The sequence below is a fragment of the Hypomesus nipponensis genome, chromosome 2 (assembly GCF_054491055.1).
Source record: "Hypomesus nipponensis isolate SF chromosome 2, ASM5449105v1, whole genome shotgun sequence".
In the NCBI taxonomy this organism is placed as follows: Eukaryota; Metazoa; Chordata; class Actinopteri; order Osmeriformes; family Osmeridae; genus Hypomesus; species Hypomesus nipponensis.
In genome coordinates, this window is record NC_140362.1 from 3,158,693 (window position 1) to 3,272,626 (window position 113,934).

The 113,934-nt window shown below is 47.6% G+C and overlaps 9 protein-coding genes and 1 long non-coding RNA gene across 23 annotated transcripts in view; 9 read left to right on the top strand and 1 right to left on the bottom strand.

The window, feature by feature from the left end:
- Window positions 1-1,242, top strand: part of LOC146300389 (uncharacterized) — a 2,420-nt gene extending 1,178 nt beyond the window's left edge. Inside the window, exon 2 of the long non-coding RNA XR_014766065.1 lies at window positions 1,041-1,242. This is a non-coding gene — a long non-coding RNA (uncharacterized LOC146300389). The remainder of the gene's footprint in view (window positions 1-1,040) is intronic.
- A 2,513-nt stretch (window positions 1,243-3,755) lies between these two features.
- Window positions 3,756-6,812, top strand: gpatch3 (G patch domain containing 3). The gene is made up of 7 exons (XM_084702292.1): window positions 3,756-4,209; window positions 4,340-4,797; window positions 5,152-5,326; window positions 5,794-5,853; window positions 6,023-6,144; window positions 6,234-6,361; window positions 6,513-6,812. Exons 1-7 carry the CDS (start codon window positions 3,783-3,785, stop codon window positions 6,694-6,696), a joined length of 1,554 nt encoding a protein of 517 aa, XP_084558418.1. The 5' UTR covers window positions 3,756-3,782; the 3' UTR covers window positions 6,697-6,812.
- Window positions 6,813-6,897: 85 nt separating this feature from the next.
- On the top strand, window positions 6,898-10,056 carry gpn2 (GPN-loop GTPase 2). 2 transcript variants are annotated; one of them, XM_084702294.1, is made up of 6 exons: window positions 6,898-7,053; window positions 7,329-7,703; window positions 7,964-8,120; window positions 8,321-8,481; window positions 8,684-8,814; window positions 9,469-10,055. In XM_084702294.1, the coding sequence occupies exons 2-6, from the start codon at window positions 7,377-7,379 to the stop codon at window positions 9,539-9,541; spliced, it is 849 nt and encodes a 282-aa protein (XP_084558420.1). In that variant the 5' UTR covers window positions 6,898-7,053; window positions 7,329-7,376; the 3' UTR covers window positions 9,542-10,055. The 2 variants fall into 2 exon arrangements, with proteins under 2 accessions (XP_084558420.1, XP_084558419.1); XM_084702293.1 differs by having other exon boundaries at window positions 6,898-7,703; window positions 9,469-10,056.
- Window positions 10,057-12,377: 2,321 nt separating this feature from the next.
- Window positions 12,378-31,212, top strand: arid1aa (AT-rich interaction domain 1Aa). Of its 2 annotated transcripts, XM_084702296.1 has the most exons (20): window positions 12,378-13,582; window positions 15,711-15,929; window positions 16,064-16,834; window positions 17,021-17,113; window positions 18,298-18,538; window positions 18,799-18,888; window positions 19,067-19,237; window positions 20,356-20,737; window positions 22,672-22,817; window positions 23,565-23,674; window positions 23,894-24,103; window positions 24,235-24,439; window positions 24,647-24,791; window positions 24,990-25,168; window positions 25,512-25,671; window positions 26,473-26,595; window positions 26,956-27,058; window positions 27,162-27,990; window positions 28,224-28,354; window positions 28,999-31,212. In XM_084702296.1, the coding sequence occupies exons 1-20, from the start codon at window positions 12,677-12,679 to the stop codon at window positions 30,889-30,891; spliced, it is 7,107 nt and encodes a 2,368-aa protein (XP_084558422.1). In that variant the 5' UTR covers window positions 12,378-12,676; the 3' UTR covers window positions 30,892-31,212. The 2 variants fall into 2 exon arrangements, with proteins under 2 accessions (XP_084558422.1, XP_084558423.1); XM_084702297.1 differs by lacking the exon at window positions 17,021-17,113.
- A 1,508-nt stretch (window positions 31,213-32,720) lies between these two features.
- On the top strand, window positions 32,721-35,202 carry pigv (phosphatidylinositol glycan anchor biosynthesis, class V). Its single transcript, XM_084702302.1, has 3 exons — window positions 32,721-33,024; window positions 33,226-34,389; window positions 34,582-35,202. The coding sequence occupies exons 1-3, from the start codon at window positions 32,962-32,964 to the stop codon at window positions 34,876-34,878; spliced, it is 1,524 nt and encodes a 507-aa protein (XP_084558428.1). The 5' UTR covers window positions 32,721-32,961; the 3' UTR covers window positions 34,879-35,202.
- A 158-nt stretch (window positions 35,203-35,360) lies between these two features.
- Window positions 35,361-44,121, top strand: LOC146300394 (uncharacterized). 4 transcript variants are annotated; one of them, XM_084702300.1, is made up of 16 exons: window positions 35,361-35,546; window positions 35,911-36,030; window positions 36,194-36,355; window positions 36,462-36,551; window positions 36,653-36,789; window positions 36,932-37,046; window positions 37,133-37,246; window positions 37,384-37,510; window positions 37,604-37,671; window positions 37,762-37,840; window positions 37,929-38,055; window positions 38,172-38,208; window positions 38,395-40,855; window positions 41,830-43,616; window positions 43,763-43,865; window positions 43,959-44,121. In XM_084702300.1, the coding sequence occupies exons 1-16, from the start codon at window positions 35,496-35,498 to the stop codon at window positions 44,063-44,065; spliced, it is 5,685 nt and encodes a 1,894-aa protein (XP_084558426.1). In that variant the 5' UTR covers window positions 35,361-35,495; the 3' UTR covers window positions 44,066-44,121. The 4 variants fall into 4 exon arrangements, with proteins under 4 accessions (XP_084558426.1, XP_084558424.1, XP_084558425.1 ...); XM_084702298.1 differs by having other exon boundaries at window positions 35,362-35,546; window positions 36,650-36,789; XM_084702299.1 differs by having other exon boundaries at window positions 35,362-35,546; window positions 36,650-36,789; window positions 41,833-43,616.
- Window positions 44,122-44,449: 328 nt separating this feature from the next.
- zdhhc18a (zDHHC palmitoyltransferase 18a) lies at window positions 44,450-52,876 on the top strand. 2 transcript variants are annotated; one of them, XM_084702304.1, is made up of 9 exons: window positions 44,450-45,036; window positions 45,436-45,596; window positions 45,868-46,017; window positions 46,293-46,430; window positions 46,610-46,661; window positions 47,288-47,390; window positions 47,514-47,626; window positions 48,522-48,624; window positions 50,652-52,876. In XM_084702304.1, exons 1-9 carry the CDS (start codon window positions 45,020-45,022, stop codon window positions 50,991-50,993), a joined length of 1,179 nt encoding a protein of 392 aa, XP_084558430.1. In that variant the 5' UTR covers window positions 44,450-45,019; the 3' UTR covers window positions 50,994-52,876. The 2 variants fall into 2 exon arrangements, with proteins under 2 accessions (XP_084558430.1, XP_084558429.1); XM_084702303.1 differs by having other exon boundaries at window positions 44,451-45,148.
- A 12,060-nt stretch (window positions 52,877-64,936) lies between these two features.
- On the top strand, window positions 64,937-71,053 carry tent5ba (terminal nucleotidyltransferase 5ba). Its single transcript, XM_084702305.1, has 2 exons — window positions 64,937-65,418; window positions 69,317-71,053. Exons 1-2 carry the CDS (start codon window positions 65,263-65,265, stop codon window positions 70,343-70,345), a joined length of 1,185 nt encoding a protein of 394 aa, XP_084558431.1. The 5' UTR covers window positions 64,937-65,262; the 3' UTR covers window positions 70,346-71,053.
- Window positions 71,054-84,283: 13,230 nt separating this feature from the next.
- Window positions 84,284-94,032, top strand: tcea3 (transcription elongation factor A (SII), 3). 8 transcript variants are annotated; one of them, XM_084702306.1, is made up of 21 exons: window positions 84,284-84,772; window positions 85,456-85,518; window positions 85,905-86,010; window positions 86,107-86,188; window positions 86,572-87,075; window positions 87,190-87,312; window positions 87,598-87,705; window positions 88,133-88,285; window positions 88,479-88,601; window positions 88,741-88,806; window positions 88,965-89,024; window positions 89,286-89,351; window positions 89,458-89,526; window positions 89,674-89,736; window positions 89,866-89,940; window positions 90,091-90,251; window positions 90,849-90,904; window positions 91,217-91,372; window positions 92,963-93,109; window positions 93,199-93,270; window positions 93,614-94,032. In XM_084702306.1, the coding sequence occupies exons 1-21, from the start codon at window positions 84,704-84,706 to the stop codon at window positions 93,620-93,622; spliced, it is 2,331 nt and encodes a 776-aa protein (XP_084558432.1). In that variant the 5' UTR covers window positions 84,284-84,703; the 3' UTR covers window positions 93,623-94,032. The 8 variants fall into 8 exon arrangements, with proteins under 8 accessions (XP_084558432.1, XP_084558433.1, XP_084558436.1 ...); XM_084702307.1 differs by having other exon boundaries at window positions 84,299-84,772; window positions 88,479-88,580; XM_084702310.1 differs by having other exon boundaries at window positions 84,299-84,772; window positions 88,133-88,213.
- A 9,356-nt stretch (window positions 94,033-103,388) lies between these two features.
- On the bottom strand, window positions 103,389-107,313 carry LOC146300398 (uncharacterized). The gene is made up of 3 exons (XM_084669249.1): window positions 107,070-107,313; window positions 106,251-106,681; window positions 103,389-106,111 (listed from the first exon to the last, which is right to left on the bottom strand). The coding sequence occupies exon 3, from the start codon at window positions 106,007-106,009 to the stop codon at window positions 104,957-104,959; it is 1,053 nt and encodes a 350-aa protein (XP_084525375.1). The 5' UTR covers window positions 106,010-106,111; window positions 106,251-106,681; window positions 107,070-107,313; the 3' UTR covers window positions 103,389-104,956.
- Window positions 107,314-113,934: the final 6,621 nt, after the last annotated feature.

Below are 113,934 nucleotides of genomic sequence, written 5' to 3' on the forward strand. Positions count from 1 at the left end.
AGAATGTTGTTTAACTAAATATAATATGACGATAAAAATGTCCATTTAAGACCATGGATATCCAGAAATGAAGCCTTTTTAATGTGTAATTTTGTCCTTCCCAAATTACATGTAATCTGGAGTGTACATGCTAAGAATACAACATAAAAAATAAATGAAACAAGCCAAAAAAAAACGCTGCAAAAACAAGCAATGTTGAATAGGCAACACAGTATACACTGTATTCGCTCAGTTCGATCAGGCTACGTGTTTTCATTAGCATCATATTCAACTTTTCCCCTCACAATGCAGTGGGGAAAATGTCCTTATGTGGCACATTGAAATGTGTACCTGTAAAACATGAATCAGGACATTGCTGGTTGAACAATTGCGTAAAGAAGCACAAGGTCAGGAGAGGTTCACAAATGGATTTGTATGAGTTGAGACCAAACGTTTGTCATATGCTTAGCATTCTGAAAGCAATGAGAAAATGACTGTTGCCACAACAATGAAAATAACACTGCTCATTAGATGAAGGTGCAGATGAAGTTTTAATTTGCAATTTTTGTTAAAGTATCTCAGTAATAGTGGAGAGTGTAACAGTAGATCCACCAGCCCCTTACAAGACGTGGGTATTCCCCCTCTAGAAAACCTTTAATACATATATCTTAAATCTTCCTTTTTTTTCTCTTTTTATTAAAAAGTGCATGCTTTTGTTTTACTCTGACATCACAGCCTGGATTGCGGTACTGTGCCTTAACTGTGCTCAGCCCCATATTGTCATGAACAGCCTTCACCAGCAGTATTGAGCACATAGAGATCCTGGGAACAAATGTGTCTTCTTTCTGTCTGTGTGTTCTTGTATCAGTGTATCAAGATGTTATTGTGTTAGTGGAAACCCCTTTTAATATGACTCTCAATTGTTATCTCTGCAGTGCCTGGCACAGAGTCTTCAGGATGATAAGACGTTTTATTATGATTTCGTTCAAAGCATCAGGATATGAATGAGGGATCATTGGTGATATGTCTGTGGGTTGTCTTTTTTTTTTTGTTTGCCCAAGGTTTGGAGATCGCTCTGTGTGCTTGATATGATGAAGTTCCTGACGTGCGAGCTACCGCTTTACGAATGACAGACCTCTTAGAGACTGTGTGGGAATGTTTGAACGTCTGAGACAGTTCCTGTCAAGGTCAGTTGGCATGGTGAATGGCCGCAATAAAGAGATTACAGGTGCCAGCCACCGGCAGTCACCTGAATCATGGGAATGTTTCAGTAGTCTTTGCTATCTCATCTGCACACCCAAATCATAAGGGTGGTTATAGTTTGTGACCGTCTTGACTTGAATTTAGACCTGTGTCACGTCCCCAAAACACATGGAGATGACAGTAGTTTGCAATTACCAACTTCACTGAACAATTTGTCCATCATATTGTTTAAAAGGCAGGGATGATGGACAAACATTCATATTAGGAGGGAATAAGCACATCTCATGATTAAATGTTTCTGTCCTTATGAAAACGGTGCCTGTATGTACATGGTCAGGGAATGTGATCTGCAGTACACTCTGTAGTCATCCAGCTGTAGTAATTCCCCAGGCATGCTGGCAGTAGTAAAAGTCTGAGATAAGGGATGTATTTATAAGTCTCAGGAGCAGGCTGAGCCAGGCACAGAGGACAGGTGCTTATCACCGCAATGATCGTTAAAAAAACTGACCTTCCTTGAAATGTTATATGGGCTTTGTGCCATTCCTGGAGACAGGTGTCGTGCCAAGGCACTTATCCCCGCCAGGATTTGTATCCCCTGGCCACGGGAGTGCGCGTGCTCTCAGAGAAGCGGAGTTTAACTGCTGCACTTCAAATTCACCTCTTAAATGGAATAAATATCAACGTGAAAGACTCAACTGGGTTTTCCATAATGACAAGGGACTCATTTATCTATATAAATACGTTTATTTGTCTGTTACATTAAGGCGATGTGTGAATTGTTTAATGCGTCGTTTAGAATTGTGGACTAATCGACAGTGTTTTCCAAAGTTCCATATTGCCATGCACCTTAGCTCCATATGCTGACTGATACATGCAGGTTTATGAACAATATTTATTCTTTTAATCGAGGCTACCTCCATCGGTCCATTCTCTGTAGGTGTGGTCTGACAAGGATGCCCCGTCTTTGCTAAGCCCTCCCTGCCCTCTAACATGACTTCTGTTTCAAGTTAATTTAATTTAAAATGGCTTTTCAATTAACTGCTTGTTAAGGCCGTTTTTTCACCTGATATAATGTGTACCCCCTCCCCTAACATGCAAAGAGTCTGTCCTGGCATCATGTCTGTTATTTTCTGTTCTTTTGGTCACAATAAACAACCTGAGATAATATGGAAATGTCTGTTCTTTTCTAGCAAAAGTTACAGAGGGGGTACACGTTATATCAGGCCGTTTTTTCACCTGATATAATGTGGGGATACACATGACACCGTTTTTTCACCAATTGTTTACATTGAGGTGCTTTAGTATCTTTAATCCCGACCGTCCCTTCAACCTAGCGCTGCATTATCCACTCTACGTAAAACGTAGGCCTAATTTGGTAGTATCGTAAAGGACGGTTTGTAGCATTTTAAGTAACCACAGATAGTAATAAATAGTTATATAGTCACATATATGAAAATTACATTATTAACACATTTGTTTACAGTAACCAATTTCACAGAACAGTATTTCCCTTCCTTTGACCAGGTTCAGCAAGTATCTCTTTCCCTCAGGTCATTCACCCTGGAGGGGAGACCCCTGTCTGTGCAGTGGTCATGACTCTTGGCCTTGACCTACAGCTAATGTAAGGTTCAGCTTCTCAAGGACACTAGCAGTGACATCGCCCTCTTGTGACGCTATCTAACTATCCGTAAGCGCTTCTTAGTAGACAAGAGCCCTCTCTGGCGACTGGTTTGACGTATGAGTGACTGGATTGTGCGCAAGCCCAAGATTGTATACAAACTGATTGAACAAAACTTCAGACTTGTATAAAACAGACCGATCCTTTTTGTCCTTGTATATCATAGGCCTACACAGACAAATTGTATAATTTAGCCTACTCTGCCCATGTAATGACACTTCTCAAATGCAAATCAAATGTATTAATCTAGCCTACAATATGTCTATCTATGCCCCCATTGGGACCTCTTAAAATGTGTTCTTGTTTACATTTGCCGTAGGCTTAACTGAGGAAAAGGAATTCTCAAGTTGTCATTGAACCGGGGGAGCTACACTGAATACAGAACACGTTATTCAATTATCTATAAAGTAAACAACATTTTATTCATTTACATTTTTACATAGAATTTCAATAATAAATGTCATTATTTCAGACAGAAAAGTGCCGTTCTTTAACGCAAAGACCTAGGTAGGTACTGTATGTTTGTGACATTCTTCGCTCTCTTTCTCCACATTGTATACTGCACTTCTACTCCCACGTGCACCCCATTGGTTGTTTTACGAGTCAAATCGCCCAGAGAGGCCGTGTCAAAAACTAATGTAGCCTACGCTCCAGGTTTAAGTGACGTCATTCATTTCCCGTTAACTTGTGCCTATACCCGATCTCCTCAGAGGACAAAGGAGAGAATCACCTCTTCTTGACACCGTACTTTAATCAAGCGCCAAGCGATATATTCATCATTAATTACATACACAAATACAATACATAATGATTTGCCACATTATTTAAGCAACTCAGAAAATAAAGTTTGAGTCTGCCAGGAAATACTGTACTCTGCGGAGGTTGGATCTAGACTAGATTGTTCCCTTCAACATAAACAATCATGGCGGATTCTTCCAGTCCGGCTTTGTATGTAGTTGTTAGTAATATACCTGCTGCGTTTCGATCCGCAGATCTTAGAAACTATTTCAGCCAGTTTATAGAAGGTGGCGGTTTCTTGTGTTTCCACTACCGACACCGTCCGGAGGTTTTGAAAGGGTCTGAAATCGAAGGACCTCAAGTTGACCAGACCAGGCAGAGTCAAACAGAGGAACCCGATCAAACGGATAAGGCACATTCGAACTCTTTGGAAACAGCAGAGAGTGGTTCATCGTCGAAAGGCAAGACATGTTGTTGTGTAGTTTCGGTCCATTTGAAGGAAGCTGATCGATTTGTCAAAATGTACGCTTCGAATCAATGGATCGACTCGAAAGGCTCCTGGCTCGCCAGACGTTGCGTTATTAAAAGAGTGAAGGTGTCGAACTCCACAGGTAAATCATATTACAATTATTCCTTGATTGACTAAAGACTTTTGTTTTTCATTTAGACTACATTTTACGTAACGGTACGTTTGTTCGGTGCCATCCTAAAGGGTCGTCCCAATGCAATTCTACGTTTCAGATGACGATGGGTTCCCTTACAGAACGAAGTCAGAACAGAGACGCCGTGTGGCACTGACAGAGCGCTTTACCGAGGCGGATCTGAAAGCGCTACCGGAGCTTAATCCGCCCTCTCTGATGCCTTCTGGAAATGTTGGCACAACAATAAAGGTGTTTCTTCAGCTCATACAGTCATGCCGTCTGCCTCCACGCCTCATCCGCAAGCTGGGTCTCACTTTCCCAAAGACCAGCTGCAACCGACGCTACGGCAACGTGCCCTTTCAGTACCATGACAGCAGAATAATGCCAGTTACGGAGGAGAGTGTGTTCACAGCAGATGGACAGGAGATATCCGGTCCTGGGGCAGTTGCCCCTCCACCGTCAGATGCCCATGGTGGTTCAGTTGACCCCCCTCCATCCAGGCAGCAGACCCCAGACCCAGACCCAGAGGAAGAAGATGTCCGATCAGATCCGGATGATGTGGGTTGATACCATTAGAATGTAGCTAATCACAGGATGTGGTATCTGAATATTTGTGGAGACTTTAGTTCATGTGTTGACTCCCCCCCCCCCCCCCATATTCTCCTTAACTCTGGCTGGCCTGTCCCTTGTGTAAAAGCACTGTGTTGTATCAGGGGGCGTGGCTTTCATCATACACGAGTGGAACATGTCCCGCCCCCTTTTTGAAAACAGCTGCCCCCGGCCACTACCACGCCACACTTCTTATCCAGAAAATCGTATCTAACAGTCATTTTAAAAACCCACCACACCCACATTCAGGCTCAATCAAATGTACCTCCCTGTCCTGTATGTTTGTTTTGTCTCTCCGCCCAGGACGAGGACCGCTGCGAGGAGTGGGAGCGCCACGAGGCCCTCCACGAGGACGTGACGAGCCAGGAGCGCAGCAAGGAGCGGCTGTACGAGGAGGAGATCGAGCTGAAGTGGGAGAAGGGCGGCTCCGGCCTGGTCTTCTACACCGACGCCCAGTACTGGCAGGAGGAGGAGGGGGGTGAGTAGAGGAGGAGGGGGGGGGGCGTGTAGAGGAGAATGGGGGTGAGTAGAGGTAGAGGGGGGTGTGAAATTTGCAATTTGGAAATAACCTGAATCGTATATTTATAATCAAATGTATTTGCACAGCCCTTTTTAAAATGTTAGAGGGCTTTACCCACGCACATAGAACTGGACCTAAATAGATATACTGTGTCATATATATATATATATATATATATATATGTATATGTGTATATATATATATATATGTGTATATATATATATATATGTGTATATATATATATACGTATATATGTATATATATATGTATATATATATATATATGTATATATGTATATATGTATATATATATATATATATATATATATATATATATATATATATATATATGTATATATGACGCAGTGTATCTACAGTTCTATATATATATATTGTGGTTGCTTATAAATCTGCTCCTTTTCATAGATTTTGATGAGCAAACGGCGGACGACTGGGATGTGGACATGAGCGTTTACTATGATAAAGGTAACTTGACTTTACGTGGTTTTCCTCCATGGTCAGTTACAGTAAAAACTGTATTGAAGACTTGGTTATTACCAAGTGGTCTTATTTGAAGGGTAATGTAAAGTAGGCCAGGCATGGATCACCCAGACGATGATTTTCAGAGCATCTGTCCTGACACTGTCTGTCACAGACGGCGGGGACATGGATTCCCGGGACTACGTCCGCATGCGTTACGAGAAGAGGATGAGGGAGGGGCTTGAGGACAGGTCTGGACGCGACCGACCAATCGGCAGCTTTGAGAAGTTCACAAAGGTAAAGTCCTTGTGCCTGTCTGGCTGATGTTGCCTGTGTGGGGCTACATGCAGTGCATCGCTGAGCCCCTGCATGATCTCCTTCCTCAGGGGTTTGGTCGGCGGGTGATGGAACAGCAGGGCTGGAAGGATGGGGAAGGGCTTGGAAACAGCCAAGCAGGGATCCCAGATGCCCTTGAGAATGAAGGACAGCATCCTAGATGCAAAAGGGGATTTGGGTGAGTGACACACAAATTACCATGAACTATAGAGCTGTTAAAGGATGTAAATGTAGAAAGTGCCTTTCTGCTGTGTAGAAGATGCACCTCTGTTTATGAATGTATTAGGAAGTATATTTGAACTTATAAAAAAATGCAATTTTCTGTGCAGGTATCATGGCGAGAAGCTGAACTCATACTTTGTGAAAAAGGCCAGAACAGACTTCCATATAACGACGAAATACGACGAACCCAAAGACATTGACCAAGGTGACAGCCTACTGAGACGGCAACCGACCACCAGCATGAAGTACAGAGAATGGCAGCCAGGAGGCAGCGTTGGGCCAAAAAGATGACATCAGTGAACGTGATTTTATATTTTAGGTTTCTTCGAGCTTCTTTAGCACAATATGTTGTATTGAATGCATTCTTTTTTGTATTTTTTAATAAAACACCTTGTGATATTTCTCAATTATTTAAGTTGTGCAATGACTTAACGAATACCCCATAAAAAATGTAGATACTTTTATTTTGACATCAATGACCCGGAAATATTAGCCTCCGAAAACAACTTCAACGGCGGCAAGTGTCAATGGCAGCTAACATTCACTGTCCCCTTACTTCAAAATACTACTTGATGATATTAGTTAATGGTTGTTAGTGTGTACATATTCCTAAGAAGGTCTCTCGTTTTCCCGTGGAGGTCTTAGCTGGTGAAGACTGCTAGATTAAATTGGCGATTGGTGTTGCTAGCAGTAACTTGTTTACCTGAGTTGCAGAAGACTGGATAGCTTAGCGATCTGGGTAGCTTTAGCGATTTAATATATTTGTTTATTAGCTTTTTACATAGCAAGATGTTCAGGGGTCAGAGATAACAATCTTTTAATTTTATTACTAGTTTCCTCCTTCTAGCTGTGACCTGTTAAGCGTATTCAAAACAACCATGTCAGCTCAGGCGACACAGCCTCAGTCATTACGCTTTGGTCAGGTGGTGATTGGACCTCCAGGTTCTGGGAAAACCACATACTGCCGCGGAATGCAGGAATTTTTGGGACACCTCGGACGCAAAGTGGTTGTAGTTAATATGGATCCTGCTAACGAGAGGATGCCTTATACCTGCGCCGTGGACATTTCAGAGCTGGTCACATTAGATGATGTGATGGAGGGGTTGAAGCTTGGACCCAATGGCGGACTTCTGTACTGTATGGAGTATCTTGAAGCGAACTTGGACTGGCTTGAAGCCAAGTTAAAACAACACAGTGACTGCTATTTCTTGTTTGACTGCCCGGGTCAGGTGGAACTTTACACCCACCAGAGTTCTGTGAAGAACATCGTGGCTCAGCTGGGAAAGTGGAACTTCAGGGTGAGTTGTCTCTGGATTGATAAAGGTAAAGGTAGATATGTGTGACCAAGATCCTGTGTCACTTAAAACATATTCTATAACTTACCTGTGCATTACATCCCATGAATACCGCCTACCTTTACCCCTTTCATTTAGTCTTGAGTAAAACTATATGAGTAAGTAGTGATATCGATTTACCTGTAGAAAAATACTTCTCAGTGTTTAGGGTAACGATGTGTTCTGCTCCATTGCTAACTCCCGTTGTCCTCGTACCGTCTCAGTTAGCTGCTGTGCACCTGGTGGACTCTCACTACTGTGCCGACCCCGCCAAGTTCATCTCAGTGCTGTGCACGTCTCTGTCCACCATGCTACACGTGGAGCTGCCCCATGTCAACATCCTCTCCAAGATGGACCTCATTGAGCAATATGGAAAACTGGGTGAGGCGGGGTGCTTGGGTGAAGATTAGGGACAGCTACCCCACTCAACAACGTAACCATCAACTGAGTGAAAAAGTTAGGCCTTAGTTTCCATCCTCAGCCAGTCCATGTACTTGTACAAGCTTACATATAAGATGCGTTTGATAAATTGCTACATTTTGGAGAGGTACTGAACACGCTCTCTTTTTCTCCCGGCTCAGCGTTTAACCTGGACTTCTACACCGAGGTCCTAGACCTGACCTACCTGGTCGATCACTTGGCAGCCGACCCCTTTTTCAAAAAGTTCCACCACCTGAATGAGAAACTGGCAGAAGTGATCCAAGACTACGGCCTTGTCTCCTTCGTCCCCCTCAGTATACAGGTGTGCTACATCTAATATTCATACCTGATGATACAGTATAGTATCCCATGCTATAATATATAACCTTTTGTACCTGTAATATAATATATCTAATATACCTGACCACAACAAGTAACGACAACACACATTTGAGCAGTTAAACAGTTTCGAGGTGAAGGTGTTCCCGGTAAGGCATGACCTCTGACCCCTGCTTTGCCTCCAGGACAGGGAGAGCATGACTCGGGTGCTGCGGACGGTGGACAAGGCTAACGGCTACTGTTTTGGCGACCTGGAGGAGAGGAACCTGCAGGCGATGATGTCAGCCGCAGTGGGGGCAGACTTCCAGTTCAGCTCGTATCCTTCCCTTTATTTATATCTGTAATTTTGATATCTGTATTGTTTATATATATATATATATATATATATATATACTTTAAAAAAATTGAATTAATGCTGTATTGGGGAATAGTGACAGCATTAGACAGACCGAAAATGTAGGGGAGCGAAAGAGGGGAAGACATACAGGAAATGTCCCTAGCTGGACCCTGCGGTAAGGCTTCAGGGGCTGATTACACAGCGACACGTCACTGCACATGCTCATGCTCAAAAACGCCCTATTGAGAAAACGTAACAGCAGGTGTGCCTGTGGATCAAGGCTGCGTGTGCAGCCTGTGACATTGACCAGCTTTTTATATATATTTTTTTAATATTTTCAAAAACGAAAACGTTTTGGAATATTTAAACGGTCCGCTTTTGCGACGTCAAGTATATTTGCTATAGTACAGGTGCTGGAGACCTTAGTCCTGCTCTATACTGTCTCGCTGGATCCAAACGTAAAGATACTTCGTTGTGCAGCTCAAGGAGCTCAGTAAAGTTGGGGGGAAAATAACTTGATTGATTCCTGGGTGGGAAATTGCTCTGTTAGAGTTGCATAAGCTGCAACAAAGTAGAAAAGACTGAAGCTCTTCGATGGCGGTTGAGTGTTTTTTCGTAACACGTCTCCTTCAGAACTTTAGGGGTGCAGGAGAGGTACGTCAACCCGGGGGAGAAGACTGTGGAGGAGGAGGTGATGGATCAGTAGACCCAAAGCTGGATGGATGGTTCTGGTTCCTGTTCTGGAGGGTCGCAGGATGTCCTGGGGCCCCTGGCCCACATGACCACCTGGGTTATCAAGACTGTGCTCACACTGCAACACCACTGTCCAGAGACGCATTCTATAATTTCAGAAATAAACTGTTAGAAGGAACCGGGATTAGCGACAAACTGGAAGCAGTGATTCAAGATGCAAACATTATTCAAATTAGCAACAATGTTATTGAAAGCAAAGTATGTGATTTTATAAAAATTGAAAATAAAAAAAACGACTGTCTCTGTGGAATAAAAGACGTAGAGCTGATATAATACCGTAAATAGCAGTTTACACACAATACTGTGTGTTGTTTATGAGGATATGAAAGTTGTGGTTTTGTTGATGTTACACATGATGATCCTGTTTGACGGTGGCTGATCTGCCCACCTGTTGCAGTCTTGATAAAGGAGGAGTGGAAAAAGCGAGGGACTGGATGACTGGATGATATCGATGTCCTCATGATGCGCTACAGAAAATATTTTAACTCTTTACGTCCAAAGTTGGTTCTTTTCACAATTCATGTGGTAGGGAAACGATTAAGTATGTTTCGTCCTTTGAAATAAGCCTATATTATGTGCATTGTTTAATGAACCAGTTGACGATAACAACACATTCATAATTCGTTTACATTTTGTCTCCATGGTCAAAATTGCGTTGACTGTAAGCGGCCCTTTTTCCATTCAAAACGTGAATTTGAAGTGGAGTTTTCATCACCGGTGGCCATGAGGGGGCGTAAGTGTTCCCAAATCCGCATCCCAGATCCCTAAATATCTACTCCTGTTTTTATTAGTGGCCACAGCAGAATAACGAAGTCAGGCGGGGAGAGGAAGCCACATTAAATCTGTGTTTCTGCACAACTGGCCCCTGTCTCTGGTCTCAGGCAGAGAAGCCTAGTTTCTTGCTAAGCAGCCAGACCTTGTACTGTGCTGGAAAGTTGAGATATAAAAGCCGTATTCCATCATCCATAAAGCATACCCATATTTAGATCAAATATAGATGTTTTTTTTATTTTTATGTTGGTTTAGTTTAATTATTTCGTTTTGTTCTTGGCAGTTAAAGAGGCAGACTGAGGTTTGCAGTGTGTGAGTGTATGTGTGTGTGTGCGCGCTCGTGCTCGCGCGCTCTGAGAATGTATTTGGTATGTTCCTAGTGGCTGTCTGGACCCTTTGGTTTATACTCTGCTGCTCCGTATCCATCATTGCAGCGGGCAGGGGGTGTGTGTCAGGGGGAGACTACGAGGTTGAATTTGTGATGAAGTATGGGAGACTGTTCAGCGGTACTTCCTGCCTCATAGGAGCCGGCCAGCCGGCCTGAAAACTGATTACCTCCAGGGCAAGAACGCGAAGGGGGGCGGGGGGGGGGGGGGGGAGCCAAAGAGAGGGAGGGGGATTGCGAGAGAAAAAGAGATGCGTGTGTGAATCATTGACTGCCTGAATATGAAAGAAAACGACAAGAGGCCTAATAACCAACCCTCCAACGTATGTTGCGAAGCACCATTCGTAGAGTAAAAAAAAAAAAAAGATCAACCGTTCATTTGAACCCTACATTGACAGATGAGAATGAAGTAGGCTATGTGAACGTGCACAACGTGCACATTATTGTATATGCATGGATTTAAATCAATGTCTGAAGAGCACAGACGCTATTGATGTTAGAAACGCGTCCCTTTTCAAGGCAAGGTCAGGGTTAGCTAGAACGGTTCAGTGTTGGCCGCTGAGAATGCTGCGCTCTCTCCGCCCATCCCCCACACTCGCAAGAAGAGTGTTTCTGCTGCTACCACGGCTGCCGCTTGGTGGGAGAGACAGACAGAGAGGGGGTGGGGAGAGAAGAGGGCGGGGGAATTTGAGGGTAAATTCGTTTTGGATACCGGGGTTTGCAGAAATTACATTAACGCGGCGGGAGAAAACTTTTGTCATCTTTTGTCTCGTGTCCTAACCTACCGATAGGCTGAGGTGCGGGCGAGTGTTTCTAGCGAATTATATTTGATAAAAAGAGAATACAAAAGGCGGATGATGCAACAGTCGTTGACCTAGATTTATTGTTAACAATACGTCAGCTACACCAGAGCATTCATTATTGAAATAATGCTATTAGGAGGTTGAGATTGTTTTACTGATGATGGAGTGCTTGCGCCACGTTTAAAAAAAAAATGTTAAGATAGCCAGTCAGGATGTACAGATAAAAAAAAAAAAGATTTTCACATCAGCGCCATAAAACGGCTGCGGTGGAATCGATATCGTGCGAACCCAATGAGAAGGTGCAATATTACTCTAGTTTGCAACAAGGTTTCCCTCTAAATGTTTTAGATTGGTCCTACTGAACTCATGTTCCCATGAAGTTTTCGAATTAGTTACTGATATGCTTTTGACATATCGCCTACTAGTATGTTATGTATGCCTCTTCTTATTTTTGCCCTGTTTCATAGGCTACGTAGGCCCACATCTTGTATGGTAAATGTAGTCAACGCACGAAAGGCCTGATTCCTTTCGAAATCGATGTTATGTCTTTAGGACTTGTTCCATTAATAAACATACACGAGTTTTTCCTGGTGATATAATAGCCCTATGTAGTCTAACTACACTGAACTTCCCATATGACCTACATTACTTTAAATAACTTTATTGACATGATTTACCACATATCAATATTATAATTAAGACAAAAATTAATGCTGTAATATAAATTGCCCATCAAAAAATGTATCCCAAAGACTTTATGCCATTTTGGAAAAAGGCAAGTCCACTCCGTAGACCCCCTGGATTCCAATCCGTGCTTTATGTCCCTCTGTGCGGCTCAGTAAAATGGCTGTATCTCGGCGAGCCTCGTGCTGGTTTGGTCCGTTCCCTGCCTGTAGTCTGGCTCAGTAATAGAACTCCCACAATATTTGTGTCGGTTTTTGCATCTAATGGGCTTCTGGAGTTCCTGAGCCGTTACCGTCACATTGAAACCAGGGATGGCTGCCGGATCCGGTCCGGTTTAAGGTGTGGGAATGAGTCGGGACAAAGATAAATGGTTATAAACAATTATTTATATTAAATGTTAGCGTTTGATTGTGACTGACTCGCCGAAAGAGAGAGAGGGGGTATCATGGCCGCTCAGGTTGCCAGTGCCGCCACTCTCAACACTACGCCTTCAGAACTTAAAAAATCGGATCGAGACCCCAAAGAGGAGTCGGTACCGGGGGAGAAGCAGCAAGAAAAAAAGCAACCGGGATTAGAGAGCGGATCTCCGGGCCGGGGGGATCTGCAGGACGGGGCCGATGTTGGAAATGCAGGGGGAGGAGGGGAACTTGAGATGAAGAACGGGAATGGGAACCCGCCCAGGGCTAATAATAATCAGAATGATTCCATCGGATCCGAGGGGAATAACCATCCCGGGATGGTACACCATCACGGATCCGCATTTCCTCCACCTTCTTATGGATACAGTCAGCACTACGGTCGGGCCCCTTTTCATCAACATGGCGGACAACAAAGCCCTGGCATGGCAGCTGCTGCAGGTCCGGCCGTGCAATCGAGCAACATGATGGACCCATATCAGCCCAACTCGCACGACCATGGCTTTTCGAACCACCAGTATAACAATTACAATCCATTCCCGAATAGAACTCCTTATCCCGGCCAAGGATACGGCATCAACTCTCCGCGCAGCGCCCAGCCTCCGACAGCTGGGGGACAGCCAGCAAAGCAACAACCAGCAGGAGGACCCACATCTATGGCTGGATCTTACAATAATCAGAGATATAATGTGGGGAACCCACAGCCAACATCCACGCCAACCCTCAACCAGCTTCTAACCTCCCCAAGTTCCACGAGAGGTTATCCAAACTACCCACCAAGCGATTACAGTAACCAAGAGGGAGCTAGCAAGGGACCAACAGACATGGGGAGCAGCGGTCAGTATGGAGGGGGCAATCCGAGTTGGCAACAAAGGACTCATCACCCATCGCCTATGAGCCCTGGAAGTGCAGGGCAGGCTCTAAGTAGAAACCAGGTAAAGTTAAACTATCCTTAAAACCTTGTGGCGTACAATGCGTTATCCTCACTTGCTATGTAGTTATAACGTAGCACGCCAGCCATTGTCTGTTGGGGAGCTAGTTCGCTAAGACACTCTAAAATGGCTGCCTCTCGTTTTTCTAAGACATGATCTTTAAACTGTACTAATTTGCTTGGTAATCATATATATTTTGGCACAGGGTCAGTGCTCCAGAGATCATTGGGTTTTAAAAATGGAACTTGGAGCACGATCGAAGTGTGAAGAAGGCCCGAATCATAAGTCGTGGAAACACTGTAGCAAAGCTTCACCCCCAATACCCAGTCTGCCTGAATGTATGACACATAACGTAATTAAATGCTTTTCTGTCTTACAAATATTTGTAAGCTTGATACAACGGATACTTTGTAGTTTATTAGTGGTAGTTTGATCGTCTCCGTTCAAATTGTACGTTTTGGTTTGACGTCTTTCATCGAGCATTTCTGTCTTGCTAAACACTGGTATGTGGGGGAGAAAAACATTGCATGCCCAGGAAACTCGTGTTGCTGAATAACTTGGCAAGACTGTGTGCGTATAGGCTAAACCTGTTTCGTAGTCTGAAGGGATTTGAAAAATAATGTAGAATAATAAATTAAACGAATATATCAGCTGTTCCCATAAAAAAGAAGTTATAATTCAGCGCATTGCTAGCTTTAAGATATTCCAGACTCTGCATGTAGCCTGTAAACGTCGGCATGGTGATTAAAGTGAGTGACTGCAGTCTGCAGATTGCTTTGCTCTGGGATTTGAATTGTGGAGGTAAAATCCTTCTGTCAAAGCCAGGAGACAGTTGGTCTTGAGTTGACATGCGAGCCGAGATCCGATTGGCTGTCGATCCTGTGCTCATGGCCTTTTATAAATGCATATGATGTAACAACAGTTCCGAGATAAGGGCGCCCTCCTACACTCGCACAGGGATTAGTCATGTGGATTCCACGCCTGACTTTGTATGTAGGCTATCTCCGTTTACAATTTTCTCTCTCCACAAACACACGTGCAAGGTTACTCATGGCACCCACTCTGATTTAAAATTCACATGAATTCCATCGTGTATTTAAACGCCACATGGGAAGTGTGAATGTGAGGTGCCCGCAGAGAGTTGGCCGCCGTCTCGTGTGCCCACAAGTCTCCCTCCTGTGTGACTATTCAGAACTTACCCCCTCTGCCCCCTCCTCCCCCAAGCCAATCAGAAGACAGTCCAGCCATCTCTATCCCGCCAAGGGAGTTTCCCCTGTCTCATGCAGATTAGCCATGTGCCCTGCTTGTTTATTTCATTTCATTAGCCGGGAGCTTGAACATGTCATGAAAGGCTTTTTTTCTGCTTGATGTATGGTATAAAAGGCCTTACTTCAGCAGCTAGCTTATTGCGTACCAATGCCTCATCTCTGAGTGCTGTGTGAATGCAAAGATAAACACATGCAAGACGTGTTTGGGCACACAAGCATTGAGGACTTCTGTTGCACATGTCATTGGGTTGCGAGGCGTACAATTCTCTAGATTAGAAACATCATTATGATGCACTTTAGAGTATGTTCCCCTTAGTAAGAGTATCCATATTCAAACACAACCTCAAGTCAAGATGCAGGAGGACTTGGAAGATTGTACTACAGACTAGTTCATCAAAACTGTGTGTTTCTGAAGGAGAATGGATCGTTTTACGCTAAACCCGGTCAGGACCTATAGTCTCTCCCTCCATTTCTAGTGTCATTCATTCAGAGCCAATGTTACCTTCTCTCCATAAAAAAAAAGAAAAGAAAGAAGGAAAGCATGCTTGGCTCATATTCAAACGGGAGCACAGCTGGGATGTGTTTAAGATTGGGCAAACTGCCCTCCATTCGAAATGAGATATACATGGCTGTGTTGACTTCTGTAACTATGGCAGAGTAAGGTAAAATTCAGGCTAATGACCGTGGGAATAAAGGGGAAAAAAAGAGGAGAAAAGCATGCATTACTCATGTTGCAAGTACTGGGTTCTTTCGCAGATACATTTCCCTTCGTATGTCTTAAGATATTTGTAATGTCATCGCTATCATGTGTTGAATATCATGTCATGACACGTCCAACTGATATCTTTCCGCCTCTTTGTCAGGCTTCTGGCTCCATGGATCCGATGGGGAAGATGAGAAGCCAGGCGTATGGAGGGGGAGGGCCGTACTCCCAGCAGCCCCAGCAGGGCCCCCCTCCTGGGGCTCAGCAAGGGCCGGGCTACCCTGGCCAGGGCTACGGACCTCCGGGCCCCCATAGATACCCAGTGGGAATGCAGGGCCGCACTCCTGGTGGCATGGGAGGCATGCAGTATGGGCAGCAGGTCAGTGAGGCTTCTCCATGTTTCCCCAAACCCTAACCCCATGTACCGATCCAAGCCTTCTATTTAACCTTCGTAAATGGCAAAATATGTATTGGCCCTGTGGCTCTCTCTGATTCCTTCTTGTTCGCTTGTAGATGGCTTCCTATGGACAGCAAGGACCAGGAGGTTATGGGCCCCAGAGCCAGGGACCATACTATGGCTCCCAGGGCCAGGCTTCCCACCCTGGCCAGCAGCAGGGCCCCTACCCCCAGGCCCCAACCGGACAGCAGGGCGGACCAGCACCCTACGCTGGGCAGCCCCACCCTGGCCAGCAGCCCCACCCTGGCCAGCAGCCCCACCCAGGCCAACAGCCCCACCCTGGCCAACAGCCCCACCCTGGCCAGCAGCCCCACCCAGGCCAGCAGCCCCATCCAGGCCAACAGCCCCATCCAGGCCAACAGCCCCACCCAGGCCAGCAGCCCCAGACTTCTGGCCCACATGCCCAGGGTGGGCCATCCTATCAGCAGCCCCATATGCCCCCTCAATCCCAGGGGTCATTACCAGGCCCCTCCCAAGGGCCTCCCCAGTCTCAGCCACCTTACTCCCAAGCCTCGACCCCCCAGGCCGGCCACTCTCCTTACCCCCAGCAGCAGGGCCCTCCTAGCCAGCCGCCCCAGCAGGCGAGCTCCCAGGCTCCAGCCGGGGCCCAGGCCCAGCCCGGCTACCCTGGACCCACGCAGGGCCCCCAGCAGCAGGCCCAGCAGCCCACCCCACAGCAGCAGCAGCCCCAGGCACCGGCCCAAGGACCCCCCCAGCCTCCCCCAGGACACGGTCAACATCCACAGGGGCAGCCTGCATCCTACGCTCAGAGTGCTCCACAGACGCAACAGCAGTCACCTTATCAACGCTTCCCTCCCCCTCCACAGGTACCGTGCGTCGCTCAGTTCAGATCCTATCAGTTGGCCACTGGATCGGTCATTCGACTGGTTTAACTTCCGTGTGTGCGTGCGAGACAGAGAGGGAGAGAGAGAGGGGGAGGGAGAGAGAGGGAGGGGGAGAGATAGGGGGAGAGAATTGTCCTTAAGAGAGCTTCTCTTGTCCTCTGATCTCAGGAGGTGTCCCCGGACTCATTCTGCTCTCCCTCCAACCAGCCCAAAAGTGGCTCGGAGGACGCCAGCATGCGAGGCCGTCCATCCAGCCTACCGGTCAGTCTCCCAAACCCCCCCGCTTCTCTCTGGAATAGAGTGATTGGGATAAATCGATATTCACTGAGATGTCAGGCATAAGTTTATGAAGACTAGTTGTGGTCTCACTTTCCTTCTGTTGAATCCTGTCATCCTGAAGAGTTAAACATGTTTTTTTGGTTGTTGTCTTAGTGTTTTGTAACTGGATTCTGAGTGATGGTACAACTAGATACTGGGACTTAGCTGTTGGTGTTGTGCTCTGCGTGGGTGTGTTTGTTTGTATTAAAACTCACATGGCGCGGGCTGCAGCTTCTCGCTGACTCAGCTCTTGCGTTCAACAAACCTTTGTAACCATGGCAACCTCGGAACTAATACGCTCCCTCTCTGCTCAAAAGATAAATGAGGAGAAGAGCCTCTGGCTGTGTGTATGTGTGAGAGTCTGTGTGCGTGTGTGTGTGTGTGTTGTGCAAATGTGCCTCACTGCTTTCTAAGAGCTGAGAAGATTAAATTGTGTTCTGGGCTCATTATGTAGATGAGGAAACGATGTATTGACTGGGTCATAGACAGTTTCTCATTTATGAACACTGGTGTCCAGCAGGGTTTGAAATGAGGGGGGTCTGGGGGCCCCCCGAGACCCTGCAGGCACCCTCCATGATCACTGTGTTTAGTGTGGAGGGTCTCACAAAATAAGTGGTCTCCATATCAACACTTGTCTACGGCTTGATGAATTTTCAGGAGTGAATATCAGATTTGACTAATTTGGACTAATTGTTCAAAATGATCGCATTCCAAACATTCCAACCATGGCACTGAAAAGTGGGAAACGTACGGATAAGACTGAAAAATTGTCTAACCCAACCCCCTCCAAATGGTCTAACCCAGTGGTTCTCAACCCTGTCCTCAGGGACCCCCTGTCCTGCTTGTTTTAGATGTTTCCCTGCTCCAACACACCTGATTCAAATGCATGTTCGTTACCAGGCTTCTACAGAGCTAGATAACGACCCTTTTATTTGAATCAGGTGTGTTGGAGCAGGGAAACATCTAAAACATGCAGGACAGGGGGTCCCTGAGGACAGGGTTGAGAACCACTGCTCTAACCCAACCCCTCCAAGAGCCAGGGGTCATTTCGAACCCTGTCCTTCCACCAGGCCAGTGTTGCCCGGCCGCTGCGTCTGAGCGTGTCCGTCTCTCCCCCGTGTCTCCAGGATCTCTCAGGCTCCATCGACGACCTGCCCACAGGCACCGACGGCGCTCTGAGTCCTGGCGTGAGCACTTCAGGCGTGTCCAGCAGCCAGGGCGAGCAGAGCAACCCTGCCCAGTCGCCCTTCTCCCCCCACACCTCCCCCCACCTCCCGGGCATCCGTGGGCCCTCCCCCTCCCCTGTGGGCTCCCCCGCAAGTGCCAGCACGTCCCGGACGGGCCCACTGTCACCCGCCACCATGCCAGGTACTGCCTCTCCTTAGCTGAGTCGGGTGTATGGGAGGGGGTCATTGGTCACACGACTATGTACCTATTCTGTTCTAGAATTCTATTTCGATTTATCTCCACTGTAACAACATTTTATACTTTACCTCACGGAGGTCCAAGTGTTGGAAAAAACTATTATTAGTAGTGTTATCTTTCTCTACATCTTTCCCCAGCTGTATATTTATGTCTTGTGTGCAGCAGTTAGCACGCTAACCTGTTGGTTCCTCCCCTTCGCTCAGGGACCCAGATGCCCCCGCGGCCGGCCAGCGTGCAGTCGGATGCCAGCCTGCACCCCTCTCTCAGCCAGTCCCCCATGGCCCAGGACAGAGGTACGTCCCCAGGCCGGACAGCTTCTGTTGTCTCAGTTGTGAGATGAACAGAGATTGCTCTCCTTTTTTCTCACACTTTCTTTCTATCACCCTTTCTATCCATCTCTCTCTCCTCTCTTTCCTTCTTTCCATCTCCTCTCCTTCTTTTCCTCACTCTTTCTCTCTTCCCTCCCATCAGGGTTCATGCAGAGGAACCCCCAGATGCCCCCTTACGGCTCCCCCCAGTCTGCCTCCGCCCTGTCGCCCCGCCAGACATCCGGGGCCCAGATGCATCCTGGGATGGGGCCCTATCAGCAGAATAACTCCATGGCTGGTTACGGCCCTCAAGGGGCACAGTACGGGCCTCAAGGTGAGGGCAGTAGACCTGGTGCTGTGGCTGGCTGGATGGAAGGTTTTACAGGGGTTTCCTTTGTGTTACAAGGTTTTCCTTTGTGTTGTCTCTGCCTCATGTCGATTTGTGTTGAGTTCACGTAAAGATAAAACAGAGCCTCATCTCAGAGAGGACAAGTCACCTTATTTACAATCGAAAGATGATTTCTGAGCTGCATCTTCTGAAAAGTGGCCAGACATTTTAAATTGGCAGAGGTCTAAATATTAGTTGGCTAATTCAAGTTGCTTTTAAGACGGTTTCCCCTGAGCCAAACTCATCGAATATGTCTCTGCCTAATAGGAATTCTATGCTATCGTTGTTCCCTCCTTCCCAGAGTCTAGTGAGGCTATTTTTAGGAGTGGAGCAGAGAGCCAGCTGACGTAGCACAGCCTCCTGTCAAGAGGGCTGCCACAGTGACGAGCCTCAGCGCTAAGGGTGCACTGCCCTAACTGTTTGATAGCAACACTGCTCTCACTGATAGCTAGCTTCGCTGCTAACTAGGCACATTCTCTTGACCGCTGTCCACACTGCTCTCCCTGGGTAGCAACACTGCTCTCACTGCTAGCTAACTAGCAAGCAACACTGCTCTCACTGCTAGCTAACTAGCAAGCAACACTGCTCTCACTGCTAGCTAACTAGCAAGCAACACTGCTCTCACTGCTAGCTAACTAGCAAGCAACACTGCTCTCACTGCTAGCTAACTAGCAAGCAACACTGCTCTCACTGCTAGCTAACTAGCAAGCAAACTGCTCTCACGGCGAGCTAGCAACACTGCTCAAGTTTTGCTATCGAGCAGTGAAAACAGTTTTGCTAGCCATCTAGCCGAGAGAGGTAGCAAAAATGCTTTCACAGCTAGATAGTGAGCACTGCTCTCCCTGCTAGCCAGCCATGGTGCTCTCAATCCAAGCTAGTCTCACTGATAAATATCCACACTGTATCCACGCTGCTGGCTAGCTCATCAAAATACCTCAAGGCAGACTGAAGTCAACCTCACAGGTTCTCCAGAAAGACTCACTATTGTCTGATTACATATTCATATACCCTTTCTTCCAGTTTGGCTCCCTTTATATAAAATGCCTTTGATGTTTCTTTGTCAGGTTACCCTCGACAACCTGGCTACAGTAATATGCCCAATGCCAACTACCCTGGCCCTGGCATGGGTGGTCCTATGAACCCCATGTCAGGTCAGGGGGGCGGGCCACCCTACGCTGGCATTCCACCTGGAAGGATGCCCCCAGGACAGATGGGCCCACGGCCCTATGGCCCCAACATGCCCCCCAGCATGGGCCCCAACATGCCCCCCAGCATGGGCCCCAACATGCCCCCCAGCATGGGCCCCAACATGCCCCCCAGCATGGGCCCCAACATGCCCCCACAGGTGGGCTCAGGGATGTGCCCGCCCCCTGGCCTCAACAGGAAGGCCCAGGAGGCAGCAGCTGCAGCCATGCAGCACGCTGCCACCAACTCCATACACACCAGGTAGGCTGCTGACACACACACCCTAACACACTCACACACACTAACTCTAACCCCCCCCCCCCTCCCCGCACACACAAACACTTAAGCCGAATCCCAAAACTCTGTCTTACCCCTAGCCCTTGCCCCTCAAAACTGAGGGGTAAGGGCTACATAGCCCTATGAAATGAGACACCACTTGGTTACGTATATCGATGTCTCCAAAGCAAGTAGTGTTATGCACTGATATCAAACGAAATTCACTGCTAATGGCGTTTAGTTAAAACTGTAGACATACATGGAGTCCATTCAAGGCTAATCAGAGAAATGCGGGACTGTTGTGCAAATCAGCAATGTAACGTTAGCGTAGCAAACTAGCGATAAAACGTTTCAATTAAGAACATGGTTGCAGATACATATGTACAGGACTGTGTAGAGCACAAAACAAGACATTTGTTTTATGAAAAATGTTTTAAACATTTAGGGCCGCAACAACGAATCGATTAAAATCGATTATAAAAAGCGTTGGCAACGTTGGCTTTTCATTATCGATTCGTTGTATTGCGCGATTATTACGCCATTCAGTATGTCGCGGAGATGTTCGTGTTAAAAAAGAAGTTTAGTTGAGAGCGGAACGGAGGTCGAGGCCATCGGAGAGACGTTGTTGAGGAACGTTGTTCTTAAACACATGGCGGAGGCAGAGAAATCAGTACGACCCAAGTCATCCAAGGTGTGGCATCATTTCACACTAAATACATCGAAACAGAGTGTTCATTGACCGAGGTGAAGTTAGTTTCATATTCGACATTCGTCTCACATTCGCTAGAGGCTACTTTGCAGCATCGCGTTAGGGACCGGGTGAAAATAACCCCATTTTGAGAAAGGTACTTTTGTAATATTGACTTTTATAATATTGTTAAGAATATAAAACCTCAAACATAAACCAGAGTATATTAACAATGTGTGGTATACTTCCACAGCCTTTACTTTTTCAATTAAGTTTCTAATATGATGATAGAAAATCACTTATCTTTGAAAATAGCTTAATCCTCACTAATCTTGACTTTTTTCAAAATGGTGTCTAAAATTTCTGAAATATACAAAAGATTATTCTAATAAAGTCTGGCCTACTTCCACAACCTTTCAATTTTCAATAGTTTTAAACAAAACTCAACTCCAATAAATTGCTCAACTTGGAAAATAGCATTAAATCCATCCTAATATTAATAACACTTATCTGTTTTTGAATAATGGGTTGGAGATTAACGCTTAAAAAAAAAGTTTTATCCGATTCATTGATGAATCAAAAAAAGCATAGACAGATTAATCGATTATTAAAATAATCGTTAGTTGCAGCCCTAAAAATATTATATTTACGGGACTCTGGGTCTGCCATTGTTGCAGTTGAGCAGGATTCACACATCCCTAGGTTTCAAGTAAGCTCCCGAAAACACTTGGTTTTAAGGTGTGTATACCCCTTCGTCTTAGCCGTACCACTCGATCAAAACGAGTATTGGGACACCACTTACGTGAACGCGCAAAAACCTAACCCCCACACACACACTCTGTGACCCCCTCCCCCCCCCACACACACACAAACCCTAACCACACACACATTAACCCTAACCCGACACATACACTAACCCCACACACACACACACACACACTAACCCTAACCCGACACATACACTAACCCCCCACACACACACACACACACACACACACTAACCCTAACCCGACACATACACTAATCCCACACACACACAATAACCACAACTCCAAAGCCTAATGAAGGTTTCCTGTCCCAGGTGCTGTGAGAATCTGACAACCTTTCTCATTCTCACCATCTTCAAAGCGTGCCTCACAGCCCTTTAAACGTGCTAGATGTGGCGTTCGCACCGTGCTCAGTGTGAAGGGCTCTGTGGTTGTAATCCATGCCCTTCTTTCTGTTCCTACAGGATGCCAGGTTACCCCAACATGTCCCCTGCCATGATGGGCTCCGGCGCCCCCTATGGCCCACCCATGAACAACATGCCGGGCATGATGAACACCCAGGGTGGTCCACCCTTCAGCATGGGCGCTAACATGGGCAACAACTCCAGCGGTGAGTTGACCCGTCACTTATGGCGTGCCCTGTGGTGGCCGCTGGGGAAATCATGACCAGTGTTGGTAGCATGGTTGTGCACAGTGCATAGGTCCAGCATGGTTGTGCACAGTGCATAGGTCCAGCATGGTTGTGCACAGTGCATAGGTCCAGCATGGTTGTGTTGGACCATTTGAGCAGTGGAACAGAGTCAGTCCTACACATTCGTTTCAAACCAGGTGTGCAATTCACTGACCATATGTGTTCATGTGACGAACATACTCATTCATGTTCTGAGTGGAGAACTCTGCTCTGACTGCAGTTGTGTTGTGGAAAGATAGCTTCAAACATTTAAATGATGTAATCCTGATGGAGTTGATTAATGATGATCCTCCTTCTCCCCCCCTGTCCACCCCTCCTCCCCCCCTGTCCACCCCTCCTCCCCCCCTGTCCACCCCTCCTCCCCCCTGTCCACCCCTCCTCCCCCCTGTCCACCCCTCCTCCCCCCTGTCCACCCCTCCTCCCCCCTGTCCACCCCTCCTGTCCCCCTGTCCACCCCTCCTCCACCCCTCCTGTCCCCCTGTCCACCCCTCCTGTCCCCCTGTCCACCCCTCCTGTCCCCCTGTCCCCCTCCTCCACCCCTCCTCCTCCCCCCCTCTCCACCCCTCCTGTCCCCCTGTCCACCCCTCCTGTCCCCCTGTCCACCCCTCCTGTCCCCCTGTCCCCCTCCTCCTCCCCCCCTCTCCACCCCTCCTCCTCCCTCCCCAGGCATGGCCCCCAGTCCAGAGTTTGGCCTTGATGGGAAGATGAACCCGGGTCAGAAGATGAACAACAAAGTAGACGGCAGCATGACCCCCAAACCCGAGACTAAGTCCAAGGTAACGGAATACTTCATATTTCAGCATATTAAAACACTGTACATTATAGAAACTACACAACACACAGGACAGAGAAGGCCCACTTTTCATAAAAGATGTTGTGTCGTTCACGACAAAAAATCAGCGGAATTTGACCTACGAATCAGAAAAAAAACGACGGACAAACCACAGTTTGAACGACGACCCTCTTCTGACCCCGTTATTCCTTTGGGTGAACAGAAGTCTAACTCTTCCACGACGACCAATGAGAAGCTGACGCGGCTGTACGAGCTGGGCCCGGAGCCGGAGAGGAGGATGTGGGTGGACCACTACCTGGCCTTCATCCAGGAGAAAACCATGGGCATGACCAACCTGCCAGCGGTGGGACGCAAGCCCCTGGATCTCTTCAGACTCTACATGTCCGTCAAGGAGATCGGAGGCTTCCTGCAGGTCTGTGGAACTCTCAACTCCTCGCTCGCTCACGACACGCTCCTTTCTTTAGCCTGTCGCCTCGCGCGCGCACACACACACAGCACAGAGATGTCTCCTAATGTTGGGTTGATGTGTGTGTGTCCCCGAAGGTGAACAAGAACAAGAAGTGGCGAGAGCTGTCCACCAACCTGAACGTGGGCACGTCCAGCAGCGCGGCCAGCTCCCTGAAGAAGCAGTACATCCAGTGTCTGTACGCCTTCGAGTACAAGATCGAGCGCGGCGAGGACCCGCCTCCTGAGATCATAACTGACAACAAGAGCAAGAACCAGGCCAAGGTTCAGCCTCCATCTCCAGGTCAGCACCTGCTCTCTCATTTCAATGTCCAGTCAAATGTTTCAAGGCAAATGATTTTGGCGGCCCGTGTGGAATGCCAACCAAACCAGGGACCTGCCTGCCCTAGTCCTTTCAAATCAACAATGAGCGTTTTGAGTGTTGACATTTTTTTGTTGTTGTTATTAAAATGTGTGTTCTGTGTTTACCTCCACCATCGAACAACTGAAGCGTCCCTCTGCTCTACAGCCGGGTCAGGCTCTTTCCAGGGTCCCCAGACCCCCCAGTCCACCAGCAGCTCCATGGCTGAGGGGGGGGACCTCAAACCCCCCACCCCGGCCTCCACCCCCCACCCCCCCATGCAGCCTGGGCCGAGGTGAGTCTCCCGGCAACACCATCCAAACTCCCTGCCCGTCAGGCCCTCGCGTTCATGATATCCGCTTGGAGAGGAGTCATGTAACTTAGAAAACCACCCTTTCCTTCCCTCCTTTCTTCCCTCCCTGCCTTCCCACTTTTCTCCGTCTCTCCCCCCCCCCCCCCTCTTTCTCCCTCTCTGCCCCTCCCTCTCCCCCAGGAGCAGTGTGAGTCTCCAGGACCCTTTCTCTGAGGGTAGTGACCCTTCCTTTCCCAGGAGGAACTCGATGACCCCTAACTCTGGTGGGCACCAGTCGGGGATGAGCACCCCAGAGATGCCAGGGCGCCCGGGAGGCCCCTACGAGCCAGGCAAGGACCCCTTCAGCGCCATGCGGAAAGGTGGGCACAGCACAGGGACTGACCTCATACTCCAAAACCTTGGTGTGTGTGAACTCCAAAGTTTCATTACGACTTGAACATCAATAGGGATCGAAAAGCTATGTTGGGCCTCCCCTGTAGCGCACAAGAAAAGTGCGTGAGTACCTGCGGAGGCTGAGGGCCTTACCGCAGTGGCCTGGGTTCGAATCCTGCTTGGCCCTTTGCTGGATGTCTTCCTCTCTCTCCCCCTCTGCACTTCCGGTCACACTTTACATAGTAACTGTCCAATAAAGCATAAACATGTGTATAACTGAGTACCAGCTCGTCCAGGCTGTTTTGCTGACTGCAGTGGTTGTCTCTGCAGTCGGGGAGCAGTTCCTGCCTGCCAGCCAGGGCCCCTCCAGCCAGGGCCCCTCCAGTGGTCCAGCAGAGCAGCAGTTCCGTGGCGGGCCTCCAGGCCCCATGGGGAGCATGCCTATCAGCCAGAGGCAGCAGTACCCCTACGGGCCAGGCTACGACAGGAGGTAAGGCAGTCTTCTGCTTTCTGGTTTCCAGTGTTTCCTTCTATTTCAGCGTTGTATTTGAGCGTCTTTTTTCGTGCCCTTTCGACCCTCGTCGAGGTCGATCTTGATCGAGGTTGATAATACAATTATTGTTTTTGACATTTGTAGTTTCCTTCATAACATTATTATTTTTTTAAACGTAGCATGTCACCTCGTCTCCCGTTCCTGGGGGCTGTGATCAGTTTGCGCCGAGCCCCTGGCTGTGGCTAGGCCTGGCTGTGGCTAGGCCTGGCTGTGGCTAGGCCTGGCTGTGGCTAGGCCTGGCTGTGGCTAGGCCTGGCTGTGGCTAGGCCTGGCTGTGGCTAGGCCTGGCTGTGGCTAGGCCTGGCTGTGGCTAGGCCTGGCTGTGGCTAGGCCTGGCTGTCGCTAGGCCTGGCTGTGGCTAGGCCTGGCTGTGGCTAGGCCTGGCTGTGGCTAGGCCTGGCTGTCGCTAGGCCTGGCTGTCGCTAGGCCTGGCTGTGGCTAGGCCTGGCTGTGGCTAGGCCTGGCTGTGGCTAGGCCTGGCTGTGGCTAGGCCTGGCTGTGGCTAGGCCTGGCTGTGGCTAGGCCTGGCTGTGGCTAGGCCTGGCTGTGGCTAGGCCTGGCTGTGGCTAGGCCTGGCTGTGGCTAGGCCTGGCTGTGGCTAGGCCTGGCTGTGGCTAGGCCTGGCTGTGGCTAGGCCTGGCTGTCGCTAGGCCTGGCTGTCGCTAGGCCTGGCTGTCGCTAGGCCTGGCTGTCGCTAGGCGTGGTGCTGTACCGACCGTCTCTCTCCCCTGTCTTCAGGCCAGAGCCAGGCATCGGGCCGGAGGGCGGCATGGGGCCTGGCGCGGGTCCGACCAGCCTGATGCCAGCCAACACCGACACAGGGATGTACTCGCCAAACCGCTACCCGGCACAGCAGCAGCGGTAAGATACCCCGGCTGCCAAATAGGGGAGGGGACTGGCTCAGTGGTTAGAACGTTTTGTCAACAGATAAGGAGGTTCCAGGTTTAAATCCCCCCTCCTGTATGTTAGATGTAGGTTTAGATGATAGCATCTCTTAAATGAATATGTTCTGGTCCTGGAGAGGAAATGCATGTGGTCCACGGCAGATCAGTGCACCCAAAGTCAGCAGATTGACTCAGACTTGGACGAGTCTGCGTGGTTGAACTGGGATCTGTACGGTCGGTTGTTGATTTGCAACATTCAAATGTAGCGTGAGCTGTGGGCACATGGCTTGCTTGTGTTTGGGATGGTTTCGCTGACAGGCCTGACTCTTCCTTGCAGGCACGATTCCTATGGAAATCAGTATCCTGGCCAAGGTACGTCCCCTGGTGGCTCCTACCCCAACCAGCAGGCAGGAATGTACTCGCAGCAGCAGCAACAACAGGTCAGTTATCCTCTGTATTCACATCTAATCACATCGTACATACACATAAAAGGGATGTGACTCTTTTAAATGGCTAATTGTTTTAATTGTCTCTTGTGTGCAGAACTACAAGAGACCTGTGGAAGGCGGTTATCCTCCTGCCAAGCGTCACGAGGGCGAGTACCCGTTCCCCGGCAGCCAGCCGCAGCCTCAACAGCAGGGGGGCGCCACAGCTCCCCCTTCAGGGCAGCCCGAGAACTACACCCAGTTCAGCGGCAGCCCGTACGCAGGCCCTGAGCGCCGCCCGCCAGGCCCCCAGGGCCAGTTCCCCTTCCCCTTCGGCAGGGAGCGCATGCAGGGGCCCTCTGGGGCCAACGCCCAGACCGCCATGCCTCCTCAGATGATGCAGCAAGGCCCTGATGGCCCCCAGGGGGGCATGTGGCCGGGGCGGGGGGAGATGAGCTACCCCAACTACCCCAACCGGCCGGGGGGCCCTGGGGGCTCTGGGCCCCCTGGTCCCGGCTACCCCGGCATGAACCGCAGCGAGGAGATGATGTCGTCGGAGCAGCGTATGAACCACGAGGGGCAGTGGGGGGGCCAGATGGGCCCCCGCCAACCCCCCTACGGCCCCGGGGGGGCGGGCCCGCCCATAACACGCCCCCTGCAGTCCAACTACCAGTCGCCGCAGGGCATGCAGAACCACATTCCGCAGGTGTCCAGCCCCACCCCAATGCCCCGCCCCCTGGAGAGCAGGACGTCGCCGGGTAAAACTCCCTACATGCACGGCGGCATGAAGATGCAGAAAGCCGGCCCCCCCGTGCCTGCGTCTCACATCGTGCCCCCCTCGGCGCAGTCCCCTCTGATCCGGCGGGACATGCCTTTTCCCCCGGGCTCCATCGAGGCCACCCACCCCATCCTGAAAACACGCCGACGCCTCACCATGAAAGATATTGGTACGCTCGCGGGGTTCCACCCCCTCCTTCCCAACCCCTCACAAACCAACAACACAGGGAATTTCTCTGTTCTCTGTTTTGAGGATTGACCGGTTTGATCTGTTTGTCATTCACATCCAATGGTTTTTCCTCAGGCTTTAATGTCCTGCCTTGTGATGACTGTCATGGCTCTCAGCTGTTGGGATGTGAATGATTGTTTACACAGGTGTGTGTGTGTGTGTGTCCTTCCACAGGGACCCCTGAGGCCTGGAGGGTGATGATGTCCCTGAAGTCTGGCCTGCTGGCTGAGAGCACGTGGGCTCTGGACACCATCAACATCCTGCTGTACGACGACAACACCATCTCCACCTTCAACCTCAACACGGTAAGGCCATCCCTCGCGGGCCTGAACCCAGTTGTGTGTGTGGGGGGGGGGGGGGGCTAGGTATTTCATGGATTAAAATATGACGTGGTTTCATCAGTGGCACCCCTGGGGGGGAGGGGGGGTGTATATGTTTTGTACACAATGTTCATACCTCAGGGCTGGAAATTACAATCATTTTAGTTGCATATGCTGTGGAAGTTTTATCTGTGCAACCTCAAAAGATATTTGGTAGCATATTTGTGCCAGTGCAAATCATTACCACGCGACCTGTTTTAATGTATTTATAAAACGCTTGCTAATTAGCCTACTGCACATTTCTGCTGATGCTCCTGAGCTTTTTAAAGTCGGGAGCACCAGCACTACCAAGTCAAAGAGTACATTTCAAGCCCTGTACCGGTAACATTTAATTGTAAAATAAAAAACCAAAGTATATCGGTATGAAATTCCTTAACTCTCATATTCACACAGTTTTCAACTAGCCTATATACTTCAACAGCATAGCAGAATTTCTCATTCAGTCGTGGCTTTTGATTTCGGTCTGCCACCACAAGATGTCTCAGTGGAGCCATCTGGCCCCCCCTTTGAAACATCTCCGGGTGGCGCCACTGGCTTCTATCTCTTGACCTCTGACCTCTCACTCTCAGCTGCCCGGGTTGCTGGAGCTGGTGGTGGAGTACTTCCGACGCTGCCTCATCGAGATCTTCGGCATCCTGCGCGAGTACGAGGTGGGCGACCCGGGGCAGAGGACCCTGCTGGACCCCCAGGCCCTGGACCGAGACTGGGGCAGCACGGACGACGACCCGCCCCAGCTGGAGGACGTGGAGCAGGTCGACGAGGACGAGGAGGACGACGACAAGGAGGAAGAGGAGGAGGAAAAAGAGAAGGAGGCGGCAACGGAGGGGCCGGCCCGGGTGAAGGACGAGGACGAGGCAGAGCCGTGCTCGGGACCCGGGGGCGAGGAGGCGGAGAAAAAGGACGAGGAGGGGAAGAGGGCTTCGCCCGGGGAGCCGCCGGGCTCACCACAGCCACCGGCGGCCCTCCAGGAGACCCCCAAACAGGCCAGCAAGTTCGACAAGCTCCCCGTCAAGGTGGTGCGGAAGAAGGACCCGTTTTCCGCCAGCCGCTCCAGCCGCCGCGGCCTGGTGCAGGAGTTTGACAGCGGGCTGCTCCACTGGAGTGCCGGCGGGGGCGACTCCACCGAGCACATCCAGACGCACCTGGAGCGGCGGGAGGGCTACCTGGAGGCGCGGCCGCGGGTGCTTGTCCCCATGAAGGTCCTGAAGAGGCGGGCGCCGGAGGAGATGATGCTGGACAACGTCCCCCTCACGGAGGAGGAGAGGAAGGACGAGGAGCCCAAGCCGGCCGGGACGACGCCGCCCTCCGAGACGACGGCCTCATCCGCCGGCGCCGAGGAGCGGGCCAACGGCGCGGACGCGGGGGAGGTGCCCCGCCATGGCGACGACCCGGCGAGCCTCCCCTCCGGCGACGCGTCCGAGGACGCCTTGTTCCTGCCGAAGCGGGCCAAGGCGGCGGGCGCCGTCCTGGAGGACGAGCCGCACAGCAAGGACGAGGGCCCCCTCCTCACGCTGGCCAACTGGCAGGACGCGCTCGCCCGCCGCTGCGTCTGCGTGTCCAACATCGTCCGCAGCCTCTCCTTCGTCCCCGGCAACGACCTGGAGATGTCCAAGCACCCGGGCCTGCTGCTGCTGCTGGGCCGCCTCATCCTGCTGCACCACCGCCACCCGGAGCGCAAGCAGGCGCCGCTCACCTACGAGAAGGATGAGGACTCGGACGAGTCCGGGGCGAGCCAGAGGGACGAGTGGTGGTGGGACTGCCTGGAGCTGCTCCGGGAGAACACCCTGGTCACGCTGGCTAACATCTCCGGCCAGCTGGACCTCTCCGTCTACCCCGAGGGCATCTGCCTGCCCCTCCTGGACGGCCTGCTCCACTGGGCCGTCTGCCCCTCGGCCGAGGCCCAGGACCCCTTCCCCACCCTGGGGCCCCACAGCGCCCTCTCCCCTCAGAGACTGGTCTTGGAGACTCTCAGCAAGCTGAGCATCCAGGACAACAACGTGGACCTCATCCTGGCCACGCCGCCCTTCCGCCGCCTGGAGAAGCTGTACGGGACTCTGGTGCGTCTGGTCGGAGACCGGAGGATAGCGGTCTGCCGGGAGATGGCGGTGGTCCTGCTGGCCAACCTGGCCCAGGGCGACAGCGTGGCGGCCCGCGCCATCGCCATCCAGAAGGGCAGCGTGGGGAACCTGCTTGGCTTCCTGGAGGACAGCCTGGCCGCCACGCAGCTCCAGCAGAGCCAGAGCTCGCTGCTGCACCTGCAGGGGATGCACTTGGAGCCCACCAGCGTGGACATGATGCGGCGGGCGGCGCGGGCCATGCACGCCTTCGCCAAGGTGGAGGAGAACCACTCGGAGTTCACGCTGTACGAGTCGCGGCTGCTGGACTTGTCCGTGTCGCCGCTCATGAACTCGCTGGTCTCCCACGTCATCTGCGATGTACTCTTTCTGATCGGCCAATCATGACAGCTGTAGGGAGCTGTTGCTCCGCCTTCTCTGGGTTTGACCCCCCCCCCCCTGCCCCTTTCCTCTCCTCGTCCGCCTGGCTTGTGTGCGTCGGGGGCAGGGTGGGCTAGAGTGACTGATTTTTTTATTTATGCAAACCCTTCAGATTTCCATTTTCTGAGCCCCTCCCCCCCCCCCCCGGGCGTCTTGACTCAAGGAGAGCAGCGTTGGATTACGAACCAGATACTCTGTAAACTGACACTACGTGTAACAGGAATGCCAACCAGACCACCTGGAAGCAGAACACCACCTGGTCGAGAAGGCAGTTCTGCTCTCGGGGAGGGGGGGGGGAGGGGGCTGGGGGCGAAGTACTTTTTAAATAAAGAGAAATAAATAAATTAATAAATAGCTGAAAAAACAAAAACTGTAACCAAAGTTGCTGTCTCGTTTACAGTGAGTTTTTGGAAACATGTGTGCCCTTGCTTTCCCCTTCGAGGCTCAAACTGGTTCATGTTCTGAGGCGAGGCAGACGTAGGAGTAGCGCTCGGGTGGAGCTGCTGTAACTGGATTCTTATCTGTCAGCCCCTACAGGAGACAGCCAGCCGTTAACAGACACATTCACCGGGGGCCTGGGCAGTGTGCAGTAGATCGTAGGACATTTTCTGTACCGTACTGCTCTTGAGTGTAAGCATTCTGTATCACAGTTTCACATACAGAGACACTGACAATGCAGTTTGTCTAGAGTTAAAAGGTCACATTGGTTTGACGTTGATGACGAGTAAAAAAAAGAAGAAAAAAAAAAGAAGTCTTTCTTCCCCCCAAAGTATGGAGAATCGACAACACCCTTACCTCCTCTCTTTAGCCCCTGATTGTAAGAATTGACCCCTTATGAAAAATGAAAGAAATCGCCTCGTAGGACTGGTTTTTGACTTCAGATACAGCTTTGCTGTGGTGTATATATGATGTTGTACATTACACTTCCTTTCTGTGTCCCTCTCTCTGTGCTCACTATTCTCACACTTGTTGGTGAGGGAGGGGGGGTGGAAGTGTGGGGGAGGTACCTGGCCCCTCCCCTCGTTCCAGCTGATAGACCCCCTTCTCTGGTCTCCACGGCTACTTAGTGCGGCAGACACGGCTCAAACCTGTTAACTCCTGGTACAACAAAAATAAACTCTAGATGAAGAAATACACATTTGACAGTTCTTTTTCTCAAGTCATATGGATTCTGCATATTTGTATCTCATATTATGTAGCTCATATCATGTAAATTCCTCTTCCTTTTTGAGGCTCGATGAATATCATTTATTCAGTATGAAATCTTTATACTATATGTTCCACGTGGTAAGAATAAATGTACATTAAATCTTCGTAAGATGTTTGATGGTTTTGTTCCTGAATTTGCAGTGTCTTGTGCCATGTCAACAGCACTACCACCAGACAAATACGGTATTGATTTGAGGACATAATTTGCAGTCACAGTACTTTGCACATTTTTCACACACGAATAGTGTGTGACTTGTTACGGGAACTGCAGTGGAAACGATACCTCACGATGAGGTCATGAGATCAAGTCCTCGTCTTGTTTTCGATGGAAGGACGTAAGAAGGTAGGGATCGATAACGCGTTGTTGGCTTGGAGATTACCACAGATTTCAGTCATTATGGACGGTTTTGGGGCCCTCTTAGGTGAGATTGGGGGGTGCGTTATATTGGTAGTCCAGAGAGACCATATAATGAGTTGAACTATAATGGGTTGAACCGTTAAGGTATGCATTAGCAAAAACGTGATCGAAAAATCCTGTTTTGCCATCACTGTGATTTTTGCGCAAGGGCTTTTATGTTGAAAACCACTCGGAACGATTCCACCGGAAGTAAATGAACTGCGAAGTGTGCTATTAACCGGTTCATAAGGAAAGGTTTCATCATTTCATTAGCTAAGAAACGGATCTATCAAATGAAATAACCGTTTTCCATTGAGAAGTAGGATACAGCGACCATAATATACAACGCGAGCATGATGAATTTGTCCTACAGGCTTAGCTTGTTATTATGATGGATAGCTAGGGTAAAGAGATGCAGTCTTATCATAACAATGGATGTAAACACCGTCCTGCAGTTCGCCACCTTCTCTCGGGGCGTTTCGTTATTGTTACAGGTTAGATCTCCATATTTTAGTCTTTGTTGTGAGCCTGTAATTGTCTATTTAACAATGCTGTTGTAGTACATGCCCAGTCCCATTTCATTACTTTTCTATAATGTCAATAAATAATGTAGGCTACTGTCGCTTACACGAGCCTAGCTGACTTTTGTGAAAGCCAACTCGTGTCTCTATTTCATTTTCATATGCTTTTTTCAGGCTCTACTTAATGCAGCGATTCCAGATCACGATGCTGATGCATTCAGCCCTCCGCGTGCAGAGGAACCGCGCTTCCTGGACCCAGCGGTGGAATGGTTATTTGGCGGCCTCTCCCGATGGGATGCAGAACATTACCTCTTCATCGCTGAGAGGGGCTACCAGTACGAGCACAACTTTGCCTTCTTCCCCCTGCTCCCTGTGGTACTGCGGGGGCTGGCAGAAACACTGTGGCCCCTCAGCACCTGGTTGACTATGAGGGGGCGTCTGCTGCTGGCTGTAGCTCTAGGCAACAGCGCTCTCTTCCTGCTGAGCGCGGTAGCGCTGTACGCGCTCGGTCGAGTAGTCCTACAGGACAGACGTCTCGCCCTTGTGTCCAGTCTGCTTTACTGTCTGACGCCTGCTAACGTTTTTATGACTGCGGGATATTCCGAGAGTCTGTTTGCTGCTCTCACTTTCGGTGGCCTCTTTCTCCTGGAGAAAGGGTTCACCCTCAGAGCGTGTCTGGCCCTTGGTATAGCCACAGCCTCACGCGCCAACGGGCTTGTGAACGTCGGATTCCTGCTGTATCTGCCTCTGCAACAGGCGCTGTCCCAAATCCGCGCACATCGTCAAACCGCGGGAGGAAACGGCCGAGTCTTCTACTACACTTGGGTTTCCGTTCGTCTGCTGGTCACAGCTGTGCTGGGTACAGGGCTCATCGCTCTTCCTTTCTTTGCATTCCAGTACTATGGGTACAGGACGTTCTGCACCCCCTCCCTCTCCCCGCAACAGATGCCCCCCGTTCTCCTGGCGCTGGCCGAGTCCAAAGGCTACAGGGTCCCCGACGAGAACGCCCCCCCGCCCCTGTGGTGCCTACGCCCTGTCCCCCTCCTCTACTCTCACATCCAGGATGTGTACTGGGACGTGGGCTTTCTGCGCTACTTCCAGGTCAAGCAGATCCCCAACTTCCTGCTGGCGTTACCCATGGCGACCCTGGGCTCCGCGGCGGCCTACATGTACTACCACGCTAACACAGACCTGTGTCTGAGACTGGGGCTGTGGTACGGGGGCATGTACCTACGATCAGACAAACCCACACCTGGGTTCTACAACCCCAGAGTGTTTGTGTACATAGTGCACGCCACTGTGCTTCTGGTGTTTGGAGCATTCTGCATGCATGTGCAGGTAAGGCTTGGAATAAACCTGTAATATAGAGTATGCTATTATAACTGTACAACCTGTACACATTTTTTTGTTAATGTAGAACTCGAAAGCATGAAAATAAAAAAATAACCAATTCAAGTGTTGACTTTTGGGGGGTTTAAAAAATGCTGTTGGTATGGTCGTTTATCATTCTCTGGAATGTTATCTCTGCAGGTGTTGACCCGGTTTTTGTCCTCGTCCTCTCCGGTGCCGTTCTGGGTCAGCGCTCAGCTTCTCATCCTCAACGAGCCTCTCATCCGACGAAGCACATCCTCCTCATCCAAGAGGCAGCAACAGCACAGGGCAGCCAACTCCAGTTCCTCCAGGAGTCTTGCACCTCATAACCCCATCCTGGCACTAATGCCTCACTGGAGAACATGTTCCCTAACCACGCAATGCATCGTGGGATACTACATCTCCTACTGGTTGCTTGGCCTGGCACTGCACTGTAACTTCTTGCCATGGACCTGAATTACTGCACTGGACTCTGTGACCCTTCCTATACAAGTTAGGGGTCACAGTATTTTTACTTTGCCACTGTTATGATGAGGGCATGCTGTAGTTACCATTAGAATGTATATTTTGAAGAGGAATGTCATATCATTGTACTTATCCATTAAGGAACCATGGTGGTGGATGTTATTAGTAAATGCAGATTTCTTTACAAGATAAATGTGTTAAATAGACTTTTGGTTGTATGTGAAGGCACAAATAATGTTCCACAGGGTTAAATTGATATCCTGTTATTGTAGCCAATGCACTTTGTCAATAAACACATTTGAATAATTCCGTTCATTTTGGAGTAGTTAACTGGTTGCTTCGACTTGTTGAAATGGTCACTGGAACTATTAAGTTTAAAAAAAAAATGGATACCGTGTCTGTCTAATGTACTGGATGCTGCGTGCTCGATGCTCACTCAAGTACAGTACAGTCAAAGGCAGTCCAGTTTTTATAAATACGTTCAGTTCCTGTTGCCATAACGACGAAGGATTTTCATGAAGTTTGACGAATTATTTAGCTAGCAGCGTTGCTTATAAGATAGCCAGCAAACGTTCTCACATTAGCAAACTGTTTAGATTTCAGAGTACATGACATTTCAACGATATGAAAGCCTGGAACATGCCTTAGGGGATCCAAAGGTACCACTTACAAAGATGTCTGGGCTTGCAAATAGTATCCTGCATAACCACAAGATATAGCTATAGCCTATAGCCTATTACTGTAGCACTGGCGACGCCTGAGACATAAACGCTAGGCCCTACTAGTTGTTTAACTAGTGAATTAATTGTGTCATGCAGTAGCCTACATTTTGCGTAATGTTAATGACTTCATAAAATATACGGTATATATATTGATCTGTCTTTCAAAAATATAGATTTTTAATAAAAACTAATATCTACTGTACCCACCAATCTGTTTTTAAGTCGTTAAGATAAGTTTTTTAAGTTACGATAAGTAATTTTGCCTACTGTACTGTCTACTGTGCATGTCTCTGTATTTTAGAATGGTGAAATCATGAATCCTTTAAGTACCTCAAACCCAAATCTGTCACTGTGCGGAAAGATACCTTTGAACCCAACAGGAGTCCCCACTATTTTTCACACATCTCGCCTCTGCCAAAGGGTGAGTGCTGAGATTGGAAAACAAATGTATTCTTGTTTTTTTTGTTTTTTCATTTCGCTGGAGGTTTTCAATAAAATATAATACTGTTTGTAATTCTGATAATAGTACTCAACAATTATTTCTCAAGCACAATTTTGCTCAATTTTATTTACATGTGCAACAGCTTGTTCAACCAAAGGGAGGATTTGATCTGACTGACCCCAATGGCTACAAACTTCCCTCTTTGTACAACAACCTAAATGATCCAAACTTGAAGACGTACATGAACCGCAGAGACATTCACAATCATCTCCTTACAAATGGATACATAACCAAAGATGACAAAGTCAGTCATCAACACTCTTAGAAACAATTCAATTTGGAACAAATCAAGAATATACAATAACGATACAATCAGAACCACATTTAAATTACGTGTTGTGTATATTTAGGTGATTTGTTCTATGAAGGAATTCAACAAGTACAGGAACTACCTGGCTGAGGTCCAGCTGGACTGGGACCAGAGGTTTAGAGCTGAGCAGGTAATCAAGTTTCAATATCAAATGATCAAATGAAAGGTCTGACGAATAGGGTGTTGATAGACTGAAAACGTGTATTTTCCCATGTGTTGTTTTGCCAGAAGGAGCTGGTCAGGATGCTTCTGTTCATGCAGAGAGACGGGAAGCTGTCTTCGGACGTTCCCATAACGGATGTGATGGAGAGGATTCTGTTTGAGGGCAGAGGCGTGTTTACACTGGAGTTCCGTAAAGCCAAGAACAGGTGAGTGAGGGGTGAAATAATGTACGCATATGGTCTCAGGGGCAGAGATGAAAGAGGAAGGTAAAACAGACTGAATGAAGCCGTGGTTTAAGTCATGGTTGAGGAGTATGTGTCAGTTTGACCATGTGGATGTTGTTCCCAGGCCAGAGAGACTAATAGGGACAGGAGACTGTTCTTGTATACAGCTGCCAAAGATCCACACCCAGAGTGCCTTCTACAGCAGTGAATGTAAGCACTTTCTAAGCAGATCTGAGAAGGTAAGGCCAACGAGGAACCAAACATTCAAAGAAATCTGGAAGATGTCATGAATATTTCAGACTAAACAGCTTGTTCATGTTTGAAGGCGTGCAGAACGAAGGGACGTAACATACTGAAGGAGGTGATTGCCGAAGTGCAGAGGGAGATGAGGCTGGAGAGACTGAAGTCGAAAGCTTCCCAAGAAGAGCAAGATAAAAAGGTGGTTCACGCTCCCCCATTTGCTCTCTCTTCCAGTTCAGACAAATGACTTCAAAGGGATCGTTAACCTTAAGCATGCCTTTCAAAATACCTCGTTCAATTTCGTCAGTGACTACTATAAAGTGTTTTGACTTCCAGAAACAGAGAGTGTGCAAAGGTCGGACGGTTGAGAAACTGCAACGCCTGCTTGAGCCCGTCTCTGAGATGAACGGCCATCTGACCAATGTGAGGAACACCATTCTGCAAGAGGAAAAGAGCAGATCCTGTGAGACACTAAGGATTGACCTCACCATCGCAACATGACAATCACTGTATGAACACACTGGACCGACTATGGGTTGTGTTTTATCCTTCTAAGTGACCGGCATCGACCAGGTGGCGAGAAGGCCAACACTCACCAAGCTAAAGCCACTGCCAAAAATAAAGGTTTGTGAAGTTGAAATCTATAACCTGCTGGCATAGAAGTAGGTTAGCTGTGGATAAAGCATAACCAAGATTGGATGTTTGTCATTTTAGAGGCACTCTGGATTTGGTGATAATATGACTGATTACGTGAGCAAGGATACATCCATTTTTCTTCAAACTAACATTAAAGGTGAGTGTAACACACCAAGAGATCATAAACAGACTTAAATGTCAGTCAATTATTGAAACAGTTGATTTTAATGTGCACTTTTTACCAGCATGTCCCGAAGTGTCTCGGACAAAATCTGATTTATCTGTGTTGGCAAAATGTGGTAGTGAAGTACACAAGGACTCCACTGAACATTCCAGTAACCACATACACACCACCCTGCAACATTCTAAGAGGTGACTCCAACTGTTGTGCATCATTTTTAAGATTGCAAATTGGGCCAGAATGTAATAAATCAAATGTTTCTAGTTCCAAGTTTTTTCATGACCTCATTCTTATTAATGTATTGCAGGGAGGTGGACCATATGGAGGGACAATCTAAGACATCTGTAAGTTAAAACAAATAGTTTACTCATAATTTTCACCTATACTGGTTCTGTCATTAAGGTCAAACATGCCAAACATGCATTTGCTTATCTGTAGATTTAATGAAAGTTCTAATTGTACCTAATCGTGTTTAAATGCCTTGGCATCCTACGTTAGGCTCACACTTGTCATTTGTTTCATTTGAACAGGTTTCCGCTGATTGCTTCTACTCCACTGTCAGGAACATCGTGACATTAGTTGTGAAGGAAGTGAATGGAATTCTGATCCCGGCCATGCAGAGTTTTGAGTCCAGACCTGCAATGAAGAAGAACAATGCTGCCCCTGAGAAATCCCCAGTGGACATCCTTGACTGTGAGCACCCTGTGTCTCTCTCTGTGGACCATGAGGTAGCGTCCAGTCTGTGTGTGCAGTGCTTCTCTAGAGAGCAGGAGGACAGAAGGAGGTCAAGATCTCCCAGCAGCCCCACCTCTGAGTTACTGTATCCCGGCCTCATAAAAGAGGCTGAGAGGATCATATGGGAAGTCATTTGGAAGTCAGTGAATGCTGTCTTGGCAAAGAGGAACTGCACTGAAATGACACACACTGAAACTGAAGAGGCTCAATACAGAAATGTTGGAGAGGATAACTTTGACAACGTATGCACCCTGACCAAGTGTGCGAGGGCTGCATTGACAGCAGAGGGCAGTACTGTACAGTTCGGTTCACATGCACATATACCCAGCCAGGTACAAGCAATGACTGAAAGTTCCAGTGATTTAAACAGTCTAGTTAGAGAGACATGCCCCAGCCAAAACAAATACCTCCCAAGTTTTTCCAGGATTGACTTATTGTCCAAAGAACTGGTTGATGACATGCTGGAGAGGGTGTGCTCTATAATTGCTAAGGAGAAAGTGAAAGTCGTCTCAGCTGTTGAGGATTCCAAGGCTAGCGTTCCATCGTCCAGCCGGTCGTCAACTTCCTGCTCCTGTGACCCCAGGACCAGCAGTGAAGCTCTGTGTTGTGTCTCCTGTGGATTGAGACTAGAAATCCAGCGGGCTGATGAAGACGTCAGCTCCGACGGCAAACTGCTGGGTGGACAGTTCACCTCAAGGTATGCCCGCTCATGCCATCCGTCAAGGGAAACCTCAGCGACTGTGTCTTACGCTGACAACATGGTCGGCGGTATCTTGCGTAACATCGAGGAAGACACAGCTGAAAGCACAAACGATCCCGCCAAAAATGAGCACAAAATGACGCCAATCCTTCGAGGCACACAATCACAGAAATGTGGAAGTCAGATGAGCGATACAGCCTCACAGAGTCCAGGAGACAGTCCACAGCTCCCTTTGGAGTCAGATCCAAGGCAAGAGGCAGCCAGGGTTTCTTACAGAGTGTTTGAGAAGATCAAAGAGAATATTTCAACATTAGGACAGGGCCTCGTTCAGCCAGGGAAGGTCAACAAAGAGGTGGAGGATGTCCTCATCCTTGGCATTGTTGAAACTGCTTTAGAGAAGCTAGAAGACATTACCAAACAGGATAAACGGATGAACTTGAACTCAGAGAAAAATACAATTGAAACTGTCTCAGTATCTGTCCTCGACTCTGCCTCCAAAACAGCTTTATACTCAGGTCAGACTGAGGTGACCATCGCCATCCCTCCCCAGCCATTGTCATTTAAGTCCCTTCTTACCGACTCATGTGGGTCACAGGCCGAAATTGTTTCAGACAAAATACTCGGAAATTATGTTTACGAGGTTCAACGGTTGTCAAGTCAGGAGCGTTTGCATAACTCAACAGAACAAGCGGAGGCTGTGTGTGACACTCAGCACATGGTTGAAGATATCCTCCGAGTGCTCAAAGCCCAAGGAACTCCCATCGTTCAGTATGAACCCAGGACCTTCGACCGTGTGTCCTCTTCCCTTTCTCAGGCCATGTTCAAGCACACGAGTAAGACCGCGCTCCATACCGAGTCAAACGAACCCCCTAGATGGCTCACCCCGGACGCGTCTCCCGCCCCGCGTGCTGCCACGGCAGATTGGGGCCAGTCCAGAGGCATGCTCCCGAAGCTGGCCACGTTGAAGGCACAGGGCCCGCGGGGGACACAGCTAAAGATGCTAAAGGAATGCAGGTCACACTCCACAGCTCTAACCTCTGACGATTTGGCGACCCCGTCCCCCCATATTCCCCACGACGTGCTGGTTGGACAGAGAGTTGACGTGGAGGTGTCATCCCCTGCGATGGTCGATAGGAAGGATTGGGATAAGAGAGGTTTGGGAGGGAGGGTGATAGAGCCGCCACAGACTCAAGGTCATTTCTCCAGCCGTGCTCAGGCTTCAGAGAAGGTGACACACGATGGAAGTATCTGTGCAGGAGAATGGGAGCCAAAGCTGTCAGCACCTTCCGTGCTCCTCCTGCGATCCACTGTAGAGAAATTGGTGAACAAGTGGATGGATCATTTCAGTGTGGAAGACCTCTTCTTATCTGCGTCAGAGGAAATGGAGCGTCAGGGTTCTAAACTTTGTGACCTGCTTCAGACATCAAGTGGGCAGACTGAGAAGGTCCCTGGAAGCAGGGAGGTCGCCTCGCCCCACCTCTGTAACCTGGTGACTCAGTCTGTGATGGGCTCTTTGCAACTGGATCACTCACCCCACGCTCCGACAAAAAAAGCAGGTGTGTAAACAGTGACAACGTACAAGTGAAATGTAAAGAATTCTGATTTCGTTTTTTTTCATAGTAGTTTTACACCCTGTTTATAGGCTATGTCCCTTCTAGAAAATACCCCGAAATACTTCGCCTTTGTCATCTAATTTGGGTTGATATGGGATAATGCTTTCGTGCCTACTGGCAATTACACTGGTTTTGATGGGACGCAGTAGGCTCTGACCCCCAAACAGATTTAGAGAAGTTGGCTTCGAGCGTCGATTTGTTACGCATTGCACGTATAGTTCTCTATGACGACATAATATCGATATTATCATATTGTAACAGCAAACATTTACTCTGAGGGGATTTACCGCCCACTGCTTTCTTCATCCATCCGCCGTGACTGATTGTCATACAGCGGACTTTATTTGTGAGGTATAATGACTACAAGAATACCACAGGTCTCATCTCAAAATAATAACAAGTCTGTGTGACAGTGGGCGACACCCCAGTCACGCCTCTTGGCCGCAAAATTGCGAAAGTATTAATACCAGCAGCTTCTCCGAGTTGGTAGTTCCGGGTTTTTTTCTCTCACTCAAAAATCGAATTTGTTACAATACGAGCAAATCAATGCGAAGCTATTTAAATCTGCTACAGTCAATACTTAGTTCATAACTGCGTAGTACTACATTTCATGTAAATATATCAAAAAGAAAAGTTAAAGAACCAAGTTCTATTTGCATGAGACATAAGGAAAAACCTCGCAGCTGTTTCTGCTTTTGATTTTGTGAAGTAAATATAACAGTATATGTCGGAGTGAGATATTCACAACTCCCTCCCTCCCTCCCTCTCTCCTCTCTCTCTCTCTCTCTCTCTCTCTCTCTCTCTCTCTCTCTCTCTCTCTCTCTCTCTCTCTCTCTCTCTCTCTCTCTCTCTCTCTCTCTCTCTCTCTCTCTCTCTCTCTCTCTCTCTCTCTCTCTCTCTCTCCCTCCCTCTTTCAGTAGATGTGGGGCCTGTCATGTGGCCTGCATGTTCCATGAAACCAGATCTTCCTTGGTCTGGAAGTGCACTAGGGAACCCCTCAGGGGAGCCTGCATCACTAGTCAAGGCACCTGTGCAGACTGAACACTGCCACCACAACACCATGGACCAGGGGCTAAGTGTCCTTACGCCTTTGGACTCTTCAGCTCAAGAGGAGCCAGACACGACCTGTAAAAAGCCGGCATGGTTTTATGTCATTGAAGCCCAACCCGAACCAGGACGGGGAATATCGGCTCCTGAAAGCCTGTGTACATGTCTTGAGTATCTTCATTCTCTGCCCATTGAAGTACTTGAGGATATAGTGTCGTCCTTAATCGTCAACATCTACTCAGATGGGGGAGACTTGCACACGTGCTTGTCCAGTCCTACCCTGAGTGACACTGCCGTGGATCTCATCGACGACGTCCTGAATGAGCTGAAGATCTCTCCAAACGACGTGGTTGTGTGTGGAGATCTCGTCATGCCCGAGTCTTGCACATTTGAGGTGGCGCAGAGCGTCCACAGGGAGTTACTCAGCTACAGTGGCTCACACGAGAGCTTGCGACAAGCTGTTTCCACAAGCAAAGATCACATGGTGAAAAAGATTGCCAGCTCAATTTCCTTGGAGGTGTCCAAAGTGGCAGGCAGGATAGGTGCCGTTAACCTCGACGATGCCCCTCCCTCACCTGCTCCTGGAGTGGACACGGATGCTTCCTTGGTGTCCTGTCCAGCATCAAACATATCTGAGGACATTGTTCTCAGAGTCCTGGACATCATACCGTTTAGCCGAGCTCCAGAAGCCAAGTGGATTGGTCTTCAGGGCTCCACCGACTTGAAGAGAGACCTCCTTGACGCTGTCATGGTGGAGCTTTTGACCAGCCCTGTGATGCTGACCCTCAGCGTTAGCACGGCGCGGAGGTGGCGCCAGCCGTCCCTGGAAGAGCTGGATGGTGCTGCCAGACACATATACCAGAAGATGGTGGATCAGTGTGGCTCCGAGGAGGCGCTGGAGAGTGCTCTGAGGCTTCGAACCAAGCTTGTCAACGCAGCTCTGGCTAACACTGTGGCCAACGAGGTGTACCAGCACTTTTCCGATGAAGAGTTTTACTCTGCAACTACCCGTGACCAAGCCACCCATATGGATGAATGCACCGTTGCAGATAAACGCCTGTCTTACGCCAGTCGCGGTGTGTGCGCAGTGAACTGCAAGGCAATGTGGGAGATCATCTACAGATTGCTTCAGGAGTCGTGTCCCAATATGCTAATGGAGGCGCAACTCATCCGTTATTCTCTAGAATCTTTCTACAGCGCACTTGACCGGCTGTCCAGGTGCGAGGAGCTCAAAGTGTGCTGGGACGAGGCTGCGTGCGGTGCATGTCGCGATCCATGGGCCACGGATTTCATCACGAGCCGTGTTCGTCAGCGTAGCAAGGAGAGGATGGGCTCTGAGGTCCGGCTGGGCCCGGCCCTGGATCCCCGGGACAAGGCCGTCGTTCAGTGCGTCGTGGACCTCGTTGCTGAAGAGACCCTGCTGTTCATGTCGCACCATCATGACATCAGCATCCCTGCAGCTGTTTTATTGGCTAAGGATGACACATCGCCACCTGGCAAGGAAGATGGAGACAGTATTGAGTTCACACGAAAGGGTCTTCTTTCTGCAATAAAGGGCTTTTTCGGTTTGAATAAAACCGGTACCCCGTCCCCGGTGGATCGTGTAGTGCAGTTTCACAGGAGAGGACAACACGTTCTGAGTGGGAAAATAAAAAAGGTAGGCCTACTTGGTTTCATATCATTTGAAGACTTTCTGAACTGTACCAACTTTTCCTTTCATGATTCTCTGTGTAAACCTCGTTAATAGTATATTACTAAATCCTCTTTAATAGGTGTTTAATTGTATTTTTTTTGTCAACACAGCGTTCTCGGAGAGGGCGTTTTATCACACTGGAGGAAAGGAAAAGCCGGCTAGCGGAACAGATGAGGACATGTGACTCTCGGATGTCAAACATGTCAGACCCAGGTTTGACATTTCTTTTCAGCCTGTTCATGGTGGTCACTGTGTGTAAATGTTCGAGTGCGCCTCATGCAAGCCCTATAATATTAAACCTTTCAGGGTGCACATCTGAGCGACAGCCCGACAGACATCTGAGGGGACGTTTTGGATGGGTTCTCTCCAAGCTTGTGTGTGCTGAAGACATCTACTCTATGGATTGTTTGTGATGTTTTCATCCTGGAAACCTTTCGTGGAATAGCTGTGGAAGGAAAGCATTTAATAAAGGGATTACTTTGAGTAATGTGGTGTAGTGCTTTCCCATGTTTGTTCTTAAGTCATATATTTCCATTGCACCCGTTGTCAGTTACCAGTTACCACAAGTGGGCAAGTGACATTTCCAGTGTACTTGTGCTAATGCGGTACGCTTTGTTGCTACTTGCTAGTGTTATACATTTACATGTACTATACATTTCTGGGATACTAAAGTTTACATTATCCCCCCGCAAAAAAAGTGCGTTCATTCAATAGGTGGGTTGGGTATGTGATATCCCTCTTTGGCTTATTGATTCTCACCCAACCCCCTCTATCCAGTTACTGCGCAGGTGTACACGTCACGGATCATGTTTGTTAAATGACACTGCCAGCCAGCTCACCCACAGTCAACCTTTTTTTAAACACAGTCTAGTAGCGAGCTAGCAAACGTAAACAGTTTGTGGCCGACAATGAAAGAGAATTAAACATTTAAAATTAATGGATTTACTTGTACTGAGGTTAGCTAGTTTGACTGAATAGTAGAAGGGCACTGGCAATCAACAGAACAAGGTCGTCGTATTTAAACCGAGTTGTGGAAGGCGAGGGATGTCGAGACGAGAGGGTTAGCTAGCTAGGGTTAGCTGGCTAGCTAGCTGGCCAGGTTGGCTGGTATTGAATATCAAAGGATGTGTTAAACCTGCTTTAGCTAGTGTTCCATCTCCAGCATGGTTTTAGAGATCAAACTGGAGGTCGCTTTCTTGTTCGCAATCTAGTGTAAGGCTTGGTAGGACTACTACAGTAAGTTAGTGGATTGTTGGAATCATGATGAAGAATTGTGAGTACCAGCAGATTGACCCACGGGCTCTTGTTTCAACACCTTCATCAACGCTACCGTCCACGGACACAAATGGGCACAGGCTTCGAAGGAAATGGGAAGTATTTCCAGGCAAGAATCGATTTTATTGCGACGGACGGGTCATTCTCGCCAAACAAATTGGGGTCCTACCATTGACACTCTGCCTTATCGTAGTGACCAGTGGCCTTTTCTTTGCGTTCGAGTGAGTAACTACACCAATCCAGTTATGACAGCTAGCTACTCTAGCTAACTAGAATCACTGTCCTGTCTTCTTATGAGCCTCGTTAGCTTTAGAACTTTTTAGCATATCCTTAGCTATACGTATATCTATGGTGAACCATATTATAGTCATGTGTTCGACTGAATACTTCCTAAATGTACCACGGTACACTCTGGTCAGCCCTATTGTTTGAAGCCAGCTACTGATCTACTGGGAACTGTACTTGAGAAGGGGAACACATTCACAACATCCGCTGTTTTTATTTGCAGCTGTCCGTTCCTGGTGACCCACCTGACTGTGTTCATACCTGTGATTGGAGGGGTATTATTTGTGTTTGTGATCGTCTCACTGCTCCAGACGAGCTTTACGGACCCGGGCATCCTGCCGCGGGCCAAGCCGGACGAGGCAGCCGACATTGAGAAGCAGATAGGTAAGAGAAGGGCGTCATGGGGTTCGCCATCTGGGGGTTGATTTGAGCAAAGTGCTTCAAACAGTGCTTACTGAATAGCCCCACTTAAGACGATTACTAAATGTCAGCGCTGATGTAGAGAGCATGTAACGCGTAGCATGTTTGTCTCTTCTGCGCTGTCTCTTGGTTAACAGTATGACAGTTTCTCTAAATGTGATATCCGTGTAGATTGTGACTGTCATGTGTGCATGTTGGGACAATGACCAGTACCTCTGTTCCCCCTTCATTAAAGACACCACGGGTTCCTCCACGTACCGCCCCCCTCCGCGCACCAAGGAAATCCTTATTAACCAGCAGGTGGTTAAGCTGAAGTACTGCTTTACCTGCAAGATGTTCCGCCCGCCACGGACCTCTCACTGCAGCCTCTGTGACAACTGCGTAGGTAAGAGAGGCGTGGCCTGTTTCATATGTAAACATTGGTAAACAAAGCCAGGGCCTTGTTGTGTTTTGGTTGCCTTGTCGGGCTTATCTGTGGTGTGATGCAGTATTGTCGTTGAGATGATTCTGCTGTTGGGAGTTTCTCAAACAGACACTTTCTTGCCCCAAGACCTGTTTGACTACTCAAACTACACTCCTAGTTCCTGATTATCTGCTGTACGTAGCAATGGACGTGCTGTAACTGGTTTTCTGAAATGATTGTCTCCTGTTTCCCCCCAGAGCGATTCGATCACCACTGCCCCTGGGTGGGGAACTGTGTTGGCAGACGCAACTACCGCTTCTTCTACAGTTTCATCATCTCTCTCTCTTTCCTCACCTCCTTCATCTTCGGCTGTGTCGTCACACACCTCACGCTACGTACGCACACGCCCGCTCATCCACACTTTAGACGTACACACTTACTCACACACACACACACACACACACACACACACACACACACACACACTAGCAGCACACATGCATTTGAGTGTTTCCATGAAATGAGCCGTAGCGCGTAGCGGTGTTGGTTTGATGGATGCTTCTCTCTCCTACAGGCTCCCAGGAAGGCAAGGGCCTCATCGCCGCAATCCAGGAGAGTCCTTCGAGATATCCTTTATTTACCGGCACATCTTTCCAACCTGGTTTCAGTGGCTGTGACTTGGACGCCGTCGTCATTGCTTATCTCCTGCACTCGTTAATGCCCTCTGTGTGTGGAGCTGCGGACGGAAGCGTTGTTTAAATGACCGCTTATTGACCACATGCGTCTTCCCCACCGCCTGTTGCCGCAGCACGTTTCCCCATCTGTTCCCTGGTCAGGGTGTTGACGGGGCGTTTCATCCTGGCTGTAGACTGGTTGTAAGCCCACTCCCTGCTAATAGGATGAGCCCCCGAGCCTTGCCCGCACACACGCTTGCCTGGCCTTAAGTCACGGCTTTCAGGCAGATGCTAGTTCATCAGCTCATTGAGGCGTGACGCCGCAAGTCCCCCTGGGATGATGTCACTGGCTAGACGGGTGCGTCGCACACTCTGTGTGATTGCGTGGGACAGACTGGGTGTGGCGTTTTGATTTCACTTCAGTGTTACTGAGCTAGTAGTGCGATTTGATGTAGCCTGTGATAGTTTGTATGTCGCTGTGAAACGTCCTCGATTTAGAAACGATATAGACATTTGTGTGATGACCATGTTGTTTTGGCCGGCCGTGATTTTGGCCTTGACTTGGCCCCCGTTTGCACCGTGGTGGAGCTGGTCATCTGTTTCTTTTCCATCTGGTCTGTTCTGGGCCTCTCGGGCTTCCATACCTACCTAGTGGCCTCCAACCTCACCACCAACGAAGACGTGAGTCATGACCGACACCACCAAGAGCCCCCTGGGCCCCTCGCCTACGACAAGTTATAACCCTCAAAGAGAGATCTTGGGACTTGTAGTTACTGTTGGCTTGTTTGGGTGTTTCCTGGTCAGATCAAAGGCTCCTGGGCTAGTAAGAGTGACCCGGAGGAGACTGGGAATCCCTACACTTACAACAGCATGGTGACTAACTGCTGTGTCACCCTGTGTGGCCCTCTTCCTCCCAGGTCAGTAGAGAGGAACACTGCTGCCTTCGTCAGCCATGCAGGACAGTCGCCTTCCATATACCCTTATAAGCATTGTAACCTCTAAACCCATATACCCTTATAAGCATTGTAACCTCTAAACCCATATACCCTTATAAGCATTGTAACCTCTAAACCCATATACCCTGAAAAGCATTGTAACATCTAAACCCATATACCCTGAAAAGCATTGTAACATCTAAACCCATATACCCTGAAAAGCATTGTAACATCTAAACCCATATACCCTTAAAAGCATTGTAACATCTAAACCCATATACCCTTAAAAGCATTGTAACATCTAAACCCATATACCCTTATAAGCATTGTAACATCTAAACCCATATACCCTTAAAAGTATTGTAACATCTAAACCCATATACCCTTAAAAGCATTGTAACATCTAAACCCATATACCCTTAAAAGCATTGTAACATCTAAACCCATATACCCCGAAAAGCATTGTAACATCTAAACCCATATATCCTTAAAAGCATTGTAACCTCTTAACCCATATACCCTGAAAAGCATTGTAGCATCTAAACCCATATACCCTTAAAAGCATTGTAACATCTTAACCCATATACCCTGAAAAGTGTTGTGACATCTTCCATATACCGTTAAAAGCATTGTAACCTCTTACATTTACATGTATTCATTTAGCAGACGCTTTTATCCAAAGCGACTTCCAAGAGAGAGCTTTACAAAAGAGCATAGGTCACTGATCATAACAACGAGATTGTCCCAAACATTGCAAGTAGCCCAAACATGAAGCATACATTGTGAAAAAGCTAAACAAGTGCTAAACAAGTGCCAAAAGGGAAGACCCAATATACCCATATACCCTTAAAAGCATTGTGACACCTGTGTTTTCCAGCCTGATCGATCGGCGAGGCTTCGTGCCCCCGGAGGAGGAGCCGCCGGCGGGTGCCCCGGACGCCGAGCCCCTCCCCTTCATGGCCAAGAACGACACAAACATGGTAGGAGGCGCCACCTAGTGGCCACGTCCTGATCCACTCCCTCCTAAGCCCAGGGTCCCCTGTGTGCCTGCCCTGCCTGAGCCCTCCACCCCCCCCCCCCCTCCTCTGTGCCCCCTGCCCCTCCCTCTGCCCCTAGACGGAGGCCCCTCCATGACTTTGTGCCATATTGCTAAACGTGAGGGATGCTGTTGCTGTGCACTTGAACCCTCATGACGTCCATGCAAACGGATGGACGTTTTGCAAACGTTAACTGAGCGTTTACTTGAACCGACTCCACTCGTGTCTGCCTGCCTGCCTAATCTACCTCTTTGTCGAGTTGTGAGTTTATACAAGTGCTTTGCTGAGCAGACAAGTTGTCATTGATGACTTCTTTAAATGTGTTACACGGGTGAGGGTAAATTAAGGGATTTTACAGAATGTCACCAAGTGTTTTGTTTTATGGCTGTAGACCCAATGTGTTGTTGTGTAAATATTCATCTGGGTCAGGCTTGTGTTCCTATACATATGATAATCCTGCCACCAAAGAACTGTCGATTTTGGCATTTGAGGTGTTCATAAACATACCGCACTTTATACCAAGTCACGTTTTGAGATTAATCACATTCACTTATCACTGTTATGAGTTGCTATTATTTCTTTATATACTTTTGGAATATATATCTTAAATGTGCATCTATTTCTATCTCAAATAAAACATTGTTTTTATTATGATTTTGCCGTTTGTCCCCAAATTTAATCTCAGATGAATGCTTTCAAGCTTTGTTAAACTTTCCTCCATTACTCCAGAAGCATGTGTTTTGTTCAATACGGTACGAGGGCTGCCTAAGTACATCAATAGGAGGAGTGTGTTTGTGTTTGTGTGTGTGTTTGTTTCCCTCCCTTGTGGAGCCCAGTGTTAACGCCCAGCTCTGATGTGTATCCTCCCCTCCACTAGGAGGACAACTGTCAGGACTTTGCTCTGTCCTGCACTGCCTAAAGGGCTCTCCCGCATGTGCGAGAGGAGGGTAAGAACGAGGGGCGGCGCTCTGAGCCGTCCCAGTGCTCCTCTGCTCTCCCCACGGCGTCCCTCACTCACGGCCGTGTTCTCAGCCAGTGGAGGGAGACGGGGTAGTCGTAGGCCAGTCGTTTTCACCTGCGTTTGGGGGCATATACAGTACTGTGCTTAGGCACCGATAAGAAAGAAGTCAAAGCAAAAAAAACAAACAAAAAAAAAACGCTTTCAAGAAATAATCAGATGAAAAGACTGCACGCAGCATCTCAACAAGGCTGTTTTAAACTGCCACACAAAAACAGCGGACAATAAATATTGACAACAAATTCATGTAAAAAAAAATATATATACTTTGGCACAGTACTGTATAGATATAATGTGTATATAGATGTAATGTGTGTGTGTGTATATAGAGATATAAGCTGTGACTGCTGAGGGCGCAGGCTGAGGGGAGAGGTGTAGTGGTGATGCTGAGCTGTGATGTTACCTGACCACACCTGCATGACTCCCTTCAACATGACTCTCACACCTCCATCTGCATAACTCCTCACTTCCTTCCTGCTGTCTGGGGTGGGGGGGGACTTCTCTGGTGTAAAGAAAGAAGGCCGGCCTTTCAGCTAACTTACTAACCCGATGGTAACCCAACTCCTGGCCTATATTACCTGACACCCTCAACGGAAGCAAGACCAAGGGAGAGAGACTCGTCTGGGTCTGGTCATCTGTGTGTTTTGTGTACCATGCTGCTGTCCTGTGCTTGCTGGGATGCAGACGTCATAACTCCGCCGCCATTAAACGTCTCAGAGCAATGGTCCCGACCTTGCGACCACTCACTAACTCTTTTGTGAAAGCTTCTTTGTTACGGGTTAGCTCATTTCCATAACGCTGCCGTCTGATCGTCACCTTCTCTGCTTGTCATCAACACCACCCTCTCTGTGTCTTGTCTTTGTCTCTCGGTTGAGTATGTGATATATTCAGCCTAGATTCTGTTGTTTCCTTCCTTTACATGATCATTCTCTCTTGTTTCCTCACCGCACAGTGTACTCAGAGAACCAAGGACCTCCTGGGGAGAGTGCTTCACTCCTTCCGTCTCCAGGGGATGTGTCCCCAGGGCTCCCCCAAGACCAGTCCCCTGGGCCTGGCCGCGTCCAGCTCCCCTGACCCCTCCTCCAGGCTCCCCTCGACCGGGTGCTCCAGTCGGCAGGACCGCCGGCCCATGGACTTCCTCTGCCCTCCACTAGGTGGCGGCAGCAGCAGCAGGAGAGCCTCCCTGCTCTCCTTGAACCCGGCCTTCAGGCTGGCCAGGCCATCGCCGTCTCTCAGCCGCAGCACCCTCATCCTGGGGGACACGCCCGACCCCGGCTTCCTCTCGCTGCACTGAGCATGCTCCGTGCCCACAGTGAGGCGGGGCCAGAGACCTCTGCCCTCGGCCGATTGGAGCGTTAGGCAACACGGGCCCAAACCTAATGAGGGGCCTCTGTCGGAAACAACCAGTGACTGTCTCGCTTTAGCTTTGTCTTTGAAACTCAGGACTTCAAAACCAGTTTGTCCTATGGTGATGTCATGCCTTCCCTTTTGTGAATGACGTGAACTGGTCATGACGAGAGCTTAGTAAGACTGACAAAGCACAATGAATATATCATAAGACCGGACATTTTTTGTAGACGCAAACGTTTTGTTCCATGAAGCCTCAAGCCAAACATTCCTTTGCGGGTGTTCCAGCATCCTAACTCACACAGGAAGCAGTATCCTCTGCCTTTGTGTACAGTCGTCAGTCCTGTTACCTCTTATGCAAACCATCAATACACAGGCATAGGTTTGGTTTGAACATTGGTGGGGACAAAATATTTGTGTTCGCCCCATATACCTACACGGCCCCTCCTCTGACAATGATAATTGGTGTTAAAGTTTTAACGGCCTCTTGATATGGTAAAGTTCAAGTTTCAGGTGTAGTGCCATTTAGTATTTTATTTATACAAGTACATGTCTGTACAATCCGCCCCTAAACCTCCCCTTATGCACAGACTCAGTCAGGAGTCGGCCTGTTGTGGATGGATGTGTTCAGCAGGAACCAGACCAGCGTCAGTGGGACCTTAATGTTGATGTGTGGTGACTTGTCACAGCTGCAGGCATTGCCACGCATGTTCTGCCAACAGCAGTTGGCATGAATGCTGAAAGCAGGCCAAACCCACGTTGATGGTTGGGAGGACAAATGTCCTTGGAGGTGTGCTGCCGGTCAGGGGGGGCTGCTGTTCATCTGGAGGCTTTTGCCCTAAATCCTTTTTCGTTAGGAACAGAAGCGACTTCGAAATGTTTTTATTTTTTTATCTGTGTATTCGTTGACTCTCTGTGGGGATATTATGTGAAGGAGAATGTAGGAATGTGTGGAGAAAATATAGGTTTTTACCATCTGTGTGTAATGATATTCAGGTACTTAGTTTCTGATGGAACAGGACATGTTACGTACTGCCTGAGCTGTGAACTAGCACACAACATGTTCATGTGTTCCAGATGAAGAGTTCAGTCATGGCATTTCAAGTCTTTAGTAGGTTTTTATATTCAGTATTCACGTGTGCTTGTACTACAACTTGAATCCAAAACATATTCACCACTGCCTACTGAGTTATTTCACAGACCGGTTAATACACATGAACTAATATCAGTTTATTTTACTCTTTCTTTCTTTCTTTCTTTCTTTTGACCTGTTACAACAGTGTGAATGTTACTGGTATAGCATTATGAGTATTTCAAGTAAAGTTCTAGAAATGTAAGGTGATGCCACTTGCAGGCAGAGCAAGTTGTCATAAAACCTTGAAGTGACCTTTGCCTGTTTTAGTGGCATGAAATCCAATCCCCTAGTCATTTATCAAGGGCTTCTTGTCTTTTACGTAGAGTTGAGGTATCTCAACAAGCCACCAGGGGGCGAACTCTGCTATAGATAAAACACTGAGTTACAGTCAGATGCAGGGCAAAGTTGTGGTGTGGGTCCTAATGCCTATTTTTTTTATGGATATTCTATTATTAACCATATATATAATATATATATGTTGTGAGTGGAATAGAACAAGACCAATGTGTGACAGGTGACTGTTTTGTGTGTGTTCTACACATCACCTTCTGAAATCCAACTGGTTGGCCTTCAGGTGTTATCTGGGAATGTTCAAGCTGTGCTTGTGTGTCGTTTGTGTTTTTCTACTTGTGGATTCCAATCACGATAAACAGCGGTGACCTGAATCGATGCTCAATAAAACACTGTTGCTTTGAGTTCTTTGTCTTATTATAATGTTGTCTCTGAAGAGATTTATTTTCCAATTCCGAAATATTGTTTTTGATGGATGGATACAGTAGAAACATTGACACAGACAACTGTCAAATACAACTTTCCATCCAGCTGATTACGTTTTGGATTCCATGACTAACTTGGCCAGAACACTACACTGCTGTCAAACTGTCCAGTCCTTTGCGTGTCGGTTCAGGACACAACTTTAGAGAGGGTACGATTCCCTGTGAGTCGGCTGTCGTCTGGTTCCACTGCCAGATTTACATTTAGTCATTTAGCAGACGCTCTTATCCAGAGCGACTTACAGTAAGTACAGGGACATTCCCCCTGAGGCAAGGAGGGTGAAGTGCCTTGCCCAAGGACACAACGTCTGGCTGTTTGGCACAGCCAGGAATCGAACCTGCGACCTCCTGATTACTAGCCTGATTCCCTAACCGCTTAGCCACCTGACTCCGCCTGACCTCTGCAAGATCCCTGCTGGAAGCCAGGACAAAGAAAGTGTGCTAGCCACATGGTCTGGCTCAGCCCCCCGCTAGCTGACGACAACCAGCCGTCTCTGAGAATGTTGTTTGTGGGGCAGGTTTCGATTCTGGCACATCGAAAATGCACATCGCACAGATCTGTAGATATGTGCATGGCTTGTGATGGGGCATGCAGAACAACTCATTAGCCTCTGTGGTAAGAGCTGTGAGTATGTCGTTTGTAGACCAAAAGACCTTCCTGGGGGAAAAGTGGAGAAAGATTAAGTATGAAAGTAAGTAGACGGGTTATGAAACAGCCCGACTAAACTGGGTAAATTACACGTTTCATCCTTGGAGAATTTAGGGCTGAACTACACTTAATGTTAACCACAATGTCTGTCTGCGCACGCCTGCTCGCATCCATACCACTTCCTGTCAGCCCAAAAATCTGCTTCTCTCTGCTTTCTAAGATTAATTAATGCCTGTTCAGAGGGGGGAAGACCAACTAGGGGCAGACTGGCAGGCTTCTGTCCCAAACATACCTGGGTTTGAAATGGTTAGTTGTACCACATTTCACAGACCACATCCTCCTAATGTGCGCCTAGAAGACCCAAGGTGAATATTACGGTGTGGTTTGCAAGCTGTGGCTTCACATGCACTGAGTCAAGAGATTGTTCTTGGTGTTGTACTGTAGACATGGACGACTTCTAACTTATTATTACCCAGGATTAGGCTGAATCATTGTCTTTTTCTTTTCCAGATTGCAGTAATTGCAGAGGATTTGGGGAAAAAATATGATTTGAAGTCAGCTATCTCTCTGTTGTACGGTGTGAATCAATCCGGAAACAGGTGCGGGGGTCAGATGGCTGAGCGGTTAGGAAATTGGGCAATTAATACCCGGCCCTGCAAAATGACGTTGTGTCCTCGGACAAGGCACTTCACCCTACTTGTCTCGGGGGGAATGACCCTGTACTTACTGTGAGTCGCTCAGGATAAGAGCATCTGCTAAATGACAAAAGAACACCTTATTTGTTAATGGCTCCAGTCTATTTTAAGAAAATCAATTATAGTTCCTGCATTGGGTTACTTGAATCACTCTGTCATAGCATACACACCCAAAACAGACCACACACTAAGATATAGATCCCTGTGACTGTTTAACTTCATCTGACATCATCAAAGGCCTTCACACAGCAGTATATCAATCCCACCACGCATACATCATCCTCACCTTTACTTCAAACACGGGGTCAAAGTCATGTTTTACACGAGACAACGTCAATACTGTCTCTGCATCTGTGTTCGATTTAAACATTTCGACCGTAGCCCAAAAATAAGAATCCATTTGTTGGGCGGTTGGGGGGCGGAGGGCGGTCATGGCCTAAGTCAGTCTGAATATAATCAAACAGACTGTCACTGGCAACATCCTGGGTCACAACAGGACCAGATGTGCATGGCTAGCCAGCCTTACCTCACAGCTCAGCCAAAGGTCGTGTTCAGCCCTGAGACAGCCTGTGTATGGTTGGGGGGGGGGGGTATTTGGGTTTTTTGTTGGTCATTGTGTGTGTCTATCAGTGTGTGTGGTGGTGTGTGTGTGTGTGAAGGGGGTGGGAGTTGGGGTAGTTGTTGGTCATTGTGTGTGTCTATCAGTGTGTGTGGGGGTGTGTGTGTGTGTGTGTGAAGGGGGTGGGGGGGTATTTGGGGTAGTTGTTGGTCATTGTGTGTGTCTATCAGTGTGTGTGGTGGTGTGTGTGTGTGAAGGGGTTGGGGGGGAGTTGGGGTAGTTATTGGTCATTGTGTGTGTGTGTGTGTGTTGGGGGTCATCAGAGTGGGGAGGCAGTATTTACAAGCAGGTGTGAAGGCCCGTACTGCAGCTAGGCCTCATGGTAAGGTAATGTGTTTCAGATGGGCCGGGCCCTGGGTTACATTAGACTAACGGGCACTGAGCCCTGGACCAGTCCTATTCCAACCTGCAGACTCTGTCTATCCAGACACTTCCTGCCCCCCCCCCTCCCCGTTACCCCCCCACACAAACAGTGCACAGCACCGCAGGGGAAATGGGACTCAAACCCAAATAGTGTGCAGTAGCACACTACACAGGATACAGAACGTGTACAACATAGTACGCAGCTTTGCAGCTCGGGACTGGCCGAGTGGAACCCGTGATGGAGCGCCTACGAGGAGTAACTCCTCAGTCGTCACGGTGACCCACCCAGGAGGACGCGACCATAGCAGCTCACTGGAGCGTCTGCAGTGAAGAGGTCTCGAGGCAGAGGCAGAGGCAGACCCACAGTCAACAGTCCCAGCACCAGCCTGACTGCTCTCATGACCTTCCCTCTACACAGGGTGACCAAGTAGCTCTGAAGCAGCATTGGAGCAGACTCAGAGAGCTGTCTGCCCGCGCGCCATGTTTGTTGAGACGGAACCGAGAAACGTTCGGGATTCCCGGAGACATACATGCATACGGTAACTGTACTTTAGAAGGACAAGTGTTTCGTTAGGTTGTATCTACAAAAACAGGTCAACAAGATGGGGGAGCTAAACTGGCTTTTCGCTGAGTCTGAGTCAGTCCGAGGATGTGTGTGTGTGGGCGTGTGTGCGGGCACGTGTGTGTTAGCGTGTGGTTGCAGCAGGCTTCTGCCTATCTCTGTGGGTAGCAGGTGTCTTCTATAGGTGTAAGCAGGGAGGTTTTGATCATCTGCATGTGTAGGGATTCAGGTGGCTGAGCGGTTAGGGAATCGGGCTGGTAATCAGAAAGTTGCCAGCTCGATTCCCAGCCATGCCAAATTATGTTGTGTCCTTGGGCAAGGCACTTCACCCTACTTGCCTCGAGGGAATCTCCCTGATAAATGACTAAATGTAAATGTGTTTTGGTCTCAGTTCTCTATTTAGGATTGGACAAGCAAAACTGCAGGTAAGGGTGGGATGCCTGCCTTTCATGGTTCCATGTCCCATGAAATGCATGAACAGAATTCTAGTTCGCCTCAACTGATGAATGGAATGGATTTGAGTCATCTGCCAGCTCAATCACTCCAAATTCCTAGAAGGCCTTTCTGTAATTGCTCAGTGGTCTATTGCATGGATGCTAAATGTTTGAGATATCTACTTTATCACTTTATTGACAGTAGATGCCCAAACTAAAAATAAATAATGAACAGAATGCATTTCTGTTGATAATAAACTGTTGATAATAGTTAGTGTTGAGGTTGTCAGTTGAAAGAAAAACATGTTAGTTGATCTATGATTGATCTAGACATTGTAGCCCTACAGGTGGGCCTTCAAAATAAATATATAACCGGATTATTATAAATAATACACATTTATTTGGATGCTCTTCTTCTAATAATTGATGTCTTATTATCAATGCTTTATATTTGTTCGTTTACGTTAATGTAACAGCATCGAGCAGTCTGACAGTCCAAAGATTAGACGGGCCTCTTCGTTATCTGACAATGTGTGGGCCGGTGTGCTGCCGTTGTTTAACAACCACACAGAATCAACCAGGTCAGCGATGTTGACCCAACGTGATCCGAGTGAGTGAACAGGTCGACGGACCGGCCCGCTTGAAGTCCAGAGGCTATTCAGAGGGGGATCACTGTGGTACGTGGGTCACATGCATCGTCATCTGTGCTTGAACTCTCTTCAGTCCCGCGAAGGGGCGTCATACGCTAACCCGCTCCGTCACTCCTTTTTCCTTCCATGAAAAGTGTTACTTCTGCAAGAACCTGTCCTTCTTTCTAGACAGATTTTCTAGACGGCCCTGCGATAAGATAACATTGTGTGGAAAAAAAACGAGTTTACCAACCCCTCCTCCTCTCCCCTCTCCGGTGGAAAAACATGCAGCGATGTTGTCGAGGGTTGCTCAGGGAGACCTGACACTGTGCCATGGCACAGTGTGCAGTACCAGTGTACCAGTGGGTCACCGCCTCTCTGAACACAGATAGGCCCAGCGCACAGCTGATATGGCGCATAATCTAAATGTCTCGCTAACAGCCAGGACGTTTGGCACCTCACCATACCTGTCAGCACATGCTGTATCTTACTACTTCACCTTCGTGGACTCTTACTGAAATGAACCCCAAAAACGTTAGCCACTGATACATGGAAAATGGACTGCTTCAACTATGCCCTAGTTCCCTGAGAGAAATAATCTGGAAGGGACTCCTGATCAAAAACAGATTACTGAACAAGTTACAGTAAATGCCTTTTATGTATTTATTGTGTGCATGTGCGAGTATTTACATTTATTTTGGGGGGGATCTTTTTACTTTTTTCACATTTATTTACAGAGACAGTTGGTGGAGAGGGGAAGACATGCAGGAAGGGGCAGGGGTTTGATTCCGTCCTCTCCCCTGAGGAAAGGCCTTAATCTTAGTGGTACGTGCAATTACCAGGTGAGGCACCGGGTAAGGCACTAGATGAGGCAGGTGGCTAAATGTTCAGTTTATTTGACCATTAAACATATTTTCAGTGTGGAAGGAACACCACCATAGATCATAGTCTGAGCCACAGTGGACATCTCCATACAACATGAGAGAATCAACAGTCTGTCTACCTGCAGACCTGCAGACCTACAGACCTGTGGTTGTCACTCTTGACGAGCAGGACCAGGGGCGTCCTTAGACCCTTTATACTGGGGCATGTGCCACACTATAAATCTGCTGTGCCACACTATAAATCTGCTGTGCCACACTATAAATCTGCTGTGCCACACTATAAATCTGATGTGCCACACTATAAATCTGATGTGCCACACTATAAATCTGCTGTGCCCCGGTATAAATCTGCTGTGCCCCGGTAAAATCAAAAGTTTGAGTTTAAAAAATGTACTTCAGTGCATTCATTTACATTGATAATCCCGGAAGAATAAACGCAGTAGCCCAATTAACGCTTGTAAAATCAAAGCAGTTTAATCGTAAACACAAGCCGATGCCCGCAGAATTCCATGTGAGCTCGCTTTTCTGAGCTTGCCAAATAGCCACTGCAGCACACAGAAGTCCAGGTGTCAGACTCAGCACACAAGTCAGAGGAGAGGTAGGTTAAGAAAGTTACAAAACTAAAGACATTTTCTAAATCAGCTTATTTTGACTAAAACATAAAAACAATATTACATGAAGCTCAAAAAACAGTATTTGCGCTCAAATGAATGCAAAAAAAATGTGCACGCTCTCACTAACTATTGATGTTCCTGCTGCCAAAGCTGATATCAAACATTCGTCCCGGAACTGTTGCATAGTGGGTTAAGCAAGGGGAGTTTCTTTAGCCTCGTAGTGCATTGTGCGCAGCAAGCTTGGAAGAAATAAAGGGTTATGAAGAGAGGCCTGTGCCCCAGTAAAGCTTGATGTCTAACAACGCCCCCAAGCAGAACTGTATTTGAAAACAGGACTTCCCGTCAAACCGACCCTTCCCCTTCCCAACCATGACAGCTGAAGACAGACTTCTGCGCTGGCCTACCGACACTGTGTCCACGTCACGCTGAGACAGCAACCGCTCTCGCATTACGACAGTCGACACGTGACAGTTACGCAACAGCCAGAGCGCTAGACTGGTGAACTTCACACTGTAAGCACTCGGTGTGCAGCAACGAGCCATAAAGAGAAGCTGACAGCGATAAGCCCCTGTCCGAGACATCGGTGTTCTGCCGTGGAACATGACCATGAACATGACCAATGACAAATACACAGTGAGCCACTCAAGAGGGCAGGCCAAGTAGGCATGCCGTCACCGCGATGCCAGGTAGAAGGCCAGGTATACCCTGCAGTAACTCCAAATGTTATTTATGAGAAGCCCAGGACCCCAGAACCCACATCCCCGGGTCTTCAACCCTATCCTGTGACACAAGCACAGAGGCGTGTTGAATCTTTATGGTGTGGCGCTTCAGAGGTTAGTAAGCAGCTGTCGCTGTGTCTGTAAGTAAGAACAGCCTTTGGCCGCATGTGCAATAACCCTCCTCTCCCTCCTGCTTCCAATTACACTGTAGAGTCATAAAATCCTGACTTTTCACCAGAACACTCACATGCATTTTGATCTTTTGGGCCAACAAGCCAAGTTCCTATCAGTTTTTACAGTGGATTTTGTTATTTCTGCATATTTGTTTTCACTGCTGAAGGACAGAGTAGTATTGTGTGCATTTACTTTGAAATCTTAACTGATGCAATGCCGTAAAATATATGTGGAAATTAGAGTAATTTCCCTAAAGCCCATCGGGTTTATCATGCAGCTATCCTGCGAGTCCCTGTCTCTTAGAATCCTGTCTTTCACCTTCCAGCTGCCACTGGCTGGCCCACGGCATGATGGGAGAATTCATTTCCCATGAATCCTAGCAGGTCTCCTTGGAGCCTGATCTGAGGAGCTAGGACTGGAAAGGTCTTTCAGCGTGGCTCAGCCAGGCCGACAGACAGGAGATAAAACCAGCCTGTCTGCTTCTCCCAGGTGATGTCAGCTGATAGCCATGGTTGTGTGAGTGTGTGTGTGTGTTACGGCTGCACTGACCCTTGTGGGATTCCTACACATTGACACTATGTCTCTCCAAGGTGCAGTTCCCTAGACAGACCCTCATGTTTCCTGTTTATGGAAAAGAGATGATTTCTGGGAATTAAATCAGAGAGCAAAGCTGGGTGCGGTTTCCCCTTCGCTTCCTTAAACATGTTCAAGAAGAAAGAGGGAGGGACTGTTTCCTTTCTTCTGAGGTTTGTGCCACGGTGAGCTAGTGCATGTTCTTAGCATGTTGTGGGCTCAGAGTGAGAAAGCAATAAGACGCGTTGTCTGTTTTATAGCTGCGTGGGTTCGCTGCCCTGCTGAGCCCACAGGTATGAGCCTGCAGTGTGCTGTGAGCAGGGCCTGGCCCGATGCTGGGGTGGGAGGAGCAGCCCTGAACCTGCTGACTTCACTGCTTCATCAGGATCTCACGCTCACTTCATCAGATAAGGCTGGAGAATCCAGCATAGAGAAAAGGACCGTATAAAGAAAACGCACCAATGTCAAGACTTCAAAGTCCATAAAAAAAAAAAAAAACGACTTATGGCAAAGCCACATCGTTCACTGTGATTCGGTCCTGTCTGCATAAGAATGTTATTCAAACGAATCATTTGAGTCCGATTGCGTTTGCGCAGCTCTGACGGAGGAATGCTGTTGGACATCAGCTCCCTCGCCCCTGGAGGACAGGCTGTGGGGGCCAGTATTGCGCAACTTAGTTTGGACACCAATTAAGGGAGCAGACTGAGTTGGAGAACCCTCAAGGGGGGGGGGGGGTGACAGTGTTTTATTACCTGTCCGTGCATTCCTCCTCTCAACATGAGGCCCCCCCCCAGCCAGGAATAAGTCACGCAGAGGCCTGTGCGAACGCAGACGGGAGCTTTACCAGGAGATGAAATGTGCACCAGAGGGCTCCCCAGAAAATAACGATCCTTCATCTGATACTCACACACTCGCACGTGTTGGAAGGCCCACCTTGGAATGCTCGCGCACATGCCCTCGCACACACACACACACTCACACTCACACTCACGCACACACACACTCACACACAGATGAATCTGAGCACTTTTGTCAGATTAGCATTTCTGACAAAAGAATATATCAGTCCATTCCATTCCTCTGCCATCCCTGTTACAGGGTTGTAGTGTTGTAATTACATTACTACGTCTTATATTTTGGTTGTTTGGTATTATCATTATCTTTTGAATACAGTGCTGTTTTAGTTGCACTGTACAATGTAATATTGTAGTTGAGTGGTCCTATTTTATTGCGACCCTGTGGCTCACATGGGTAAGAGCGCGTACCTTAAAAGGTACTGCCTGACAGAGGGGCCTGGGTCCAAATCTGTCTCGGGCCACTTCCTGTACATCTTCCCTTCTTTCTCTCCCTGCTTTCATGTCTCTCTGTCCGACTGTCTTGTCAAGAAATAAAACCAAAAGCAGACGAAGAAGACAATAATGGAAAAGACTGTCCAGCTCGGAAGAGCTGACGTCCTCTGCTCTCCTCAGGGCTGCCTGCTGTCTTAATCTCCTTCTCTCACACCACATAAACGCTCGCGTAATGGCAGAGTCAAATACCACCATATTTCACCCTTGAACTCAAGCGCAACTGCGTCATCATCGACACCTACACCCTCCCCCCCCCACGCCTCCCCCCCAGCTGGAAACGCTGACATACTGCCACTCTGAAGGACCTTGTCTCCTCCAGGAAATATTCCCAAACTGTCAGCGAGGGAGCACGCCAGACTCCTAAAGTGGTTCACCGCTCTGCATCGTACTCGACGCTGACTCGAGTAGGGCCAGCTGCTGTCCAAGAATACAAGATATAAAACAGACCCTGCTATTACTAATGGATTGTTTGGCTACAGTCAGGTGTTTACAAAGGCATTCCTCAATCTTTCAAGCTGATGTTGACCTTTCCTTTTCCTTTCCTACACAATTACAAAGATGCAACTAAGATACAGCAGTGGAATACCTAATAAGGTATTTATTGCCATTAAATGTATCAGGTTGTTTCTCGTCTATGAGGAAAGATGGTCAGGGTCATTTTTGTGGCATACTGACAGGTTTCTGCTGCTATGGGTCTGGTGCCACGGTAACTCGGCGAGTGTGTTTGGGCGTGTTTTTTGCTAATCTGCTCTGGAAAGCACTGCTGTAATCAATCAAGCAGGCAGCAGGAGAAATGTTTGACGTCAACACCTCAGCTCCTTTGCGCAACCCCGTTCCACAGCTTGGGCTGCAGGGAGAGAGATAAGTGCACTTGCATCCTATCAGGTCCTGAGAGAACGCCCCCAGGTAGGTCCTGATCAGTGGAGCACCTCACCAACGCTACTGACACAACCAGCTCTGCGGGGTTCACACAGAAATAAAAAACGAATTTACCTCCTAAAAATCGACCTTATACATACATAACTCAAATATATATATATACGTTAAAGAGACTGAAGATGAAATAATGATAATTTATGGAAACACAATCTAACAAAGGGGTGGATTGTCTTGGCACTTGGTTGTAGCTATGGGGCACTCACGTAAAGTAACAGCAGGATGCACCTCTGAGGAACAATGTCCTCCGTTGTGTGAGGCTGTAAATAACCTCTTGCGTAAGACACAATGCTAAAAAGGTTTTTCAGAGCGTCCCTGGGTGTCATTCCAGTGTCACAGAGGAGCATGTGCTATCTGGTCACAGCGTATGATTGATTAGTCATTGTGTCAACTGCCTTGTTCAGAAGCACCTATTTACAGCGAGGTTTTTACAACATGCTATGACGTACACTCCTGTTCCACTGGTCAGATGGCACCTGCTATCATTCAATCTATTTTTTTGTAACTTTCGTTCCAGCTGGTCTTGAGGCTGAAGTCGAAAAGATTCTCCATTAACATCTAATGGACCCCGGCTGGCTTTCAACGAGCTCCATCCTGGGAAGACGGTTTGTCTCAGCACAAGACTGTCTGTGGCCTCAAGTGAACTGTGGAATCTCAAGCAGTGTACTACGAGCAAGGGGTGTGTTCTGTCATTACGCTGGAGGATATTTGAGCATGTTTAACTTGCTGGTCTTAAACATCATTTATTCAAGGTGTGCTCAAATACTACCCCGCCTATAAGACTCACAGCTTCAGGAAGAAAGGCTTCAGGATGTGGATCAAGCCTGTGTCAGGGTCCAATGGAGGGGCAGAGGTCATTGGCTCTTGATCGTCTTGTGTTCCAAGGGATTGGCGATACAAACAAATACCTTGTCATGATGTAAACAAGTAATTCCAGTCGATCCTCCTGCGTTATGTTAGACCAGTGAGAGATGAAACACAGCTCGCCCTGATCTCCGATCTCACTCTCTGAGATCTCTGCTCTGACCAGCCCCCCCCACACACCCCCCCACACCGGAAATGTGACACAGGTACTGACCATTTCAAGAGCTCTGATTCATTCATTTTTTGGGTGTGTTTAGCTTTTTGTGTTCTTTTAGTTTGCCCCTGGTTTAGTTTTCCTTCCACACTGAGAAGGAGAGAAGTGGAGGGGTCATCTCCTGTGCCGCGTGGCTGGTTATTTATAGTCCCATGACGCAGGTGCAACAAAACACCACCTGGTCGGACCCGCTGCCCAGCAGCCGCGGCAGCCCCGACGACCGGGGATGCTGTTGCCACGGAAACAGGATGATGTTGACATCACAGGCTTTCAAAGGGGCTGACCAGCACCTGATGGTTATCAGCTCCCGGTTTGGAATGAGTCACCGGGCTGCGCCGCTCCAGGTCCATAACCAAAACTGAAAATGGAAAAGTATCGCATCGTTGACATCGTGTATTGTCACTGACATTGCACAGATCATATGGTTTAGGCAGGCTATACAGCCATGGATATCAATGTGAGGGTTATTTGAAGGATTTGACACAATCAAACAAGGAATGGGTTTGTCCTGTTGTCCATGTCCATTCTAAACTATTACATGTGAAAACAAAAGGGTGCTACCTACAACTCTTTGTAACAATAGAAACCTTCGGAGAAACAAATTCTAGAACCTTACGTTTTTTGATAGAACCCCTTTTCAACATGCTTTCTAGAATTAATGAATCAATGAACTTGAAAGGAGTTCTAGAGCAAACAAATCCTTTATTATTCGGTCTTCGTGACGTTTTCAATGTTTCCATGTGCCTGGTCCATTCTGTGCACCCTTTCGGAGATTAGAGAGTTGGTCACTTCAGAGGTCACACACTGGAAACCACTGTTGACTTGATACATTATCGGAACTGATAGAAAAGTAACCAGAAGCTGAAAGGCTTTGTGGTCTCTAACATACCAAGGTTATCACCAGTCTGGGTGGTTCATTGTATCAAAACACGGCCGTACAGAAGTAGCAACACAATAAACTGAATCCTGTTGACATACACTTCTTGGTGTTATGTAATAGGTCTTAACTGCGTTTGAGGAACATCATTTAAAAACTCTCCATTTGTTTTATATGATAAGATAACGTTGAATTATGTGTGTTTATTTAATCTTACCATTTGGTTAGATTCCTGATTCCCCTGTTTCAACATGTTCGACATGATCATATGCATTACACATTGTAATTATTGTTGGAAACTATTCTTTCAATTGTTTATCAACAAAACATTTCATTAGTTGTTGTTGTGGTTGGTATTGATTGTGTTTGTCAACGAAATAACAATGACCTGTCGCAAATAGAAAAATTGTATATTTTATAAAAGTTCCGAAAGGATAGCAGTTTAAAATGTATCGTGCTGTTGTAACTCACGTTGCTATGACATTTATAATGTGAGCCAAATAATAAAATGAAAAAACATAGGTTAGAGCCTTGTCTGACGGATATGAATAGATTGGCTTCTATAACACGCTGTAAAAAAATAAACGTCATAGCCTTTTTTTTTTTTTTTTTTTTGTATGTAATAGTTCTACTTTGCCCAGGCATGTTCCATAGAATAGTGTGGCCAATGGAAACAGTACATAGGTGGCGTCCACTATCTGTTCACAGGTCTGGTTTAAAGACCGAAGTGGCACCAGGCGGAGTTTCAATAACCAATGAACCTGTAGCCCAACCAATCACAGCGCTATGCAAAGGAAGGGGGTTTAACTCAGCCGGACGAATAGTTCGGGCAACTTCTCAAGCGGACTAGACGCAGGCACGTCCAATTCAGGGGCAGACTACATTCTCTTGCGTTGTGGAGTTTTCACAGTTTTGTTTGAGTATTTAAATGACTAGTTTACATTTACCTGGTTAACATAGAGTAAATTACTTACAAGTCTACAGGACACAAACTGGCTTTGGATTTTCAAGTCCTACAGAGATAACTCTTTCCTTTCCGCAGCTTTAAAAATTGACCGGCCAGATCTGGACTGCTACAGGAGTTATTCCCCCGACAGGTTACATCGCAATATTAACTACATCTTTAGGATTTCAGTTGAGTTTTTGTATCGCCATGTCCAACGGTGATGCATCGGATCAGAGTCGGCGGTTCTCTGTCCTGTCCTGGGATCAGGTGCAGCGCTTGGACTCAATCCTTGGAGACGCAATCCCTATTCACGGCCGCGGAAATTTCCCTACACTCTCAGTGCAACCCCGACAGATTGTCCAGGTAAACGTTAATCTTAATTTTTTGCAACATTACAATAACTTGTTCAAGTCATTTTTGTTCAAAGGATGCTTAATCCCAAGGTTTTCTCTTTATTCGATCCACAAAGTGAGGGAAATTGATGACGACCTCTAAAATGAGGCTACGGTAGCTGTAGTATACATGCAAGGAGCGTTTCAGCTCAAACGAGAACCCTTGTCCTATAACCTGCTGTCACAGCTGTTAAACGATTGCTTAAATCGTCTCTCTCTCTCTCTCTCTCTGTCTCTCTCTCTCTCTCTCTCTCTCTCTCTCTCTCTCTCTCTCTCTCTCTCTCTCTCTCTCTCTCTCTCTCTCTCTCTCTCTCTCTCTCACTCACTCACTCACTCACTCACTCACTCACTCGCTCGCTCACACACTTATTCCCCCCCTCCTTCCTTCTCTCTTTAGCTTTCTCACTTTCTCTCCTCATGCCTCTCAAAGCATTTATCACTAACTGGCGAGTCGTACCCTTACCAGGATGTGATTGACAGAATCGTCGGGACAGGAACATAAACGTGTCCTGACCTCCTAAACCTCTTTCACATAGGATGCATGTAAAGTCCAAACCTCACACAGCAGCAACAGGCTAGGTTATCTGTGCTGTCAGGGGCTAACCGCAAGCCACTAAACTGACTAAAGTTGGAGGACGGTACAAATAACCTGTATTCACGTGGATATTTTACTCAAGCACCATAAGCGTGGGTGGGGGGGGTGGTTAGCTTAACACAGAAGAGAGGTTAGTAAACCTTGGGCTAACACATTTTGTCTTCCTATCTATAGTAAATACATAGTATCTAAGCTTTGGGTCTAGTGTGGTTGTGGTTCTGATGAAGGTTCCTTGAGTGCTTCATTGACGCGTGCGTGGACTGGGTGCAGACACACACATGTGCCCCTTCCCCTGTGCCCCCCCCGTGCCCACCCCCCCCCATGCCCCCTCCCTCCCCCATGCCCCCCCATGCCCCCTCCCTCCCTCATGCCCCCCCCTCCCTCCCGTGCCCCCTCCCTCCCCCATGCCTCCTCCCTCCCTCATGCCCCCCCCTCCCTCCCATGCCCCCTCCCTCCCCCATGCCCCCCCATGCCCCCTCCCTCGCCCATCTGATGGAGCATAGCTGAGTTATTACCCGACAGCGTTTTTCCAAACATGGGCTCGGTCATGTTTTTGCTGTCAGTGTCAAGAACGATATCTAAATAATCAGTTCTCTCTATGGTGTGTTTGCTGTGTTGTTATAGACTTCTGTGGGCTGCTCCTGTAGTCCAATATCAGCATCACAGTGCTGGGAGGACAGGAGGCTGAAACTGCTTTATCTCTGGCTGGAACTGGGCAGCACTCCTGGACACCAGTACACAGCAGTTTAAACAACACCCCGGGTTTCTCAGTCATCTTATCTGCTTTCTGTTGTCCTGTTGTCCTGCCATTCTGTAGGCCTGTATCCTGTAGTGCCCAGATGGGTATTGTAGTTCTCTAGCTTTGCAGTCCTACAGTCATACATTCCTGTAGACCTGAGTTGTAGTTCTGTAGTCCTACAGTCCTGGTAGGCCTGGAGTCGTGTACTGTAGTTCTGTTGTTATTTAGACCTGTATTGTAGTTCTTTGGTCCTGTAGACCTATATTGTAGTTCTGTAGTCTTGTAGTCCTTTATTCCTGGATTGTAGATTTGTAGTCGTATACGCCTGTAGTCCTGTATGTTATAATCCTATAGTTTTGCAGGGACAGGGCCTGGGTACCTCTGTGTCCCCCACACCGCACCCTGGCCACCTCTCCCCCAGCACCCTGGCCACCTCTCCCCCAGCACCCTGGCCACCTCTCCCCCAGCACCCTGGGTCTCTCAGGGGCGCATGCTCACTCTAATCGCAGGTCCTAGATCAGGGTTTACCGCCCATACAAACCTCTACCGATGCAAGCTTGAGCAACAGACCAGAGAGGGGAAAAGGAAGGATGGCGTTTCTGGTTACACGACAGTGACGGTCGCAGTTAGAGGGATAGCCCTACACTACATGTAGCCCAAACCAGAAACCACTACAGTAGATTTTGCAGTTGTCAGCCGGCCGCGACGCGAAGCACCTGTCTCTCTGTCTGAGAGGAATGAGCCGTCAAGCCTGTGCCTTTGGTCTGACCTGGTGTGTATAAATAGCTGCCAGCTTATGATCTGATCACCATGAAAGACTATCATACTGACACTAATCTGCCAGGGCTGCAGAGAGATTTGGAAGTGAGGTGTGCTGCAGGTACAGAGGAATGTAAGCTGGACTGTAGGCCTCTCTGGTCTGCAGGTTCCCAAGGAGGCCGAGGGTTCAGTCAGACTAATGCTGACACAAGTAGAAGTCCTAACGGTGTTGTAACACATTGGTTCAATGCTTGAGGCTGTTTAATGCAGTTTTAATGTCAATCGTAAGGCAAATGTACCCGTGCTTGGGGAGAGACTTGTGTTTAATAAGGCATCCATACGTAGACGCAGAACGAGTCGTCAGCTTTTTTTTCTGGAAACTGCTACCAGATGTCCAACATCCGCATATTAAACCCACACTTTGTCGAGGAAACTCGTTGCTTTCCAAGAGCCGGTGACGACCCCCCCCCCCCACCCGACGACCCCCCCCCCCCACACCTGACGACCCCCCCCCCCCTCCCCGACGACCCCCCCCCCCCTCGGATGCATGGAGGCAGTTTGTTTTCAATGCCGCAATTCCACCAAGTGGATTGGCTTTTAACAAGTTTAGCTTCCCCCGCTTTAGCCCTCAGCATGCTCTGGATGCGTTCCATCTTTGAAGTCCAGCCCTCTGGGCTTCCACATAGCTCTGCTGTGTGCCTGCTGGCATGGCAGCCCCTGCACAGCCCGGCTGAAGATCGCACACGGCCAATAGCGTCCGAGCGGGACATCCTCTTCACAGATGGGTGCGTGTGCCGGGGGTCTCTTTGCTGAGGCCTGCTCCTGGGTCACCGGGGCTGGGGAAGTAGACGCTGTCTGACCCCTCCTGACCCCCGGGTCGTGGGGAATAGAGCTGAGGGGTTTCTCCTGGTCTGCTGGTGAAGCACCGACACGTCTCTCCTGCGGCAGCAGCGCTGAGGCGTACATCCTGCGAGAGGGGCTGCTGTCTGCTAGACCAGGTCTGGAGCAGTCCTTCTGACCCACAGGCAGACAGACAGGCAGACTGACAGACCAGATACAAGGCAGACAGCTTGGCAGGTCAACAGACAAGTTAGGCAGACAGACAGGCAGGCAGACAGGCAGGTGAACAGACAGACAGGCAGGAAGCCAGACATGCAGGTAAACACACAAGCAGGCAGGGAGAAGGGTAGGTAAACAGACAAGCAGGCTAACAGACAGGCAGTCAGGCAGGCAGGCAGGTAGGCAGGCAGGCAGGCGGGCGGGCGGGCGGGCGGGCGGGCGGGCAGGCAGGCAGGCAGGCAGGCAGGCAGGCAGGCAGGCAGGCAGGCTAACAGACAGGCAGGCAGGCAGGCAAGCAGATCAAGTCCCTGTCTCTTATCTGAGCCAGTTAGGCTTCATTCATGCTGAGTGGAATGCTGATTAAATGAACCTCTGTCTGCTGTGCTATTGATCCGCCCTCCTCAACACATTGATTCTGTGGGGCCCATGTGGAACTTATTGGGAAACGTCTCAAGGGATTGACTTGAGGGTCACCAGGTTTGTGTCTCTGACTTATGTGGGAATCGTTTCAAGTCCAAAGGTGGTCAACACACTTTCAGCAGTATAAGTCAATATAAGTCACAATAAGTCAATTTCAGCTTTGAAAACAAACAAAAGTCTAAATGTCTAAATGTAAAAATGACATTTCAATGAAGCTACCTCACTAGCTGCAGTGTATACGGTGGATGACAGGAGTGCTCAGCCGAGATGACAGCGTCTGTGTCTGTGTCTCTGCAGGTGGTGCGGGCTCGGCTGGCCCAGCGGGGGGTGGCCGTGCGGGACGTGAGGCTGAACGGCTCGGCCGCCAGCCACGTGCTCCACCAGGACACGGGCCTGGGCTACAAGGATCTGGACCTGATCTTCGGCGTGTCTCTGCAGGACGACGAGGCCTTCCGGCTGGTCAAGGACGTGGTGTTGGACTGTCTGCTGGACTTCCTGCCTGCGGGGGTCAGCAAGGAGCGCATCTCGGCGCTGACCCTCAAGGAGGCGTACGTGCAGAAGCTGGTGAAGGTGTGCAACGACACGGACCGCTGGAGCCTCATCTCTCTGTCCAACAACACCGGCAAGAACGTGGAGCTCAAGTTCGTGGACTCGCTGAGGCGGCAGTTTGAGTTCAGCGTGGACTCCTTCCAGATCTGCCTGGACTCCCTGCTGCTGTTCGACCGCTGCTCCGAGACGCCCATGTCGGAGAGCTTCCACCCCACCGTGCGCGGCGAGAGCGTGTTCGGGGACTTCCGCGAGGCCATCGGCCACCTCTCCCGCAAGGTCATCGCCACGCGCAACCCCGAGGAGATCCGGGGCGGCGGGCTGCTCAAGTACTGCCACCTGCTGGTGCGGGGCTTCCGCCCGGCCTCGGAGACGGAGATGAAGCAGCTGCAGCGCTACATGTGCTCGCGCTTCTTCATCGACTTCTCCGACATCCAGGAGCAGCAGAGGAAGCTGGAGGCCTACCTGCAGAACCACTTTGGCGGCATGGAGCACAAGCGCTACGAGTGCCTGATGACGCTGCATGGCGTGGTGAACGAGAGCACCGTGTGCCTGATGGGCCACGAGCGGCGGCAGACGCTCAGCCTCATCTCCATGCTGGCGCTGCGCGCGCTGGCCGAGCAGAACGCCATCCCCACCGTGGCCAACGTCACGTGCTTCTACCAGCCCGCGCCGTACGTGCGCGACGTCAACTTCAGCAATTACTACGTCGCGCACGTGCAGCCGCCCCTTATCCAAGCCTGCAGCAGCTCCTACCAGACATGGCTGCCCTGCAACTGAGCTGCTCAGCGTGTGTGTGTGTGTGTGTGTGTGTGTGTAGGTGTGTGTGGGGTGGGAGGGGGGCAGGCAGGGGGAGAAATCTGGCTCCCATACCTCCCTCTGTCTCAGGGGATGAGAATGCAGAGGAGGTGGAGGACTGGTTCCATTGCTCTTTGTTCTTCAAAGAAAGAAAAAAGTAAAGGACAAAAAAAACAAAAAAAAACACAATGGAAATGTAACTTTTTTTGTTGTTGCCAAATGTGACTTGACTGAAGCGATCCTTTACTGCTGTATAAGTGATTTGAGCCGACATGTATTCTTCTCAATTCTATATTTCTCCTGCAGATCGTTTGTACGGCCGCTGGTCCTTTCTTTCAGACGTAGAGAAAATGTTGGAGCGTGTCCATATTTAAGTGAAAGAAATCTTTATGAGGTTATATATGTGTCCGTTTAATGAGCATTTTCTATGAAGCTCTGTTATTTTCATACTCTGGCTTCAGTTGACCTTTTTCTAAAAGACATTTACAGGACCAAAGATTTATTTTTGTTGTTGAGAAGGGAACATTGTTGTGATTCCAAGTGCCTAAAACAAACCATGAATTGTACTAAAACACTGTAATGCGAGAGCGGTGATTTTTAAAGCAATCTGTGTTTCCTAGGTGACTCCAACTGTCTTTTCAGGGACAGAGGCATTCAAATTCATGCAATTAAAAATACAAAAAAATACCATTCATTGTGTTCTTTTTATCTGGCAACACGTTATACTCACACATCGTAAGTGGTCTTTTAAGGTTAAATGTATCTGTGTTTTGAAGAAGCCAATTATGACCTTGAAGATCAGACACAATGTTACTTCATATTTCCGATCCCACATCAACAGTGTTTTATTTAAGCTGCATGTTTAATTACCAGACATACAGTACCTCAATATGTAGAAAGGTTTCAAGAGAACGAGTACTAACACCTAACACACAAAAGAAATTCTACACAAAACTAGCTCTCTAAATATATTTCCACACCTGTTTTCTACAATCAGCTTCTTTTTTGTGGTGGGGGGGGGGGGACGACCAGGTAGCTTTCCTTTCCTGTCTTGATGGCTCAAGACAACCCAAAGACCAAGCCCATTTCCAGTAGCTGTCCCACGGAAACACTAGCATGTCACTCTGAGTTTCACTTGTGAAAGTGGGGCAGAGGATCCATTACCTTCTGAGGACATGAACCATAAGGAAGCCTTGCTAGAGCACAATGGCTTCTCTCTCCCTTCTGTGATACAGAAGCTTCTGGACAAAGACTGGCCTGTTCTCCCACCCATGTTGCCAATGGAAACCCGATCCTGTTTGCTTGAATGATACCATATCCATGCCATTTTGCTCGTGTCAACATCAAAATGTAGAAGAATCACAGCCGATGGCCAGGATGTGTGCTAAAAGCTGGAGGTGTTTCATACGGCGCTAAAACTACCATCCTTCAAAAGGCATCCCTATCAAGAAAATCAATGCAATTGATATTAATATTACCTAATAGTCTAATCCAGTTTGGTACTTCTGTATGTCATATTCAAAAGATTACATTTTCGTGGAAAAAACATGTACATATTCCCAGTAGAATGTGCATTTGTCCTCAACATTTAAAGCAAAAGGCTTCAGAGCCCTGTTATCGTTTTTCCTTGTCTAATCTCATTGTCTCGCTGCAAATCCTTTGAGTGGTTAAGGACTAGCGCCTTAGTCATGGTGCTAACTGAACCGCTTAAGCATGTCAAAATATGGGCCGCAGGTTCAGAAGTATCCTGGTCTCCCATTGGCCACCTTGGGTTGCCATCCTATAGTTAAACCTAGGAAAAGTACAGAAGTGTGTTTGTTTTTGTGTTTGTGTGTGTGTTTGCACACTTGTTTAACAACCCTTGTGGGGACCAAATGTGGTCACGTGAAGTGAAATCTTTTCTACTTCCCCTGGTGGGGCCTTATTGCTGGGCACCATAACTTCAAATGCTTTTTTCAGGGAGGTTTAGGGATAGATGACATAGATTAGGTTAGATTAAGATTAGATTAAGGGTTAGGGTTAAGGGTTGAGGGTTGAGGGTTTGTGATTAGAGCTAACACAATTTTAAATGGGAGTGAATGGTCTGGCCCCACAAGGTTAGGAAAAAAAACCTTTGTGTGTGTGTGTGTGTGTGTGTGTGTTGGTGAATATTGGATAACAGGTTTTGCTTCTGTGGGTGAACACACACAATTTACCCTCGTGCCAGTGCTGTTATTGAGACAGGGATGGTGTGCAACAGGACGTTGTTTTTGGAACGAGAGGCGACCATAGACACAGAGTGTCACTTGTCCAGGCACACAACTTCTGTTTTGAAATTCTTTATTTTCGTCCCACTGGTTTGTCAGTCTTTATTTTAGGAAATGAAGACCAGCTGATGTAACCACCAGACCTGCACCAGGGGAAACAAACTGTTCCATATGGATAGCTTTATAAACATCATAACCTCTATATGAATGCACAGACATTCAGCTCAAATTCGGTTGGAATGAAAGTACGCGACCAAACATTCAGGCGTTACTCTTAGTCAGTGACTTCACCCATTAGCAGATAGGGCCTTTATATTTGCTGGGAATGAATCGCTACGAATAAAATAGATTGCCTTGGCAACAAAGGATTAGTGAGCAAACCAGGAAATGTGTTTGTTTTAAAGACCAATGATATACTCTCAAAGGCTTTCCACACTGACATCCTGGAGATCAGTCCCTGCCATTGGCTGTGCTTGTTTTGGCACGCGGCGTGAGGCTTTAAAGATGGATCCTGGTGCGGAAGACAGGGCCTCGGCTGGGAGGAACAAGGGCCACATCTCGGTCTGACCTTTGTTACGTTTGAAACACACGTACTTGTTTTTTGTGAGGTGTAAGTTCTACTTCCTGAGGTAACAAGCGCACATATCTACGACTTTGTTTACCAGGTCATGGGGCGTGTCAGGTGTTCTGAGGGACAGTTACATACGTGAAATATGAGGAGAGGCCCAGACTCTGAGGGCCTCTCCTCCGGCTCTCCAACGCTCTTTCTTTCTTGATTCCTAACAGCTCCTCGTGAAGAATTTGCATGTCATGAATAAACATTTAAATGTCACAAATGTCATAAATATTCCTTTGTCGGGCAGAAGCATGTATAAGTTTGTGAAGCCAAAATGAAGACGGACACTGTGTGTGAGTGAATGTGTGTTTTTGCCTGCTTGTGTGTGTGTGTGAGTCTGCGTGCGTTTGTCTGCTAGTATGTGTGTGTGTTTGAATAAGTAGGCCTGTGTGTGTTCGTCAGCAAGTGTGTGTGTGTGGGGGCTGAAGCAATGAAAGGAGCAAGAACACACTAATGACTGAGACCCCACACACAGCCTCACCACTAAGCACGTCCACAAATTATGACATTCTTCGAGCAACAGTGTAGCATTTATCTGGTCTCGAGACCAGCCAATAGCTCAAGACTTCTCCATCGACACCCTCCAGATTCGGAAAGAGTTTTGTTCATCCCAGCACCGATCTCCACTCGAAAAATCGAAGATTTCTCCAACAAAGCCGCACCCAGCAGTAACTCGAGCGAGCACGTTCTCCCCACACCACAGCAAGAACTTGTGTAGGTGTTTTTAATTAAGCTTTGCTTTGGTGACCATACGACTTTGACAGAGTGACATCAGAGTGACATCATCCCGGAGGCGTGAAGGGAAACACATGGCTCCGCCGGACGCCATGGCGACAGGCCACAAGGCTGACCTGCTGTCCGCATGTGTCGGGGAGGGGGGGGGGGGCGGGGGGACGCTGGAGCGTTGCCTAGCGACCTCAGCCCCAACAGCATCCGTCCCCCACGCCTTGAGGAAGACGACCCCCGATCGAAGCTCCACCCCTTCCTCCTGTCGCTGCTGTCTGGAGCGACGCAGAGACACGCTTTTCCGCTTATGCCTCCTTGTTTCTTTGTCTTCGGACGAAACGGCCGCCTGACTCTTACTCTCACACCGCGGGAACGACGCTGAGATGTGGCAGAGCTGTGAGAGCTTTATGGTCCGCACTAAGCTGTGAAGGCAGTGTGTGTGTGTGTGTGTGTGGTGATGTCATGGTGGCTGATGGAGTGTGCTAGGAAATACCAGTGCAGGGTAGACAGTGTTCTCTCTATTGGGAGGCAGGGGAAGGGGGGGGCAGGCAGGGGGGAGACTGGGGAGGGGGGGAGGGGGGGGGCAGGCAGGGGGGAGACTGGGGAGGCTGGGGAGGGGGGCTTTACCAGAATAGCTCACATGGGAGAAATAGAATCTGTTTTTTCACTTCAGAGAGAGAAGGGCTCCTAACGTGACCAAGGACCCTTCCTGCTGCAAAATGATCAGCAAAGGGAGAGGGGGACAGAGGGACAGAGGAAGAGAGCGAGAGGGAGAGAGGGAGAGCGAGGGAGAGGAAGAGAGAACGAGGGGGAGAGAGAGATACGAAGAGAGACAGAGAGAGGAATAGAGTGAGAGAAGGAGAGAGTACAAGAGAGGAAAATGAAGAGAGAGAGGAAGAGGCAAGGAAGAGAGAGAGAAATAGAAAGAGAGGGGAGAGAGAGAGAGAGAGAGAGAGAGAGAGAGAGAGAGAGAGAGAGAGAGAGAGAGAGAGAGAAAGAGAGAAAGAGAGAAAGAGAGAAAGAGAGAAAGAGAGAAATAGAAAGAGAGGGGGAAAGAGAGAGAGAGAGATAGGGAGAGAGAGAGAAAGAGAGAGAGAAATAGAAAGAGAGGGGGAGAGAGAGAGAGAGAGAGGGAGAGAGAGAGAAAGAGAGAGAGAAATAGAAAGAGAGGGGGAGAGAGAGAGAGAGAGAGGGAGAGAGGGAGAGAGAAAGAGAGAGAGAAATAGAAAGAGAGGGGGAGAGAGAGAGAGAGCCTCCCTCTACCCCAGCTCTCTCAGAGGGAGCACAGCATTCCTGGCATTGCAGCCCGCTGACAAACAATCCCAACTTTATCCAGAGCACAGGGCCAGAGCACAGGGACAGAGCACAGGGTCAGAACACAGGGTCAGAGCACAGGGCCAGAGCACAGGGCCAGAACACAGGGCCAGAGCACAGGGCCAGAGCACAGGGCCAGAGCACAGGGTCAGAACACAGGGTCAGAGCACAGGGCCAGAGCACAGGGCCAGAACACAGGGTCAGAACACAGGGTCAGAACACAGGGTCAGAGCACAGGGCCAGAACACAGGGTCAGAACACAGGGTCAGAGCACAGGGCCAGAGCACAGGGTCAGAGCACAGGGCCAGAGCACAGGGCCAGAGCACAGGGTCAGAGCACAGGGCCAGCTGAATGGACACAGTGTCTGGAGTCTGCCCAGTCAGAGCAACTGTCTGTCCCTCCCTCCCCTCCCTCCTCACCCTCCTCACCCTCCCCTCCCTCCTCACCCTCCTCACCCTTCTCACCCTCCCCTCCCTCCACACCCTTCTCACCCTCCCCTCCCTACTCACCCTCCTCACCCTCCTCACCCAACTCACCCTTATCTCACCTGCTACTCACCCATCTGACCCCCATTTCATCCCCACGTCACCCCCATTTCATCCATCCAATCTTCATCCATCTCACTGCAATCCCACCCCACCTGACACACCTTAGCCTCACCCTATCTCATTCCCAGCCCCCCCACCTCACCCCCACTCTCACTCATCACCTCACCCATCCAATTCACACCTCACCCATATCACCTTCACCATCACCCCACCACCTCACCCCCACCTCACTCCTATCTCACCCCCACTTCACTCCTATCTCACCCCCACTTCACCTCCCCACGACATTCCCCTGTCACCCCCCCATCACCCCCACACAACCTCACCCCCACCACACCTCGGGCTGCAGTTAGTTCATTGTTTCTTCTTAACGTGCTGAATTTGTCTAAAGACCATCTACAGTACAAGCAGTCTCCCCAAAACTAAATGTTTGCATTAGCACAGTTCCAGCAAACACACATCTGCATCTAATTGTGTCAGGAAGCTCTATTTCTTCTAAGCAACAGCTGCTGAACTCACCAGACCAAGACAGCCTTCTGTCTCTGCCTTTTCAACCAATAATACCCTTGGAATATAGTGATTTAGGATTTAACACTTTCAGATAGGTCTTGGCCGACAGTCTCTATCCACAAATAACCATTCTGTCAGGCTGCATAAACGGATTTCAAAGCACATAATAATACAATCACATCCGCCTTGAACACCTATAAAAGTGTTTAATGAGAACATAGCAACTCACCACCCTGCAATCTGAAACTCAGATCAAACTTTTGCCTGCCAGTTACAGACACACACATCTGCACACAAACATACACAGCTCCCACACAAGCACAAACACCCATTCACACAGTACGCACGCACACACACACACACACACACACACACACACACACACACACACACATATATATATATTGTATATACTATATATATATACAGTACTGTCCAAATGTTTTGGGCACAATTAAAGTGTAAAGTGTGCTTTACTGCTTTAAAACAAAAAACAAAAACAAGAAATATATTACAATATATGACAATAATCATGTTAAAACTCTTTGGTACCTAAGACTTCTGCCCATTACTGTATGTATGTATATCTACACAGACATGCAGACACACAGACACAGACACACACACACACACAGAAGGGGCTCTGTAATAGCAGTAGTGTACGTTGTCCGTGACAGTGAAGGATGCGGTGAAGGATGGTTCAGGTGCCAGGTCAAGGTTCGTCAATCTCCCCTGGCCTCATCTACCCGTCTTGTGGAGCCACGGCCTTCCTTGAAGTCCCACTTCCTGCATTCCTGAAAGCAGACAGGAAATATAATGTTTGAAGGAGAGGTTGGTTTTGCTTTCAATCATGATGGGTCCAGGGGATGGATGTGTGTCTCTTCCGTGTGGCTGCATTGGAGGAACTCCATTTCCCAGGAGCACCTGGCGGTTGGTGTTTATTGTTTTTGTATGATTTTTATTATGATTATCTTCTGACAGGAACCCACAGTTAAGACGTCAGCCTCAGGGTTCTGGAACACCTAAGAACTCGAGGACAATCACACAACAACACTGCTTTCTCACCAAAAATGTGATCACCACGATGGAAAGAAAGGTTTATCCCATACAAAGTACGTCTCCAGCCGTAAATCATCTATGTTTTAATGCGATGGGATTTTCCCAGTCACATGTTCTTTCCGGCTGCCTTCTTTGTACTGTGCACATCGGCATCAAGCACAGGAGTCTCCAACACAGACACAGACTCAAATGGGGTTCAAATGCAACACAGTGATGTCATTTCCAACTGTCTAATATTTCCTCTGGATTTGCCTGTGAGACTCCAGACTTTGTGTTGATGCTGGTTATCCTTCTGTGAGACTCCAGACTGTGTTGATGCTGGTTATCCTTCTGTGAGACTCCAGACTGTGTTGATGCTGGTTATCCTTCTGTGAGACTCCAGACTGTGTTGATGCTGGTTATCCTTCTGTGAGACTCCAGACTGTGTTGATGCTGGTTATCCTTCTGTGAGACTCCAGACTGTGTTGATGCTGGTTATCCTTCTGTGAGACTCCAGACTGTGTTGATGCTGGTTATCCTTCTGTGTGAATTGGCCGCTGGACGTTCCACTGCTCATCAGACAGATGACTAAGACCCGACCAGTCCAGACTGGACTAAAACAGAGCACAACAGAACAAAACACACCACACCATTAACCGACCAGACCAGACTGGACTGAACAAGATCCGACTGAAAAAAAATGGACTAGACCAGACCAGACCAGAACACACTAGACCAGACTGGAATAGACCAGACCAGAACACACTAGACCAGACTGGAATAGACCAGACCAGAATATAACAGACTGTAATGGACCAGACTTGAATACACCAGAACAGACCATACCATACCAGACCAAACCCAACCATACCAGAACAGACCAAACCAAACCAAACCACACCAGACCTTGTGGAAGAACAAGTTTCATCCAGTCACATCAGCAAGCATTACTTTTACAAGCCTCCACTCATCCAGACTTTGTTAGGATCTAAACAGCAAGCTGTGTGCATATCCAGATGGATCAGAGCAGGACTGAGAGGCTACCCCTGAGTTAGACAAGAACGGGGCGGCTGAAACACCTTCCCTGCGGCTCCATTTCACCTTCCTGTGGGGGTTCGTGCTAACGTGAAACATACACCAGAACATAACAAATCAACTGTTTTCCTCTCAAGTGGTGGAAAAGCTCCTTAAATATACTAAGCGCTTTATCACAGCTGTCAAACATCCTCTGTTGCTTTGGTGTTTGCGGTTAGAAAGTCCACCTAATAGTGGAGAATCCAAATGTAAAAGATCCAAAAGATAAAAGGTGAATGCCTGGGGATGGTAGAAGGCTGTAACTCTTGTTTACATGCAGTAGAAACAGGCATCTTGCTGTATGATGTACATTTTATTCATTTACCAGACGCTTTTACTGAAAACGACGTGCAAAGAGTTCATGTGGAAAGCGCCAAAATTCAAGGATCAGAAGTGCATGCTTCTGACCGTGTTTCGATGGCCAGCGTTGAGGAGCGGCCTGTATTCACAAGCCGCATAATCCACAAGACTCATTGCTGTGATGTAACACCGCAACCTGATTTCCTGAGCCTACTGAGACAAACACACTCAAACAGGATTTCGTCAGATAACTTTGTGTTTCCTTGATCTAGCATTTCCTTTATCTACATAATCCTCCACCAGGGTCGACCACATTGCTACATCACGGTGATCTTCAGGTGTGTGTCACTCCTGTGTCCTCACCTAGGCATTGCACAATGTATTTGAGCAATGTGTGTGTGTGTGTGTATGAAAGACTCGAATCCTCCTACACCCCCACATTCATACACACGCAAACTATACCACACTCATGCACAACCTTCAGTGATGTGGTTACCTGGGACCCCTCAGTCATGACATCACTGCAGCATTAACGAGGACGCTTGGGTTGATCTGTGGGCCAGCTACGGTTTTCTTTTTTCCGTCCTAGCGATTGTACAGGATTTCCCTGTTTCCTCTGGGCCGCTGCACTCTCATGTGGGACCAATCAATCCTCCATGAGTCTGAACACTCAGCTGAAAGATGTTTGGATAATTCCATGCACCCCTTTCTGCTCCTCCACTCCTCCTCTTCTCTTCTCTTCTCTTCTCTTCTCTTCTCTTCTCTTCTCTTCTCTTCTCTTCTCTTCTCTCCTCTCCTCTCCTCTCCTCTCCTCTCCTCTCCTCTCCTCTCCTCTCCTCTCCTCTCCTCTCCTCTCCTCTCCTCTCCTCTTCTCTCCTCTCTCCTCCTTTCCTCTCCTCTTCCAACCCATCCCATTTACTCCTCTCCTCCTCAGTTTAATTTCATTGTCAGATGACAAAACAGGCGCAACGTTAAACCGCAAGTTGTAAACTTCAAGTTTGATTGTAGCACACCAATGATCTGCTGGTGGTTGGTGCGTTGGGCTGAGGGTCAGACATGTGCTCATCAGTCCACCGAGGAGGGCATTCTTCAGCGGTGAGGTGCGATGCGAGGATGTTTATCAGGGCACAAACAGAGGGAGCTGCAGATGACGTCAACTAATATGATTACATCTTAGGCCCACGACGGTCTGGACACTGTTACGAGAAGCTGACACGCGCAAGTGTGCACACACACACGTGCGCGCACGCACACGCACACGCACACTCACACACTAAATTTGCTGGTTCCCATTCTGGCTTACCCACTGCATATGTACCAGCTGTTTCTATTAGATCCAATAGATTTATTGATTACCTAGCACTTACTAAGAAACTCGCTCATCTGATTTACAGCCATTCAGGGCTTTTGGATTTCTCTCTGTGTGGCAGGCAGAGGTGAACATTTATTTTCCAGTTGCTCCAAGATCTGGTTTGGATTTGGCGGGGTGTCACACACGTCTTTGAACTGCAGGAATTCAATTGGCAATGAATTTCCCCCCTCCATGCTGGGATCTTTACTGAGAAAATCACGTTGATTTCTCTCTCACTCAGCCCAAACACAGGTCCCAATCAAGATAAACATTCATTAATCAAACTGTAACAGTTTAGGATTAGAATGAAAATGTGCAAGGTCACTTTTTGAGGTTTCACTAAGTGGCTCACGCTGTAATAAGTCCAAATTCTTGCCCCCACTCGGCCAAACCTTAAACTCTTAACTCTGCAACAACACAACAACACAACAACACAACAACACAACAGCACTCTTCAAACGGGGCCAGAGTGAAAGCACACCTGAGGCTCCAGATCGCTGTTGGAAGAGGAAACGCCAATTACAGGCCCTGAACCCTCTTGGCTTCTGGCGGATTAGCACCCTGGAGCACGGAAGTAAGGGCAAGGAGGGATTTACACACTAACACAATTTGGATCATTAGCAAGGCTTTAGTCAACAAGCGTATAGGTTGGTTCTGTCAACGAGCACGGTGTGAGATTTCCTTGCGTAATGTGATGTTTGTACACAGCTTAATAGGTCAGTTGTCAAGCCAGTTAAATATACAATAACTGACTATTCTTGGGTTTTCAGTTATTCTCTGGGTACACTGTTTCTCGTACAGAAAATGTACTGTACATCTGTAATGTATACTTGCTCATGCAGACAGTGAAAAGGATGACGGGAAACCTCAACCCATCGTGATATTGCTACTCCACAGCAGCGTTGACACGAAAAACACCATCTTCAAAACCAGACACCACGCATTGCGTACAACAGATGATGAATGCGCCAACAAAACAACAGGGGTTGGTTATCATCTTCCACGTTCACCCCCTGGAGGGGTCTGGAGAAAAACACAAACTCTTTTCAGAAGCTGCTTCTCAATCGTCGACGTGACACTGATTCTAGGTTTCATTTGTAGGCATCTCCCTCTGCCTGTCTGAAAGGCAGGAGGCCTCCAACCTCCATGGCCTGTCAGCAGAAAGCAGGCGCATGAGCAGGGATGAGGGCACAGAGACGATGGAGATCACGGATGAGGGAGCGGGGATGATGGGAGCCAGGAGATCAAATAGCAGGCTTGTGTAGAACCACAGGATCTTTTTGCAGACATGCTATGGAAATGACTCCATGCTAAGCGTGTCAGTGTGTAATTAAAGGTTGCTCAAGGGTTGTAATACAACTGTACACATGCTCCTTTGCAGCCTCCCTGCCTTCTGCTGTATGTGAGCTATTGAGTCTTGGGAACTGACTGGCATTTTCTTCTTCCCAAGTGAAGTGAATTTGGGTAATCTGGAACATTTTTTCATGCATTTTCTCATCGGAGCTTCCTGAATAACTGGTGCCCTGCCCCTTTCTGTGACACCACACCAATCACGTTTTGGGATTTCAGTCACATAACATCCATGCTAAACTTATAGTCCAAGTTCTGTGGACTAGTCATCGGTTCCCCGAATTCACCCTACTAAGTCTATCTCCAAGTTCAGGGATTTACATAACCTACAGAACTGCATGCAGATAGCCTAACAACTGTATGTAGATAGCCTCAAAACATTATGCAGTTATACTGTCTAAATCACCTTCAGGCTTGTGTGAACCCTGGTTGTTGAGGCCTACCTCGTTGTCGTCGATATCAGGAGTAGAGTTAAAAAGGGAGACTAAGAAAGTGTTGCCAGGACCTGTGTGTGGGCACCTGGGTGTGTACAGTCAATGTGCGTGAGTGTGTGTGTGTGTAAGAGTGATTTTATTGGTGGGATGCACCGACTGGAAACAGGTGAGGCCAGCCCCCCAAGTTCATGAGCGTGTGGGTGGTCCGATCCTGCTCACCAGAACCAAAGCCTTTTCAGGACCAAACTACTGAGTCATTACTAGGAGACGCGGCCAGCGCCACCACCCGCACAAGTTCAGATGACCTCATAACCATCGGCGATGGTGCATGGGTGCTCGCGGGCGCACGCCCTTTAAAAAAAGTATCTACACCAGTATCTACGTGGGTGCTCAGATCTACACTAGTATCTATGTGGGTGCTCAGATCTACACTAGTATCTATGTGGGTGCTCAGATCTACACTAGTATCTATGTGGGTGCTCAGATCTACACTAGTATCTATGTGGGTGCTCAGATCTACACTAGTATCTATGTGGGAGCAGCCATGGTATCGGCGCCTCTGCTCATAACCCCAAAAGAGGACGTGAACGTCCAAACCTGCCACTCAAGAGTGTCCTATTTCAGCTTCTCTTCCTCTCGCTCAGCAGTTACAGGCAAAGACTTAAAAAAGAAAAAAAGAAGACATTTGAAGTGAAATCATTCATTTTCTGGGCTGTCGTCATCCAAGCATTGCCCTAATTGCCGGGGCTTGGCGTCTGTTCTCCCAGACTGGCAAAGACACCAGTGCCAGGGAGAGGTGCATGTGGTGAAAATGGGGGAGGTTGAGTGGATGATAGCTGGTGGAAGTATTCTGGTAGACTGACCGTATCGGCTTACCTCTTCAATTGCAGCAGAACACAGCAGAGAGGGCACCACTTAATGTCAAGGAGTGGGACAGCTTTCTTCTGCCTCCAGAGGGGCACGGCTCCAGAGGCCAGACCCGTTGTGGCAGACTCCACTTTCTACCCGCTGTCACGAGCTGAGACAGGATGAGGCTTCATGTGGTTTCGGGCCAGAGAGGCTAATGACAGAGCTGCAAACCCAACGCCAAGGATCTGGTGTAATTCAGCACTTCAAAACGTATGGGAATTCTGGAATTCACATCCGGTGTAGTGTAACCATGGGAACATGAGAACCCGGAGAGGGTATTTGGGGTGAAGGCAGAGTTCTTGGGAGTTAGGGCCAGGGTGAAGGCAGAGTTCTTGGGAGTTAGGGCCAGGGTGAAGGCAGAGTTCCCCCCCCCCAGCTCCAGTTCTGGAACAGCGCCCAGGGGACAGACTGGAGCTGTCTCTAGTGTAAGACGTTACATGGTGGCTGATCTTTATCCCTGGCTCCTCTTCCTGCTGTTTTCCCTTCTTACCTTTCGGTGAACTGGCCCACTTCTCAGGCCCTCGGCCAATCACTGCACAACAGACTCCCATTAAGGCCAGACATTGGCTGAGAACTGGCTCCTTCGGCCTGTTGGGTAACTCCTGGGTGAGGGACCAATAATGCTCTGGGAAGACAGCTCATTAGTGTTGTTTAACACACGGACACTTACTATTTTCTATCAACAAACAAGATTGTCTTAAATTGATTGTTTACTTTTTTTTCACCCAAATGACAGACGGTTTAGGCTTTATGTATTTGTACTGAACTGTAGTTATGAAGATTTTCGATTTCCAGAAAGGTGTGTGGGGAAATGTATTAACACTTCAATGCTACTGTAGTGTGTGACGCAATGAGGCACTGCCTGTCATATTTTCAAACATGCAGGAAACGTCTAAATTGTACTCTGACAGTACAGTGTAGGATAAATCAAATCCAAACCCTTCTCGCGCCTTCAACTCCCCACTCGTTTACGCTCTCCTTCACACAGTCATACATAGTTAGTATCGGTGATGTGTTTCTGTACCCTCTACTCTGCAACAATAGCGCCCCCACGTGGTTGTAGTCTGGCGGGGACCACGTCTGGATAAACAACCAGAAAACGGCGCCATTGAAGCAATCCTGTTGACGGCAAATTGACCACCAACAGCGAGTACAAAAAGTGTAAGCAACAGAAAGAATACAACAAAAGTACAAATCAATCACGCCTTCATTGCTAATTACAGTGTGTCCCCATTTAGCCAATAGACCTACTATTAGCATGCAACTTTACGGTAGCCTAACCATTCAACACTTGTCAGCTGCTGTGCCATAAATTCCAGAGCTTTCAACTGGTTCATGGCGCAGCTGCGGGAACAAAATAACTTGTTGAACAGCTTCTTTAAAGCTAATATGGTAGAGGACACTTCGCTTGAACTCTACTCCCCTCGGTGCTGTCACTTTCGATTTGGAGAAATTAAATATTGACTTCTAACTTAGTTTTGCCAAAGGCTACAAATTCACGTAGGCTAAAGGCTCGTCTCCTATTGTAAGTGTGTGTATAGGGGGCGGGTGGAGGTTATCTGAACGTGTTTAAACGTGCGTGCGTAAATGGAGAAGTAGCCCAACTACCGCAAAAACTAAATGTAGAACGGGGACCGCTATTAATATTCTAAGAGTTCCGTTTGCACGAGAATATGTTTATTTAAATACGATATTGGTACCAGACCCATAGCAACTTCTAAAATTAGGAGTTGTCATGTGTCATGTTGACCAGATGGTCAGACGATCCGACCGTCCTTCTGCCGAGGACACGCCCCTTATCCAAGTGGACACTAGACAGTACCGTAGTGTAAAATCCGATGTATGAAGGATCAAAACTTTCATTTATTTGAATGATATACAACGTTCAAAGTGATTTACATCTGCACGTTTGATTCATGCCGTTATGATGCGAGAGGAGGATCTAATTCGAATTGCAAAAAAACTGGACAAGATGGTGTCTAGAAACAACACGGTGAGAATGTATTTTGACACCTTTCTGTCGGTTGTTTTTTGTCACCGCGTGCTGCAGGCCTATGGGGGCTGTCTATATGAAACTGGAGTAGGCAATGCACGCTTATTCAATATATGTATTTTTTAATCCTATACAAATTCTTTGCAAGCTTAAATCCTAAAGTTAATCTTTAGAAAGAGTTGCACACAGTTCAGACATCAGTTGAGCGTGCAACAAATCCGTAACAGGTGTTTGGCAGGGGATTGGTCAGATCTTGCTTACAGCGCTAACTTGCTTTCAAGGAGTTGGCGACGATGTGACATTACAGTAGCTTATGTAGCGTTTAGGCCACTTCATGCATTCACTCTCAGTGTATTTCTGCGAGTTCAAGAGAATGTTATGGATAGTGGACAGCGCAAGGTCGAAACAGTGGTGTCGAGCGGGACTGTTTGTTGTTAGTTGGCCATGCGCAGTTATAGTCATGAACAGTTTTGGCGGATTTATACACATTACAGTCGTGCGCCGAAAATGTAATAGCCCTCCAAGCTTTAAGTCAAGCCCCATACCATTAATGTTGGCCTGTCCACATTGACACTGTTAACTTACTGTCCCAAAACTATCACCTTGTACGTGTGTCTAGACAACTGCAGTGACCTATATTAACACCATCCCAGCTGTTACTGACTGTTGTCTTTTATGAACAGGATGGCGCTTTGGATCTGCTGAAGGAGCTAAGGAGTTTTAACATGACGCTTAAACTCTTGCAGGTAATACTACTCAACCACGGAAAGAAAGAGATATTGCACACACAAAAAAAATTAAAGTGATAACTCCAACATTCCTTTTTATTTACTATTATTAATTTGTGTTTTTTATACTCAGGATTTGTGTTGTTGTTTATTTGAATAACATCCTAATTTTGTGAGTAAAGCTTGCAGGTTGTGTAGCTTGTAGCACATCTACTGAACCTTGGTCCACATTCTCGATGTCCATCAGCCAAATAAACCCAATTTAGATTCAATTTAAACACACAGTGAGCGGTCAGCTTTCAGTTCAATACCCGCCGATGAGTGAATGAACAAGTTGAGTTATTTCAGATCACTTTCAATCACAAACACGCTCCTTCTATCCCTCTAACCAAATGAACACTTAGGAAACCAGGATCGGAATGTCTGTGAACAGCATCAGGAAGCACTGCTCCGATGAGGAAGTGGTAACCCTGGCTAAGCTACTCATCAAAGACTGGAAGAGACTTCTGGGTAAGTCCGCGAGTGTTAAGGATCACTTCAGTATTTCTGCTTCAGGCGGCACAGTGTGTGCTGTGGATCACAGACCCTGTTCTGAATGCCTTGCAGATGCCCAGAGCCCCACTGATATGAAGAACGGGGCTGAACACCCCGGGTCTCCGGTCCATTCCCCTTTTGATGGAGACACCAGGTGAGTTGTTTTCTAGAAAAGGGAGACACACGTACTGAGATAACAAACACACACACACACACATCCATTTACACACTGAGATAACAAACACACACACACATCCATTTACATACTGAGATAAAAAACACACACACACATCCATTTACACACTGACATAACAAACACACACACACACACACACACACACACATCCATTTACACACTGACATAACAAACAAACACACACACACACACACACACACACAAAACAGGTTCGTAGAAGGAAACAACACAAAGTAAAAAGGTTTGAGTCACGCATTCTACACGCATGTCGGCCTAAAGACAAGACAAGTGAGAGAGGAACAGCAGAGTTTGCTGTGGCCAGCCCTGCACTTCTCTCTAAGTCACAGGAGACCAGAAATCGAACAGAGGTCAGACTCGGAGCCTGATATAAAAGACCCAGACAAACCTGGAAGAGACAAGCTCGAACACGACCAGAGGAAGGACAAGCAGCCTGGGGGAGAATGGAAGAGAGCGAGGCCTCCAACTGGACACCAGAACCACGAGCCGCTAGAGACATCCAAAACCGGTAAACATCCACAAGAGCCCAGGAAAGAGAGTCACGCAGAAGAGAACAAGAAGCACAGGAACCTCGACGACACGGGGAAGGAGAGACGTACGGAGGTGCCGAGAAAGGAGAGACACATTCAAGACCATCACAACAACCGACACGAGCAGGAAACCAAGACGGCCCGACCGTCAGTGGAACCCAAGAAGGACAGGTGTCCGGAAGAACCCCGAAAAGACGAGCGGAGAGAGAGACACGCGGAGCCGTGCCGGAACGAGAGACGCTCGCACGAGACACCCAAAGAGAGACCCGCCGACAACCACAAATGGGTGTTTGAGAGGTGAGAGGTGACACAGGAGGCCTAGGTCCCAAGTGTTGAACCTGCTTACAGTACACACCGGGTGCCAGACCTTCAATGGATATCTTTTCTTACCCCTCCCCCCCCCCCTTGCAGAAGAAGTGTGTTGGATGGGAACATTCTGTACCCCTCCCGCTACCCCTCTCCTCCCCGGATCCCCCGTCCCCCTCGCCTTCTTCCTCCGGTCAAACGTCCGTCGGTGGAGGTGACCAGAGAGAGGTCAGGGCGGATTTGCGCCGTGCTGTCCCCTGCATGCGACTCCTAACCCCACGTAGACTTCCTTACAATGCCACGCTTGTAGCTTCATATGCCGGAACTGGGTCGGACTGCGTCACAACCTGAATATTTTAATGGTTCGCCGCCACAGGAAGGCAGCGTGACAGAGCCGCCAGTGGTCTGATGGTGCATGGGGTGATCCGGTTGGGCATGTGTTGCATTCGCCAGTGGCTTAGGTCTGCCTGTGTGGTGTTGTGGTGTTCACCGTCTGAAGTCCTGTCTGCTTAGGAAGGACTCCACGGACTCTCTGCCCTCCTCCCGTCCTCCTCGTGCGCAGCCCCCCAAGTCCACCTCTCCTCCACCCAGACGGCCTTCTCTGGAGGTGAAGAAGGAGAGGTCAGAAGCAGTGCTTTGTGTGAAAAGATGGATGAACGTTTGTGGAAGGTGGTTGTGAGGTTGCGTTTGTCTACTCAGAGACCGTAGAGGCGCCAGGCGCACAACAGATCAGATTAGTGTGTCTGTTTGATGTTCTGGCTGTCGTGGAACACAAAAAGGAAAGATCTCAAACATCTCAAACATTGCATGTCTGCATGACCATCTGTTTTGGTGGGAACCCTCCCAACCACACAACAGACAACCTGCACCAGTCTGCATCCAGAGGGCCCAAACGAACGAATCACTCTAGTTTGCTTATGATGTCATAAAAATGCACCGATACTTCCTGTCAGACTTTAGGCCATTTGTGCTGTAAAAGCCGACAAGCTTTTTTGTGTGTGTGCGTTCGTTCAAACTGAGTCAAACTTTGGATGTTCCATTCAGGAAGAAAGCTCCGGACCCCAACGCCCCGCTTTCCCCTGTTCATCTTCACCTTCATCCTCCACCTCAGCCCTCCTGCGTGCTGGAGGTCAGGAAGGAGAGGTCAGACTGCTTGTCTTCTGATCCTCATTAACCACCGAGGCAGTGTCTGCTTTGAAATGTGATTACGTTTCTGTGAGGGATCCGTGTTTCTGTGTAGTTACTGTGTACAGGACAGTAGAACTCAAGAACTCTATGAGGGAGCAGTTTTAGTGTTATTCAGTTTCTGTGTATAGAACTGCAGAGCACTTGAAGCTTGTGTGTTTTATGCTGAGGAGCGATTGTGACACCTGCGATTCCAATCTTCCATTCAGAAAAGCGCCCCCGGACCCCAATGCTCCTCTCGCTCCTCTTCCTTTTCATCTCCACCCCCCGCCCCCCACCAAGCGCCTGTCGGTGGACGGAAAGAAGGAGAGGTCTGGGCAGGATGTGACATCGTAGGGTGCTCTGTACTTGAGAGTCACAGGAAATGCTTGTTCTGGGATACATCGCAATTCCTAAACGTGGTTAGATGTAGTTTGTTTGTTTTCCTACGACGTTTTTAAACGTCCGTTCTCTCGTTTTTTTACCTCCCAGAAAGGAGATATCCGAATCCAGACCTGTTCCTCAGAAGAGGCCGTGTGACCATATAAAACACGACAGGTGTGGGGCCAGCGAACGATGACGTAACCTTTGTACTGGCTAGGGGACTCGATGTCACGCCGTTAGGACCTGGCATACCCACCGTATCGTCTACTAAATATTCTGATGATGACCAGAGTTGCAGCCGGCAGGAGTTTTCAACATCTTTTCCTTTGCAGGAAAAACTCATCAGAGAGCAAAGCACCCAAGTTATCGTCTGTGGAAGCTAAGAAAGACAGGTTGGCGAGTGAGAGAAGCATGCTGACTCACAGATACTGTGCATGCGTGTTCCACGGCTGTGCTCAGTAATGAAATCCGTATTGTTTATTGGAGCCAATGGGGGGGTCAAACATACTTTATACTAAACAGCTTCTCATAGGGCAGCCTGTGTCTGTGCTCACCCTATCACAGGCCTCCTTTCGGTGGCGGCCTGTGCACGAATCGTCCAATGCCTGTTCTGTGGTGAAACAAGTGGCAAACTGATATTTCCCGCCTTTCAGAAACGACTCATCTAAATCTAAACCACAACCTCCTAAGCGCTCAATTGTGGACGGCAGGAAAGACAGGTCTGCAGAAGCAGAGACAGACTGCCTTGTTCCTTGTGCATTGTAGTCTCTAGTTTTTGTCTACCAATCTCATTGCCTCGGCTAACGTTCACATCCGTATTTGTAGGAAGGACTCGACAGACTCTAAGCCTGGACATCCAGTCAAAAGACATTCATCGGACTCCAAACCAGACAGGTACAGCTTTTATCCCGCCTTGGGATACCTTTTGTTGCCGGCACGACTCCCCGAAACACTTATCTTTATCTCAATGTTCAGTGTGTCACTGGCGATCAGGCGACATCCATCTCAACCCAAATCTCTGGTGACATTTTGTTATCTCAGGAGGGAGTCCACTGACTCCAAGAAAGCTGTATCCCCACCGGCTAAGAAGCTCTATGGTGACAGGTAGGCCTGGGAGGAAGTCATCTTCCCCTTCTCCCTCATTGATCTGTGCTGTTAATTCCATCCAGACTGTTCTGTGTGCGCTGCCTTATGCGGTCCATTAGGGGTAATAGTATTTAATGACTCTTCCAGAAGGGAGTCGCATAGCTCCAAGTCCTCCCCCTCCGTCACTCTGCAGAGGAAGGCCTCCACTGACAGTATTGAACGGTAAATCCATAACATAACCAAAAATGCTTTTTTACATTGGTGTGTCGTGAACCACACAGACAAAACACAGCCTGACAACCGTCGTTTACTAAGAAATGACATGCCAATTAAATCATTTTGTGTCTCCTGTTCCCCGTGTCTGCTGCCCAGGAGAGTAAAACCAGACACCCCCAAGTCCCCCACCACCCCGACCAGCCCCATGTCTCCCTCCTTCAGCTCAGCAGGGGGTCCGCTGTCCCCTCGCCTGGCCACGGGGGACTCCGTCAGGGACAAGTGCATCGAGATGCTGGCGGCTGCACTGCGTACAGACGGTGGGAAGACAGACACCAGGAGACAGCTCTGTAGAGACATGGAGACAGTAGACAGCTCTGCAGAGACAGGAGACATCTCTGTAGAGACAGGAGACAGCTCTGTAGAGACAGGAGACAGCTCTGTAGAGACATGGAGACAGCTCTGTAGAGACATGGAGACAGCTCTGTAGAGACATGGAGACAGTAGACAGCTCTGTAGAGACAGGAGACAGCTCTGTAGAGACAGGAGACAGCTCTGTAGAGACAGGAGACAGCTCTGTAGAGACAGGAGACAGCTCTGTAGAGACAGTAGACAGCTCTGTAGAGACAGGAGACAGCTCTGTAGAGACAGGAGACAGCTCTGTAGAGACAGGAGACAGCTCTGTAGAGACAGGAGACAGCTCTGTAGAGACATGGAGACAGTAGACAGCTCTATAGAGACAGGAGACATCTCTGTAGAGACATGGAGACAGTAGACAGCTCTGTAGAGACAGGAGACAGCTCTGTAGAGACAGGAGACAGCTCTGTAGAGGCACTAGACAGCTCTTTAGAGACAGTTGATAGCTCTGTGGAGACAGAAGAGTTTAAGTGTCATTATTCTTACCTTCGTCTCCTTAGATAACTACAAAGAATTTGGGACGAACTGTGATGCCATGGCTGCAGAGATGGAAGACCATATCCTTTGAAACGCTCTGCCCTTTCCGCGTATTAAACGGCCTTCAGTTTGAACTTCTTGACATTTACATTAGATTAAATGTACAAATAGCATTAGTGTATTTAAGCACAGCAGATAATCAAGAACCTCAAATGCCCTGTATTTCAGTAGTTTGTGCCAAGGCCCTTTCTGCAGTTTTACCAGACACAGTGCAACAACATCACATCATGTATGTACTCTGTGGACCGTAACGCCAGCAGATGGGCCCCTGTGTATGAGCGATGGTTCCTGTGGTCAGATGTCTCGGAGCTTCCTTGACTCCCTGCGCTCACATATCTACCAGGAGAACCGAGCTACAGACATGAAGTACAAAAACAGGGTCCGCAGCCGCATCAGCAACCTGAAGGACCCCAAGAACCCGGGTCTGCGGAGGAACGTTCTGGCAGGAGGCATCGAGCTGGGCCGCTTCGCTGTCATGACTGCAGAGGTAGAGCAGCACCTCACGCACACACTCACAATGCCTGTAACAAGTAGTCGCCCCCCTTGGATGTTTTACCCTTGTGTTGCATTTATACATGAAATCATGGTCGGTATCATTGGACTTTTTTGACAAGAATTTGCACACCAAAAAAACTGTAATATCAAAGTGAAAACTGATTTTTACAAAATAATGTCAATTAATTAAAAATATATAAGGAGAAGTAGATGATTGCATAAATATTCACCCCCTTCAGGTTAGTATTTAGTACATGCAGCTTTGGCTGTAATCACAGCACTGAGTGTGTGGATATGTCTCAATCAGGATGCCACGTCTGGACACTGATATTTTTCTCCATTCTTCCTTGAACAAGCTCAAGCTCTGTCAGGTTGCTCGGGGATCGGGCATCCAGCCACAGATTCTCGATTGGACTGAGATCTGGGCTTTGACTTGGCCACTCCAGAACATTCACCTTGTTGTCTTTGAACCATTTCTGTGTAGCTTTTTCTGTGTAGCTTTTGCTGTATGCTTTGGGGTGTTGTCTTGCTGGAAACATCTTCTCCCAAGTCGTTGTTCTCTTGCAGACTGAGTCAGATTATCCTCCAGGATTTGGCGATACTGAGTCTCCCACATGCCTTTGGGCGAATTTCAGGCGAGATTTCATATGAGCTTTTTTCAACAGTGGCTTTCTCTTTGCCACTCTGTCATACAGCTTTGACTGGTGAAGAACCCGGCCAACTGTTGTATGTAGTCTCTCCCATCTGAGCCACTGAAGCTTTTAACTCCTTCAGAGTGGTCGTAGGTGTCTTGAAAATCTTTTTGTAGCCTTTTTATATCTCCTTACTTATACTTTTCAATTATCTTTTTTCTGAGTGGCTTTGAGTGTTCTTTTGTCTTCATGTTGCAATCGTAGTAGGACTACTGATTATCGAGGACCTGGATCTCCCAGACACAGGTGTTTTTATACTACAATCACCTGACACACATCAACTGCTCTCAGGTGATCTCCATTTCACTAATTGTGAAACTGCTGGCATCAACTAGCTGGACCTCTGTTGAATTTGGTCAGTCACTTTTAAGGGGGTGAATATTTATGCAAACACTTATTTTACACTATATATTTTAAATGTATTGATATTCGTTTGAAAAATAAGCTTTTTTTTTGTGCACATTTCTGTCAAGAAAGCCTAATTATATGGACCATGATTTCATGTATAAAAGCAACAAAAGGGGAAAACATCCAAGGGAAGTATAAATACTTTTTATAGGCATTGAACACGCTCACACACTCACTCACACAGCTGTCATGACTGCTGAGGTAAAGCATCCTGGCTGGTAGCCTGACACACACTCACACACTACACACACACTCACACATATACACACACACTCACTTACACATGCTCACTTACACACACTTACTCATGGTACACCATGACCACACTATTGTGGTCACACACTCACATACACTCTCATACACTCTCGACCCCCCTTCTTCGATTTCTCTCCTTCTCTTTCCTTTCTCTCTTCTCATTCTGTCCTCTGTCTTTCATTTTCTCCCCTCTTCTCTCCCCCTCCCCTCTCCCCCTGTGCGTGCAGGAGATGGCCAGTGATGAGTTGAAGCAGCTGAGGAATGTGCTGACCCAGGAGGCCATCAGAGAGCACCAGATGGCCAAGACAGGTGGCACCTCCACCGACCTGCTGCAGTGCGGAAAGTGCCGGAAGAAGAACTGCACCTACAACCAGGTGGGTTCACCTGCCTGCCTGCTCCGCCTGCTCACAGGCAGGTCAACAATCTGAAACCCTAAACTGTGTGTGTGTGTGTGTGTGTGCAGGTCCAGACCCGCAGTGCTGATGAGCCCATGACCACCTTTGTGCTGTGTAACGAGTGTGGAAATCGCTGGAAGGTATGTTCTCCCCCTGAACGACGGGGTTAGATTGTTATATTGAGACAGTATTTTAAATTGTAACGTGTTTATATTGTTTCATGTTTACATTATTGTATTGTAACACGTTTACTTTGTTACTATTCATTGTTACAATGTATTGTTAACTGTTTGCATTATACAGTGGCAGTTATAATGTCACAATATTCTACTGTTACATGTTACATTGTTCATTTATTATCAGCATTGTTGTATTCTGGCAGTAACGTGCACCTAATTAAGTTAGCCACTGATACAGTGTTAGTAATCAAAGTGTACTGATGTTATATTTTGCTGAGCCTTAATGTCTTCACCTGTCCCCCAGTTCTGCTGATGTATGCTGCTGGAACCAGGATTCTGGGAGGTCAAAGGTCACGTTATCTGCCCCGAGGGAATTCTGTCTTGGACCTTGCCCATCACACAGAACAATAACATTGCTTTTTCTAAAGGGAAAAGGGAAATAATGGATGACGAATCATTGTTTAGTGATTTTACAACAAAAAAAACACACATCGTGTTTTGAGATACTTTGAATTTATACTTTTTAAGATTGGTGAGCATGAGATTTAGACTGGGATTTAATTCATGTTAACATTGTCATGGGCTAGGTGGGGTGGGTGGAGGGGTTTGTCCAGGTGGGTGATTGAGTCATTGATCCTGTTGAATCACAAGCTACACTAAGGTGCTTCTGTGGTTACACGCTGATATCAATTTCACTAATAAAAAGCTGATTTTATTTCAGAATGCTTATCTTTTGTTTACACGTAAATCTAAATGTATAAATCATGGATAATTTATACATAACCCTAACACTATAAAAATGTTATACTAAAGAATACAAATTCACAGTAATACAATTCCTCAGCCAACTGGACTTTTGTCCAGAAACTCCCCCTAAAAGCTTTCCCTAGCATTTTATGAACCATCAGATGAATAGAAAAGTAGTTTCTATCTGCAACCTTGGAGGAGTCAGCTATTATGACTAGTCTGTACAGTTACTTAGTCTGCTTTGAGGAGAGTAAACAAGGAAATAGGGCCAACATGATTACAGTTAGTGTTAAGGAAAACATTAATGGGTAAACCTCTCATTTGCATGAAATTTACTCTGTATTTGTGCTTCAAGAGGGTAAAAGTTTCAATAGAGCAGTTCATACGTATATTCATAAATATGTATGAGTAAATGCATAAGTGGCTTATTTTCTCATTCAAATGTAGATGGAGTAGAACTTATATACAAACCCTTTCCCTCATGAATAAATAAATCAACAGTTTACTGAAAGATGATCGTTTATATTATGCTAAATAATAGGGACGGCTGAAGTGTGCGTTAGGACACGGAATAGTAGAATAAAGTGAAGCAGCACTACCAGGTCCTGCCAGCAGAGAGCACAATTTATCAAAGCTGTAGAAAGTTCACCCTTGAGAAAAACAGTACCTGAGTGTTGCTTTTCAGTTGGGTAAATATAATGAACAACACTGCAGGTTCTAGTTTCAGTGTGTCACACTGTATATCACAAACTGCCAAGGAATATGGGGAGGTGAGATTGCAGAGTCTGGAGAACCGACTTGAGACAGCCCTTCCCTGGGGTTTCCTTGTAAACCTTTTACATGCTCCAAAGTCAGTCAGTATAAGACCAAGTAGACCCAGTCTGGCCCCAGAGCCAGCCCCTCTGCATCTTTCTACTATGTAGATGTTTACAACAATTGTTTTTTTAATTGCATGTTCCGGTGTGCAGTGGTGGGGTTTGTGTCAATAAAACCTCCACATTTTCTTTAACATGTATTTTTGTTTAGCACTTTTCATGCTTTATTGAACAGTTTGGAAGTGAAGCGTGACAGGAAAGGCGGGGAGAGAGAGGGGGGAAGGCATCCAGCAAAGTGCCCAGGCTGGATTTGAACCCAGGCCGCTGCAGTAAGTCCTCAGCCCACATGGTGCTCACGGCACCAGGGCCTCATGCTTCCTTCTGAGATGACAGCAGTGCACATGATCCCTCACGTCTCAGAGTTCCTTCAAAGCTGCTTGGATGTTTGATGTGTTTTGTGGCCGTCCATTTCCACCCTCTTCAAGCTCTCTCTCCATGGGTGAATCTTGGTTCCATTGTAAAGGAAGAGATCGATCCTGTCTCTCGTTTCTCTGCCATATTTTGAGGGTGATGGATGCAGTGGCAGAAGTATAAATCCCAATTGATAGTTTTGCCAGTTTGATGTTACAGTAAGGTACCATAGATGACATTACCCAGAATGCCCCTCTCATCTCCTGATGACACCTTAGCGGGCCACAGTCTTTGTTTTGCTCCACTCTATATCCCAGGTGCTCGCGATATCCATCTGCAGTGTGCTGGACGAGGCCAAGATAATTTCCTGTTTCCAAATGATAAACACCTTCCTCAGCAACAGCACGATTTAGAACCATCATATTCTTTTCAGCTCAATAAAATCTTTGTTTAAAGTGCATTGAAAAGGAGAGTCTGTGAAGGAGACTTTGTGATACAGGTCTGGGCTCCCGATTTGACAGCTGCTGATGCTTTTATCGAAGGAGGAAGAACGTTGGTTTGTTATTCTCAAATGTGGGTTTTGGAGGAAAAGTATGTGTTTACCCGAATCAGTGAAATAGTGGAGGGGGCTGCGCCGATGAACATATGAGCTTTACACCAGGCACCCTGAGAATCAATCTCCGGGCTGGGAAGTGGTAAATGCCATCACCATCTCCGGGAGCCCTGGTTGTGAAGTTGTTTACTCTTCAAGCTACGCTCTGAGAGAACGCCCGACTTTCTAGTGGAAGAGGAAAATAAATCACCTGTCTGATGACATATTCCGAGTCGTTCCTGGTTCCCTCTTGTGATTGTGAAAGCCATCTTCTCAACCACTGTGTGTCTTTGAGATAGTGAAAACCCCTATTGCAGCAGGGAGAACACAGCCACGGCCTAATGAGGAGCCTTTTAACGGATGAAGGTTAACTGCATGGTATACTGGGATGGTAATCTGAGATAGGATGAAGCCAAGAACTTCTACCTGAGGCCTGGATTAGCTCTTTTATACGTTCAGAGAAAGAGAGGGGGAGAAGGAGAGAGAAAAAGAGAGAGAGGGGGGAGAGAGAGAGAGAGAGGGGGGGGGTGAGTCCTCACAGGCAAAAGTAGCAACAGTGAGTTAAAGGCAAGATATGTATGTTTTGCAAACCTAGCCATTTGTGCTGGAATTTGAAAGGATTCAAACCTAAATATGCCACTCCTCCTTCAAAGCCAGTTCTCCAAAACACATGAGCACTACCTGACTATTGCTGTGAGGTAAACAGACAAGTAGCCTGTCCAATCATTGAATTTGGTCCAAATGCTGTCCGATCCTTAGTGCCAGTCCAACGTTAATGATGGTTGTGTTAATTAAAGTCCTGTGACGCCCACAGATATCGGATTGATTTCATTTCACTGTCAAACCATTAGATCCATTTGTTGCAACAAACATGTGGATTTGAATTTCAGCAGCGATGACAAACAGTGCTTCCCAACAACATGATGACACAACAACATGAAGTAAAGGCTCAAAAGCAGCCTGATGGGCCCTAGTAGGACAGGAACAAAAGGCCTTGAACTACAAGCACATGGTCAGACAAAGGACCTTCTCAACCACCTTCCTAAAACCTTTACATTACCATTTTTAAAAGGTGTGCACCGTTTTAGATGCAGCTGCTTAGCAGAAAAGGGGAAAAAAAGATCATTGTGCAAAAACAGCAAAACGCAGAAGGGGAAAAACAACAAAACAAAATCCATATGCAAATCACGTACATAAACGAGTGGCTGAAATGTCATGGTCATTTCAAAGATTCATTATCATCTCCATTATCATGTGAAATGAGGCAAACGCCATCATTATCATGTAAATGCATTGTCTGGGGTGAGCAGGACTTCAGACAGCGGTCCTTGAGGTGCCTCTCATCCTCAAGGCGAGAGGCAGGGAACACAGGAGCTTCTAGAACAAAGAACCTCCAGGATGGGTTCTACTAAACATGGGTGTGACATGTAACCCAACAACTTTTTGAAAACTGTAAATCTGTCTCCCCCAGTTTCAATTGACAACTTTACATTTAACCGCCACATTGTATGCAAGTTATAAAACAACAAAATCACTTATGCAAACAAACCCACACCGCCAAGCCCTGCTGAGCTCAAGATCAAACTTTCCTGTATGTTGTCGTCACGGGAACACTGATACCACGTCATGGCCTGCTCACGAATCTTCTGCTGTGTGTCTGATAGATAATGCATGAGTACGACGGGTTGGAGGGCTGCTGAGAAGGTTGTGTGTGTGAGTCTCCGAGTGACCTGGTTCCTTCCTGAGCACAACAGGAAGTCCAAGCTACTGCACAACAGGAAGTCCTAGCTACTGCACAACAAGAAGTCCAAGCTACTGCACAACAGGAAGTCCAAGCTACTGCACAACAGGAAGTCCAAGCTACTGCTTAATTCAACGACTCGAGGACCGACGGAGTCCCAGTATGGGTGCCTGCCCCCCCCACAGCTTCACGTGGTGTGGCTTTTACAAAGATTAGGCTGCTTGTACCCTTCTTCTCCTTGTTTCCCTCCCCTCCTCCTCCTCTTCCTCCTCCTCCTCTGTCTCTTCCTCCTCTTGCTCCACCCCTACCCCCACAACTGACTCCTAGCATCCCAGAGAGCAAATGACATCTTTGGGCCAGGTCGAACCGGCTGAATCTGACCAGTCTGGATGTTGATCTGCCAAACTGCTGCGACAGCGCTGGAGCCCAGGGTCTCATTCTCTCCCTTCTTCTCCTCTGTAAAACGGAGGACAAGGACCACCAAGGGGAAGATGTGAAAGCAAGAGGGAGTCTAGATGTCCTGGCTCGGCTGACAGAGATAATGGTAGCCTGGTGCCCGACATGAACCTAATGAGGCCATCGGGCCACGATCTGCCCTCTCGCCTCCTGCAATTGTGTTTCCACAAAAGAAAAGAACAAAGAAAGAAAAAGAGGGAGATGGAGGGGGGGGGATGAGGAGGAAACACAAGCTGCAATTAGCCTTCCCCCTCTTCCTCGCTTCCTGGTTCTAATATTGCTCTTAGAGTATCATGTGACAGCGAAAGGACATCTACTGCCCTCTGATGTTTTACATTAGGCCTTCTCAGGCTGGAGGGAGGGCCGTAGATCATACACTAACCCTCTGCAGCAGCCCACTCTCCAGGGAGAATCGAGGATGTCACAGACATCAGCACACGTCCATTAGGACGACCTTTCACAACCCCCTGCCCTGCATGTTTTCAAGGTTTCCCTTTTCCAACACACCTGAATTCAAATGAACGGTCATTAGCAGGCTTCTGCTGAGCTTCATGGCAACCCGGTGCCGTGTCAGGCTTGACAGTGACCCATTCGCTCAAATTCAGCTTTGGCGGAAGAGGGAAACCTCGAAAACATGCAGGGCAGGGGGTCCCGAGGACCAGGGTTGAGAAAGGCAGGAGAGGGACACTTCCTAGATGGCTCCAGTGTTCCACGCCAAACCAGTCAGGGGCGCACCCCTCCTTGGGCCAACGAGGGACGGCAGAGTCCCAAATCCACTTGAATGGACAGGCACGTCCCCCTCTTGGAGCTGGTTCTGAACTTACATAAGAAGAGGTGCAATGATGGAGAGAGGCTCTGTCAGAACAGAAGTGTTCCCGCTGACGGGGGGAAGGAGGGTGGGAGATGAGGCCGTCCTAAATGGTGGCAGCGTCACTGAAGCAGATAAACAGCGCGGAGATTAGAGACTGGGTCTGTGGGTGGTTATTGAGCTGAATGATGGGGCATTTATAAAGATGCCATTAGCGGGCTTGCCAATACTCAGCTGTCTTAATGGCTCTCTTTGTTACAGATGATGCGAGTGGGTTATCCCTCGGTTCCATATCTGCGCAGGTTAGAGCCCGGGTCGCTGTAATTGCGAGTCATTGTTCCAGTTAAAGGGCACTGCGGCCTTTGGGTGGACTCAGACTGACAGTGGGAAGGCTTTCAGTGCCCAACGCCGTCGTGAAAAGACATCGGACTCGTGAACACAATCAAACCTCCCGTGGCATTTGCTCTCAATGAATCAATAAACAGACTGAAACCACCCTCCTTGAACCGATTTGTTCTCCGTCAACTTCGCCCCTCCTCTGGGCCTCCCTCTGTGTATTCTTTTCCCCGACTCCTCTCCAAGTTTCTCTCTCTCTGGCGCTCATGCTCCCTGCTTGGCTTTCTGTCTCATTAACTTAGTTTTGCACCATCGTGGCGGGGAGAGCAGATACAGTCTCATCCCACACCTCTGCCCGACGGAAACCATCCTCCATATTAACACCCAGGATCAGGAGGCTGTCACCATCCACCATCTGCGTCACAGATCAATTCTCGATCCGCTCAAGCCATTCACACGAATACAGGGGTACCAGACGTCTGGCTATTCCACCTGCTGATGCGATATAGAGACAATTGTTTCAAGCTAGAGCTTTCTTTCAAGGTTCATTTCAGTTGTATTCTTCCTGTAATTTTGTAATTTTGTTTTTAGACAGTTTTCAGTTTACAAAACAAGAACAAGCACTGGCAGTAGAAGCCCAGCCCAATTGCTGACACTTTCTGAAGTTGCCGTCACATGCAGAAGTTGGAGAAGTTTATAATCGTTCAACATTGGCAAGGTTCTCAAATGTTTGAGAGGCATTTACTGTCTTCTGCCCCTTGGTCGTTGGAAACTCTGATAGTTGAGTGAATTGAGAACAAAGAAACACAAACTCAGTCATCATTACACTGCTGCAGAGGCAGTATTTTTCCATAAAGGATCACGTCCTGGTATTTGGGTTTCCAATGGATACCAAACTTTCTCGTACATTCACCTGTCTCCACGGCAACTCAGTCAACGTTGGTAACTGATAAGATGCTGTGCTTAGTTTGGTGAGTGGAGACATGATAAAGGTGAACTAAGAGAAGCAGAGAGGCGTGAGGACACACATTTGACCAGTGGCGAAAATCTGAAATCAATTTTGGGGGGGACAATATCTGACATTTTCGCAAGAGCAATTCCTGAGGGGGATACCAAAATTACTACTGTAACACAGGCTACATTGTAATATGTTACATTTATATTATTATCAGTATTTACAGGGAGTCAGGTGGCTGAGCGGTTAGGGAATTAGGGCTGGTAATCTGAAAATCGGCAGTTCGATTGAGCCAAAAATGACGTTGTGTCCTTGGGCAAGGAACTTCACCCTACTTGCCTCGGGGGGAATGCCCCTGTACTTACTGTAAGTCGCTCTGGATAAGAGCGTCTGCTAAATGACTAAATGTAAATTTACATTTCCTTAAATGTAAATTTCCACTTACAGTGATTTATTGGGGGGGACAAATCCAGTTTTTCCCAGGATGGGGCGGGGTCGTGTCCACACTGCCCCCCCCCCCCCCCCCCCCCGGAATTTCTGCCTATGGAGAAGACAAGATATTCTTGTCTGATGAACAGATCTTGTGAATAAACAATCTGAATCAAACCTTTTATTGCGTATCTACCCACTTCCGTGGCCAAGTCTTCAATACGAATGTCATCATTACAGGTAACAATCCAGCCTGCATTTAGATGTCCACAGTACAGCGGACCTCAAAGCCATTCCATTCGACTCACCTGATCTGGCCTGAAGAAAATCTCATTGGAATATAGTGTTCTCTTTCTACATCATTTAGACATTCTGGCCCAGACTACTTTGTATTGCCCACCCCACAAGCCCCAGACAGCAGTAATATTAAAATAAAATGCAAGCGGATGAAACTTCTCTCTGCTCCTTTAGGGGGAATTCAAATGGAAATTAGACAGCGGTTTCCTTGACAACCATCTTTTCGAACAGCTTTTGTAACACCAATCGCCGATTTTCTAAATCAGCACCTCTTTAAAAAACCATTTCCCATCTTTCTCTTCATTTTTCATTCCTGTTCTTCTCCTCCTTGACTCGTTTTGACACCGCCCCAACCTCATCACATTTTCCTCTCTCTTTCTCGCCACTCAAATCTCACCTTCCTTCTGTCACTGTGACCGACTCCTCTCCTTTCCATCCTCCCAACTCCCCCTTTCTCTGTCCCCATCCCCTAACCCTAATCCAGGGAGCTGTCAACACCTTGCAGACGATCCTCATCCTGCAGGTCACACCTGCTGATCTCCTCCCTACATGAGGCTCTTCTGGGGCTGCTCACAGCCCAGGAGCAGGATGGAGGATGGAGGTGGAGGATGGAGGATGGAGGTGGAGGATGGAGGTGGAGGATGGAGGTGGAGGATGGAGGATGGAGGATGGAGGATGGAGGTGGAGGGTGGAGGATGGAGGTGGAGGATGGAGGTGGAGGATGGAGGTGGAGGATGGAGGATGGAGGATGGAGATGGAGGATGGAGATGGAGGATGGAGGTGGAGGATGGAGGATGGAGGTGGAGGATGGAGGTGGAGGATGGAGGTGGAGGATGGAGGTGGAGGATGGAGGATGGAGGATGGAGGATGGAGGTGGAGGGTGGAGGATGGAGGTGGAGGATGGAGGTGGAGGATGGAGGTGGAGGATGGAGGATGGAGGATGGAGATGGAGGATGGAGATGGAGGATGGAGGTGGAGGATGGAGGATGGAGGTGGAGGATGGAGGTGGAGGATGGAGGATGGAGATGGAGGATAGAGGATGGAGGTGGAGGATGGAGGATGGAGATGGAGGATGGAGGATGGAGGTGGAGGATGGAGATGGAGATGGAGGTGGAGGATGGAGATGGAGGATGGAGGATGGAGGATGGAGGATGGAGGATGGAGGATGGAGATGGAGGATGGAGGATGGAGGTGGAGGATGGAGATGGAGGATGGAGGTGGAGGATGGAGATGGAGGATGGAGGATGGAGGATGGAGGATGGAGGATGGAGGATGGAGATGGAGGATGGAGGTGGAGGATGGAGATGGAGGATGGAGATGGAGGATGGAGATGGAGGATGGAGGATGGAGGATGGAGATGGAGGATGGAGATGGAGGATGGAGGATGGAGGATGGAGGTGGAGGATGGAGATGGAGGATGGAGGTGGAGGATGGAGATGGAGGATGGAGGATGGAGGATGGAGGATGGAGGATGGAGGATGGAGATGGAGGATGGAGGTGGAGGATGGAGATGGAGGATGGACGTGGAGGATGGAGGATGGAGATGGAGGATGGAGGATGGAGATGGTGGAGATAAAGGATGGAAAGTGGAGATAAAGGATGGAAGGTGGAGATGAAGGATGGAGATGGAGACAGTAGATGGAGAATAGAGGATGGAGATGCTGGATGGAGGGTGGAGATGGAGAAAGGAGATGGAGTATAGAGGAGAGGTTGGAGGTGATGGAAGGAGCTGGAGGATAGAGGAGAGGTTGGAGATGATGGAAGGAGCTGGAGGATAGAGGAGAGGTTGGAGATGATGGAAGGGTTCTCCCCAGGATCTGACCTCCAGGGGTGTCTCAGGTGTCTCTCACCTCCGTCAGCAAGGTGTGACCAACCGAACAGTTCTTACACTGTCAAAACTGTTCTCACATCCTGTTTGAACACTGGACAAACTATATTAAAGGACAATCAAGGTCCATTTTAGCAACAATAACGTCCCATCTACACTGCAGGTCTCTCTCTTTTCCAAAGAGGAGCCAGCTGATGGCTCTCTGCCACTCCAGCGAAGCGTGTGTGTATAATTAGCTGTGCAGAGTTACGTAAGCCCATCTTTTGGATTCTCTCATGCATGCACAGTGGTGGTTAACTGTTTACAGGGGCGATGGCCACGGTGAGGGTGTGCATGTGCACGTGTGTCTGTACACATGCATGCTGTACATGTGTGTGTGTGTGTGTGTGTGTGTGTGTGAATGTCTGTGTGTGTGTCTGTGTGTGCGTATGTGTGTGTATCTGAAAGCTTAAGTGGACTGTTCTTCGGTACCTTCAGTAACTTTTTTTTCCGTCTAATTTCACACCTTTATGACAGCCATCACAGCAGAGTCAACACTCATTACTGCAGCCCCTCAGTGACCCTAGAGAGAGGCATTAATGCTAGGGAGAGAGAGAGAGAGGCAGAGAGAGAGAGAGAGAGACACACACACAGAGAGGGACAGAGTATTGTATTAACAGTTGATATGAACAAAAGATAAATGTCAGCTCCTGTAAAAACAGCCACAGGGCCAGCATATCAAAACACTGCACTGCAGATCTCCTTGTGAAGTAAATCATGATTCAAGAAGTTTACAACCAAGATTATTGGTTGGTTAAAGAATCAGAATCAAAAAGGGATTTATTCACCATGAAAGTGAATCTTAAATTTAAATATGTGGTCTAACTGGGATACATAAACTAGCAATACTAAGTGTAATACATTTAAATTTAAATGTACAATATAATATACAATAAAATATAAGTTGCCATTTTACAATATAAAATACAATATAAAATACAAATGTTACAGGACTTGAATGTAGTGCAAAATGCAAATAGTTTTAAAGGTGACATGACATGAAAACTTCATTTTATGAGGTTATTTAACATTAATATGAGTTCCCCTAGCCTGCCTTTGGTCCCCCAGTGGCTAGAATTTTCGATAGGTCTAAACAAAGCCCTGGGTGTTCTTCTCCGCCTTTGACAAAATGAAGGCTCAAACGCTCTGTTTGAAAATCTCCTCCAAGTGACGTAGATACTAGAAAGGTTACCTCCCCTCTCTCTGCTTTGCCCGCCAAGATCATCTGGCCCACCCATGAGAAACTGAGCTACCACCGTGCAATGGCAAGTGCGATATCGTTTTTTCCTGGAGAGACATCATGGCGAGCAAACAAACGAAGCACAACAGTTGCTCAGTGCTTGGATGTACAAATGCAAGCACAAGTCTTTAATTAATTCCTTCATCCGAGCCTCTGCACAACCAATATCTCAATTTTATTTTTGCTGGTGCGCCGACACAACTTCCCAAAGTTTTGCATGTCTGCGCCAAAAATTTCAGCCACTACTGTTTCCTCAACTTGATCCAACACAAAGCTGGCCTTGCTGAAATCAAATTCTGGATCATTACTAAATCTCCTTGGTCAAGCTACAAACCTTGGACAAGTAAGTTAACTAAAGCTATATCATTTTGTTGCTTTACTGTATATGGTTACCTAGCTTGCTACCCTTAGAATGTGGCTGTAACATTAGCTCTGCAGCCAACAGCTGAGTTACTGTTGCTAACGTAAAGATAAATGCAAATGGAATCAAGTGTGTGTGTGAATACAAACGCTGTAACGCCAGTGTTGTACACTTCTTTGTTATTTGGATAACCGTTCTGCTGTTGGTGTTATGGCGTGCGCAATATCCGCCTTTCTCCACATTGAAATGTCTGAGTGTGCACCTCTGCAAACCAGGGTGATCAGATGAGAATGGCTAAATTCGAGGCATCTTACAGCAACGGGGGCTACGAGCCATTGCGATACATCAGTTGTAAACATTAGCGCATGTTGCCGCCCCTCTCCTGCTCATTAGCATTTAAAGCTACAGACACAGAAACAGCGCGTTCTGAGGAAAGCTGATTGTGGGACTACTTGTAGTGGCTATAATTCTGCACCATGGCTGAATTTCAGAAAAGAGACTTCAGATACAGTATTAGGGGACCACTAAGGCCTATATAAAAGCATCCAAAAACAGCATGTCATATTACCTTTAAGACATGAAGTCATTAAAGTCAGTGTGAACTCTTGGCCTTGTTGAGGAGGCCAACAGTGGAAGGGAAGAAACTGTTTGTGTGGCGTGAGGTTTTGGTTCTGATGGACCGCAGCTTTCTGCCGGAGGGGAGTGACTGAAACAGGGAGTGTCCAGGGTGGGAGGAGTCCGCCGCAATCTTCTTCGCTTGCCTCAGGGACCTTGAGGTGTGCAGGTCCTCGAGGGAAGGAAGATTGCAGCCAATCACCTTCTCAGCAGTGCTGATGATACGCTGCAGCCTGTTCTTGTCCTTGGCAGTGGCAGCAGCGTACCAGATGGTGATGGAGGAGGTGAGGATAGACTCAATGATGGCTGTGTAGAAGTGCACCATCATTGTCTTTGGCAGGTTGAATTTCTTCAGCTGCCGCAGGAAGTACATCCTCTGTTGTGGTTTCTTGGTAAGGGACCTGATGTTCAGTTCCCACTTGAGGTCCTGGGAGAAGATAGTGCCCAGGAAGCGGAAGGACTCCACAGTGTTTACTAGGGAGTCACACAGGGTGATGGGGGTAAGTGGGGCTGTGTTCTTCCTGAAGTCCACAACCATCTCCACTGTCTTGAGAGCATTGAGCTCTAGGTTGTTCTGGCTGCCCCAGGTCACCAGGTTGTCCGCTTCCCACCTATAATCAGACTCGTCTCCACCAGAGATGAGCCCAATAAGGATGGTGTCGTCCGCAAACTTCAGGAGTTTGACGGACGGATGACTGGAGGTGCAGCTGTTGGTGTACAGGGAGAAGAGCAGAGGAGAAAGGACGCAGCCCTGGGGAGATCCGGTGCTGGATGGGGAACCTGGGGTTCCCACCGTTACACAGGGAATCAGAGACTTGTGTTCCCAGCTTAACGCACTGCTTCCTGTCAGATAGGAAGTCTGTGACCTGCAGGTGGAATCAGGCACGTTCAGCTGGGAGACCTTGTCCTGAAGCAGGGCGGGGTAGGATGGTGTTGAAGGCAGAGCTGAAGTCCACAAACAGGATCCTGGCATAGGATGCTGGGGAGTCCAGGTGCTGTAGGGTGAAGTGGAAGGCCATGTTAACTGCATCGTCCACAGACCTGTTGGCTCTGTAGGCAAACTGCAGGGGGTCCAGTAGAGGGTCTATGGTGGATTCGAGGGGTGCCAGCACCAGGCATTTCACAAGTCACTCTAGGGGAGTCAGAGAACAACACATGATCATACTGCATGTTCCCACCAACCCACAACAATGGCAGAAAGTCAGTCTCCAGGGCTTCACATGAATAGTGAACATGAATGTTCTCTCTCCATCTCTCCGACACACACCCACCCATCTTCTCCTGCGATGAATCACAGTTGGCAACCTTGACAGAAATAGTGCGATGGACCAAGAGTCGAGAAGCTGAGAGTGCAAGGGTCAAGGACTCTGACTTGGGCACTACATTGTCAGCACCAGTGGATGAAAACGATGACTAACAGAATTTGCCAAAACAAGAGCACCCTGACTATACAGCTCTGGACAGCACTCATGAATCCTCCAAATCCTCTTGTAAGCTGTATTGTGTAACCATGAATGCCTGTCTTTCTGTCTCTCTTAAGTAGTGCTACCTCACCCAACTAGGCGGGGAAATGAACTGTAGTGAAGTTCCTACTGTATTGTATTGTTGATCGGAACAGGAAGCGTTCCTTTGTCCAGAGTTACTGTTGGCATAGACGTGCTTGTTTCTCAGCCTGCCAGTCAGCACCAACTATATTCAGCAACTCAAGACAAGAACAAAGAACTTAACGTGTTACCAACTCATCTATCCAACGACACATACATGGATACACAGATACACACACACTATCTCTGTCTCACCCACTCTTCCTTTGTCTTACACACACACAAATACCACAACAGGGTCAACAACAATGGCACACTGTTCTAGTAACAGAGATCATGACACTTAAAACCTTTTTGTCTGTCGTCTTGACACAGTTGGTGCCGTTCTGAAGATCACACCCATAAGGATGGACTTATGAATATTATAGAATATTAGCCTACCGACGCTTCCACCAGTGAGTTATTTTTTCAAAACGGAAGCTAGCTAGCTGTAGTTCGCTTCCGTTGCCTAGCAACCTAGCATAATAGTTGTAGCAATTCTATTACCTGCTAGTGTTAGGCCTACTTGTTAACCTCCTAATTGTACATTTTGAAGCCATACTATAGCGTTTGTTATAGTTTTTGTCTGTCGGAAAATAGTCGGTTGGAATGTTCAGAATCACACGTGTGACGGTACTCTGTGGCGCCCCGCTTTCGAACGATCACATATGTGTGACGCTACTAATTTAAGCAATAAGCCCCAAGAGGCCGTGGTTTACGCTGATTTTAGAACAGGTAAGGGGAGTTGTTAGGCACGACGCGAAGCGGAGTCGCGGGGCTTATTGCTTTTCTAAAACTGTTACTACAAATATTTGATTTGGTTTCATCAATAAAAACAATTAGAAACAAAATAGTTTAATAATAAACCGTCATTCTTCCGCTACTACAAAGTATAGTTCCTACATACATCATTGCCACGCAACAGCCAGATGGACATCTTTGCCGTCTTTTTCAATTTGAAATATTCGATGTGCAGTAATATGGAATGTTAAAGAATGTTATGAGGACAACCTGTGAGGTTATGCTGGATTTTACAACTGCATGTTACGCGATTTAGCCAATCACAATCAAGGATGGGAACAACCAGTTTTAGAACAACAGGTTAAGGACGTGGAAGAACTAATCAAGCACTGAACAGAGACAAACCAAAGGCCGGCTGCACAACTTATTACTGTTCTGAAACCGAACGCTGCAGCACAAACGCACGCATCGTGCGAGAGGTTTGCTAGAAGGGTACAGTCCACATGTTTTCTATCAAGAAGTGAGATCTTACTTGGAAGGAGAGGACTGTAAAATGTAATAGGGTTCATACTGTTACATGTTGAATGAGGCTGCTTATATCAAATAAGTTGTGATTGCAATGGGAATCGGTGCATTTATAATATATCCTTTACAGGAAGCCTAATAATCGGAGCAACCAAACAACGCAATCTGTAAGCAGTTGAGAACAGTAAATACATAGGGTACATGGACTTCAAGCAACCTTAAACATCCAGTATTACATTAAAAAAGGAAGTTGTCTTTCTCATAATCAGATGTGATCACAAGGAATCAGGTAGACGGTGAGATTGGAACTGTCAGATGGAACTAGTTTCCTCCAGTTCTGAAGATAGCAGCAGGTTCCCACTGTGTCCATCTCCAGAACACCCCAGCCACAGCTCTCTTCCTCCTGTTTGCTACAGGGAAAAGCAGACCTCATTTAAAGACGTTTATGTATTTTTCAGATTGCGCTCATCTTCAGTGGTTGTGTCTGCAATGTCTCCAGTCCCTGAGTTTGTCTCTCTCTCTGTGTGTGTATGTGTGTGTGTGTGTGCGTGCGTGCGAGTCGCACATACACACGTTGGCACAGAAATCACTGTAATTTACTCAGTAATAACAGCGTAGGGACTGAATACCAGTAGACTTCAATCTCTCACACTATGTTGAAAGAATGTGTACCATGATTGGAGCAAACAGAGTTGTAAACAAACAAACAAAACAAAAAATCAACATTCAGCGACTTTGAGCATAAAACTTCAGATGGAATCTTCTACAATAAGCCAACAAGATTCAGATATTTATCTCATTGAAAGTTTCCCTCATGAACATCTTGACCATCAGGGATCGCAATCAGTCCTGCCTCCTCGATTGAAGTCTTCCGGAACAAGCTGTAATCTTCCATAATGAATAGTTATCAAGGCATGTTGGTTCTCCTTGATAATTGCCACATAATGTATGAGTTAAGGATCTTCCTTCCTCCCTAAAAATGGCTATAATAACGAAAGGAGAGTCAAATCAGTTTCAAGTGGCAATTGGCAGTGTTGACAAAGGAGGGTTTCAAAGATTTTTACTGATACTCTGCCACGTGCACGCATGTACCCAGTGCGCGCACCCCCCCCACACACACAGACACACAAACACACACACACACACACAGTATACAGGTACCAGCCCATGATTGTCTCTCCTTAAACACCCTGCCAACCGAACAAACCAGAGTATCATTTAGCAATTTGTCACATGGAGGTCCAAAACTAATCAGGGTCTTCGCTGCATGATGCATAAAAACAAGCCTTAAACGAAGAAGGCTTCCTCCATTTCCCAGCCATAATGGATGGCTGTCCTTCACTATCGCCCCTCATGCAGAATCAGGGCCTAGACAAAGGACACACACTGAAAAAGCGCGCATAGAAATAATTCACATAACTGTATAAGGAAATTGTTCTGTGAAGGTATCACATCGTGAGACAAAAAAAAAACCATAATCGCCCTTCAGTGACAACAAGGTCACATCAGCAGGCAAAATAAACTTGCTTTCTTTAGCAGCCGGAAGAAAATATCTTGTTTTTCTTTAAGGGTCAAGTACAGAATAAATGAAAAACGAATGGAACAAAAGACAAATATTTTACCACATGAATATTTTTGTTTTCTTTGCAAAGTGATTTGTATTTAGATTATATTACATGTTAAAAACGGTCTCTTGGGCTATAAAGTAGGCTAATATATGAATCTTACAAATAAAGGAATCCCCACCAGCACACTGGAGCGCGCGTATACACATAAACAGAAATATTGTTATCTGACTTGTGGGGCTGATGTCTAGGATTGCATTTCAACGATAACGAAAGAAACTGAAATTATCCAGGATTCCAGGGCTATGGATATAGGCCTATATTCCCTTCTGGTAAATTTCCAGTCCTCCGCACACTCTTACGCTCAACCTTTTAAATCACATCCCGAAGTCCTTCAACGTCATTAATCACCTGCAATGGTGCAGGTCGTGGGTGACAGTTTCGTATGCTTTTCAGGGCTGTTAGTCATAAATCCACCATCCCTTCCTGTCCACCAGCTGGCCTCAAACACTGTTGACTAGCCAGCGGGGGTTTAGCAGTGTGACAGCTTCTGCCTTGGCCGCTCTGCGGCTGAGGGACATATACATGGTGACAGGCTACAGAGGGTTGATTCTTCAGCCAAGCTTCAAACTGACACCAAAATCATCAACTGTATCATGGTGTGTAAACGTCAGAAACATGTCCTGCCACGTTCGCCGTTTCTCGCTCTGGCGTCGAGGGGCATTTGTGTGCGCACCATGGGGTAGCTTTGCACGGCTGTCTGATTTAGATTAAAAACGTTTGTTTGTTTTGTCGGTATGCTCTCTCATTCTATCTTGGTGAACACAGGTGCTGGGATTGTTGAAACCAGGTCATACAGTCGATTAAATGTTAAAATACAGAATGGTCAGATTTTCTCTGACTTTTCTGGGATTCAGGGGTGCAGTATAGGGGGGAAAAGTTATGACGATGTTTGGGGCCCCTGACTGACAGGGGCCCAGTAAAAACTCATATGAAATTATACATATGATATATCATATAAACCAATATCATTTAGTATATATATATTTCAAATATAATAATACAATTAATGATCTCTGCAACATGCCAGTTAGCATCATTCAAGGGAGTCTATGGGGATTTCTCTGTCTCTCTTGCTCTTTTTACCATAAGAAATATTTATTAATGACAGAAATTCAAACAAATTATTTTCTCACATAATGATCATTATGAAATAATAAAAATTTATTTTTTGAATTACTGTCTGTACTGGATGCTGGGCAGTTAGAAACAGTGAGTAGCTTACCTCAGCCTGCATGTAAGTTACAGACAATATTAAAATAATCCAGTTTGATATGTTCATTTAGATTATGGCAGTTAAATGACATCTATAGATACAGACTTTATTATTCCCATCATGAAGGGCAATTTATTTGAGAAGCTTGCACACACACACACCAAAAAATATATTGGATCTAATTTATGTAATCAAGTGGTGGTGATGCAGAACTGTAGTTCATTTGGGTCAATGTTCTGTAGTGTTAGTGTCATTTATTGGTATTTGGCATATTTTTATATATACTGTATATATCACAGTGTATATGTATATATCACAGTATATATGTATTTATCACAGTAAATATGTATATATCACAGTATATATGTATATATCACAGTATATATGTATATATCACAGTATATATGTATTTATCACAGTATATATGTATATATCACAGTATATATGTATATACAACAGTATATATGTATATATCACAGTATATATGTATATATCACATGCATTGTGTACATCCTACACAGCCAGGGCCCTCTCAGGTAAGGCTAGAAGGAGGAAGAAGTGTGGAAGCACAGGAAGAAGGGAAAGACAGTTACAGTGATGATGAGGATGAGAGATGCATGGTGGCAGAAGACAGAAGTCATAACAGGATGTTGACCCAGGTTTGTGGCCAGCAGATTGGACTGACAGGGACAGGGAGGCTTTTGTGAGGGCACTGGCCAGCAGAGAGGATAATGATGCACACATGCAGACTTGCATGTACAAATCACCAGCAGTTCATACTGTGCTAGTACTCGTGTTGAACTACAAGTTTGCAAGCCTTTAATTAGAGTTATGTAAAGCTTTTGGTGAGACAGTTAGGTCCCAGAAGGGGCCCAATTGGATTTTGTTGTCATGGGGCCCAAAATTCCTGGCTGTGACCCTGCTGGGTTTATTAGAATCAGACGTTTGGCCAAAAAGAACCATTCAGTTGTAGAGAATAAAAACCAGGCAATGACACAAATAACCTAAATCAAGTTGCTGTTGAAGTCCAAGTTGTTTCGGTATGATCAACTGGACTCCGTAACAAAAGTCTCTGGAGCTGAACAAACACTACCTGTCTCTCATTTCACCGACCTCCTAAATAAGAACACGGCAAATCAAACAAGACAGGGAAACATTCAAATGTGAAAGTATATGGTTTGGGGTTTTGTCACCAGATGTACTTGCTGCTGCTGCTGCTATCTGCTTTTTCAGGAGGGCGGAGTGCTTCTCTGCGTTCCTACTGGGTTGATGAGTGATGAGAGCAATCAGAAGAGCTGTAGAAACAGATCATGAGTGAGCTGCCTTCAGGGCAAACAGCGTGAACACAACCCAGCGGCATCACGCACTCTGCAGCTGAACAGTGGATTACACCCAACACGTATTGCAATTCTCAAATCAGATCAGGAAAACGAGACAGGCCAATCCTATTGTGGCAGATAGAGGAATTGCAGGTTTTGGCGACAGCGGCGTTATTCTGTCAGACGGAGGCCCAGTTCTTTTTCTTCCACGCCAGAGCTCAGTCAGAACGTCTCACACCTCTTTGACTAACTGCTGCTCTGGGCTGTCAGTGCCAGGCTATCTTGATCTCTCGGTCTTTTCTCTGTCTTTTCTGAGCCGTCAAGGTCAATGTTCTCCTATTCCTCTGCCTCCATTTACCCCTATACAGCAGACGGACAGCTCTTTGTCGTAGTGAAAACTAATTTGGGGGGGGGGGGGAGGTGGGGGGGAGGGGTAGGATTAAACTAAGGTGGTTCGGTTTATGAAACCCATTTTTCTTGTTGAGGAATTACAGTTCTACTTTTTTTTTTGCACCACACTGCACAGCTGGTGACAAGAAATGGTTTTCTGTCTTCACAGAGAAATTGGGGATCTTTCTAAACCCTTTTCCTGTTCTACATAATAACAAGTAAAGGTGAAGTTCACTAAGAATGAATCTTAAATTACAAAACCCTGGTCGTAAAGATGACAGCAGGTGTTGCTAATCATTGCAGACTAAGACAAGTAAGCACTGGGGGTGTGGCGCTTGCGACACGATTTCGCGTTTTGCTTCTGCGTACACGTGCTCTGCTTTATACCTCCAGCTGTTGTCTTTGTACGCTGTCTTTATAAAGGTCGCATTGTGACTGGTAAAAAAATATTATGTTATTCATGAAAAATGGCACACCATTCTGATGAAGGTTGTAATCAGAGTTTATTCAGAATGGGTAATTGCTTCTCAACTCACCTATCAAGACACTTGACTACTTTTCTGTACGGGGATTTTCTTGATTCAAGTTATAGACTAAAGGTTCCGATCACAAGGGCTGGTTAAGTACTGTTTGTGTATTTCTGTGTGTAGGCCTATGTGTGTGTATATGTGTGTGAGTCTGTTTCTGGAGTCAGATGGCTGAGTGGTGAGGGCTAGTAATCAGAAGGTTGCTGGATCGATTCCCCGCTGTGCCAAAAGACGTTGTGTCCACTTCACCCTACTTGCCTCGGGGGGAATGTACTTACTGTAAGTCGCTCTGGATAAGAGCGTCTGCTAAATGGCTAAATGTAAATGTTTCTGTGTTATTGTTTGCGTGTGTGCGCATGACCGTGACATCACACCAGCGGAAGGACCAGAGTAAAGATCTGTTTGTCATTACCATCCGTCTCAAGTATCCTCTGGAGCCAGGGTAGGGTTAGGGTCGCCTCTACCCCGTTAGGTTTCATTACACAGTTTCAGGGTGGATCTCACAGAACCTTGAGCTCAGAGGTCAGATACGGAGAGAGGTGGAGACGGCAGAGAGACATAGGGACAGAAGAGAGAGAGAGAGAAGAGAGAGAAAGAAGGGGGAGAGAGGTAGAAAGGGGAGAGAGGTGGAAAGGGGGGAGAGAGTGTAGGAAAGGGAGAGAGAGACAAAGAGAGAGCGAGAGGGAGACCTCAGCCGTATTAAGGGTGGTACAAAGCCACAGGATGGAATGGAGAAAATTACCATGCTGTGAATGGCTCAGGTGTCACATAAAAAAGCTATTAAACGTTCAGATAGGCTGCCTCTGACTACAGCTCATTGCAAATGGCAATTCGTCACACAAGGCACAATAAGTCTTAAAGAACCATGGGGGGTTGTTGAAAAGTTGACCATTGAACAAAAACAACATCATGCAATGCACATAGCCTTGTGTGCTATCTAAAAATCCATCATCATTGTGAACTGACTGAAAGGTACAAATTAAATAAGCCTAAATACAGGTTTATTGGAGACCAAAAATTGCGTCTTTA

Excerpts from the sequence above, each read along its gene's own strand:
- LOC146300398 (XM_084669249.1), bottom strand. The coding sequence starts at position 106,009 with ATGCAGTTAACATGGCCTTCCACTTCACCCTACAGCACCTGGACTCCC.
- zdhhc18a (XM_084702303.1), top strand. The coding sequence starts at position 44,913 with ATGATGAAGAATTGTGAGTACCAGCAGATTGACCCACGGGCTCTTGTT. Across the intron at positions 45,597-45,867 it reads CGACATTGAGAAGCAGATAG|ACACCACGGGTTCCTCCACG; the intron begins GTAAGAGAAGGG and ends CCTTCATTAAAG. Across the intron at positions 46,018-46,292 it reads CCTCTGTGACAACTGCGTAG|AGCGATTCGATCACCACTGC; the intron begins GTAAGAGAGGCG and ends GTTTCCCCCCAG.
- tent5ba (XM_084702305.1), top strand. The coding sequence starts at position 65,263 with ATGTCCAACGGTGATGCATCGGATCAGAGTCGGCGGTTCTCTGTCCTG. Across the intron at positions 65,419-69,316 it reads AACCCCGACAGATTGTCCAG|GTGGTGCGGGCTCGGCTGGC; the intron begins GTAAACGTTAAT and ends GTGTCTCTGCAG.
- pigv (XM_084702302.1), top strand. The coding sequence starts at position 32,962 with ATGGATGTAAACACCGTCCTGCAGTTCGCCACCTTCTCTCGGGGCGTT. Across the intron at positions 33,025-33,225 it reads GCGTTTCGTTATTGTTACAG|GCTCTACTTAATGCAGCGAT; the intron begins GTTAGATCTCCA and ends TGCTTTTTTCAG. Across the intron at positions 34,390-34,581 it reads CATTCTGCATGCATGTGCAG|GTGTTGACCCGGTTTTTGTC; the intron begins GTAAGGCTTGGA and ends TTATCTCTGCAG.
- gpn2 (XM_084702293.1), top strand. The coding sequence starts at position 7,284 with ATGTCAGCTCAGGCGACACAGCCTCAGTCATTACGCTTTGGTCAGGTG. Across the intron at positions 8,482-8,683 it reads TCGTCCCCCTCAGTATACAG|GACAGGGAGAGCATGACTCG; the intron begins GTGTGCTACATC and ends CTTTGCCTCCAG. Across the intron at positions 8,815-9,468 it reads GCAGACTTCCAGTTCAGCTC|AACTTTAGGGGTGCAGGAGA; the intron begins GTATCCTTCCCT and ends CGTCTCCTTCAG.
- gpatch3 (XM_084702292.1), top strand. The coding sequence starts at position 3,783 with ATGGCGGATTCTTCCAGTCCGGCTTTGTATGTAGTTGTTAGTAATATA. Across the intron at positions 4,798-5,151 it reads TCCGATCAGATCCGGATGAT|GACGAGGACCGCTGCGAGGA; the intron begins GTGGGTTGATAC and ends CTCTCCGCCCAG. Across the intron at positions 6,145-6,233 it reads GCTTTGAGAAGTTCACAAAG|GGGTTTGGTCGGCGGGTGAT; the intron begins GTAAAGTCCTTG and ends CTCCTTCCTCAG.
- LOC146300394 (XM_084702298.1), top strand. The coding sequence starts at position 35,496 with ATGACATTTCAACGATATGAAAGCCTGGAACATGCCTTAGGGGATCCA. Across the intron at positions 36,790-36,931 it reads TTCCGTAAAGCCAAGAACAG|GCCAGAGAGACTAATAGGGA; the intron begins GTGAGTGAGGGG and ends TGTTGTTCCCAG. Across the intron at positions 38,056-38,171 it reads ACCCTGCAACATTCTAAGAG|GGAGGTGGACCATATGGAGG; the intron begins GTGACTCCAACT and ends AATGTATTGCAG.
- arid1aa (XM_084702296.1), top strand. The coding sequence starts at position 12,677 with ATGGCCGCTCAGGTTGCCAGTGCCGCCACTCTCAACACTACGCCTTCA. Across the intron at positions 25,672-26,472 it reads GGGCCAGGCTACGACAGGAG|GCCAGAGCCAGGCATCGGGC; the intron begins GTAAGGCAGTCT and ends CCCTGTCTTCAG. Across the intron at positions 26,596-26,955 it reads TACCCGGCACAGCAGCAGCG|GCACGATTCCTATGGAAATC; the intron begins GTAAGATACCCC and ends TCTTCCTTGCAG.
- tcea3 (XM_084702306.1), top strand. The coding sequence starts at position 84,704 with ATGATGCGAGAGGAGGATCTAATTCGAATTGCAAAAAAACTGGACAAG. Across the intron at positions 88,602-88,740 it reads TCTGGGCAGGATGTGACATC|AAAGGAGATATCCGAATCCA; the intron begins GTAGGGTGCTCT and ends TTTACCTCCCAG. Across the intron at positions 90,252-90,848 it reads GGCTGCACTGCGTACAGACG|ATAACTACAAAGAATTTGGG; the intron begins GTGGGAAGACAG and ends TCGTCTCCTTAG.